Source organism: Nuphar pumila, chromosome 10 (genome assembly GCF_984573655.1).
Source record: "Nuphar pumila chromosome 10, dmNupPumi1.hap1.1, whole genome shotgun sequence".
NCBI classification, from domain to species: domain Eukaryota; kingdom Viridiplantae; phylum Streptophyta; class Magnoliopsida; order Nymphaeales; family Nymphaeaceae; genus Nuphar; species Nuphar pumila.
In genome coordinates, this window is record NC_143258.1 from 56,521,727 (window position 1) to 56,665,905 (window position 144,179).

The 144,179-nt window shown below is 41.0% G+C and overlaps 1 non-coding gene and 1 pseudogene across 1 annotated transcript; one reads left to right on the top strand and one right to left on the bottom strand.

The window, feature by feature from the left end:
• Nucleotides 1–6,054: 6,054 nt before the first annotated feature.
• On the bottom strand, nucleotides 6,055–6,160 carry LOC149826821 (small nucleolar RNA R71). The gene has a single exon (XR_016435848.1). It is a non-coding gene; the product is annotated as a small nucleolar RNA R71 (small nucleolar RNA).
• A 4,545-nt stretch (nucleotides 6,161–10,705) lies between these two features.
• LOC149826822 (CDK5RAP1-like protein pseudogene) lies at nucleotides 10,706–102,586 on the top strand (annotated as a pseudogene).
• The last annotated feature ends 41,593 nt before the right edge of the window (nucleotides 102,587–144,179 follow it).

A 144,179-nucleotide genomic window follows, 5' to 3' on the forward strand; every position in this document is an offset into this window, starting at 1 on the left:
TCCACACATTGGTATATTGTGTTTTGGTTTGTCTCACCAGCTCGAAAGAGTACTAACCCCGTTTTATGGGGATACAGGTGTTTGTTTAGGCGTGCGATGGAGCTCGATGTGCGGCAGCGGACATGAACCCACACTTCTGAACCATCAAGGATCTTGGCAGTTGTTGTTTTGTAAAAAGGGAAATTGTTGTACTAATTGTAAAATATGTTAATAGAAGTTGTTTCAAAATCAGTGTTGTTTCACCTTGTGACCCGCCCAGAGTTCACCGCTTGTTTTCCCCTTTTGGTTCTTCCGCATTTGCGCAATGTTTTAAAAGAAAAAAAAGTTTATCCAAAAATCCAAAGGATTTTTATTTCACAAGTCGAGAACTCTGAGGCGTCGCAATTGGTATCAGAGCAGTATTTTAAAAGTATTACAGAAGTGTGGTTCAAGTCTCTGCACGCATCAACCATCACACTGTAAGTATGCCTAATTTAGTAGAATTGTATTTCTGTTGTTTGACTGCTTATCCTGTGTGTTTAGATAAATTTGTGTGTTTTTCGGGTGTCTTCTGATGCGAGACACAATTTCATGATTAAGCCTTGTATTTTTGGCTTACGATATTGATTGTCGGAACCTAAGGGTTTGTTCACGCTTGTGGATATAGTTTCCCAAGCTGATTTGAGTTGACTCCTGCGAGAGTTGCAATTCTTGGTTGAAACCTAGGGGACTACTTGCATAGTTCGCCCTTCTCGTTCCACATCATGTGGTGGAGATGATTGATATATCGTAGCGACAATCGAACTTTTATTCTAATCATGTTATAAACAAGATGACTTCGATAAGAATCGTCGTGTGAGGCTTTAAACGAGTGTTTTCCCTCCTTTCCAACTTCGTTGGAATTGTTCGTAACCCTGTCTTTGACGAAGGGTATCTTGCTGGATATGACCTTTTGGACAGAAGGTTGAAGCCTTGTCTGTGCCAGTTGAGCCTCTGTGTATCCCGTTGGAGGATGCTTTTGATCCCCAGTCTTTCTTGGTGATGAGAACATATCTGTTGTTATGCGCTTAGCATGCTGCGTTTGTGTTGTCGGTGATGGCATTTGACTCCTGAGAGGGTCGTGTTCTGGGGATAGTTTAACACCGATCATCAGGGTGTTGTTGCTCGCGAGAGAGCATTGCAGGGATTTTTGTTTCCCCCACCACTGTTTGGAGGATTGTGGTGCGTTGGCTCAGGAGGTGATTTCTGGTAGTGCCAACTGTGTTGTTGAAGTGGTGACTCTTCAATAGTGCCGTTAGGGTGGTGATTCTCTAACGATGCCATCAGGGTGGTGATTCTTCGAGGATACCATTGGGGTGGTGATTCCCTAATGATGCTACTGGAGTGATGATTCTTCAGTAATACCGCTAGGGTGGTGATTTTCTAGCGATGCCATTAGAGTGGTGGTTCTCTAATGAAGGTCATTGGAGTGGTGATTCTCTAGTGATACAGCTGGGGTGGTGATTCTCCAGCAGTGCCGTTAGAGTGGTGATTCACTAACGATGCTATTAGGATGGTGATTTCCTAATGAGATTGTTGGGGCGGTGATTCTCCAGCAATGCTATCAGGGTGGTGATTCTCTGACGATGCCGATAGCGTGGTGATTCGCTAACAATGCCATTAGGATGTTGATTTCCTAATGAGGTTGTTGGGGTGGTGATTCTCCAGCAGTGTCATTAGAGTGGTGATTCTCTAACGATGCCATTAGGATGGTGATTTCCTAATGAGGTTGTTGGGGTGGTGATTCTTCAGCAGTGCCATTAGAGTGGTGATTCTCTAACGATGCCATTAGGATGGTGATTTCCTAATGATGTTGTTGGGGTGGTGATTCTCCAGTAATGCCATCAGGGTGGTGATTCTCTGATGATGCCATTAGGATGGTGATTTCCTAATGATGCTACTGGAGTGGTGATTCTTCAGTAATGCCATTAGGATGGTGATTCTCTGATGATGCCATTAGAGTGGTGGTTCTCTAACGATGCCGCTAGGGTGGTGACACCCTAATGATGATAAGATTAATGATGTTAGTTGAGTAGAGATGACTCTTTTTGTCTTGCTGTGTTAGAGTGGTGATTCTCTAATGATGCCGCTAGGGTGGTGATTCCCTAACGATGATGTGATGATTAACAATGTTATGATTGGCGACATCATGCGAGTGATGTTTCTCCTCGTTTGTTGTGTTAGAGTGGTGATTCTCTAACATTTGTCGTCTAGAATGGTGATTTTTTAGCGATAGCGGCCTGGTATGGTGTCGCTTGAGTCCGTTCGTGGAACATGCTTATTTGTCGTGTTGTTGCTGCACGATTGAGTTGTGATGTGGTTTTTGTCTGAATTATGTATGCTTATGATCTTTGTATGATTGCTGCGATTATTAATTAGCGAGCATGGTTGTCAGACCTATCGATTGATTGCCACGTCTTTGTATCATGATAGATGACTTGGAAGTCTATGAGAAACTTAGTTGTGGCCGATTAGGCGCTGTCAGATGAGATCTGACCATTTTGTTGTTGCTTGTTGTTTTATGATTTCGCGGACGAAATCCTTTTGAGGGTAGGATGTAAGACCCACGAATTGTTTTGAGGAATTTATTGTTTGCTTTGAGTTGATATGTATGCTTCCGTTTGTTTATGAGGCTATAGCACATAATTAAGTATAAATTGACTATGCTTTGTATTTTTAGCTTTGTGCGCGCGACCCAAAAATCACATAAGTACACTGTGTAAGTAAGTGATCATGCATAATATTTGCATTTTATTAATCATTATTTATGCATGATCCATGTTAAAATCGCTTTAAAAACCCATTTTTATCGTTAGTTTTGAGAAACCGCATTGAATTGAATTTTATCAGAAAATCGAGTTTTTTAAAGCTTTTCCTACAGTTTTAGTATTTTTATTAGATTTAGATTTTCTTAATTATAGTTCAATTAGTTTAGGCTTGTATTAGCTAAATTTTAGTTAGTTTAGTAAGTTTGGATTTTTAGAAAAACATGTTTTTCAAAAGAGACCTTGTTTTGGAAATTAGCAAAAATCTTTGGACTTTTTTTGAAAAAACCTGTTTTAACCTAATTAGGGATTATAAATAAGGTTAGGCTGGAGAAGATGCTTTTCCAGCAGCCCTCACACCCCCTCCATCTTGCCTCTCTCTCCTCTCTCTCCCTTGCTCTCTCCCTCTATTGTTGATTTCTCTTCTTCTCACCTTCTTCTTTTTCCCCCTCTGTTTCATCAAGCCTCGAACCCCATCTTCATCGGCAGCCTCTTCCTCTTCGTCGGGATCGTGTGCACGCAGCTGGAATCTCCATCTTCCTCTCCTCAAACCCTTCTTCGCAAACAAATCTCGGTTTGCTCCTCGTCTTGTCTCATTTAGCTTCACGTAGTTTACAACATTGCAGTCCATGATTTTATTTCAGTTTGTGCATCTCTGCATCATGCACATAGATCAATCATCATCTGAAAAAAAAAAGGGAGTCAGAAAAAAGAAAAAAAAACATATACTATTTCGTTTATAGCTTTAGCGTCTTGTGATATTTTCAGCAGTGTTTCTTTCTTTTTCTTTTGTTTCAACATCTGTGACATGTAGGTACCAACGTCTTTTAATATTTAAGTTAGCATCATTTTCTGTTTTGAATTAGCTAAGGTTAGTTTGGTTTGATATTAAGGCATAGGTTATTAAGTGTAGTAGAGTACGGGTTTTCTGGGTATTGTTAGGTGTTATTATTTTGTGTGTTAATCAATGTCAATAAGGAAGGTAGTTTAATCGTTAGTCAGTAAGTCAGTTAGGTTAATTAATTAAATAGGTTAGCTAAATTTGTATAGGTTAAACTGTTCAGCGTTTTTCTGTTCAGCATGTTCTATTAGTTTTTGTTACAGCGTTTTATATTTTCTGATCAGTTTTTTTTTTTTTACTATAGCTGCATTTTATAAAGTTTTATTCATTCATTTTGTTTTGTGTTTTTTAGTGATTTATTTATTTTTCCTGTCACTGCATGTTAATTTAAGTTCATTCATTTTGTATATAAGTGTAGCGTCTTTTTTTTTTATAGCGTCTGTTGCTTTGTTTCTTGTTAGCGTGCTCCCATCCCTTAGGTCAATGTTTTGTGTAACTTGAGTCATTGTTTATTCTTAGTTTTCATTTAGCCTTATATAGTTTATTTGACTAAGTATTATGCTTTGATATTTGTTATTAATAGTCAGCCCTACCTCACGTTTCTCAGCTATTATATTACATGTTGACATGGGCAAGTTCTATGTTGACATGGGCAAGTTCTAGTACTGTAGCTGACTTAAGTTGATGATGCTTGTTAGTAATTTATTTCTATTAGAATTCAGTTAATAGATAAATTGATTAGTATAGTTTGTGATTTAGTGGGTAGTTAGATAATTGAGTTTTAAGAGAATGTGTTAGATGGTGTACATCAGACTAAATGTCAGGGCTAACGTGTTTCATAGATTAGTTTAGTTAGTGTAAGATTTCTCATAGTTTAGTAAATTAGAGTTAAATTGCTCCATAGTTTTATGTTTGTTTAATTAAGTTAAAATTCCATTAGTGATTATATAGTTGATTCTTAATTTGTTAGTTAGTTAGAGTATTTCGTCTTCTAGTGTAGTTATGGTTACATTAGATTTCGTTTAGTTTTGTATTGTTGCGGCTGTGTTTGTATTTTGATTCTTGCAGGAAAGCATTTGGACGTGCGGTGGAGCCTTTTCGTGCCCTAAAAGTACCCTCTCAGGTCCCCTCAAGCCCTCAAAAGTGCCCTTAGAAAAGCAAAAGTTCAAGAAAACATACATTACCTCAAAAAGGGACAAGAAGACTCGAAGCACTAAAGCCTTTTCTTTTCTTTTTAGATTAGGATTTTATTTTATTTTATTAATCGGGTCTGTAATAAAAATATTTATTTATTTTGTTTAAGCCCTCTGCGTAGGGCCGTACTCCCGTAGTTAGTTAATTATTTAAAGAATTCTTTTCATTTTGGCAATAAAGCATAGTTTAGATTGTGTGTTTGAATACGAGTATTTTCCGTTCCCTGAGTTCGACCTGGACTCCACCACTCGTGCGATCCGGTTTTATATTTTTGGTGTCTGGCTTTCACTAGATTTTAATTAAAAATATTGTTTTAAAAACGGTTTTCATAAAACTCACACCAAATTTTGGCGCCGTTGCCGGAGAACGGCGAAATACTAGTATTCACTTTATTGCCTTGTGTTTGTTCTCATATTTATAGGTTGTTAGTTTCATTCAGTTTTTTTAATTAGGATTGTTTAGTTTGCTTTTCGCATTTAGGCTTAGAACCACGTGTGTGCATACCATAGAGACAAGCTTACTTTTCTGCACAGCTCACCCATTAGGATCCCCTTAGAAGTGATTGTGTACGATTGGTACCGTGCACATAGATTTCATTTTCGTAAATTCTCTACTGAGTGCAACTGCGTGGTGCTTGTTTATTTCTTGTTTTCAGTAATTGTTTTTGTTACTCGCTTTGTGGTTTGTGTGGTTTGGCCGCTAGCGCGTTAGTTAGGTAGAAAAACCCAATTTAGGATGGTTGTTGCACCGGTCTACCCTTTGGTGCATGCACGGGCGACGTTCGCTTGAACCTGAGCTTTCCGAATTTGTTGAGGATCCCGAATCTTTCTTTAAGAGAGCCCATCAATCCAGCCCCATGGCTGAAGATCAGTAGTTGATCCGTCCTCTTAGGGAGTACTTTATGCCCAACACATACACTCCTGCCTCCTGCATCACAAGACCTGATGTGGGAGCGAACCATTTTGAAATCAAGGCCAGTGTCATCAAGATGTTACCCTCCTTTTATGGCCTTAGCAACGAAGACCCATACCGTCATCTTGACGAATTTCTCGAGATCTGCTCTACGGTGCGGATCAACAATTTTGGAGATGACGCGTTAAGGTTGACGTTATTCCCCTTCTCCCTTAAGGATAAAGCCAAGTATTGGGTGAAGGCCCTCGATACAGTTCAAATTACCACTTGGGAACATATGCAAAGGGAGTTTTTAAAGAAATACTTCCCAATTGGTAAGACGAACCAGTATCGAAAAGCCATCACTAGCTTTTCACAGATCGATGGAGAAATGTTTCATGAAACGTGGGAGAGGATGAAAGATCTTCTCCACAAGTGTCTCCACCACCAGGTGCCCCGCTGGCAACTGGTGCAATATTTTTATGATGGTCTCACTGAGAAGAACCGTCAAATGGTTGACGCTGCCTATGGGGGCACTTTTATGCTCAAAAGTGAAGATGAAGCATGGGCCCTTTTTGAGACCTTGAGCGAGAACTCCATGCACCATGCTTCTGCTTCACGATCTGAGAGGGCCACACCTGTGCAAGATGGTGCAAAGAAGGCTGGTATATTCGAGATAGGGATGTACCTTGAGTTGCAAAACAAGGTCGACCAACTGTCCCAAAAATTGGATCAGTTGTTGTCGGGTCCCTCTCCAGTCCTACAGGTGTGTGCGTTGTGTGCTAGCCCTGCACACCATGTTGTTGATTGCCCCGTTGCGCCACAGTACCCTGAGTTTGTCCAAGAGCAAGCTCAGATGACGCAGAGTTTCGCTAGGCCCACACCCAATCCATATTCCAGTACATATAACCCGGACTGGCAGAACCATCCCAATTTTTCATGGAGAAATCCACAAGCCCAACCTCCCAACCCTTCCCAAAGTCAACCCAGGCAAGGCGGTTATGCGCCTGGATTTCAGAGAACTAGCTACCCTTCAGCTCAACCTACTTATAATCAACCCCAGTCTCAGAAGCCTTCGTCCAGCCAGTCCTTTGAGGACAAGATGCTGCAAGCCTTCTCGGATATCAAGGCAAATCTGAGCTCCCATACACATTCTATTGCGAAGCTTGAGACGCAAATGGGACAACTCGCCGAGGCGCTTAGCAGGCGGAGTGAGGGGGCTTTACCTAGCCAACCGGTGGTGAACCCTAGGGGTAAGGAGCCGATGCATGGCCTGCACATGACAGATGCCCATCAAGAGCAGGCTCAAGCAGTAATAACCCTTAGGAATGGGAAGTAATACCAGGCGAGAGAGGCTGCAGAAGAAAGAGAGAGAACGAGTGAGAAGCAGCCTGTCCCTACTGTCCCACCTCAGGAAAGCGAGAGGGCTCTACCAACTGAGCCTTCAAAGTCCTATACTCCCAAAGCCCCCTTTTTTGAGGCGCTTGAGAGACCGAAGTCATTAGGCAAGCATGGAGTGAACATGCAGGAGATGCTTGAGATATTCAAGCACGTCCAGATAAACCTCCCCTTGCTTGATGCCATTCAGCAAGTCCCTGCATACGCAAAGTTTTTAAAGGAGCTTTGTACGCAGAAAAGAAAGTTAAAGTCACAAGTGCCGAAGAAGATATACTTGACTGAGCAGGTGAGTGCGGTGTTGCAGCATCAAACCCCACCAAAGCTTAAGGACCCAGGGACTCGAATTATTTCATGTGTCATAGGAGACATCACTGTCGAGCGTGCATTGCTCGACCTTGGGGCAAGTGTCAATATCTTGCCGGGTTTTTTTTTGACAAATTTGGATTAAAGGAGATGAAGCCAACACCTATGACCCTGCAGCTTGCAGATAGATCAATCAAGGTCCCGCGAGGGATTCTGGAAGATGTTCTAGTCAAGGTAGAGGACTTCTACTTCCCTGTCGACTTCATCATTTTAGATATGGAGGGAGTTAATGATATGCGACAGACCCCCATCATTCTTGAATACCCTTTTCTGGCCACTGCCAATGCGTGCATTAATTGTCGCACAGGCGCGATGGATGTCTCATTTGGCAACAGGAAGATGAGGCTGAACATTTTTCATGCGGCGATGGGACCTACCGGCGATGAGGCTTCTTTCGAGGTCGACTTCATTCAAGACCTGGTAGAAGCAAAGCATACCTGGTTATTGAGTGATCCACCTCAAGAGGAGGTTGATGAATCACTCGAAGAAGATTGTCATGGGTCGATAGAGAGTCGGACAGGTGATCTGAGTTGGACCTGGCACTTCGAGCCGCTTCCTGAATTGGCAGAAAAGCCGGCCCGACCATCCATAGAGAGTCCGCCTGAGCTTGAGTTGAAGCCCTTACCGGCCTCACTCAAGTATGCCTTCCTAGGCAAGGATCAGACTCTCCCCGTCATTATTTCCGCAGACCTGACTGACACACAGGAGTGTCAGCTGTTACAGGTCTTGCACAAGCATAAAGAGACAATTGGATGGTCGGTGGCAGATCTGAAGGGGATAGACCCCTCCTTTTGCATGCATCGGATTATCATGGATGAGGGGGCTAAACCCTCAAGAGAGGCACAAAGGAGACTAAATCCCCATATGAAGGAGGTAGTCAAATGGTTGGATGCTGGGATCATTTATCCCATCTCCGACACTTAGTGGGTGAGCCCTACCCATGTTGTCCCCAAGAAGTCTGGGCTCACTGTAGAGATGAATGAAAAAGGAGAAAGTGTCCCTATGAGGACTACCACGGGATGGCGAGTATGCATAGATTATAGAAAGTTGAACAGTGCAACTAGGAAGGATCACTTCCCTCTGTCGTTCATCGACCAGATCTTAGAGAAACTCGCGGGCCAGCAGTATTTTTGTTTCCTGGATGGTTATTCAGGATACAACCAGGTGGCCGTTCATCCCGAGGACCAGAAGAAAACGACGTTCACCTGTCCATATGGCACTTTTGCTTATAGGAGAATGCCGTTTGGGCTCTGTAATGCCCCGGCAACATTTCAGCGGTGCATGATGGCGATCTTCTCGCATATGATGGATGATGTCCTGGAGATTTTCATTGATGATTTTTCAGTCTATGGCTCTTCATTTGACGATTGTCTCCAAAAGTTATCTCGTGTGCTTCAACGTTGTAGGGAGACAAATCTGGTTCTTAGTTGGGAAAAGAGTCATTTCATGGTGAGACAGGGATTGTTCTTAGACATATTGTGTCTGAGAAAGGAATCGAGGTTGATAAGGCCAAAGTGGAGACCATTGCTAGATTAGCTCCACCGACCTCTGTGCGGCAGGTGCAATCATTTCTAGGGCACGCAGGTTTTTATAGAAGGTTCATTAAGGACTTTAGCCAGATTTCTCGACCGTTATGCAACCTGCTAACGAAAGATCAGTCGTTTTTGTTTGATGATGCCTGTCTGAAGGCATTCTTGGCCTTGAAGGAGGCTCTGACTACTGCTCCTATTCTTCGATCTCCTGAGTGGTTAGTGTCATTTGAGATTATGTGTGACGCGTCAGATTATGCGGCTGGAGCGATTCTCGGTCAGAAGATTGAGCGACGATCTCATGTGATTTATTATGCTAGTAGGACCCTCTCTGATGCGCAAATGCATTATACCACCACAGAGAAGGAATTACTAGCCGTAGTTTTTGCTCTTGAGAAGTTTCGCTCATATTTGTTAGGCTCCAAGGTCATCATTTACTCAGATCATGCAGCATTGCGATATTTGATTATGTTTTACAAATACTTTTTATATAGTTGTAGTATTATCTAGTTATATTATATGCAAATGCATCAGCCCGATGCATTCTAAATGTTTGGCTGGTTGATAAAAATATGCATATACGTTACCTGCATAACCATGTTGTAGCTGAAACAAAATTTCTTTGTAATCTGGTCCTGTAACGTCATGCTCATTCTCTTCTTTTCAGTTTTATTTTTTTTGTTTTAAAACCTGGACATAGGTAAGTTGATTGATACTTGAAACATTAACCCACGATTCCAGGATCATGTCTGGAGAGCTTGCTGAGTACACAAATCATCTGTACCTACCTATACCATAGTAGTTCAAGGGAAAAAAAATAAAAATAAACATAATATAATAGTAAGGTAGGTATGAGTGGGGATGCACTAACTAGGGTCTGCTCCACCAGCAAGGACGCTGGGTATTCTTTTCACTAAACGTCCAACCCATGCTGGACATTATCAGATTGAAAAAAAATAAAATAAAATGGAAACCCATTATGAAACTGGGTATTGTGAAAGCAGTCATTTTACGTTGTTTGAGGTCTTGAAATTTTAACATACCTAGGTAGGCATGATGGAGTCTTCCTTTTAAGGGGATTCAGTCATTTCATGAGAAGTAATACCATTTTATTCACAAATTTGTATATGCATATCAAAACTAATAAGTAGTTATAGAAATATGTATTCTCACTATCGGTTGGACCTAGTTCAATTAACGATTCAATGGTATATACTGGATCAAACTCAGTAATAACCCCAACCGTTTTCACAAGGCCTCTACATAGACGGGTGTAATCAGCTGGTAGTTGTTAAACGTGATTCTAATCTAACTTGAGTCTTTGCCAATGCTAAACCACGTACAAATCAGATTCATATAATATTGGACGTGAGGCTTGTTCTGTTTAATATGAATTTTCTATATATAGCACAAGAATATTATGGGTTCAGTTTCATTGTTTATACAATTTAAATGTTGTATTAGTTCGTTTGGGCGTCATCTAAACCAAGTATGAGTCCGGAAAATGGACCGAACATACTCATGTAATTCTTGTTAGGCCAATATATATATTTATATATATATATGAAAGAGTTTTACTCAGTATGACACACACGGTCGGCTGAACCATGTCAATAGAAGTGGGTGCCTCACTGACCCCTAGCTGAACTACCCTGCCACTTCTGGCAGCAGTCCATCGACGGGCTGGAAATTTCACTAACGTTAGCATGCAGGTTGAGCATGCTGAACCTGCACCTAGTATGGCTCGATGTATGTTGGCCAGATCAGCATCTTTTTGATCCAGCAGGGCACCATGGGTCTGGCGTGGGCTACAGGCCTTGTTGGTGTCATGTGATTGCAGCTTCAAAGCCGTGGTCCCGGGCGGTAATACATGGATCTACTGGGAACCGGTTGAGGCCAGTAGGCTCCCTCTTGTCAGACAATAGCAGGGGCTGCCTTCGTGCAAACCTAGTTGGCTGGATCGAGGGGTTTCGTCTCTCTCTAGCCTTGGGGTTCAGAAATGTTGTGGCAATGGCACTGGCCATTGCTCATAATGGAAGGTCAGCCATAGGGGTCCGTCGTGACCTGCTGGATTAGACAGTTGTGCTGCACCATTGATGTAGAAACAACAGTGAGTGGGTAACCCCTTTCGGGTGCTCATTGGGCCTTGCACGCATAAGTGGAGGATGGGTTTCTCCTCGAGCACAAGCAACAATTAGTATCCCTTGTTGTTTGGCATTACCTTGAGGTGGCGGCTACACGACCACGACTCGAGCGTGCTTAAGGCAGCCCGATGTGGCATGAAGTCCATGTGACTTCAATCTGTGTGTACATAAATAAATAAATGTGCATATATAAGATAAATAAAGCTTGCCGCAAATGGGGCTTAGTTTATGGGTACAAACGTGTACGCCGTAGCTCGTAAAGAAATATGAAATTATGGGCTCCAAGTCAAGCCATGTTTTGAGAAATGCTATGTTAATGGTGTTTATGGCACCCGAATCTTAAAATGCATACATGTATGTGAACCCGAGTCAGGTTTAGGATTTTAGAAATCCCAGTGGTGTGATGGCTCCCACAGGAAAATAAACAAAAATAAAAAAATGTATGCAACATCATAAAGTTTTGAGGTTCTGGGTACACTTGAAAGAAGGTGTATGTTACTGGATTCTTCGGGCTCTGGGTACACCTGAGAGACGGTGTATGTTACCGGACCCATGGTCTACCTTGGAGAGGGTCGGATACGATGTCGAATGCCTGTGCGTACCCATAGGGAAATAGAAAGATAAACATAAAAAGTTTACATTGTTCTCATAGATGTTTGTGAGTATTTTATGTTGTAATCCTTGTAGTGGATCTTGTAAATGCTAAAATCATATAATGCGTGTAAGAATAAACACACACCTGGTATTTTTCTTGTTTCATAGCAAAGTAGAGAGCATGCATATTTCAGTGGAACTTTTCCTTCTTAGCAAGTTATATTGCCTAGAACTTTATAATTATGATATCTGCAAATGTTGCACATAATTGTACACAGGACACTGAGCACAACATATAAATATAATACTTCTTACACAGACAGGGGAGTCTGATCCTTCTGCATTAAAATTTTTCAGGTAACGCATAATTGGAGCATCGTGGCGTCGTATTTGGAAGTAGTCAAGAGATCTCAGTTTTTCAGTGTTTCCTGTTTAAACTCTGAATAGTTAGATTTGTATTTCCCTTTATGAGATGTACTTAATGCTTTAATAAATGAATGAAATGATTTCAGTACCTCTCCGGCTTACCTGTAACTCGCCCGACGCTTGGACTTGTCACTTCCGCTGTTTCAAAAAAAAAAAATTTTACTCTAAAATTTTTACTATAAAAAGTTGGGGCGTTACGGTTTTGGTATCAGAGCAGGACTGAAAAATCTGAGATCTTGGCTCTTCCAGCAACCGCGATGGCTCTGTAAGTATGTAGAAATGTTGTTTTCTTAATGTAGAGATAAAAACATAGAATTGCATATTATATTTTCATGGATTATAACTAAGGTTGTAACGACCTTTTTATTGCCCAAACAAATGACTTGGGTAAACCGCTGCAATGATTTTATGAAGATGCTACATAACTTGGCCGAAGTGGTAGGCCAGCATGCTGCTGCAATGCAGCTGATGGGCGCCAATTTACATCTTGTGACCCATTAGAGGATACATAGAAGATGAGTGATACTTAAAGTACGATATAGATTTTTCTGGATAAGAAACATGAATGTGCTTGAGGGCGTAGCTTCCCAAGCTAGTTCCGTGTCAACTCCTGCGAGAGTTGAAGTTCTGGACCGAAATTCAGAGACTGCTTGGGTATTTTACCTTCTCGAAAATGATTGGTGAATCGTAACGAGTCTCAATATTATTATCCCAATCGCATTGGAAACGATGATTGTTTTGATAAGAGTCATCAGATGAGGCTCTAAGTTAATGTTTTCCCTTTTCCAACTTCGTTGGAGATGTTAGTGACCCTATCATTGATGAAGGGTACCTTTCCGAATAATCTTTCGGACAAAAGGCAAAAGCCTTGTCTATGCCCGTTGAACCTATGAGTTCCTCGTTGGAGGATGTTGTAGATCCCCAACTGTTCTTGGTCATGAGAACATAAATGATGTTATATGCTTAGCAAATGGCTTCTGGGCTGCCGATGATGGCAATCGACTCCTGAGAGGGTCATAGTTGGGGACTACATAACACCAGACTTCTGGGTGTTATGGTTTTTGAGAGAGCGTTGTGGGAATTCTTGTTTCTCAACCACAATCGAAAGGGATTGTTGTGAGTTGAGTTGGCTCAGGTGGTGATTACTGGTAATGCCAACGTTGTCATTAGGGTGGTGATGCTCTAATGATGTCATTAGAGTAGTGATTCTCTAATTAAGGTTGTTGGAGTGGTGATTCTTCAGGAATGTCGTTAGAGTGGTGATGCTCTAACGATGCCGCTAGGGTGGTGATTCCCTAACGTTGCCATTAGAGTGGTGATTCTCTAATGAAGGTTATTGGAGTGGTGATTCTCCAGCAATGCCGTTAGAGTGGTGATTCTCTAACAATGCCATTAGGGTGGTGATTCCCTAACGATGCTGTTAGAGTGGTGATTCTCTAATGAAGGCTGTTAGAGTGGTGATTCTCTAACAATGTCATTAGAGTGATGATTCTCTCATGAAATAGTTGAATTTGTGACTGTTCAACGATACTGTTAGGGTGGTGATTCTCTAACGATGTCATTAGGGTGGTGATGCTCTAATGATGCTGTTGGAGTGATGTTTCTTCAGTAATGCCATTAGGGTGGTGATTCTCTAATGATGTTGTTGAAGTGGTGATTCTTCAACAATGCCGTTAGGGTGGTGATTCTCTAACGATGTCATTAGGGTGGTGATGCTCTAATGATGTTGCTGGAGTCATGATTCTTCAACAATACCATTAGGGTGGTGATTCCCTAATGATGTTGTTGAAGTGGTAATTCTTCAACATTGTCGTCAGAGTGGTGATTCTCTAACGATGTCATTAGAATGATGATTCTCTAATGAAGTGGTGATTCTTCAGCAATGCCGTTAGAATGATGATCTTCTAACAATGTCGTTAGAGTAATGGCTCTTTATTCCGATGTCGGAGTGGTGATTCTCTTTATAGTGTGTTAGAGTAGTGATTCTCTAACAATGGTTGTCTAGAATAGTGATTGTCTGACGATAGCGACCTTATGCGATGTCGCTTGGGTTTATTAAAAAAAACATGTATATAGATTGTGTTACTGCACCATTAGGTTATGATATGACCTTTGCCTGAATTGAGCGTAGTGCGCTTAATGACTTTTGAAAGATTGCTACGATTATTACTTAGCGAGTATGGTTGTGAAACTTATTGATTAATGATTATTATGTTTTTTCTGTCCTGATATATGGCATGGAAGGCCAGGTGCAACGATATCATGGACACTGTGAACAATTTTGTAAGACCCGCAATTTTTCAGAAAATATCTGAATAAAATTCATGAGGCATTTACCGGTAAAAATAGCATTTTTTCTCAGAATGCGAAACAAATCAATTCCTGCGAGTCAGTTATACTTATGACATTCGTCGAATCGCGAATATATGCTCAAACACTCTAAAAGCCATAACTTCCTATCTTAACCAAATCAAAGGATTCCTGTGAGCCAACTTTCTTAGTTACATCAATACGAAGATAATGGCCTACTTAGAATTTTTCGGAAAAAAAATTGCCGAAAACCTGAAATTTTTGCGGGACCCACGGAAATGTTGGTGGGACCCACAGAAATATTTCTCAGAAAATATTCTAGAATATTCTAGCACCTTTTAGCATCTTCCAGGACCTTCTAGCTCCTTCCAGCACCTTCCATGGAAGGGATTTCTGAAAAGCCAAGGGGTATAAGGGTAAAAGTGAAACTTGGGGCCCAAGTTTCACTTCCTATAAATAGAGGAGCCCCCCTCTCTCTAAAAATCGCCAACTCCTCTCTCTCTCCTCCTTTTCCCAAACCTCCCCTACCTAGCCTAGCCCACCTGACTTAGCCTGAGCCTGCCTGACCTGGTCTGAGCCTGCCTGACTTAGCCTGAGCCTGCCTGACCTAGTCCTAACCCACCTGACCTAGGTCTGAACCTACTTGACCTAAGTCCAAACCCAGTTGACTTGACTTGAACCTGGTTTGGTTCAAAGTCAAAGTCCAAGTCCTTTTTCGTCTGAAGTCCAAAGTTCGAAGTTGATCCTTTTTTGAAGTCGAGCCTCGTTCGAAGCGTTTGAAGCAATTGGAGTCGTTTCTTCCTCAAATTGAAGTAAGTTCGCTTCATTAATCCATCTCTCTCAAGTATTTGATTGTTTGTATATAGCATATACTTTCTGAAGTAGTATCTTGCTTTAGTTCTTGGTTGAGCCCTCTAGGACGCTTCGGTGTTCACGCGCTCGCCTCATAACTATTGTCAGATATATATGTTCGAATGCGCAGTATATGCATTCTTCAAAAATAGTATCTCACCCTAGTTCTTGGTTGAGCCCTCTAGGACACTTTGGTGTTCACTCGCTCGCCTCGTAACTATCGTTGGATACAGATCTAGGTGTATATCTGTTGATTCTGCCGACGCGTCTTATATCGTACAGGCTATGTAATTTACCTTTGCCGTTGCGTCGTATGATGCCAAGGCTCCCTGCTTTCTGTATTTTCCGATTTATGCACTTCCGATTATGCATTTACTTACGCCGTCGCGTCGAACGATGCCAAGGCTCCTGCTTTCTGCAATGTATTTACTTATGTCGTCGCGTCGAACGATGCCAAGGCTCCTGTTTTGTTATATATGTAGAATATTCCGTTCAGTTACATACCCTGAACAATAGTATATGCATTTCCTTTACGTCGCCGTTGTATAAAGCACAACCTTCTGCTTATACTACATATATGACGCGTAAATAAGCATTCAAATGGAGATCAACTCCAAATCGCCAATGCGATTTCCTTACCGCTCCTCATTCAAGATTCTGCTTGACGAATGAAGCCCCTATTGGAAAGGCTTCGGTTTTTGGCAAAATGCTCTTTACGTAAAGACTAAATCAATTACGTATGGCCTGGCTATGGCCCAGGGTTCCTGCAACCTTGATGAATGCAAAGTACGCACAACGGTGCGCATCCATCTCCCGAGTTAAGCGTAGCGATTTCCCGCCAAAGAGGGGAGATGCTGCTGAAATGGACAAAAAAAAAATGCACGCTTTCAACGTTAAAGAGAGGAAGTGCTGCTGAAATTCCGGAAGAAGCTAAGAATAGCTTAGAAAGAATGTAGCAGGAGTGCTACCCAGTTTATGGAACGCCTTCTATAATATAGAAAGGTTCATCACACCACTGCCGGTAGAGCAGAGGAGGTGCTGATAGAATGGTTGGCAAAAGAGCTGCCAGAACAAGTTAAGTGGCACAACGATGCCGTTTGTTGGAACGACGTCAGAATGACTCATCTCCCTGACACCTGCAAGGGCACCATACTTGTAAGAGTCGTTGCGCCAAGGTAGTGGTAGCGCCTTGACGAGGTCCTGAGCTCGTTGCGTAAAAATACGCCGAGTAGCCGATCTATAGAGATCGAGTCATGTGCATGCTCATTAAGAATTATCAGACAACCAGACTCGTAAGGGCCACTGAGCCGGAGTGTGTTGTTTCCACCGAAAGAGGTGAAGTGCTCGTCAAGGCCGAAGTGCCGAGAGCAGAGTTAAGCATGCATATGAATAAAACCTTTGTTCCACGGTAAAAACCGTGTGGTTGATTGGGGTCGGGTACATACTTCTCAAAGGTTGACCTATAGGCATGCAATGTTCGTCAAGTAATTGTAAGACCGGCAGGCCCCTTTCAGAATTTCTCACCGAGGAAGACGGTGATGGCGCAACCTTGAGTGACATATATTTCACCCGAACCTGATAGAGTTCATTGATGGCCTCCGCACTCAGAGGTATGGAGGTCGTGGTTATCCTTAAATATCTAAGGATTGAACCCAACTACTGCAGTAGCAGAATGCATTCAGATACCTAGTAAGGATCTCTTCTGATATGCTGTACCATCCTACTAGGGGGATGGGGTCAACAGGCCTCTGGGGTATCTAAAATACATAGAATAATCAACCCCCAGATCGTCGCGTTGTCGCCCAGATATGAGTCCCCTAAGCCTAGGGGGAGGTGCATTTATCGAAACAAATCATTAGCTTAGGTACAACGATACTTTGAATGTATGTGTGTATGTACGTTGTTGAGTCAGTTCTGCATAACCTTTGTGAAGGTGTCATGTTCGGTATACTACTGGATCGACTGAGCAAAGACCTATGTTGTATCCACATGACTAAGCTAAGCTTGAGGAGCTGTCCTTAGATGCATGGGATACGGATGTGCCAAGTATGAAGACTTGAGCTAGACATCCATTCGTGACCCTGAAGAGGTCAAAGCTAAGTCGTAAAGACTTAAGCGGTTATTCTAACTCACAGTCCTGAAGAGGCTTATGCGAAGTCATGAAGACTTGCGTGGATGTTCAACTCATAGCCTTGAGGAGGCTCTTGCGATATACGCTAAGTCATGGAGGCTTGAGCGTCGTATTACGAACTGCGACCCTGAGTGGTCCATGCATTTACTTGTGTTGAATAGATAGGTGTTTGCTTACTTACCAGACCATCAGTGGTTCTGACCCCGTTTAATGGGGATTTCAGGTGTTGTACCTACGTGGCGATATGCAGAGCAAGGCAGCATCGAGTTCCAGGGTTTCTCTAGACAGAGTTGTACTGCTTCCTTTTTTTGAACCCACACTGCTTTTTTCTAAGCAGTAGTGTTGTAATAAACATGTGTTTTCGATAAAATGGAACACTTTGGTGGTCAATGAGTTGCTTGGCCACATACCTGCAACGTGCTCAGAGTTTTCTAAAACCGATGACTCATTATCGTCTGATTCCGCTGCTAAAAGCTTTTCTAAGTTCCGCTGCAAAGAAAAAAAAAAGAATTCATGAAAATTTTAACTAAGCTTTGTTTTGAAAATCTGGGGCGTTATAGAATTGGTATCAAAGCAAGAGTCTGAGAAACCTAGTTCGAGATCCGTCTTGTCCACCATATCGCGCTGTAAGTATATTTTACACTTCTTGTTCTGATCTGGGTGCATCTTTGTATAGATGACAACTCACGACTCACGAGGCTACTGCTATCATTGCGGGATTATGCACGATGAGTGGGTGTGCCCATATGAGGTACAAGACTGCCAATATTGTGGTGAAGAAGGGCATTCCGCCAACGAATGCCAAATGAAACATACCGCCGATATGGGTCGGCGGGGATCGCTTGGTCTTAGGGATGAGACCTCGCGTGTTAGTGGGCCACATTACTCCAGTAGAGGGAGTAGCTCATCATGCATAGATTTTAGGTAAATTTTACATAAAAACATGCATGATTTCATATTAAAATCAATTAAAAAACCCATTTATATGCTAGGATACAGCATTTTAATAAAAAATAAAAAAATAGAGAAAATAGAGAAAAATAGCTTTCTTTTGCAATTTAGTATACATTTTGATATTGTTACTAAAATTGTTTTAGTCTTCCTTATAGAAAAGAAAAAAAATTTAATTAAATATAAATAGTTATAAAAATAGTAGGGTAGTTATATTTTTAAATCAAATGAGTTTTTTAGCAAATAATTTTTTTCTTGTAGCTTTTCTTTTAATTTTTGAAAAAATAATAACAAACCGGTTTAACAAACCGGTTTGCTCTTTAAAAACCCACGAAGGGGAATTTTCAAAAGGGTCTTCCTCTGTGCGCCTCTCCCTCTTTCCTAACCCTTCCCCTCCACCTCATTCTTCTCTTCTTCTTCTCTTTCTCCCTATTTCTCTCTCTCGTTTTAGGTGGAGGTGTCTTCAATCCGGAGATGGTGTACAGGAGGGGGTCAACTCTTTCCTAACCCCTCTAAGGTTCACGGTGAGTTTTCAGAACTTCTTCTTCTTCTTCTTCTTCTTCAGAACTTCTTCTTCTTCTTCTTCTTCTTCTTCATCTTCATCTTCTTCAGATCTTTTTATCTTGTTGCTGCTATAACTTTAAAACCAAAATAAAAAGAGAAAAATTGAAAAACGAAAAAAATATATCTGCAAAAGAGTTCTGGTGATCAATAGAGATCTGCCGGGCAATCGGCTGAATCTCTGCCAGAATCCGGCACATTGAATCTTCTAATTCCTACAGTCATCTGAACGGAAGAAATCAACCTGTGGAGTGAACTAATGCCGATTGGAATTATGGTCGGTATCTGCTGGAATCCGGCAGCTATTAGAGGCATCTGAAGCATAGTATTACGGTAGCCAGGTGAATAAAATTTAAATTTCAGCAAAGTCAAGTGAATAGAAATCAAATGTTTTGTTGTATCCTATGATTATAAATCAGAATCGTGTTTTTTTTACTGGATCCATCGACAATTGAAAGTACCTCTGGCCGTGGGTTTTGTTTGCTGTTTTCCGGCGATTGAATATGAAAATCTGATCGATTGATCGATTGATCAATTGAATGCCTGATTCTAATCAACCGAATGATTAGATAGAATCCAGTTTGTTGAGATTGTGTGATGCCTGATCTAACTGAAGATCATTGTAATTCCGATTGATTGAGTTTAAATAATCGAGTATATAAGTTTGTTCACAGATCTCCGGTAAGTATGGCTTTTTAATAATCTCTGGTGAATATTATTTGAACAATAATGGATTAATATGTGGCATCGATCGGATGTTTGTTCTTGATCAAGCCATTGATTTTTGAGAACTGGCTAATTTGTATATTGATTGAAGGCTTGAGAATTCTGAACCTGAGTTCTGAAGGATTAATGTCTGATGATGTTAGTTTGAGTATTGTTAAAGAGTACTTGATAGAATGAATAATTGCTCTGTCTAAGCTACTGGATTCTTGATTAATCAGATTATCAGTTGACATCCAATTTCTCAACAATATCTGAACTCAGATCTACTCAATTGTTCTTAGCTGATTATTGATTATTTTGTACAAGGAATAATTGGGTTGATGACTGGTTTCTTGATTATCATATTATCGGCATCTTCATATGTTACTAGTTAATTAGTAACTACTTTTACTTAGTTGTTTTGAATTTAGGTTTAATTAGTTGATTTGAAATAATTAGCAATAGTAATTGCTTTGTAGTTAGAATACTTAGCTAATCAGTAATTAGTTTACTTAGTAAAGAAATATGATGTCAGTTAGTTTTTTTTTATATACTATTTTTAGTCTTAGAATTAATTAGCTAGTTGTTATTAGTTTAATATAGTCTGAATTGTCATTAGCTTCCTTTCATGATATCTTTCAGAATTTTTTAGTGTACTTTGTTTAGTATAATTTTTACTTTTATCTCGTGTACTGCTCGTGTCTTTTGACTTGTGCAGGATAGCACAGGAGTGGAGCAGAAGCGATTACATGACACGAAGTACGAAGATAGAAGATTTTTACTTTTCAGTTTAGAATTAGGAATTTAATTGGGTTTGTAAATATTGCACTTTACGCCCTCTGCGAAGGGTATTCATTTGTTGTAATAGTTAGTTGTTTTTACTTTTCTTGAACATTTTACATTTCAAATAATTCGGCAATAAAGATTAGTTTAGATTTATGTACTTGAATACGAAATATTCCCGTTCCCTGAGTTCGACCCGGTCTCATCCACTAGTGAGAACCGGTTTTTATTATTTGATGTCTGGCTTTCACATGTTTTTCATATAAAAATCTTTTCAAAATTACAACGATTTAAAAGAAGACATCAAATTTTTGGCGCCGTTGCCGGGGAACGGCGTAATATTAGTATTCGCTTTATTGCCTAGTGTTTGCTTGCATTTAGGTTTAGAACCACGTATGTGCATATCTTAGAGACGAGCTTACTTTTCTGCACAGCCCACCTACTAGGATCCCCTTAGAGGTGACTATGTACGATTGGTACCGTACACATAGATTTGGTATTTCTTATGCATAATCTCTGCTATGTGTAACTGCGTGGTGTTTGTTTAGTTTTTGTTGTTTTTAGTTTACTCGCTTTGTGGTTTGTGTGGTTTGGCCGCTAGCGCGTTAGTTAGGTAGAAAACCCAAAATTAGGACGGGTGCTACATCGCTCTACTTCAAGGTATATGCACAAGCAACGATCACTCGACCCGAGCTAATTGAGTCCCGAGTTTCTTGTTAGGAGAACTCCTCATCCTATCACCATGGCCGAAAATCGGTCGTTGTTCCGTACTCTTAAGGAGTACTTCATGCCCACCATATACACTCCCACCTCCTGCATCACGAGACCTGATGTAGGAGCCAATCAATTTGAAATAAAGGCCAGTATCATTCAAATGCTACCATCCTTTCATGGCCTTAGCAACGAAGACCCATATAGTCATATTGATGATTTTTTGGAGATCTACTCGACAATGCGGATCAACAATTTTGGAGATGACGCATTGAGGTTGACGTTGTTTCTGTTCTCTCTCAAAGATAAAGCTAAACATTGGCTAAAGGCTCTCGATACGGTTCAAATTACCACTTGGGAAGAAATGCAGCGCGAGTTTATTAAAAAGTACTTCCCAATTAGTAATACAAAGCAGTTTCGTAAAGCCATAATCAGTTTCTCGCAGATTGAGGGAGAACAGTTTCACGAGTCTTGGGAGAGATTGAAAGATCTTCTCTGTAAGTGTCCCCATCACCAGGTGCCTCGTTGGCAGTTGGTGCAGTATTTCTATGACGGGCTTACTGAGAAGCATCGTCAAATGGTTGATTTGTCTTGTGGGGGCACTTTTATGCTCAAAAGTGAGGACGAGGCATGGTCTCTATTCGAGACTTTGAGTGAAAACACGATGCATCATGATTTGTCTTCACGGCTCGATAGGACTACATCTTTGTCTAGTGGTCCTACAAAAATAGGGATTTCCGAAGTTGGATCCGAGTTAGATTTGCATACCAAGGTTGACCAGTTGACTAGGAAGTTAGATCAATTCCTAGATAATTCTTCGAGAAGTCCAATAGGAAGAGTGTGCGAGCTATGTGCACACTGTGTTGCGGATTGTCCAGCAGCGCCGCTATATCCTGAATTCGTTCAGGAGCAGATGAATGCTGCCCAAGGTTTCTCTAGACCCATACCTGATTCATTTACACCATCATATAACCCAGGTTGGCGAAACCAGTCTATTTCCCCATCCCATCAGCCTTCCCAGACACAGTATAGACACAGTAACCCTTTACAAGGTTACTCGCATCTCATTTTTCCACAGGTTCATCCCCAATCTAGTCTACCTTATCTTCAGGAGCCCATTCCAAGTTCATCATTTTCAGGAGAAGATGTTAGAGGCTTTTTCTGACATCAAGGCCACTTATTGCTCCCATACGCAGTTGATAGCCAAGCTAGAGACTCAAATGGGACTGTTAGCTCAGACATTGAGTAGACAAAGCAAGGGGAACCTTCATAGTCATTCTGTTATCTCAAAGGGAGAGAATTCCATGTCATTTGACTTGCAACCCACTGATTCACATCATAAGCAAGTCGAATCTGTTACATCCCTTCAGTATGGGAAGGCATGTCACTCCACTCAGGAATCGACTCATGAACCTCATATCATTTCTGCTGATGAGTCAATCTCCATGATACCTCAACAGAAGGGGCCTTACTCATAGCATACATTTTTATCATATAAAGCCTCATTTTCTTAGCCTTTAGGATCACCAATTGTTTTTAGTAAGCAAGAGGTGCAGATGCAGAAGGTGCTTGACCAAGTCAAGCCTGATCATATTCACCACTTGTCTGAAGTTGCATTCATTGATACTCGGTCGGTCCTGGACTCTCATTTCTTGACCAGTCTCTCAGATGAGACTAATCTCTATTCTTCACGTCGAGAGAGTTTTGATACTACAGTTAGAGGTAGACGGGATGGAAACACAGTGCGTAGTGTCACAGATGACACTCTTTTCTACATAGAACCCGGTTGAGCCTGACTTCATGTCCATTGATCTCATGGACGATGAAGGATTTTTTTAGGGATCCGTCTGGCTGGGGACGTGAAACTTAGCGCTTTATGGGAGGCAACCCATATCTTGTATATTATTAGATTTGATTAGAATTTATAGATTTTATGTTGTTTTTACTTTTTCATGAGTTTTTCATATTCTTTTTGTTTCATTCATGAGTTTTATGTTTTGTCATGTATACATTGCATTCAATACATCCATAGAACGTATATTTTTAATTCATGTCAGGTTATTCTACTCTTTTCCCTCATTTATTTCTCTCATGTGCATTCACGTAGTTTCATATAAGCATGGGGGAGTGCCACTGGGACAGTGTCATTCAAGCATGGGGGAGGGTGTAGAGTGCACACCTTGATATTTCTGTTTACGTTCTTGCACATGTTTACACATCTCTCATGAAAAGTAGATTTTTAAAGAAAGAGTTTGAACTTATATGAATGTTATTTCAAATCTGATGTTTTTAGAGGATTTTTAAGCCCCACGAAAAAATTTTATGACATAGATCTAAAAATTATGGTTGTTTATGCGGATTTCGAATAAATGATGATAAATACATGTTAGAATTTATTTTGAATCATAAATATGAATATGCACAGTGCTATTTTTGAAAAACTAAGCAAATGAACAAAAGCGTAAAAAATGAGCTCAAAAGAAAAAAAAATATAGCATGCGTTAGGTTGTTTGGATAATTCCACAATCCTTAGTAGATGGAACTTAGATGTAAGTTGAAACTTTTAATTCCATTTTCGAAAAGGAGAGTGAAAAACTTCGTGATCCTAAGTAACTGAGAACAGATACAAGTTGAAATGTTTGACTCTCATGTTATAAAGGTGAATGAAGGAAGTCACTTTTATGTCTTAGTTGATATCTTTTGGTATGTATTGAAAAAGTATAGAAGATATTGACATTGCACAAGGCATAAAAGCAGACCACACACAAGCTATAAAAGAAGAATAAGTGCGCAAAAAGAAAAAGCGTGAAAAATGAAAAAAGAGAGAAAAGAGCTTAAAAAGAAAGAAAAGTTCAGTGCTTAGAAGTGATTGAGAAAACCTGTGCAGAAAACATATGAGTGAGGATAAGTAAATGATAACTTGTTTTTATTGGATTTTCTAAGAATAAAACATAAATAATTGTGATATTTAGAAAAGTGAAAGAAATTCTTTTTCTGTGGTGGTATATAAAAGACTCTAATTATGTCTTGATTTTTTTTGTAACATGAAATATTTGTGAAAACAAAGTCTTTAATTACCTACTGCTTATGAGGATGTGTAATATTATGCATACATGACAGAGATGTTTGTGGGTAACATCACTGCAAACCCTCACGAGACCTTACTTGTCCACTGGGGTAACCCAGGGGTTGAAAGGGCTTGTTGCATGAGCTAAATGCAACCGTGATTCCTACGAAAGTGAGTTAGTTGATAGTTTGATTTTGTGCATTTGTCTAGTTTGCTCGAGGACTAGCAAAACATAAGCATGGGGGTATTTGATCATGCATAGATTTTAGGTAAATTTTACATAAAAACATGCATGATTTCATATTAAAATCAATTAAAAAACCCATTTATATGCTAGGATAGAGCATTTTAATAAAAAAAAATTAGAGAAAATAGAAAAAAATAGCTTTCTTTTGCAATTTAGTATACATTTTGATATTGTTACTAAAATTGTTTTAGTCTTCCTTATAGAAAAGAAAAACATTTTAATTAAATATAAATAGTTATAAAAATAGTAGAGTAGTTATATTTTTAAATCAAATGAGTTTTTTAGAAAAAAAATTTTCTTGTAGCTTTTCTTTTAATTTTTGAAAAAATAATAACAAACCGGTTTAACAAACCGGTTTGCTCTTTAAAAACCCACTAAGGGGAATTTTCAAAAGGGTCTTCCCCTGTGCGCCTCTCCCTCTTTCCTAACCCTTCCCCTCCACCTCATTCTTCTCTTCATCTTCTGCTTCTCCCTATTTCTCTCTCTCGTTTCAGGTGGAGGTGTCTTCAATCCGGAGATGGTGTACAGGAGGGGGCCAACTCTTTCCTAACCCCTCTAAGGTTCACGATGAGTTTTCAGAACTTCTTCTTCTTCTTCTTCTTCTTCTTCTTCTTCTTCTTCTTCAGAACTTCTTCTTCTTCTTCTTCTTCATCTTTTTCATCTTCTTCAGATCTTTTTATCTTGCTGCTGCTATAACTTTAAAACCAAAATAAAAAGAGAAAAATTGAAAATCGAAAAAAATATATCTGCAAAAGAGTTCCGGTGATCAACAGAGATCTGCCGGGCAATCGGCTGAATCTCTGCCGGAATCCGGCATATTGAATCTTCTAATTCCTACAGTCATCTGAACGGAAGAAATCAATCTGTGGAGTGAACTAATGCCGATTGGAATTATGGTCGGTATCTGCCGGAATCCGGCAGCTATTAGAGGCATCTGAAGCATAGTATTATGGTAGCCAGGTGAATAAAATTGAAATTTTAGCAGAGTCAAGTGAATAGAAATCAAATGCTTTGTTGTATCCTGTGATTATAAATCAGAATCGTGTTTTTTTTACTGGATCCATCGACAATTGATAGTACCTCTGGCCGTGGGTTTTGTTTGCTGTTTTTCGGCGATTGAATGTGAAAATCCGATCGATTGATCGATTGATCAATTGAATGCCTGATTCTAATCAATCGAATGATTAGATAGAATCCAATTTGTTGAGATTGTGTGATGCCTGATCTAACTGAAGATCATTGTAATTCCGATTGATTGAGTTTAAATAATCGAGTATATAAGTTTGTTCACAGATCTCCGGTAAGTATGGCTTTTTAATAATCTCTGGTGAATATTATTTGAACAATAATGGATTAATATGTGGCATCGATCGGATGTTTGTTCTTGATCAAGCCATTGATTTTTGAGAACTGGCTTCAAAACAACTAAGTAAAAGTAGTTACTAATTAACTAGTAACATATGAAGATGCCGATAATATGATAATCAAGAAACCAGTCATCAACCCAATTATTCCTTGTACAAAATAATCAATAATCAGCTAAGAACAATTGAGTAGATCTGAGTTCAGATATTGTTGAGAAATTGGATGTCAACCGATAATCTGATTAATCAAGAATCCAGTAGCTTAGACAGAGCGATTATTCATTCTATCAAGTACTCTTTAACAATACTCAAACTAACATCATCAGACATTAATCCTTCAGAACTCAGGTTCAGAATTCTCAAGCCTTCAATCGATATTCAAATTGAATAGGAAGCGCTCAACAAACATGTTGACGACTTTGTCAAAATCCCTCAATTTGATGGGATTGATATGCTCAGCATACCATTTGGCAGCTATCCCCTCCAGACTGCAGGGAAAACAGAGAAATAGGGCACGGTTGTCTTCATTGAACCGGGCGCATTCCGCAAAGAACATGGCAAGGTGAGCCTTAGGATCCCCAGATCCATCAAACTTAATGAATTTTCTGGGGAGGTTCTCCAGATTGATGTCCCCTTCCAAGCCGAGGTAGAAATCTTGTCTGGTGTATGACCTTTTTCCTTTATCTCGGACTTGCAGGTCTTTGACCATTTTTGTCAGTGCCTGGATCGAGTCCTCTGCAAGGGCCCCATATTTGGGCTTGTTCACTGACACTGGCTCTTCTACCAGCCTCTTGAACTGCCACAGATGTTTCGGGATGTAGATCAGCTGCTCTTCTTCGGAGTTCTCTTTTGCTGATTCGGAGCTTTCAGAAGTACTATCACGCTGTACTTTTTGCTTGCTGATCTTGACTGGCTTTTTTATGGGCTTCTTCTTAGCCTTGGCCTTAGAAGCTGCTTTCTTTGGAGCCGCCTTAGCCTGCTCGGCCATCATTTTTGTCATCATTTTCTGGAAAACCCGGTACATGGCCGGATCAACATCACTCTCATCTCCGGAGTCATGTTTTTTGGAATGTCTAGGAGAATTCATCTCTTCTGGCTCGCTGTCACTGTGTTGTTGAGCAGCCCTCTTATCAGCCCTTGTCTGAACCATTTTCAGATGCCAAAGCTTTTCTGCAGAATATGGGAATGGTTAGAGTATGGAGAAGCTTTCGAAAATCATAATTTCTTTGAGAAAAAGCAAGAAATGAGGAGATTTGGTAGACAATTTCAAGAGATTATCCCATTACCCGGGATTGGATCATCACATGATTTGTGATAATTGTGTTACCATTTTGATGATAACAGAGAAATATGCCTTGTTACCTAGGCGAGGTCGTCAACCATGATAAAATATATTGAAGAAATGCGGAAGGAATATCCCTTTTACCCATGATTTAGGTCGTCACCCAAAATTTGTGACTTTTATTTGTGCTATAAACAAAAATACAGAAAATAACATTTTTTGGCCAAAAAGTAAAATTTTTATTGATATTTTTAACATTCAAAGATAGAGAGAAGGTGGGAAATAATTAGCAATAGTAATTGCTTTGTAGTTAGAATACTTAGCTAATCAGTAATTAGTTTACTTAGTAAAGAAATATGATGTTAGTTAGTTTTTTTTTTATATACTATTTTTAGTCTTAGAATTAATTAGCTAGTTGTTATTAGTTTAATATAGTCTGAATTGTCATTAGCTTCCTTTCATGATATCTTTCAGAATTTTTTAGTGTACTTTGTTTAGTATAATTTTTACTTTTATCTCGTGTACTGCTCGTGTCTTTTGACTTGTGCAGGATAGCACAGAAGTGGAGCAGAAGCGATTACATGACACGAAGTACGAAGATAGAAGATTTTTACTTTTTAGTTTAGAATTAGGAATTTAATTGGGTTTGTAAATATTGCACTTTACGCCCTCTACGAAGGGTATTCATTTGTTGTAATAGTTAGTTGTTTTTACTTTTCTTGAACATTTTACATTTTAAATAATTCGGCAATAAAGATTAGTTTAGATTTATGTACTTGAATACGAAATATTCCCGTTCCCTGAGTTCGACCCGGTCTCATCCACTAGTGAGAACCGGTTTTTATTATTTGATGTCTGGTTTTCACATGTTTTTCATATAAAAATCTTTTCAAATTACAACGATTTAAAAGAAGACATCAGTAGCCGTACTCCAGCAACTTCTGATGAACTACCGTCTCTGGTAGGATTTGACTTGAACTTCCTTAAGGGGTTCGGTCAATCGCAAGGCTATCAACAGGCATCATGTACGCCTAACTTGCACAGTCGGGATGAGGGATGCAACAACTCCTTCTATAATCCCATTATGATTTCAGATTCCTCGAATCATAGTGCTATTATATGGGGGAACGAAGCGGCTTCACAAACGCCGAGCTTAAATGGCCAAGGAGAGGGATACAACCTATATCATCCCATTATGGTCTCGGAGTCCCCGAGCCATGATGCCACTGAATGGGCAAGTGGACCGACATCACTGATCTACCCACAAGATTCGCTTGAAAGTGCGAAAGTGCCGCCCAAGCCAAAACTAGTAGTGCCTGCACCAAGGCAATGTGGAAGCAAACGATACTTCGGGTTGTTTGGGTCAAGAAAAAAATCCAGTTCCTAGAAGAGACTGGTAGTGTTTTGGAGTCAATAGACTCATGTATAGTTTCTCAACGCCTAAAGTCTGTCAGTACGGCATGACGTTTTGTTTAAGGCGATGCTTGTGAAAATGTGATGTATATTAAGTAAGTAAAACTTTGCTTTGATATATACATTGAAAAACTAAAACACGTTGTTTGTATGTGATATATAAATGGCTCCTACGACGAGGAGAACCATGCCGAGCGAGGAGTCCCATACTCAAGGATTCCTACTGGAAATGCTCAACAATTTGGTTACTGTCATCCGAGAAACAAGGCCAGAACCAGTCGCACCTCGAAACGAAAACCTTGGGGGAATAACTTATGAAAAATTCCTCAAGTCGATCCACCAGTCTTCGCCGGAAGAGCCGATCCTGAATTGGCAGAGAGTTGGGTGGAAGAGACAGAACGTGCCTTCCTGGTACTGGGAGTACCAAAAGAAAAGAAGACCAACTTTGGCACGTACAGGCTGAAAGACAACGCACAGAAGTTGTAACGCCCCGAATTTCCAAAACAAAGCTAAGTTAAAATTTTCATGAATTTCTTTTTTTTTCTTTGCAGCGGAACTTAGAAAAGCTTTTAGCAGCGGAATAAGACGATAATGAGTCGTCAGTTTTAGAAAGCTCCGAGCACGTTGCAGGTATGTGGCCAAGCAACTCATTGACCACCAAAGTGTTCCATTTTATCGAAAACCACATGTTTATTACAACACTACTGCTTAGAAAAGCAGTATAGGTTCAATAAAAGGAAGCAGTACAAAATCTGTCTAGAGAAACCCTGGAACTCGATGCCGCCTTGCTCCGCATATCGCCACGCAGGTTCAACACCTGAAATCCCCATAAAACGGGGTCAGAACCACTGATGGTCTGGTAAGCATGCAGTCATACATCCATTCAACTCAAATACAATAATGACCACTCAGGGTCGCAATGCGCAATAACGACGCTCAAGCCTCCAAGACTTAGCGTATATCGCAAGAGCCTCCTCAGGGCTATGAGTTGAACATCCGCTCGAGTCCTCATGACTTAGAGCAAGCCTTTTCAGGGCTGTGATTTGAATAGCCGCTTAAGTCTCCATGACTTAGCCATGACCTCTTCCGGGTCTCAAAGTGATGTCTAGCTCAAGTCTTCATACTTGGCACATCCGTATCCCACGCATCTAAGGACAACTCCTCGAGCTTCGGTTAGTCGTGCGGATACAACATGGGTCTTTGCCCAGTCGGTCCAGTAGTATACCGAACATGACACCTTCACAAAGGTTATGCAAGACTGACTCAACACGTCATCCACTCATACATTCAAAACATCGTTGTACCTAGAACTAATGCATTGTTTGATAATTAACCGCTCCCGCCTTTGGTACGCAGGTAGAGCTATTGTCCGGGCATTAACGCGACGTTCTGGGGGTTGATTATTCTATGTATTTTAGATACCCCAGAGGCCTGTTGACCCTATCCATAGTAGGGCAGTGTGTTTCAACTGGGAGAATCCTACTAGGCCCATATTCGGATGCATCCTCTACTTGCAGTAGTTGGGTTCAATCCTTAGATCTTAAGGATAACCACGACCCCAAAACCCATGAGTGACTGAGGCCATCGTGGACTCTATCAGGTCCAAAGTAAAATACATGTCACTCAAGGCTGTACCATCACTGTCATTCCACAGTGAGCATAATTCCTGAAGGGGTCTGCCAGTCTTACAATTACTTGGACAAAATCTGCATGCCATTTAGGCAGCCCGTGCTTTTAGCACTACGGGAGTATGTACCCGACCCCATTCAGTCTGCCCCAACACAGTCATTACTGAGGGGGTACCCCTAACACGATTTTCAACCGCGGGGTATGTGCGACCTTAAGTCTTATTCATATGCATGCAGAACACCGCTCTTTGGCACCTCGGCCACCACGAGCATCACACCTCTTTGGGTGGAAACAACATACTCTGGCTCTTCGGCCCTTACGAGTCTGGTTGCGTAACCGTTCTCAATGAGCATGCATATGACTCGATCTAAATAGATCGGCTAGTCGGCGTATTTTTACGCAACGAGTCCAAACCTAGACAAGGCGCAACCTCTACTCCGGCTCAGCGGCCCTTACGAGCAAGGTGCCCTTGCAGGCACAAGGATACGAGTCGATCTGGCATCGTTCCATCAACGGACATCATTATGCCATTTCATTGGTTCCGGCAGCTCTTCTGCCGACCATTTCGTCAGCACCTCCCCTGCTCTACCGGCAGTGATGCGACGAACCCTTCTACGTTGTAGAGGGCAAACCATGAACTGGGTAGCACTCTGCTATATGTCAGAGTATCCTGCTACGTTCTTTCTGAGCTATTCTTAGCTTCTTCAGAAATTTCAGCAGCACTTCCTCTCTTTTACGGAGAAAGCGTGCGTTTCTTTTATCCATTTCAGCGGCATCTCCCCTCTTTGGTAGGAAATCGCCACGCTTAATTCGGGAAATGGATGCGCACCGTTGTGCGTACTTTGCACCCATCAAGGTTGCAGGAACCCTGGGCCATAGCCAGGCCATACGTAATTGACTCAGTTTTTACGTAAAGAGCATTTTGCCAAAAATCGAAGCCTTTCCAATAGAAGCTTCATTCGTCAAGCAGAATCTTGAACGAGGAGCGGTCAGGGAATCACATTGGCGATTTGGAGTTTGATCTCCATTTGAACGCTCATTTATGCGCTATATATGTAGTATAAGCAGAAGCCTGTGCTTTATACAGCGGCGACGTAAAGAAATGCATATACTATTGTTCAGGGTGTGTAACTGAACGAAATATTCTACATATATAACAAAGCAGAAGCCTTGGCATCGTTCGACGCGACGGCGTAAGTAAATACATTGCAGAAAGCAGGAGCCTTGGCATCGTTCGACGCAACGGCGTAAGTAAATGCATAATCGGAAGTGCAGTAATCGGAAGTGCAGAAAACAGGGAGCCTTGGCATCATACGACGCGACGGCAAAGGTAAATTACATAGCCTATGCGATATAAGACGCGTCGGCAGAATCAACAAATATACACCTAGATCCGCATCCAACGATAGTTACGAGGCGAGCGGGTGAACACCGAAGTGTCCTAAAGGGCTCAACCAAGAACTAAAGCGAGATACCATTTTGAAGAACGCATATACTGCGTGTTTGAACATAAATATATCCGACGATAGTTACGAGACGAGCGGGTGAACACCGAAGTGTCCAAAAGGGGCTCAATCAAGAACTAAAGCAAGATACTACTTCAGAAAGTATATTCTATATACAAACAGCCAAATACTTGAGAGAGATGGATCAACGAAGCGAACTTACTTCAAATCGTGGAAGAAATGGCTCCGGGTTGCTTCTTTGGCTTCGAGCCTTCCTTCGAGAGGTCATACTAAGTCAGATGAAGCTGACTTAGTTGAGAAAGAGGTAGAGTAGGTCAAGCTACTCAACCTAAGTGGTTTGAATCAAACAGGGTTCGATCCAAGTCAACTGGGTTCAGCAGGTTCGAACTCAGCTCAAGTAGGCTAAGTCTGGGTTCAGAAATCCAAACCGGAATCTGGACCAAAAAGGACTTTGACTTTGACTTTAAACCCAACTAGGTTCAAGTCAAGTCAACTGAGTTTGGACCAGGTCAAGTGGGTTCAGACCCAGGTCAGGTGGGTTAGGACCAGGTCAGGCAGGCTCAGGCTAAGTCAGGCAGGCTCAAACCAGGTCAGGTGGGCTAGGCTAGGTAGGGGAGGTTTAGGAGAGAGAGAGAAGGCAAGAGAGAGAGGGGGGGTCGATTTTTATGAGAAGAGAGAGAGTGGGGAGGGCTATTTATAGCCCAAGCCCACCTCCTCTTGGGAATTTTCATCCCCCTTCTACCCCCTTGGCTTCTTTTTAATTCCAAGAGGTTCCTTGGTGTGGGGCCCACTTGGATATTTCATGGGATATTTTTGTGGGTCCCACCAGATATTTTCTGAGGAATATTTCTGTGGGGCCCACCAATATTTCCGTGGGTCCCGCAAGAATTTCGGGTTTCCGGCGATTTTTTCCGAAAAATTCTGAGTATGCCATTCCCTTCGTATTGACGTAACTAAGAAAGTTGGCTCGCAGGAATCCTTTGATTTCATTCAGGTAGGAAGTTATGGCTTCTAGAGTGTTTGAGCATATATTCGCGATTCGACGAATATCCTAAGTATAACTGGCTCGCAGGAATTGATTCATTTTGCATTCTGAGAAGAAATGCTATTTTACTGGTAAATGCATCATGAATTTTATTCAGATATTTTCTGAAAAATTGCGGGTCTTACATCATTACCCCCTTAAAGGAATTTTGTCCACGAAATTCAGCTAAGAGTACAAGGTGAAGAGTTCAGGATATTTATCCCGCATATCCGATTCAGGCTCCCAAGTGCAATCATCGATTCCATGATGCTGCCACCTCACTTTAACAAGTGGGATGACCTTCGTTCTTAGCACTTGCTCCCGTCGGTCCATGATCTCCACTGGCCTTTCTTCTACCGTCATATCTTCTCGGATGTCAATGTCTTCATGTTGAATGACGTGAGAAGGATCATGAACGTACTTTCTAAGCATTGATACGTGAAATACATCTTGTATTTGCACGTATTGTGGTGGCAATGCTACTCGGTAGGCAGTCTCTCCGATTCGGCTCAAAACTTCGAAGGGACCAACGAATCTGGGGCTGAGCTTCCCCTTCTTTCCAAAACGAAACGCACTCTTGGTTGGAGAGACCTTGATAAAAACCTTATCTCCAACCGCAAAAGTGAGTTCCCTACGCCGCTGATCGGCGTAGCTCTTCTGTCGACTCTGAGCAGTCAGTAGCTTCTTTCTGATCATGTGGACTTGCTCAATATAATGCTGCAACACAATGGGCGAGTCCAAGGTTCCCTCACCCACTTCACCCCAATGGATTGGTGATCTACAGGGTCGTCCATACAAGGCTTCATACGGCGCCATCCCAATGCTAGCGTGGTGGCTATTATTATAAGCAAATTCAGCCAACGCTAGGTGGGAATCCCAATCACCTTTCCATTCCAGCATACAGACTCTTAGCATATCTTCAAGAGTCTGTATGGTTCGTTCTGATTGCCCATCTGTTTGGGGATGAAATGCTGTACTGAACTTGAGTTTCGTCCCCAGGGCTTTCTGAAGCTGCTCCCAAAAGTGAGAGGTGAACTTCGGGTCACGATCAGATATGATCAAAATCGGCACTCCATGGAGTCTAACGATTTCCCTAATGTAGATCTCTGCCAATCGTTCAGTTGAGTATCGAGTGTTGATTGGCAGGAAGTGAGCAGACTTGGTGAGTCTGTCCACGATCACCCATATCGAATCGTGTTGTCTCTTGGATCAAGGCAATCCAACGATGAAATCCATCGTAATGCCTTCCCATTTCCATTCTGGAATCTCGATCCGTTGCATCTTTCCACCAGGGCGCTGATGTTCGATCTTAACTTGCTGGCAGATTAAACACTTCGAGACAAACGTAGCCACATCACGTTTCATACCCCTCCACCAGTACTTTCTCCGTAAATCTCGGAACATCTTCGTACCTCCAGGGTGAATGATGTACTTGCTATTATGAGCCTCCTGGAGTACTTCCTGTCTTAGCTCAGGGTTATTTAGAACCCAAATCCTTTCTTCCATCCATATTCCTCCATCTTTTTTCAAATGAAAGAAAGTATCATCTTTTTCAGCACGAGCTTTCAATTCCAAGTACTGGGGATCCTTGAACTGTTCGGCTACGATGCGATCGAGGAACTCAATGTGGATCGTCAAACATGACATTTGGATTTTGCCAGAATCAGCCAAAAATGGCTTCCAGTTGACGAAATCCTCCATCAACTTCCATTGTCCGGTTAGGCTGGCCAGAGTGCCAACAGTCTTGCGACTAAGGGCATCTGCTACAACATTCGCCTTTCCAGGGTGATAGGAAAGCGTGAATTCATAGTCTTTAAGGAATTCCAGCCATCGTCGTTGCCGCATATTGAGTTCTTTTTGAGAAAAGAGGTATTTTAGACTTTTATGGTCCGACATGACCTCAAATTTCTCTCCATAAAGGTAGTGTCGCCAAATTTTAAGTGCGAACACTACCGCGGCAAGCTCAAGATCGTGGGTTGGATAATTTTTCTCATGGACTCTCAACTGTCGTGACGCATAGGAGATTACTTTGCCATGCTGCATCAACACACAACCCAGACCTGTTCCTGAGGCATCGGTATATGCCACGAAGCCTCCCTGACCAGAAGGTAAGGTAAGGACAGGGGCAGTGGTAAGCCTCTGTTTGAGAACCTCAAAGCACTCCTTACACTGGTCAGTCCATTCAAACTTGACTCCCTTTTTAAGTAATTTCGTCATCGGTACGGCGATTCGGGAGAAGTGTTGTATGAACTTCCGATAATATCCGGCAAGTCCAAGGAAGCTGCGGACCTCAGTGATAGTTTTTGGCTGCTTCCAGTCCATCACAGCTTCCACCTTCGCAGGATCTACTGCGATTCCATCTTTCGAGATTACATGACCAAGGAACATCACTTTGTCTAGCCAGAATTCACATTTTGAAAACTTAGCATAGAGTTGGTTATCTTGAAGGGTTTTCAAGACGATTTTCAAGTGCTCCACGTGTTGTTCCTTGTTCTCAGAATATACGAGAATGTCATCAATAAAGACGATGACAAAGCTATCCAAATATGGTCTGAATATCCGGTTCATTAGATCCATAAAGGCAGCAGGCGCATTAGTGAGTCCGAAGGGCATCACTACGAACTCATAATGGCCGTATCTCGTTCTGAAGGCAGTCTTGGGTATATCCTCTTCCTTTACTCTGAGCTGTTGGTACCCAGACCTGAGGTCGATCTTGGAGAACACCCTCGCTGTTCTGAGCTGATCGAATAAGTCCTCAATCCGAGGCAACGGGTACTTATTTTTAACAGTTGCCTGGTTAAGCATCCGATAATCGATGCATAACCGAAGGGATCCATCCTTCTTCTTTACAAACAGTACCGGGGCTCCCCACGGTGATACACTCGGTCGGATGAACCCTTGTTCCATCAGTTCTTCCAACTGACACTTCAACTCACTGAGTTCAGCTGGCGCCATACGATACGGGGCTTTGGATATCGGCGTTGTTCCAGGTAAGGATTGAATTCCAAATTCAACCTCACGAAGTGGCGGAAGTCCTGGCAATTCCTCAGGAAATACATCGGGAAACTCTCGCACCACTTCCAAACTCTCAAGGGGTTGGTCGTTGGATTTTTCCACCGAGAGACTCAACAGGAAGGCCACACAACCCTTCCTAAGGTATTTTTGTACCTTAAGTGCTGATATGAGCCTTTTCTGTGGAACAGGTTTGGATAACCGGTATTCCATCTTAGGCAATCCGGGTCGAGATAGAATTACTCTGCCCTCGCGGCACAGAATCTTGGCATTATTCTGAGCCAACCAATTCATTCCCAGAATGACATCGTACTGTATCATATCGATTAGGATGGCGTCAGTAGGCAAGTGTTGCCCTGCTATCTCAATATCCAAATTTTTCACACACCGGATACATTTGGTGCGTGAACCCAATGGGTTATATACTTCGATCATTTTATCAATTGGTTGCACCGAAGCGTGGAGTTGTTCGGTGAAATCGTCAGAGATAAACGTATGAGTAGCACCACAATCAAACAAGACGTAAGCTGCATGTCCATTAACAGGTACGGTGCCTTCAATCAGGTCACCATTTTCGACTTGTTCAGTCGTTACAGCGTATACACGACCTGCAGCAGGCCTTTGTTCTACTCTAGGTGGAGGTCGTTGAAACTGAGAACGTTGTGGTGCTGGTCGAGAGGGTCCGGCAGATCCGGCATTACTCCTCTGTTCATCTGCAGCCTTCTTGGCACAATCCCTTATAAAGTGGCCCATCTTGCCACAATATAAGCACCCACCAATGTCACGAGGACATGGCTTTCCAGGGTGGTTCATAGGACACCTTGGGCAGCTGAAGTTGGACTGCTGACCATTCGGAGTTGGGTTCTGTCTTGGCCTCACGACTTGCTGAGTGTTGTTCCCTCCTTGGAACTTCTTCTTTTGAAAGGGTTGTCGTGAACCCTGGCCACTTGGGAACGTCTTTTTACGATTCCCACCATTCACTATGGGCTTCTTTGCTACGATCACTTTAGATCGTGCCCAGTCCTCTTGGATTTTTGAAGCTGCTGCTACCGCAGCCTGAAAAGTCGAAGGCATGCTTGTTATCACTCGAGATCGCAGCCCTCCGCGCAGACCATTCACATATTTGTCGGCCCTTTCTTGGTCTGTTTCGAACAATCGAGAGCAGTAGCGCTCTAGATTCTAAAATTTGGTGGTATAGTCCATTAGACTTATACCGCCCTGTTCCAACTCCAGAAACTCCATCTTTTTCTTGTTTCTGGAATGCAACGGGAAGTAGTTATCCATAAAAATCCTCCGAAAGTCAGTCCAAGGAATGACTTCGACTTGTGAGAACTGGATAAGTTTAGTGGTATCCCACCACTTCCGTGCATTATCTTTTAATCGATACGTGCCAAAGTTGGTCTTCTTCTCTTCTGGTACTCCCAGTACTGAGAAGGCACGTTCCGTCTCTTCGATCCAACTCTCCGCGAGCTCAGGATCGGCTCTGCCAATGAAAACTGGTGGTTCAAGCTTGAGGAACTTCTCATAAGTCACTCCTCCCAGGTGCTCATTTCGTGGTGCGACTGGTTCTGGCCTCGTTTCACGGATGGCGGTAACCAGGTTGTTGAGTGTCTCCAACAGGAATCTTTGCATATGGGACTCCTCGCTTGGTATGGTTCTCCTCGTCGTAGGAGCCATTTATCTATGCACACACAAGCACTTGTTTTTAGTTTCTCAATGTGTATATGGAAGTAAAAAGCTTTATTTACTTAATATACATCATATTTACACAAGCATCACCTTAAACAAAATGTCATGCCGTATTGGCAGACTTTAGGCGTTGATAAACTATATACATGAGTCTACTGACTCCAAAGCATCACCAGTCTCTTTAAGACTTGGATTTCTTTGATGATGACGAACTCCAAAAGGTCCATCTATTGCCACATGACCTTGGAGCAGGCACTACTAGCTTTGGCTTGGGCGGCACTTCCGCACTAGCAAGCGAATAGTGGGGATATATGAGGGACTCCAGTCCACTTTCCCAGTCAGCAAGATCAAGACTCTGGGAGTCTGGAATAATGATTGGCGAACAGAAAGAATCCCCTCTTTTGTTCCTGCCATTTAAGCTCGGCATATGTGATGCCGGATGGTAGCTTGGCGAGTGATAGACCTCCGCCGGGAAGTTCAAATCAAAATCCCTCAGCCTTGGTAATTCATCAAAAGATGTTGGGGTATGGTTGCTCCCAACACTAGAGTGATGCGGTCCACTGACACGCGAAGTCTCATCCCTGAGACCCTTTGAAGCCCGCCGACCCATATCGGCGGTATATTTCCTTTGGCATTCGTTGGCGGAATGCCCATCTTCGCCACAATATTGGCAGTCTTGGACTTCATACGGGCATATCCACTCATCGTGCATGACCTTGCAACGATAGCAGTATCCACGCGAGTCATGAGTTGCCATCTATACAAAGATGCACCCAAATCAGAACAAAAGTATAAAAACATATACTTACAGTGCGATATCGGGACCATGACGGATCTTGAACCAGGTTTCTCAGACTCATGCTCTGATACCAATTCTGTAACGCCCCGGATTTCCAAAACAAAGCTAAGTTAAAATTTTCATGAATTTCTTTTTTTTTCTTTGCAGCGGAACTTAGAAAAGCTTTTAGCAGCGGAATAAGACGATAATGAGTCGTCGGTTTTAGAAAGCTCCGAGCACGTTGCAGGTATGTGGCCAAGCAACTCATTGACCACCAAAGTGTTCCATTTTATCGAAAACCACATGTTTATTACAACACTACTGCTTAGAAAAGCAGTATAGGTTCAATAAAAGGAAGCAGTACAAAATCTGTCTAGAGAAACCCTGGAACTCGATGCCGCCTTGCTCCGCATATCGCCACGCAGGTTCAACACCTGAAATCCCCATAAAACGGGGTCAGAACCACTGATGGTCTGGTAAGCATGCAGTCATACATCCATTCAACTCAAATACAATAATGACCACTCAGGGTCGCAATGCGCAATAACGACGCTCAAGCCTCCAAGACTTAGCGTATATCGCAAGAGCCTCCTCAGGGCTATGAGTTGAACATCCGCTCGAGTCCTTATGACTTAGAGCAAGCCTTTTCAGGGCTGTGATTTGAATAGCCGCTTAAGTCTCCATGACTTAGCCATGACCTCTTCCGGGTCTCAAAGTGATGTCTAGCTCAAGTCTTCATACTTGGCACATCCGTATCCCACGCATCTAAGGACAACTCCTCGAGCTTCGCTTAGTCGTGCGGATACAACACGGGTCTTTGCCCAGTCGGTCCAGTAGTCTACCGAACATGACACCTTCACAAAGGTTATGCAGGACTGACTCAACACGTCATCCACTCATACATTCAAAACATCGCTGTACCTAGAACTAATGCATTGTTTGATAATTAACCGCTCCCGCCTTTGGTACGCAGGTAGAGCTATTGTCCGGGCATCAACGCGACGTTCTGGGGGTTGATTATTCTATGTATTTTAGATACCCCAGAGGCCTGTTGACCCTATCCATAGTAGGGCAGTGTGTTTCAACTGGGAGAATCCTACTAGGCCCATATTTGGATGCATCCTCTACTTGCAGTAGTTGGGTTCAATCCCTAGATCTTAAGGATAACCACGACCCCAAAACCCATGAGTGACTGAGGCCATCGTGGACTCTATCAGGTCCAAAGTAAAATACATGTCACTCAAGGCTGTACCATCACTGTCATTCCACAGTGAGCATAATTCCTGAAGGGGTCTGCCAGTCTTACAATTACTTGGACAGAATCTGCATGCCATTTAGGCAGCCCATGCTTCTAGCACTACGGGAGTATGTACCCGACCCCATTCAGTCTGCCCCAACACAGTCATTACTGAGGGGGTACCCCTAACACGATTTTCAACCGCGGGGTATGTGCGACCTTAAGTCTTATTCATATGCATGCAGAACACCTCTCTTTGGCACCTCGGCCACCATGAGCATCATCACACCTCTTTGGGTGGAAACAACACACTCTGGCTCTTCGGCCCTTACGAGTCTGGTTGCGTAACCGTTCTCAATGAGCATGCATATGACTCGATCTAAATAGATCGGCTAGTCGGCGTATTTTTACGCAACGAGTCCAAACCTAGACAAGGCGCAACCTCTATTCCGGCTCAGCGGCCCTTACGAGCAAGGTGCCTTTGCAGGCACAAGGATACGCGCCGATCTGGCATCGTTCCATCAACGGACATCATTATGCCATTTCATTGGTTCCGGCAGCTCTTCTGCCGACCATTTCGTCAGCACCTCCCCTGCTCTACCGGTAGTGATGCGACGAACCCTTCTACGTTGTAGAGGGCAAACCATGAACTGGGTAGCACTCTACTATATGTCAGAGTATCCTGCTACGTTCTTTCTGAGCTATTCTTAGCTTCTTCAGAAATTTCAGCAGCACTTCCTCTCTTTTACGGAGAAAGCGTGCGTTTCTTTTATCCATTTCAGCGGCATCTCCCCTCTTTGGTAGGAAATCGCCACGCTTAATTCGGGAAATGGATGCGCACCGTTGTGCGTACTTTGCACCCATCAAGGTTGCAGGAACCCTGGGCCATAGCCAGGCCATACGTAATTGACTCAGTTTTTACGTAAAGAGCATTTTGCCAAAAATCGAAGTCTTTCCAATATGAACTTCATTCGTCAAGCAGAATCTTGAACGAGGAGCGGTCAGGGAATCACATTGGCGATTTGGAGTTTGATCTCCATTTGAACGCTCATTTATGCGCTATATATGTAGTATAAGCAGAAGCCTGTGCTTTATACAGCGGCGACGTAAAGAAATGCATATACTATTGTTCAGGGTGTGTAACTGAATGAAATATTCTACATATATAACAAAGCAGAAGCCTTGGCATCGTTCGACGCGACGGCGTAAGTAAATACATTGCAGAAAGCAGGAGCCTTGGCATCGTTCGACGCGACGGCGTAAGTAAATGCATAATCGAAAGTGCAGAAAACAGGGAGCCTTGGCATCATATGACGCGACGGCAAAGGTAAATTACATAGCCTGTGCGATATAAGACGCGTCGGCAGAATCAGCAGATATATACCTAGATCCGCATCCAACGATAGTTACGAGGCAAGCTGGTGAACACCGAAGTGTCCTAAAGGGCTCAACCAAGAACTAAAGCGAGATACCATTTTGAAGAACGCATATACTGCGTGTTTGAACATAAATATATCCGACGATAGTTACGAGACGAGCGGGTGAACACCGAAGTGTCCAAAAGGGGCTCAATCAAGAACTAAAGCAAGATACTACTTCAGAAAGTATATTCTATATACAAACAGCCAAATACTTGAGAGAGATGGATCAACGAAGCGAACTTACTTCAAATCGTGGAAGAAACGGCTCCGGGTTGCTTCTTTGGCTTCGAGCCTTCCTTCGAGAGGTCATACTAAGTCAGATGAAGCTGACTTAGTTGAGAAAGAGGTAGAGTAGGTCAAGCTACTCAACCTAAGTGGTTTGAATCAAACAGGGTTCGATCCAAGTCAACTGGGTTCAGCAGGTTCGAACTCAGCTCAAGTAGGCCAAGTCTGGGTTCAGAAATCCAAACCGGAATCTGGACCAAAAAGGACTTTGACTTTGACTTTAAACCCAACTAGGTTCAAGTCAAGTCAACTGAGTTTGGACCAGGTCAAGTGGGTTCAGACCCAGGTCAGGTGGGTTAGGACCAGGTCAGGCAGGCTCAGGCTAAGTCAGGCAGGCTCAGACCAGGTCAGGTGGGCTCAGGTGGGCTAGGCTAGGTAGGGGAGGTTTAGGAGAGAGAGAGAAGGCAAGAGAGAGAGGGGGGGTCGATTTTTATGAGAAGAGAGAGAGTGGGGAGGGCTATTTATAGCCCAAGCCCACCTCCACTTGGGAATTTTCATTCACCTTCTACCCCCTTGGCTTCTTTTTAATTCCAAGAGGTTCCTTGGTGTGGGGCCCACTTGGATATTCCATGGGATATTTTTGTGGGTCCCACCAGATATTTTCTGAGGAATATTTCTGTGGGGCCCACCAATATTTCCGTGGGTCCCGCAAGAATTTCGGGTTTCCAGCGATTTTTTCCGAAAAATTCTGAGTATGCCATTCCCTTCGTATTGACGTAACTAAGAAAGTTGGCTCGCAGGAATCCTTTGATTTCATTCAGGTAGGAAGTTATGGCTTCCAGAGTGTTTGAGCATATATTCGTGATTCGACGAATATCCTAAGTATAACTGGCTCGCAGGAATTGATTCGTTTTGCATTTTGAGAAGAAATGCTATTTTATCGGTAAATGCCTCATGAATTTTATTCAGATATTTTCTAAAAAATTGTGGGTCTTACAGAAGTGGTGGGATACCACTAAGATTATCCAATTCTCAGAAGTTGAAGTCATTCCTTGGACTAACTTCCGGAGAGCTTTCATGGATAATTACTTCCCGTTACACTCCAGAAACAAGAAGAAAATGGAGTTTCTGCAATTGGAGCAGGGTGACATGAGTCTGATTGACTATACGACCAAATTTCAAAATCTTGAACGGTACTGCTCCCAGTTATTTGAGACCAACCAAGAAAGGGCCGACAAGTACATCAATGGACTGCGAGAAGGGCTAAGGTCACGGTTTATCACCAGCATGCCCCAAACTTTTCAAACGGCTGTGGCAGCAGCTTCGAAAATACAAGTGGATTGGGAGCGATCAAAAGTGATCATAGCAAAAAGGCCCGTAGTTGATGGTGGGAACAAGAAGAGAACGTTCCCAAGTGGCCAGGGTTCACGACAACCCTTTCAAAAGAAAAGGTTCCAAGGTGGGAATGATAATCAACAGGTCGTAAGGCCAAGGCAGAACATGGCTCCAAACAATCTGCAGTCCAACCCAAACTGCCCAAAATGCCATGTAAATCACGCAAGAGGACCATGTCCACGTGACACAGGTGGATGCTTCTACTGTGGCAAAGTGGGCCACATTGCAAGACAGTGCAAGAAGAAGCTTGCTGATGAGCAAAGGAGGAATGTCGGACCCTCTCAACAAATACCACAGTGAACACAAGTCCAACGACCCCCACCTAGAGTAGAACAAAGGCCTACTGCAGGTCGTGTATACGCTGTAACGACTGAACAAGTCAAAACCGGTGACCTCATTGAAGGCACCGTTCCTGTTAATGGACATGTAGCTTACGTCTTGTTTGATTGTGGTGCTACTCATACCTTTATCTCTGATGATTTTACCGAACAACTCTACGCATCGGTACAACCGGTAGATAAAATGATCGAAGTATACAACCCGTTGGGTTCACGCACCAAATGTATCCATTGCATCAAGAATTTGGATATAGAGATAGCTGGGCAACACTTGCCTACCGATGCCATCCTAATCAATATGGTACAGTACGATGTCATTCTGGGAATGAATTGGTTAGCCCAGAACCATGCCAAGATCTTATGTCGAGAGGGCAGGGTGATTCTATCACGACCGGGAATGCCTAATATAGAATACCGGATATCCAAGACAGTTCCACAAAAGCAGCTTATATCAGCTCTTAAGGTTCAGAAATACCTTAGGAAGGGTTGTGTAGCCTTCCTACTTAGCCTTTCAGCTGAAGGCTCAAATATACAATCCCTTGAGAGTTTGGAAGTGGTTCGAGAATTTCTCGAAGTGTTTCTTGAGGAATTGCCAGGACTCCCACCACTTCGTGAGGTTGAATTTGGAATTCAATCCTTACCTGGAACTGCGCCGATATCCAAAGCCCCATATCGAATGGCGCCTGCTGAACTCAGCGAGTTGAAGTGTCAGTTGGAAGAACTGATGGAACAAGGGTTCATCCGTCCGAGTGTATCACCGTGGGGAGCCCCGGTGCTATTTTGTAAAGAAGAAGGATGGATCCCTTCGGTTATGCATCGATTATCGGATGCTTAACCAGGAAACCGTTAAAAATAAGTATCTGTTGCCTCGGATTGAGGACTTATTCGATCAGCTCAGAACAGCGAGAGTGTTCTCCAAGATCGACCTTAGGTCTGGGTACCATCAACTCAGAGTTAAGGAAGAGGATATTCCTAAGACTGCTTTTAGAACGAGATATGGCCATTATGAGTTCGTAGTAATGCCCTTCGGACTCACTAATGCACCTGCTGTCTTTATGGACTTGATGAACTGAGTGTTCAAGCCATACTTAGACACTTTTGTCATCGTCTTCATCGATGACATTCTCGTGTATTCAAAGAATGAGGAACAACACAAGGAGCACTTGAGAATCGTCTTGAAAACCCTTCAAGATAATCAACTTTATACCAAGTTTTCAAAATGTGAATTCTGGCTAGACAAAGTGATGTTCCTTGGCCATGTGATCTCAAAAGATGGAATCGCAGTAGATCCTGCGAAGGTCGAAGCTGTGATAGACTGGAAGCAGCCAGAAAATATCACTAAGGTCCACAGCTTCCTTGGACTTGTCGGATATTATCGGAAGTTCATACAAGACTTCTCCCGAATCGTCGTACCGATGACGAAATTGTTGAAGAAGGGAGTGAAGTTCGAATGGACTGACCAGTGTAAGGAGTGCTTTGAGGTTCTCAAACAGAGACTTACCACTGCCCCTGTCCTTACCTTACCTTCTGGTCAAGGAGGCTTCGTAGCTTATACCGATGCCTCGGGAACAGGTCTGGGTTGTGTGTTGATGCATCATGGCAAAGTAATCGCCTATGCGTCACGACAGTTGAGAGTCCATGAGAAAAACTATTCAACCCACGATTTGGAGCTTGCCGCGGTGGTGTTCGCACTTAAAATCTGGCGACACTACCTGTATGGAGAGAAATTTGAGGTCATGTCGAACCATAAAAGCCTAAAATACCTCTTTTCTCAAAAAGAACTTAATATGCGGCAACGGCGATGGTTGGAATTCCTTAAAGACTATGAATTCACGCTTTCCTATCACCTTGGAAAGGCGAATATCGTAGCAGATGCCCTTAGTCGCAAGACTGTTGGCACTCTGGCCAGCCTCACTGGACAATGGAAGTTGATGGAGGATTTCGTCAACTGGAAGCCATTTTTGGCTGATTCTGGCAGAATCCAAATATCATGTTTGACGATCCACATTGAGCTCCTCGATCGAATTGTAGCCGAACAGTTCAAGGACCCCCAGTACTCGGAGCTAAAGGCTCGAGCTGAAAAAGATGATACTTTCTTCCATTTGAAAGAAGATGGAGGAATATGGATGGAAGAAAGGATTTGGGTTCCAAGTAACCCTGAGCTAAGACAGGAAGTACTCCAGGAAGCTCATAGTAGCAAGTACACTATCCACCCTGGAGGTACCAAGATGTTTAGAGATTTGCAAAGAAAGTACTGGTGGAGGGGTATGAAACGTGATGTGGCTACGTTTGTCTCAAAGTGTTTGATCTGCCAGCAAGTCAAAATCGAGCATCAGTGCCCTGGCGGAAAAATGCAACGGATCGAGATTCCAGAATGGAAATGGGAAGGTATTACGATGGATTTCATAGTTGGATTGCCTCGATCTAGGAGACAACACTATTCAATATGGGTGATCGTGGACAGACTCACCAAGTCTGCTCACTTTCTGCCAATCAACACTCGATATTCAACAGAGCGATTGGCAAAGGTCTACATTCGAAAAATCGTTAGACTCCATGGAGTGTCGATTTCGATCATATCTGATCGTGACTCGAAGTTTACCTCTCACTTTTGGGAGCAGCTTCAGAGAGCCCTAGGAACGAAACTCAAGTTCAGTACAACATTCCATCCCCAAACAGATGGGCAATCAGAACGAACCATACAGACTCTTGAAGATATGCTAAGAGCCTGTATGCTGGAATGGAAGGGTGATTGGGATTCCCACCTAGCGTTGGCTGAATTTGCTTATAATAATAGCCACCACGCTAGCATTGGGATGGCACCGTATGAAGCCTTGTACGGGCGACCCTGTCGATCACAAATCCATTGGGGTGAAGTGGGTGAGCGAACCTTGGACTCGCCCATTGTGTTGCAGCACTACACTGAGCAGGTCCACATGATCAGAAAGAAGCTATTGACTGCACAGAGTCGACAGAAAAGCTACGCCGATCAGCGGCGTAAGGAACTCACTTTTGCGGTTGGAGATAAGGTTTTTATCAAGGTCTCTCCAACCAAGAGTGTGTTTTGTTTTGGAAAGAAGGGGAAGCTCAGCCCCAGATTGGTTGGTCCCTTCGAAGTTTTGAGCCGGATAGGAGAGACCGCCTATAGAGTAGCATTGCCACCGTAGTATAAACAGATACACAACGTATTTCACGTGTCAATGCTTAGAAAATACGTTCACAACCCTTCCCACGTCATCCAACATGAAAATACTGACATCCAGGAAAATATGACTATGGAAGAAAGACCTGTTGAGATCGTGGACCGTCGGGAACAAGTGCTTAGGTCGAAGGACATTCCACTTGTTAAAGTGAGATGGCAACATCACAGAGTCTATGATTGCACTTGGGAGCCCGAATCGGATATGCGGGATAAATATCCTGAACTCTTCACTTTGTACTCTTAAACTGAATTTCGCGGATGAAATTCCTTTAAGGGGGTAATGATGTAAGACCCGCAATTTTTCAAAAAATATCTGAATAAAATTCATGAGGCATTTACCGGTAAAAATAGCATTTTTTCTCAGAATGCGAAATGAATCAATTCCTGCGAGCCAGTTATACTTAGGACATTCGTCGAATCGCGAATATATGCTCAAATACTCTGGAAGCCATAACTTCCTATCTAAATGAAATCAAAGGATTCCTGCGAGCCAACTTTCTTAGTTACATCAATGCGAAGATAATGGCCTACTTAGAATTTTTCGGAAAAAAATCGCCGAAAACCCAAAATTTTTACGGGACCCCCGGAAATGTTGGTGGGACCCACAAAAATATTTCTCAGAAAATATTCTAGAATATTCTAGCACCTTCTAGCATCTTCCAGAACCTTCCAGCTCCTTCCAGCACCTTCCATGGAAGGGATTTCTGAAAAGCCAAGGGGTATAAGGGTAAAAGTGAAACTTGGGGCCCAAGTTTCACTTCCTATAAATAGAGAAGCCCCCCTCTCTCTAAAAATCGCCAACTCTTCTCTCTCTCCTCCTTTTCCCAAACCTCCCCTACCTAGCCTAGCCCACCTGACTTAGCCTGAGCCTGCCTGACTTAGCCTGAGCCTGTCTGACCTTGTCTGAGCATGCCTGACTTAGCCTGAGCCTGCCTGACCTGGTCCTAACCCACCTGACCTAGGTCTGAACCTACTTGACCAAAGTCCAAACCCAGTTGACTGGACTTGAACCTGGTTTGGTTTAAAGTCAAAGTCCAAGTCCTTTTTCGTCCAAAGTTTAAAGTTGATCCTTTTTCGAAGTCGCGCCTCGTTCGAAGCGTTTGAAGCAATTGGAGTCGTTTCTTCCTCAAATTGAAGTAAGTTCGCTTCATTAATCCATCTTTCTCAAGTATTTGATTGTTTGTATATAGCATATACTTTCTGAAGTAGTATCTTGCTTTAGTTCTTGGTTGAGCCCTCTAGGACGCTTCGGTGTTCACGTGCTCGCCTCGTAACTATTGTCAGATATATATGTTCGAATGCGCAATATATGCGTTCTTCAAAAATAGTATCTCGCCCTAGTTCTTGGTTGAGCCCTCTAGGACACTTCGGTGTTCACTCGCTCACCTCGTAACTATCGTTGGATACAGATCTAGGTGTATATCTATTGATTCTGCCGACGCGTCTTATATCGCACAGGCTATGTAATTTACCTTTGTCATCGCGTCGTATGATGACAAGGCTCCCTGCTTTCTGTATTTTTCAATTTATGCACCTCCGATTATGCATTTACTTACGTCGTCGCGTCGAACGATGCCAAGGCTCCTGCTTTCTGCAATGTATTTACTTATGTCGTCGGGTCGAACGATGCCAAGGCTCCTATTTTGTTATATATGTAGAATATTTCGTTCAGTTACATACCCTGAACAATAGTATATGCATTTCCTTTATGCCGCCGCTGTATAAAACACAACCTTCTGCTTATACTACATATATGGCGCGTAAATAAGCGTTCAAATGGAGATCAACTTCAAATCGCCAATGCAATTCCCTTACCGCTCCTCGTTCAAGATTCTGCTTGACGAATGAAGCTCCTATTGGAAAGGCTTCAGTTTTTGGCAAAATGCTCTTTACGTAAAGACTAAATCAATTATGTATGGCCTTACTATGGCCCAGGGTTCCTGCAACCTTGATGAATGCAAAGTACGCACAACGGTGCACATCCATCTCCCGAGTTAAGCGTAGCGATTTCCTGCCAAAGAGGGGAGATGCCGCTGAAATGGACAAAAGAAACGCACGCTTTCTCCGTTAAAGAGAGGAAGTGCTGCTGAAATTCCTGAAGAAGCTAAGAATAGCTCAAAAAGAACGTAGCAGGAGTGCAACCCAGTTTATGGAACGCCTTCTACAATGTAGAAAGGTTCGTCACACCACTGTCGGTAGAGCAGAGGAGGTGCTGGCAGAATGGTTGGCAAAAGAGCTGCTAGAACCAGTTAAGTGGCACAACAATGCCGTTTGTTGGAACGACGTCAGAATGACTCGTCTCCCTGACACCTGCAAGGGCACCATACTTGTAAGAGTCGTTGCACCAAGGTAGTGGTAGCGCCTTGACGAGGTCCTGAGCTCGTTGCGTAAAAATATGCCGAGTAGCCGATCCATAGAGATCGAGTCATGTGCATGCTCATTAAGAATTATCAGACAACCAGACTCGTAAGGGCCACTGAGCCGGACTGTGTTGTTTCCACCGAAAGAGGTGAAGTGCTCGTTAAGGCCGAAGTGCCGAGAGCAAAGTTAAGCATGTATATGAATAAAACCTTTGTTACACAGTGAAAACCGTGTGGTTGATTGGGGTCGGGTACATAGTTATCAAAGGCTGCCCTATAGGCATGCAATGTTCGTCAAGTAATTGTAAGACCGGCAGGCCCCTTTCAGAATTTCTCATCGAGGAAGACGGTGATGGCGCAGCCTTGAGTGACATATATTTCACCCGAACCTGATAGAGTTCATTGATGGCCTCCGCACTCAGAGGTATGGAGGTCGTGGTTATCCTTAAATATCTAAGGATTGAACCCAACTACTGCAGTAGCAGAATGCATTCGGATACCTAGTAAGGATCTCTTCTGGTATGCTGTACCGTCCAACTAGGGGGATGGGGTCAACAGGCCTCTGGGGTATCTAAAATACATAGAATAATAAACCCCCAGATCGTCGCGTTGTCGCCCAGATATGAGTCCCCTAAGCCCAGGGGAAGATGCAATTATCGAAACAAAGCATTAGCTTAGGTACAACGATACTTTGAATGTATGTGTATATGTACGTTGTTGAGTCAGTCCTGCATAACCTTTGTGATGGTGTCTTGTTCGGTATACTACTGAACCGACTAGGCAAAGACGTGTGTTGTATCCACACGACCAAGCGAAGCTCGAGGAGTTGTCCTTAGATGCGTGGGATACAGATGTGCCAAGTATGAAGACTTAAGCTAGACATCCATTAGTGACCCTGAAGAGGTCAAAGCTAAGTCGTAAAGACTTAAGCGGTTATTCTAACTCACAGCCCTGAAGAGGCTTATGCGAAGTCATGAAGGCTTGCGTGGATGTTCAACTCATAGCCCTGAGGAGGCTCTTGCGATATACGCTAAGTCATGGAGGCTTGAACGTCGTATTATGAACTGCGACCCTGAGTGGTCCATGTATTTACTTGAGTTGAATAGATAGGTGTTTGCTTACTACCAGACCATCAGTGGTTCTGACCCCGTTTAATGGGGATTTCAGGTGTTGTACCTGCGTGGCGATTTGCGGAGCAAGGCGGCATCGAGTTCCAGGGTTTCTCTAGATAGAGTTGTACTGCTTCCTTTTATTGAACCCACATTGCTTTTTTCTAAGCAGTAGTGTTGTAATAAACATGTGTTTTCGATAAAATGGAATATTTGGTGGTCAATGAGTTGCTTGGCCATATACCTGCAACGTGCTCAGAGTTTTCTAAAACCGACAACTCATTATCGTCTGATTCCGCTGCTAAAAGCTTTTCTAAGTTCCGCTGCAAAGAAAAAAAAAATTCATGAAAATTTTAACTTAGCTTTGTTTTGAAAATCTGGGGCGTTACAAATCTTGTTGAGGTTGTGCAACAGCAGGTAGTTGCAATGCAACAAGTGGGTGCGAACCTCCAACAGGTGGCCCAAGATAGGTAGAACATAGGTACAGTCACTTACAAGCGCTTTATGGAAACGGATCCCCCTGCTTTTAAGGGCGAGACGGACCCTGAAGCAGCAGAGACGTGGATACGCGAGATAAAACATATTTTTCGTGTTCTGAATGTTCCAGAGGAACACAAGGTGAACTTCGGTACTTATCGTTTGAAGGACCACGCTGAGAAGTGGTAAGACACGATCTCCGCGGTCAAGTTCCAGAATGAAAAGGTTACTTGGGATGAGTTTGTTGAGGTTTTCAACTCTGCATATTTTCCTAAGCATGAACGTAGTAAGAAGATGCAAGAATTTTTAGACCTATAACAAGGGGCAACAACACTGGTGGATTATATCACTAAGTTTCGCTGTCTAGAATGATATTGCCCAAATGTATACACCGTGGAAGAGGATCGAGCAATGAAGTTTGCTTGTGGATTGAAGCCAGCTTTAAGGACCAAGATGTTCACCCAAGGGCCAAAATCACTCAATGAGGCCATTGAAGTAGCGACCCTATTGGAAGAAGATTGGGTCAAAGAGCAAAAGAATCAATGGAATAAACCCGAGCAACAGATCAAGGTGAGTACTAATGAGAAAAATCCTAGTGAAAGGGAGTTCACACCACCTACAAAAAAGAAAATGCGGCAGGAAGGCTACCCGAACCGCCAACAACAAAGGAAATCGCAACAGCCAAAGGCTCAACAAATTTGTCGACGGTACAATGAGGATCGTCCCTTCGGAGTTTGCCCTCTCTATAATGGCAAGTGTTTCAAATGTGAGCAACCAAGACATATTGCTAAGTTTTGCCCAAAGAAGTTTACTGAAAATTTAGTTTGAGCTGATTCAACACCATTAAAAGAAAAGACATGCCATTAACTAAGAAATACCATAACCTTTTTGTCAATTGATGTTTGTGATTTCATGGACGAAATCCTTTTTAAGGAGGGTACAATGTAAAACCCGTGAATTTTAAGAAATTTTCAATGAAATAAAAATGTGTTTATGTGAAATAATATGGTTTATGAAATATTCAATATGATTTTGAGGCTTGCGGGCCAGTAGAGCGAACCTGATAACGAATACTAGAAAGGGTACATAGATCCGAACTTTAGTAAGATCCGATGATTCGACCCGGTTCATGGGGCCCAATGGGAAACCCGATGGTTTTGGGATAATAGCGTGAGATCCGAAGCACATTTAAGGTGAGAGGGTGCAAAGTTGAAATAAATGGGAGAAAAATCCATGTAGTAACAAGAGAGAGCTACCAGCGGGGGTAAACATCTCAATAAGACATAAAGGAAATTTCTTTGCAAAAGTAAACAACAAGCAGTGGTGTGGTGTAGTGGTAGGGCACACAGTTGTGTGGAGCCATAACCCAAGTTCAAAACTCATGGTGCGCCCACGTAGAATTGAAAAACATTATATTTTTTTCATGAAATTGGGAACAAGACGAATAGGGTTAAATACAATTTAATCCACACACTTTGCAACGAAAAGCAATGTAGCACAACTGGTGGGGTTCATTACCCCTTAGGTTGAAAACCCTAGTTCAAAACCCCATGTGCACAGATTTTTCTTTTTACACACAAAGGTTACAATTTTTACTTTAGTAAAAAAAATAATAATAATAATAAAATAAAGAAGAAGATGGTAAAAACGTGGGATCTTGGCCAAGCCCACTTCTTAGGCCTTTTCAGCTCACTTTACCAACATTGGTGGGGATTCCCATCAAAAAGGGAAAAGGGTACCAATAAAGCAATCAAATGGGAGGTTAGAGAAAATCTTGCCAAAGGAGAAGGGGGGGCAATTCTGGAAAATCGGTGCACCCACCAAAAACGTGGGATGGGGATGGAGCTTTGAAGTTTTAAAGTTTAAAACTCCCCTAATTAAGAGGAGTTAAATGAGGGGCTCAAGGGAAACCGTGTAACTCTCTCTCTCTCTCTCTCTCTCTCTCTCTCTCTCTCTCTCTCTCTCTTGTGCACAACCACCATTGTTGGAAGGTGAAAGTTTTCTTCTTCGTGACCAAGTGTGCTGCAATGTGAGAAGAAAAAACACAAGAGATACCATTAACGCCGCTAAAAGCTTAAAAAAAAAAACAAAGGTAAGGGGCATTATTTTCATATGTACGTGATCAATGCCTAGTGGTACTAGTATGTGCGTCATATTTTTTTTAGCACAAACAAGGAAAAATATAGGAAGATGAACCATTTCCAAAGACAACTACATGGCATGCATGGTTGACGTTGATGGTGGTTTACTTGTGAATAGTCAATGATGGTTTATTCTTTCTTATTACTCAATTAATGTATTAGACGAATTTATGGAGGTTACCAGATTAAACATGCATTGAATGCTAAAAAAAAATCTGGAAGAAGGACCATGTACAACTCATGTTAGTCAGTTTATTTATCATACATGAATTTGAGACCATCGGCTGGGTATATCAGACCTACATAACTTGCTTAAAAATGAGAACTTGACAACATAGTTTATGTTTTACAAATACTTTTTATATAGTTGTAGTATTATCTAGTTATATTATATGCAAATGCATCAGCCCGATGCATTCTAAATGTTTGGCTGGTTGATAAAAATATGCATATACGTTACCTGCATAGCCATGTTGTAGCTGAAACAAAATTTCTTTGTAATCTGGTCCTGTAACGTCATGCTCATTCTCTTCTTTTCAATTTTATTAATTTTCTTTTAAAACCTGGACATAGGTAAGTTGATTGATACTTGAAACATTAACCCACGTTTCCAGGATCATGTGTGGAGAGCTTGCTGAGTACACAAACCATCTGTACCTACCTATACCATAGTAGTTCAAGGGAAAAAAAATAAACATAATATAATAGTAAGGTAGGTATGAGTGGGGATGCACTAACTAGGGTCTGCTCCACCAGCAAGGACGCTCGGTATTCTTTTCACTAAATGTCCAACCCATGCTGGACATTATCAGATTGAAAAAAAATAAAATAAAATGGAAACCCATTATTAAACTGGGTATTGTGAAAGCAATCATTTTACGTTGGTTGAGGTCTTGAAATTTTAACATACCTAGGTAGGCATGATGCAGTCTTCCTTTTAAGGGGATTCAGTCATTTCATGAGAAGTAATACCATTTTATTCACAGATTTGTATATGCATATCAAAACTAATAAGTAGTTATAGAAATATGTATTCTCACTATCGGCTGGACCTAGTTCAAGAAGGTGATTGTTTCATTGTAGCGTCAAGATCAATGAATTTATTAATGATTCAATGGTATATACTGGATCAAACTCAGTAATGAACCCAACCGTTTTCACAAGGCTCTACATGGACGGGTGTAATCAGCTGGTAATTGTTAAACGTGATTCTAATCTAACTTGAGTCTTTGCCAATGCTAAACCACATACAAATCAGATTCATATAATATTGGACGTGAGGCTTGTTCCGTTTAATATGAATTTCCTACATATAGCACAAGAATATTATGGGTTCAGTTTCATTGTTTATACAATTTAAATGTTGTATTAGTTTGTTTGGACGTCATCTAAACCAAGTATGAGTCTGGAAAATGGACCAAACATACTCATGTAATTCTTGTTAGGCCAATATATATATATATATATATGAAAGAGTTTTACTCTGTATGACACACTCGGTGGGCAGAACCATGTCAATGGAAGTGGGTGCCTCACTGAACCCTAGCTGGACTACCCTGCCACTTCTGGCAGCAGTCCATCGACGGGCTGGAAATTTCACTAACGTCAGCATGCGGGTTGAGCACACTGAACCTGCACCTAGTATGGCTCGATGTATGTTGGCCAGACCAGCATCTTGTTGATCCAGCAGGGCACCACGGGTCTGGTGTGGGCTACAGGCCTTGTTGGTGTCGTGTGACTGCAGCTTCAAAGCCGTGGTCCCGGGCGGTACTCCATGAATCTACTAGAAACCGGTTGAGGCCAGTAGGCTCCCTCTTGTCAGACAATAGCAGGGGCTGCCTTCGTGCAAACCTAGTTGGCTGGATCGAGGGGTTTCGTCTCTCTCTAGGCTTGGGGTTCAGAAATGTTGTCGCAATGGCACTGGCCATTGCTCATAATGGAAGGTCAGCCATAGGGGTTCGTCGTGACCTGCTGGATTAGACAGTTGTGCTGCACCATTGATGTAGAAACAACAGTGAGTGGGTAACCCCATTCGGTTGCTCGTTGGGCCTTGCACGCATAAGTGGAGGATGGGTTTCTCCTCGAGCACAAGCAACAATTAGTATCCCTTGTTATTTGGCATTACCTTGAGGTGGCGGCTGCACAACCACGAGTCGAGCGTGCTTAGGGCAGCCTGATGTGGCATGAAGTCCATGTGACTTCAATCTGTGTGTACATAAATAAAGAAATGTGCATATATAAGATAAATAAAGCTTGCCGCAAATGGGGCTTCTTAGTTTATGGGTACAAATGTGTACGCCATAGCTCGTAAACAAATATGAAATTGTGGGCTCCAAGTCAAGCCATGTTTCGAGAAATGCTATGTTAATGGTGTTTATGCCACCCGAATCTTAAAATGCAAACAAGTATGTGAACCCGAGACGGGTTTAGGATTTTGGAAATCCCAGTGGTGTGATGGCTCGCACAGGAAAATAAACAAAAATAAAAAAATATATGCAACTTCATAAAGTTTCGAGGTTCTGGGTACACCTGAAAGAAGGTGTATGTTACTGGATTCTTCAGGCTCTGGGTACACCTGAGAGACGGTGTATGTTACCGGACCTATGGTCTACCTTGGAGAGGGTCGGATACGACGTTGAATGCCTGTGCATACCCATAGGGAAATAGAAAGATAAACATCAAAAGTTTACATTGTTCTCGTAGATGTTTGTGAGTATTTTATGTTGTAATCCTTGTAGTGGATCTTGTAAATGCTAAAATCATATAATGCATGTAAGAATAAACACACACTTGATATTTTTCTTGTTTCATAGCAAAGTAGAAAGCATGCATATTTCAGTAGAATTTTTCCTTCTTAGCAAGTTATATTGCCTAGAACTTTACAATTATGATATCTGCAAATGTTGCACATAATTGTACACAGGACACTGAGCACAACATATAAATATAATACTTCTTACACAGACAGAGGAGTCTGACCCTTCTGCATTAAAATTTTTCAAGTAACGCATAATTCGAGCATCGTGGCGTCGTATTTGGAACTAGTCAAGAGATCTCAGTTTTTCAGTGTTTGCTGTTTAAACTCTGAATAGTTAGATTTGTATTTCCATTTATGAGATGTACTTAATGCTTTAATAAATGAATGAAATGATTTCAGTACCTCTCTGGCTTACCTGTAACTCGCCCGACGATTGGACTTGTCACTTCCGCTATTTCAAAAAAAAAAAAAATTACTCCAAAATTTTTACTATAAAAAGTTGGGGCGTTACATGTTGACCCTATCCATAGTAGGGCAGTGTGTTTCAACTGAGAGAACCCTACTAGGCCTATATTCGGATGCATCATCTACTTGCAGTAGTTGGGTTCAATCCTTAGATCTTAAGAATAACCACGACCCCAAAACCCATGAGTGACTAAGGCCATCGTAGACTCTATCAGGTCCAAAGTAAAATACGTGTCACTCAAGGCTGTACCATCACTGTCATTCCACAGTGAGCATAATTCCTGAAGGGGTCTGTCAGTCTTACAATTACTTGGACATATATCTACATGCCATTTAGGCAGCCTGTACCTCAACAGTACGGGAGTATGTACCCGACCCCATTCAGTCTGCCCCAACACAGTCATCATCTGAGGGGGTACCCCTAACACGATTTTCAACCGCGGGGTATGTGCGACCTTAAGTCTTATTCATATGCATGCAGAACACCGCTCTTGGCACTACGGCCACCACGAGCATCACGCCTCTTTGGGTGGAAACAACACACTCTGACTCTTTAGCCCTTACAAGTCTGGTTGCGTAACCGTTCTCAATGAGCATGCATATGACTCGATCTAAATAGATCTGCTGCTTGGTGTATTTTTACGCAACGAGTCCAAACCTAGTCATGGCGCAACCTCTACTCCGGCTCAGCGGCCCTTACGAGTAAGGTGCCCTCGCAGGCACAGGGATACGAGCCATTCTGGCATCGTTCCATCAAGGAACATCATTATGTCATTCAACTGGTTGTGGCAGCTCTTCTGCCAACCATTTCGTCAGCACCTCCCCTGCTCTATCGACAATGGTGCGACGAACCCTTCTACATTGTAGAAGGCATTCCATGAACTGGGTAGCACTCTGTTGTATGATAGAGTATCCTGCTATGTTCTTTTTGAGTCATTCTTGGCTTCTTCAGAAATTTCAGTAGCACTTCATCTCTTTAACGGAGAAAGCATGCATTTCTTTTATCCATTTCAGGGGCATCTCCCCTCTTTGGGGGGAAATCGCTACGCTTAACTCGGGAAATGGATGTGCACCGTTGTGCGTACCTTGAATCCATCAAGGTTGTAGGAACCCTAGGTCATAGCCAGGCCATACGTAATTGACTTATTCTTTACGTAAAGAGCATTTTGCCAAAAAGCGAAGCCTTTCCAATAGGGGCTTCATTCGTCAAGCAGAATCTTGAACGAGAAGCGGTAAGGAAATCGCATTGGCAATTTGGAGTTGATCTCCATTTGAATGCTCATTTACGCGCAATATATGTAGTATAAGCAGAAGCTTGTGCTTTATACAGCGGCGGCATAAAGAAATGCATATACTATTGTTCGGGGTGTTTAACCAAACAAAATATTCTACATATATATTTGCAGGAAGCAGGAGCCTTGGTGTCATTCAACACGATGGCGTAAGTAAATGCATAATCAGAAATTGCAGAAAGGAGTAGCCTTGGCATCATATGACGCGATGGCAAAGGTAAATTACATAGCCTGTGTGATATAAGACGTGTTGGCAGAATCAGCAGATATACACCTAGATCTGCATCCAACGATAGTTACGAGGCAAGCGGGTGAACATCGAAGTGTTCTGAAAAGCTCAATCAAGAACTATGGCGAGATACCATTTTAAAGAACGCATATACTGTATATTTGATCATATATATCTGACGATAGTTACGAGGCGAGCAGGTGAACACCGAAGTGTCCAAAAGGGGCTCAACCAAGAACTAAAGCAAGATACTACTTCAGAAAGTATATGCTATATACAAATAATCAAATACTTGAGAGAGATGGATTAATGAAGCGAACTTACTTCAATTTGAGGAAGAAACGACTCTGATTGCTTCAAACGCTTCGATCCGTCCTCCAAGAGGTTCGACTTCAAAAAGGATCAAATCTGAACTTCAGACGAAAAAGGACTTAGACCTTAACTTCAAACCTAACTAGGTTTAAGTCAAGTCAGTTGGGTTTGGACTAGGTCAGGTAGGTTCAGACCTAGGTCAGGTGGGTTAGGACCAGGTCAGGCAGGCTAAGACTAGATCAAGCAGGCTTAGACCAGGTCAGGTAGGCTCAGACCTACTGGGCTATGTAGGGGAGGTTCTACAGAGAGAGAGCTTAGAGAGAGAAGGGGGGTTGGCGATTTTTCCTAAATGGGGGCTCCTCTATTTATAGGGAAGGTTGCTTAGGGGCTAAGCAACACCATTTACCTAAATGCCCTTGGGTTTTTTCAGAAATCCCTTCCATGGAAGGTGCTGCAAGATGCTGGAAGGTCCTGGAAGGCTCTGGAATATTCTAGAATATTTTCTGAGAAATATTTTTGTGGGTCCCACAAATATTTTTGTGGGTCCCGCAAAAAAGTCGAGTTTCCGACATTTTTTTCCGAAAAATTCTAAGTAAGCCATTATCTTTGTATTGACGTAACTAAGAAAGTTGGCTCATACGAATCTCTTGATTTCGTTCAGGTAGGAAGTTATGGCTTCCAGAGTGTTTGAGCATATATTCATGAAGATACGAATATCCTAAGTATATTTGGGTCGCAGGAATCAGTTCGATTTGCTTTACGGTAAAAATGCTATTTTCACTAAAAAATGCCTCAAGAATTTATTCAGAGTTTGAACTGAAAAATTGCGGGTCTTACACCAGTCCTCCATCTTCCCTCTTTAGATCCCAACCGTCCATTCTAAAAACCCTACATATTTAAGGCATTAAGAGAGAGAAAGAGAGGATTCTCTTGTGCGATTTTGGTGGAGCCTCTCTCCCCTTCCCTTCTCTTCCAAACCGTGAGAGTGTTAGTGAGTGTCTGTGGGTGCTAAGCACCACGTTGGGTGGAGCTTCTCAATCGTAACATCATCATCTTCACCCTTCTTTGAAAGCCTCGAAGGTGAGACGCTCCTTCACAAGACCAGGAATGTGGTTTTCGGTTGAGCATTTCAGATTTTATTACTCATTAGCCGATTTCATTGAGTAGGATTGCATGCAGCATGTTTGTGAGTTTCAATTAAGCAAATTTCTATGCATTCTTGCATTTTTGTGAGTTTCCATTTCACCTACTTTGTTGTGGATTTTCGGTTGAGCAAATGCATCTGTGTTCTTGCATTTTTCGTGGGCTACCCATGCATGTTTTTATTTCAGATCTGTGGACTTCGTTGAAGCACACCCTCATGCATCTATTTTTGACAAACGTGATAGGTTGTAAGGGTACGGGATCATTCCATACTCGCTCGCATTGTCTCCATTTGTGTTTGTCGCATTTCTTTACACTTTTTGTTGGTTGTCTCGTGGTATACCCCGTTCCTGCCCAGCCATGGCAGCGAATCAAGGCTACCAAGGGGTCATTTTGGTTTGCAATGAGGCCTGTGAATCGGCTCTAGCCCAGCAACCCTACCCAGTTCGGGTTAGCCCCTTTGGGGATTCGGATGCTGCTGGCTAGGTTGGTCAGGCCAAGCACGACTCCCCTCTTTCTTTTGCAGTTCGGTTGGACCCATCCAGCTAGCTGGACGTGTCCAGCAAGAGGCGTCAGCCAGAGCCTTCCCCTCTTTTGCGCCTTTCAGCACTTCGTAACCCATGAGCGGAGCTCCATTTAGGGGCTATGGGTTTTGGTCTTTCACCGTTGGCCTGACATGGTCTGGACCGAATATGGTCCACACCTGTCAAAGGCCTGAGCATAGTTCGGTTGGGACGTCCTTCTCTTCCTATCTCCATTTCTGTTTTTGCGCAACTTGTGCCAGCACCCAGTTCGGGTGGCTAGAGTTTTCGGATGGCCTAACATGGTCTGGACTGGATATGGTCCAGACCTGTTAGATGCCCCTAACCGAACCGAGTTTTGGTTAAGGGCTCCTCGCTTTTGTGCCCAGCTTAAAGCGGGTGATGTTTGGGCTGCTACAGCCTAGCAGCAGCATTTGGACCGCAGTTGGGTGCAGGCCGTAGGCCTGCGCCCCTTTGTTTGGTGGCAGCTGGGCCACGTTTGGGGTCTCGACATTCGGTCCTATCCCTGCTCAAGTTAGAGCAGCCCATTAGTTGGTCCAGACCTGGACCATTTCCTTTGTAGTTGCAACCGAGTACGCGTGTGTGTGAAGGCTCTTTTCCCGAACCCGGCACACCTAGTCTGGATGTTTTGTCCCTTGCAGCAGGGTCACTTTGGCGCCGTGTGACAGCATAGCCTGCTGTCCACTTTTTCGTTCTGCAGCACTGCCCAAGTCGGGCCTCCTACGTGCGCGTGGTGCCCCATGGCACTGTATGGCGGGTTTTGGTGTGGGACCATTTTGGAAACTCCAGTCCAGCAAGATGGAATTTCTTCCTTTGCACTGCGCTTTAAGCGTTGTTAGCAGACCTTCGAGTTGCAGCCTATGGGGCTGCAAGTATGCTTATGATGCGGGATCCAATATCCCAATGAATACATTAAGTGTTTTGACTAGTTACGAACCGTGCTGCGAGTGCGCATTGTCCAATGCGAAATTACGTAAAAATGGTTACGTATGCGCAATGATATGGTAAAAAACCGCCAATTGGAGTAGTATAGATTCACCCTCGTTGTGGGTATGGCCACCTTAGCATAGAACGCAAAATGTTCGCAAATGATTGCAAATGATACCTCGTTAAGTGTCTTTTTATAAAAATAAGGTTTCTTACGAAGTTAAGAGGTTGATGGCACTTCTCTTGTCGTACACGACACGTCACAAATTACGTGTTTATTTAAGCAAATCATCACGAGTTATGTGTTGCAAGATATGGTTGCAAAGTGCGTAAATAGATGTTAAACCCATCAATATGGGTAATGTGGATGCATACTTTTATGCATATGTCCGCTTTTGCATAGAACGCGAATGTTTTGCAAATGGTACCTTGTTTAATGTCTTTAAGTAAAATAAGGTTTTACATAACTATGAAACCTATGGCGTATGCCATCAAATGAATGCAGCCACATGTTCACTTTTGGACATATTTGAATGTACGAACCACTTAGCAATTAAATGTAATTTCCCTAAGTATGAAGGGAGTTTGAGGCACACGTATGGAGATTATTAGTCTTATGAGACTTATGCGATATTTGGAACTCCTTGGCGAGTTTTAGTGTGGGTGATGGCCCCACCTCGCGAGATGAGCTCGCTTATGATAAAGATACAAGTTTGTATGCCTTTGCATGTTTCACGATTCATTGCTAGAAATGCTTACTGTGGCAAAATGTTTCTAACTGTCTCATCGTAATGATCCATGATTTGGATCATTACATTGCTAGTTCACATGTTCGAGGCACGATGCACATATATGCACACTTGTACCTACGTGCAAATCAAGGCAAACTATCTGTTCTGTATGACATATTTTTTCTATGTTAATACATTGGTTAATTATGTTCCTTGATGCATACTATGCTATAAATGTTATGAAGTGTGAAATGAATAGTCTTAGTTATTTTCTCATGATTGGCCTAATTACATTCCAAAAGCATGTTAATGATAGTAGTTATCACTTATTGCTCCATGTGTAGTTTTATCACTGCTTTATACTTACTCATGTTGTAACTGCTCAATTATTGTAAATAAGCATGCTATGTGTTTCATGATAGACTGTGCTATCGAATTTCACACATTGATATATTGTGTTTTGGTTTGTCTCACCAGCTCGAAAGAGTACTGACCCCATTTTTTGGGGATAAAGGTGTTTGTTTAGGCGTGCGATGGAGCTCGATGTGTGGCAGCAGACATGAACCCACACTTTTGAACCATCAAGGATCTTGGCAGTTGTTGTTTTATAAAAAGGGAAATTGTTGTACTAATTGTAAAATATGTTAATGGAAGTTGTTTCAAAATCAATGTTGTTTCACCCTGTGACCCGCCCAGAGTTCACCGCTTGTTTTCCCCTTTTGGTTCTTTCGCATTTGCACAATGTTTTCAAAAAAAAAAGTTTGTCCAAAAATCCAAAGGATTTTTTTTCAAGTCGGGAATTCTGGGGGCATCGCAGAAAGGGCCCATGGCCCTTCAGTGTTATCGTTTTCTTTTTTTTCTTCTGGTTCTTTGAGCTTGGCATGTCGGGTCATCTGGGGCTTTGGGCACCCGGTTTGTCAAAGTTTCGGGGGACTAGGGTCACGGACCCATGTGCATGGTCTGAACCAAAGGTTCAGACCAGAACTAGGTCAGGCCGTGTGGGTCCGATACCAGGGACCAAACGCACAACCCTCTCGCTTTGGCCCAGTTTTGACCCAAGGCAGCTGCCTAGTGGCAAGCTGCGGCTGTGGTTCGTAGCTACTTGCTGCACTGCATGGAGGTCGGTCTGAATCGAGGGTTCAGACCCCTCTTTTTGCAGAAGCATGGTCTGGTCCAGAGGACCAGACCTAGGTCAGGTTCATCCCTCCTTCCACTGTCTTGGTGCCATAGATTTTTTTTCGTTACCGAAAGATTGCGATTTTTGGGTAGCCGATTCGGGCTCACCCAGTTTCGATGAAGGGTCTGGCCTGAACCGTGGGTTCAGACCAGGACCCTTATCAGACCATGCGGTCTGGTCTGGAGGACCAGACCAGCATGCTTGTAAAATTTGTTCAGCATTTTCTGCAGGGATTACCGGGTGCCACTTACACCCGGGTCCCTTGCTACCTTGGCGCACTGTGATGCAGCTGTCACCATCGGTGACTTTGTAGCCGAATGTGGCCATTGAGAGAAGCCATGCCACAGTCTTGGTCTGGCCCACATGACCAGACCCACACCCCTACCTGTTGTTGTATAGCTGCCATAGGCTACTGGGTGCCATTGCACCCGGATCCCTTGCAGTTTTGGTACCTGTTGGCTTGCTGTCACCATCGGTGACCAGCTGACCTTAGTCAAGACCCTTGAGTGTAGCCAAAAGACAGTCTCAGTCTAGCTCGAATGTCCATACTCGATCCCCTCTTATCTCGCATCATTGCAATCGTTGAAGGCCCCAAGTATGGGTTTTGGTTGCAAGCAATCAGCTAGCAGTGTGCACTGGTGCATGTGTACATATACATGTGTAACATATATATGTGTATATGTACGTTTAGATATATGTATATATACATACATAGTAGAGTCGGATGATACGGTGCGACTACCTACGGGAAACCAAATGGACCCATGGCACCCTCGTGCTTTGTCCAAATATGTCCCTGGTTACTTTCATACTCCAATGTGAGTACGAGTCACGGATAGTGTCCGATGTTTTGTTTTGGGTCCGCAGGCACGACACCTGTTATCATCGCAAAATTTTTACTTTTTGCGAGTCAAACTAACCTTTGAAAAAGATTTTGAAAATAACTCGCCTCCGTTTTAAAATGCGGGATAATTTCGAAGAATGGGACTCGTCTGTCGGTACGAGGTTCAACCGTTCCTGGCGCCTTTACCAGGGGTAATTAAACCAAGGATCAATTGTATGCTTAACTTTATTCAACTTGTCTAAATCATGTTCTATTTCCTAAATGCACGAAGAATCAGGCATGTGCTATGATTTTATGAAAATGCATATTTGAAAAACATGATGCTTGCTTTGAGATTTGGAAAATATTTGGAAAATGAACTCTTTGAAAATCGTGAATCATGTTGAGATACTGTATTTGAGAAAGTGAAAATCGATTTCTAAAGAAATATAAGGATTTTGTGAAAATCGATTTTGAGAAATGTGAAATAACTTTGAAAAACTTGATTTCTTTGAATTCGAACTTTGAAATTTAAAATATAACTTAGAAAATCGAATTTAGAACTTGGGAAATACTTGAAATATCATTGCCAAATCAATATTTTGAGAAAATCGATTTTTGAGTAAGACTTAGGAAAATTTTTGGGAAAATTGATTTTTCTGAATTGAAATTGAAATTAGTAAATGCATGAATTGAATGAATATGGATTTGAAATACTTGGTTTTGAGGAATTGAGGAAATCCTTTTTGTATTTTTGAGAAATGCAGTGCATTTTTGAAGTTAGCCTAAGAGTGTAGGCTGAATGTGGCTAATACGAACATTACAAATCTAGGTATCATTTGTATTCTGACTATGGCCATAAATACAAATTCCACCAAGTTTGTCAACTCCATAAGAGCTAGTGCACGTGCCATTCGTGTAGACCATAGTGAATTTATAAAGAATGTGCATGTAACGCCCCGGATTTCCAAAACAAAGCTAAGTTAAAATTTTCATGAATTTCTTTTTTTTTTTTTTTCATTGCAGTGGAACTTAGAAAAGCTTTTACCAGCGGAATAAGACGATAATGAGTCGTCGGTTTTAGAAAACTCCGAGCACGTTGCAGGTATGTGGCCAAGCCATTCATTGACTGTAAGACCCGCAATTTTTCAGAAAATATCTGAATAAAATTCATGAGGCATTTACCGGTAAAAATGGCATTTTTCTCAGAATGCGAAACGAATCAATTCCTGCGAGCCAGTTACACTTAGGATATTCGTCGAATCGCGAATATATGCTCAAACACTCTGGAAGCCATAACTTCCTATCTGAACAAAATCAAAGGATTCCTGCGAGCCAACTTTCTTAGTGGCATCAATACGAAGATAATGGCGTACTCAGAATTTTTCGGAAAAAAATCGCCGAAAACCCGAAATTCTTGCGGGACCCACAGAAATATGGGTGGGACCCACAGAAATATTTCTCAGAAAATATTCTAGAAGATTCTAGAATATTCCAGCACCTTCCAGCACCTTCCAGAGCCTTCCAGCTCCTTCCAGCACCTTCCATGGAAGGGATTCTTAGAAAAGCCCAAGGGTAAAGAGGGGATTCTGAAACTTGGGGCCCAAGTTTCAGAACCTATAAATAGAGGACCCCCCCTCCTTTAGAAAATCGCCAACCCCTCTCTCTCTCCTCCTTTTCCAAACCTCCCCTACCTAGCCAAGCCCACCTGAGCCCACCTGACCTGGTCTGAGCCTGCCTGACTTAGCCTGAGCCTGCTTAACCTGGTCTGAGCCTGCCTGACTTAGCCTGAGCCTGCTTGACCTGGTCTGAGCCGGCCTGACCTAGTCCTAACCCACCTGACCTAGGTCTGAACCTACTTGACCTAAGTCTGAACCCAGTTGACTTGACTTGAACCTGGTTTGGTTCAAAGTCAAAGTCCAAGTCCTTTTTCGTCCGAAGTTCGAAGTTGATCCTTTTTCGAAGTCGAGCCTCGTTCGAAGCGTTTGAAGCAATCGGAGTCGTTTCTTCCTCAAATTGAAGTAAGTTCGCTTCATTAAACCATCTCTCTCAAGTATTTGATTGTTTGTATATAGCATATACTTTCTGAAGTAGTATCTTCCTTTAGTTCTTGGTTGAGCCCTCTAGGACACTTCGGTGTTCACGCGCTCGCCTCGTAACTATCGTCGGATATATATGTTCGAATACGCAGTATATGCGTTCTTCAAAATAGTATCTCACCCTAGTTCTTGGTTGAGTCCTCTAGGACACTTCGGTGTTCACTCGCTCGCCTCGTAACTATCGTTGGATACAGATCTAGGTGTATATCTGCCGATACTGCCGACGCGTCTTATATCGCACAGGCCATGTAATTTACCTTTGCCGTCGCGTCGTATGATGCCAAGGCTCCCTGCTTTCTGTACTTCCGATTACTGCACTTCTGATTATGCATTTACTTACGCCGTCGCGTCGAACGATGCCAAGGCTCCTGCTTTCTGCAATGTATTTACTTACGCCGTCGCGTCGAACGATGCCAAGGCTCCTGTTTTGTTATATATATAGAATATTTCGTTCAGTTACACACCCTGAACAATAGTATATGCATTTCCTTTACGCCGCCGCTGTATAAAGCACAGGCTTCTGCTTATATTACATATATGGCGCGTAAGTGAGCGTTCAAACGGAGATCAACTCCAAAATCGCCCATGCGATTCCCTTACCGCTCCTCGTACAAGATTCTGCTTGACAAATGAAGCCTCTATTGGAAAGGCTTCGCCTTTTGGCAAAATGCTCTTTACGTAAAGACTAAATCAATTACGTATGGCCTGGCTATGGCCCAAGGTTCCTGCAACCTTGATGGATGCAAAGTACGCACAACGGTGCGCATCCATTTCCCGAGTTAAGCGTAGCGATTTCCCACCAAAGAGGGGAGATGCCGCTGAAACGGATAAAAGAAACGCACGCTTTCTCCGTAAAAGAGAGGAAGTGCTGCTAAAATTCCTGAAGGAGCTAAGAATGGCTCAGAAAGAACGTAGCAGAAGTGCTACCCAGTTATGGAACGCCTTCTACAATGTAGAAAGGTTCGTCGCACCACTGCCGGTAGAGCAGAGAAGGTGTTGACAGAATGGTTGGCAGAAGAGCTGCCAAAACCAGTTAAGTGGCACAATGATGTCCTTTGTTGGAACGATGTCAGAATGACTCGTCTCTCTGACACCTGCAAGGGCATCATACTTGTAAGAGCCGTTGCGCCAAAGTAGTGGTAGCGCCTTGACGAGGTCCTGAGCTCGTTGCGTAAAAATACGCCGAGTAGCCGATCCGTAGAGATCGAGTCATGTGCATGCTCATTGAGAATTATCAGACAACCAGACTCGTAAGGGCCGCTGAGCCGGAGTGTGTTGTTTCCACCGAAAGAGGTGAAGTGCTCGTCAAGGCCGAAGTGCCGACAGCAGAGTTAAGCATGCATATGAATAAAACCTTTGTTCCACGGTGAAAACCGTGTGGTTGATTGGGGTCGGGTACATACTTCTCAAAGGCTGCCCTATAGGCATGCAATGTTCGTCAAGTAATTGTAAGACCGGCAGGCCCCTTTCAGAATTTCTCACCGAGGAAGACGGTGATGGCGCAGCCTTGAGTGACATATATTTCACCCGAACCTGATAGAGTTCATTGATGGCCTTCGTCACTCAGAGGTATGGAGGTCGTGGTTATCCTTAAATATCTAAGGATTGAACCCAACTACTGCAGTAGCAGAATGCATTCGGATACCTAGTAAGGATCTCTTCCGGTATGTTGTACCGTCCTACTAGGGGGATGGGGTCAACAGGCCTCTGGGGTATCTAAAATACATAGAATAATCAACCCCCAGATCGTCGCGTTATCGCCCAGATATGAGTCCCCTAAGCCCAGGGGGAGGTGCAATTATCGAAACAAAGCATTAGCTTAGGTACAGCGCTACTTTGAATGTATGAGTGGATGACGTTGTTGAGTCAGTCCTGTATAACCTTTGTGAAGGTGTCATGGTCGGTATACTACTGGACCGATTGGGAAAGAACCCCATTGATATCCGTACGACTAAGTGAAGCTCGGAGAGCTGTCCTTAGATTCGTAGGATACGGATGTGCCAAGCATAAAGGCTTGAGCTAGACATCCATTCGTGACTCTGAGGAAGTCAAGGCTAAGTCGTAGAGACTTGAGAGGTTATTCTAACTCACAGCCCTGAAGAGGCTTATGCGAAGTCATGACGACTTGCGTGGATGTTCAACTCATAGCCCTGATGAGGCTTGTGCGATATACGCTAAGTCATGGAGGCTTGAGCGTCGTATTACGAACTGCGACCCTGAGTGGTCTATGCATTTACTTGAGTTGAATAGATAGGTGTTTGCCTACTTACCAGACCATCAGTGGTTCTGACCCCGTTAAATGGGGATTTCAGGTGTTGAACCTGCGTGGCGATATGCGGAGCAAGGCGGCATCAAGTTCCAGGGTTTCTCTAGACAGAGTTGTACTGCTTCCTTTTTATTGAACCTTCACTGCTTTTCTAAGCAGTAATGTTGTAATAAACATGTGCTTTCGATAAAATGGAACACTTTGGTGGTCAATGAGTTGCTTGGCCACATACCTGCAACGTGCTCGGAGTTTTCTAAAACCGACGACTCATTATCGTCTTATTCCGCTGCTAAAAGCTTTTCTAAGTTCCGCTGCAAAGAAAAAAAAAAGAAATCCATGAAAATTTTAACTTAGCTTTGTTTTGAAAATCTGGGGCGTTACAGAATTGGTATCAGAGCAAGAGTCTGAGAAACCTGGTTCGAGATCCGACTTGTCCACTATATCGCACTGTAAGTATATTTTATACTTCTTGTTCTGATCTGGGTGCATCTTTGTATAGATGGCAACTCACGACTCCCGAGGATACTGCTATCGTTGCGGGATCATGCACGATGAGTGGGTATGCCCATATGAAGTCCAAGACTGTCAATATTGTGGCGAAGAAGGGCATTCCGTCAACGAATGCCAAATGAAGCATACCGCCGATATGGGTCGGCGGGGATCGCTTGGTCTTAGGGATGAGACCTCGCGTGTTAGTGGGCCACATTACTCCAGTAGAGAGAGTAGCCGTACTCCAGCAACTTCTGATGAACTACCATCTCTGGTAGGATTTGACTTGAACTTCCTTGAGGGATTTGGTCAATCGCAAGGCTATCAACAGGCATCATGTACGCCTAGCTTGCACAGTTGGGAGGAGGGATGCAACAACTCCTTCTATAATCCCATTATGATTTCAGATTCCTCGAATCAAAGTACTATTATATGGGGGAACAGAGCGGGTACACCAACGCCGAGTCTGAATGGCCAGGAAGAGGGATACAACCTATATCATCCCGTTATGGTCTCGGATTCTCCGAGCCATGATGCCACTGAATGCGCAAGTGGACCAGCATCACTGATCTATCCACAAGAGTCGCTTGAGAGTGCGGAAGTGCCGCCCAAGCCAAAGCTAGTTGTGCCTGCACCAAGGCAATGTGGAAGTAAACGATACTTTGAGTTCTTTGGGTCAAGAAAGAAATCCAGTTCCTAGAAGAGACTGGTAGTGTTTTGGAGTCAATAGACTCATGTACCTAGTTTCTCAACGCCTAAAAGTCTGCCAGTGCGGCATGACGTTTTGTTTAAGGCGATGCTTGTGTAAATGTGATGTATATTAAGTAAATAAAACTTTGCTTCGATATATACATTGTGAAACTAAAACACGTTGTTTGTATGTGGTAGATAAATGGCTCCTACGACGAGGAGAACCATACCAAGCGAGGAGTCCCATACTCAAGGATTTCTGCTGGAAACACTCAACAATTTGGTTACTGCCATTCGAGAAACAAGGCCAGAACCAGTCGCACCTCGAAGCGAAAACCTTGGTGGAATAACCTATGAAAAATTTCTCAAGCTCGATCCACTAGTCTTCGCTGGTAGAGCCGATCCTGAACTGGCAGAAAGTTGGGTCGAAGAGACCGAACGTGCCTTCCTGGTGCTGGGAGTACCAGAAGAAAAGAAGACCAACTTTGGCACGTACAGGCTGAAAGACAACGCACGGAAGTGGTGGGATACCACTAAGATTATCCAGTTCTCGGAAGTTGAAGTCATTCCTTGGACTGACTTCCGGAGAGCTTTCATGGATAATTACTTTCCATTACACTCCAGAAACAAGAAGAAGATGGAGTTTCTGGAATTGGAGCAGGGTGGCATGAATCTGATTGACTATACCACCAAATTTCAAAATCTTGAACGGTACTGCTCCCGGTTATTTGAGACCGACCAAGAAAGGGCCGACAAGTACATCAATGGACTGCTTGAAGGGCTAAGGTCACGGGTTATCACCAGCATGCCCCAAACGTTTCAAATGGCTGTGGCAGCAGCTTCAAAAATACAAGTGGATTGGGAGCGATCAAAATTGATCATAGCAAAAAGGCCCATAGTTGATGGTGGGAACAAGAAGAGAATGTTTCCAAGTGGCCAGGGTTCACGACAACCCTTTCAGAAGAAAAGGTTCCAAGGTGGGAACAACACTCAACAAGTTGTAAGGCCAAGGCAGAACATGGCTCCAAACAACCTGCAGTCCAACCCAAACTGCCCAAAATGCCATGTTAATCACGCAAGAGGACCATGTCCACGTGACACAGGTGGATGCTTCTACTGTGGCAAAGTGGGCCACATTGCAAGACAATGCAGGAAGAAGCTTATTGATGAGCAGAGGAGGAATGCCGGATCTGCCGGACCCTCTCAACAAGTACCACAACGAACACAAGTCCAACGACCCCCACCTAGAGTAGAACAAAGGCCTGCTGCAGGTCGTGTATACGCTGTAACGACTGAACAAGTCGAAACCGGTGACCTCATTGAAGGCACCGTACCTGTTAATGGACATGCAGCTTACGTCTTGTTTGATTGTGGTGCTACTCATACGTTTATCTCCGACGATTTCACCGAACAACTCCACGCCTCGGTGCAACCGATTGATAAAATGATCGAAGTATATAACCCGTTGGGTTCACGCACCAAATGTATCCGGTGTGTGAAAAATTTGGATATTGAGATAGCAGGGCAACACTTGCCTACTGACGCCATTCTGATCGATATGATACAGTACGATGTCATTCTGGGAATGAATTGGTTGGCTCAGAATAATGCCAAGATTCTGTGCCGCGAGGGCAGAGTGATTTTATCTCGACCCGGATTACCTAAGATGGAATACCGGTTATCCAAACCAGTTCCACAAAAAAGGCTCATATCAGCACTTAAGGTACAAAAATACCTTAGGAAGGGTTGTGTGGCCTTCCTGTTGAGTCTCTCGGTGGAAAAATCCAACGACCAACCCCTTGAGAGTTTGGAAGTAGTGCGGGAGTTTCCCGATCTGTTTCCTGAGGAATTGCCAGGACTTCCGCCACTTCGTGAGGTTGAATTTGGAATTCAATCCTTACCTGGAACAACGCCGATATCCAAAGCCCCTTATCGTATGGCACCAGCTGAACTCAGTGAGTTGAAGTGTCAGTTGGAAGAACTGATGGAACAAGGGTTCATCCGACCAAGTATGTCACCATGGGGAGCCCCGGTACTATTTGTAAAGAAGAAGGATGGATCCCTTCGGTTATGCATCGATTATCGGATGCTTAACCAGGCAACCATTAAAAATAAGTACCCGTTGCCTCGGATTGAGGACTTATTCGATCAGCTCAGAACAGCGAGAGTGTTCTCCAAGATCGACCTCAGGTCTGGATACCATCAGCTCAGAGTTAAGGAGGAGGATATACCTAAGACTGCCTTCAAAACGAGATATGGCCATTATGAGTTCGTAGTAATGCCCTTCGGACTTACAAATGCGCCTGCTGTCTTTATGGACCTGATGAACCGAGTGTTCAAACCATACTTAGACACTTTTGTCATCGTCTTCATTGATGACATTCTCGTGTATTCAGAGAATGAGGAACAACACAAGGAGCACTTGAGAATCGTCTTGAAAACCCTTCAAGATAATCAGTTATATGCCAAGTTTTCAAAATGTGAATTCTGGCTAGACAAAGTAATGTTCCTTGGCCATGTGATCTCAAAAGATGGAATCGCAGTAGATCCTGCGAAGGTCGAAGCTGTGATAGACTGGAAGCAGCCAGAAAATATCACTGAGGTCCGCAGCTTCCTTGGACTTGCCGGATATTATCGGAAGTTCATACAGGACTTCTCCCGAATCGCCGTACCAATGACGAAATTACTGAAAAAGGGAGTCAAGTTTGAATGGACTGACCAGTGTAAGGAATGCTTTGAGGTTCTCAAACAGAGGCTTACCACTGCCCCTGTCCTTACCTTACCTTCTGGTCAGGGAGGCTTCATTGCTTATACCGATGCCTCGGGAACGGGTTTGGGTTGTGTATTGATGCAGCATGGCAAAGTAATCGCCTATGCATCTTGTCAGTTAAGAATTCATGAGAAAAACTATCCAACCCACGATCTGGAGCTTCCCGCGGTAGTGTTCGCGCTTAAAATCTGGCGACACTACCTGTATGGAGAGAAATTTGAGGTCATGTCGGACCATAAAAGCCTAAAATACCTCTTTTCTCAAAAAGAACTCAATATGCGGCAACGGCGATGGCTGGAATTCCTCAAAGACTATGAATTCACGCTTTCCTATCACCCTGGAAAGGCGAATGTTGTAGCAGATGCCCTTAGTCGCAAGACTGTTGGCACTCTGGCCAGCCTCACCGGACAATGGAAGCTGATGGAGGATTTTGTCAATTGGAAGCCATTCCTGGCTGACCCAGGAAAGATTCGATTGTCATGCCTGACAATCCATATTGAGATCCTCGATCGCATTATAGCCGAACAGTTCAAGGACCCCCAGTACTTGGAATTAAAAGCTCGTGCCGAAAGAGATGACACTTTCTTCCATTTAAAAGAAGATGGAGGAATATGGATGGAAGAAAGGATTTGGGTCCCAAATAACCCTGAGCTAAGACAGGAAGTACTCCAGGAGGCTCATAACAGCAAATACACCATTCACCCTGGAGGTACGAAAATGTTTCGGGACTTACAGAGAAAGTACTGGTGGAGGGGTATGAAACGGGATGTGGCTACATTTGTCTCAAGGTGTTTAATCTGCCAGCAAGTAAAAATTGAGCATCAACGACCTGGTGGAAAAATGCAACGGATCGAGATTCCAGAATGGAAATGGGAGGGCATTACGATGGATTTCATCGTTGGATTGCCTCGGTCCAAGAGACAACATGACTCAATATGGGTGATCGTAGACAGACTCACCAAGTCTGCTCACTTCCTGCCAATCAACACTCGATACTCAACTGAACGATTGGCGGAGATCTACATTCGGGAAATCGTTAGACTCCATGGAGTGCCGATTTCGATCATATCCGATCGTGACCCGAAATTTACCTCTCATTTTTGGGAGCAGCTTCAAAGAGCCCTGGGGACGAAACTCAAGTTCAGTACAGCATTCCATCCCCAAACAGATGGGCAATCAGAACGAACCATACAGACTCTCGAAGATATGCTAAGAGCCTGTATGCTAGAATGGAAAGGTGATTGGGATTCCCACCTAGCGTTGGCTGAATTTGCTTATAATAATAGCCACCACGCTAGCATTGGGATGGCACCGTATGAAGCCTTGTACGGGCGACCCTGTAGATCACCAATCCATTGGGGTGAAGTGGGTGAGCGAACCTTGGACTCGCCCATAGTGTTGCATCATTATACTGAGCAGGTCCACATGATCAGGAAGAAGCTACTGACTGCTCAGAGTCGACAGAAGAGCTACGCTGATCAGCGGCGTAGGGAACTCACTTTTGCGGTTGGAGATAAGGTTTTTATCAAGGTCTCCCCAACCAAGAGTGTGTTTTGTTTCGGAAAGAAGGGGAAGCTCAGCCCCAGATTCGTTGGTCCCTTCGAGGTTTTGAGCCGGATAGGAGAGACCGCCTACAGAGTAGCATTGCCACCGCAGTATACACAGATACACAATGTATTTCATGTGTCAATGCTTAGAAAATACGTTCACGACCCTTCCCACGTCATCCAACATGAAGATATTGACATCCAGGAGGATATGACGGTGGAAGAAAGGCCAGTAGAGATCATGGACCGACGGGAGCAAGTGCTAAGGACAAAGGTCATTCCACTTGTCAAAGTAAGATGGCAACATCACGGAGTCGATGATTGCACTTGGGAGCCCGAATCGGATATGCGGGATAAATATCCTGAACTCTTCACCTTGTACTCTTAGCTGAATTTCGCGGACGAAATTCCTTTAAGGGGGTAATGATGTAAGACCCGCAATTTTTCAGAAAATATCTGAATAAAATTCATGAGGCATTTACCGGTAAAAATGACATTTTTCTCAGAATGCGAAACGAATCAATTCCTGCGAGCCAGTTACACTTAGGATATTCGTCGAATCGCGAATATATGCTCAAACACTCTGGAAGCCATAACTTCCTATCTGAACAAAATCAAAGGATTCCTGCGAGGCAACTTTCTTAGTGGCATCAATACGAAGATAATGGCGTACTCAGAATTTTTCGGAAAAAAATCGCCGAAAACCCGAAATTCTTGCGGCACCCACAGAAATATGGGTGGGACCCACAGAAATATTTCTCAGAAAATATTCTAGAAGATTCTAGAATATTCCAGCACCTTCCAGCACCTTCCAGAGCCTTCCAGCTCCTTCCAGCACCTTCCATGGAAGGGATTCTCAGAAAAGCCCAAGGGTAAAGAGGGGATTCTGAAACTTGGGGCCCAAATTTCAGAACCTATAAATAGAGGACCCCCCCTCCTTTAGAAAATCGCCAACCCCTCTCTCTCTCCTCCTTTTCCAAACCTCCCCTACCTAGCCTAGCCCACCTGACCTGGTCTGAGCCTGCCTGACTTAGCCTGAGCCTGCTTAACCTGGTCTGAGCCTGCCTGACTTAGCCTGAGCCTGCTTGACCTGGTCTGAGCCTGCCTGACCAGGTCCTAACCCACCTGACCTAGGTCTAAACCTACTTGACCTAAGTCTGAACCCAGTTGACTTGACTTGAACCTGGTTTGGTTCAAAGTCAAAGTCCAAGTCCTTTTTCGTCCGAAGTTCGAAGTTGATCCTTTTTCGAAGTCGAGCCTCGTTCGAAGCGTTTGAAGCAATCGGAGTCGTTTCTTCCTCAAATTGAAGTAAGTTCGCTTCATTAAACCATCTCTCTCAAGTATTTGATTGTTTGTATATAGCATATACTTTCTGAAGTAGTATCTTCCTTTAGTTCTTGGTTGAGCCCTCTAGGACACTTCGGTGTTCACGCGCTCGCCTCGTAACTATCGTCGGATATATATGTTCGAATACGCAGTATATGCGTTCTTCAAAATAGTATCTCACCCTAGTTCTTGGTTGAGCCCTCTAGGACACTTCGGTGTTCACTCGCTCGCCTCGTAACTATCGTTGGATACAGATCTAGGTGTATATCTGCTGATACTGCCGACGCGTCTTATATCGCACAGGCCATGTAATTTACTTTTGCCGTCGCGTCGTATGATGCCAAGGCTCCCTGCTTTCTGTACTTCCGATTATTGCACTTCCGATTATGCATTTACTTACGCCGTCGCGTCGAACGATGCCAAGGCTCCTGCTTTCTGCAATGTATTTACTTACGCCGTCGCGTCGAACGATGCCAAGGCTCTTGTTTTGTTATATATGTAGAATATTTCGTTCAGTTACACACCCTGAACAATAGTATATGCATTTCCTTTACGCCGCCGCTGTATAAAGCACAGGCTTCTGCTTATATTACATATATGGCGCGTAAGTGAGCGTTCAAACGGAGATCAACTCCAAAATCGCCCATGCGATTCCCTTACCGCTCCTCGTACAAGATTCTGCTTGACGAATGAAGCCTCTATTGGAAAGGCTTCGCCTTTTGGCAAAATGCTCTTTACGTAAAGACTAAATCAATTACGTATGGCCTGGCTATGGCCCAAGGTTCCTGCAACCTTGATGGATGCAAAGTACGCACAACGGTGCACATCCATTTCCCGAGTTAAGCGTAGCGATTTCCCACCAAAGAGGGGAGATGCCGCTGAAACGGATAAAAGAAACGCACGCTTTCTCCGTAAAAGAGAGGAAGTGCTGCTAAAATTCCTGAAGGAGCTAAGAATGGCTCAGAAAGAACGTAGCAGAAGTGCTACCCAGTTATGGAACGCCTTCTACAATGTAGAAAGGTTCGTCGCACCACTGCCGGTAGAGCAGAGAAGGTGTTGACAGAATGGTTGGCAGAAGAGCTGCCAAAACCAGTTAAGTGGCACAATGATGTCCTTTGTTGGAACGATGTCAGAATGACTCGTCTCCCTGACACCTGCAAGGGCATCATACTTATAAGAGCTGTTGCGCCAAAGTAGTGGTAGCGCCTTGACGAGGTCCTGAGCTCGTTGCGTAAAAATACGCCGAGTAGCCGATCCGTAGAGATCGAGTCATGTGCATGCTCATTGAGAATTATCAGACAACCAGACTCGTAAGGGCCGCTGAGCCGGAGTGTGTTGTTTCCACCGAAAGAGGTGAAGTGCTCGTCAAGGCCGAAGTGCCGAGAGCAGAGTTAAGCATGCATATGAATAAAACCTTTGTTCCACGGTGAAAACCGTGTGGTTGATTGGGGTCGGGTACATACTTCTCAAAGGCTGCCCTATAGGCATGCAATGTTCGTCAAGTAATTGTAAGACCGGCAGGCCCCTTTCAGAATTTCTCACCGAGGAAGACGGTGATGGCGCAGCCTTGAGTGACATATATTTCACCCGAACCTGATAGAGTTCATTGATGGCCTTCGTCACTCAGAGGTATGGAGGTCGTGGTTATCCTTAAATATCTAAGGATTGAACCCAACTACTGTAGTAGCAGAATGCATTCGGATACCTAGTAAGGATCTCTTCCGGTATGTTGTACCGTCCTACTAGGGGGATGGGGTCAATAGGCCTCTGGGGTATCTAAAATACATAGAATAATCAACCCCCAGATCGTCGCGTTGTCGCCCAGATATGAGTCCCCTAAGCCCAGGGGGAGGTGCAATTATCGAAACAAAGCATTAGCTTAGGTACAGCGCTACTTTGAATGTATGAGTGGATGACGTTGTTGAGTCAGTCCTGCATAACCTTTGTGAAGGTGTCATGGTCGGTATACTACTGGACCGATTGGGAAAGAACCCCATTGATATCCGTACGACTAAGTGAAGCTCGGAGAGCTGTCCTTAGATTCGTAGGATACGGATGTGCCAAGCATAAAGGCTTGAGATAGACATTCATTCGTGACTCTGAGGAAGTCAAGGCTAAGTCGTAGAGACTTGAGAGGTTATTCTAACTCACAGCCCTGAAGAGGCTTATGCGAAGTCATGACGACTTGCGTGGATGTTCAACTCATAGCCCTGATGAGGCTTGTGCGATATACGCTAAGTCATGGAGGATTGAGCGTCGTATTACGAACTGCGACCCTGAGTGGTCTATGCATTTACTTGAGTTGAATAGATAGGTGTTTGCCTACTTACCAGACCATCAGTGGTTCTGACCCCGTTTAATGGGGATTTCAGGTGTTGAACCTGCGTGGCGATATGCGGAGCAAGGCGGCATCAAGTTCCAGGGTTTCTCTAGACAGAGTTGTACTGCTTCCTTTTTATTGAACCTTCACTGCTTTTCTAAGCAGTAATGTTGTAATAAACATGTGCTTTCGATAAAATGGAACACTTTGGTGGTCAATGAGTTGCTTGGCCACATACCTGCAACGTGCTCGGAGTTTTCTAAAACCGACGACTCATTATCGTCTTATTCCGCTGCTAAAAGCTTTTCTAAGTTCCGCTGCAAAGAAAAAAAAAAGAAATCCATGAAAATTTTAACTTAACTTTGTTTTGAAAATCCGGGGCGTTACATTGACCACCAAGGTGTTCCATTTTATCGAAAACTCATGTTTATTACAACACTACTGCTTAGAAAAGCAGTGTAGGTTCAATAAAAGGAAGCAGTACAACTCTGTCTAGAGAAACCCTGGAACTCGATGCCGCCTTGCTCCGCATATCGCCACGCAGGTCCAACACCTGAAATCCCCATTAAACGGGGTCAGAACCACTGATGGTCTGGTAAGCATGCAGTCATACATCCATTCAACTTAAATACGATAATGACCACTCAGGGTCGCAATGCGCAATAACGACGCTCAAGCCTCCAAGACTTAGCGTATATCGCAAGAGCCTCCGTAGGGCTATGAGTTGAACATCCGCTCGAGTCCTCATGACTTAGAGCAAGCCTTTTCAGGGCTGTGATTTGAATAGCCGCTCAAGTCTCCACGACTTAGCCATGACCTCTTCCGGGTCTCAAAGTGATGTCAAGCTCAAGTCTTCATACTTGGCACATCCGTATCCCACGCATCTAAGGACAACTCCTCGAGCTTCGCTTAGTCGTGCGGATACAACACGGGTCTTTGCCCAGTCGGTCCAGTAGTATACCGAACATGACACCTTCACAAAGGTTATGCAGGACTGACTCAACACGTCATCCACTCATACATTCAAAGCATCGCTGTACCTAGAGCTAATGCATTGTTTGATAATTAACCGCTCCCGCCTTTGGTACGCAGGTAGAGCTATTGTCCGGCCATCAACGCGACGTTCTGGGGGTTGATTATTCTATGTATTTTAGATACCCAGAGGCCTGTTGACCCTATCCATAGTAGGGCAGTGTGTTTCAACTGGGAGAATCCTACTAGGCCCATATTCGGATGCATCCTCTACTTGCAGTAGTTGGGTTCAATCCTTAGATCTTAAGGATAACCACGACCCCAAAACCCATGAGTGACTGAGGCCATCGTGGACTCTATCAGGTCCAAAGTAAAATACATGTCACTCAAGGCTGTACCATCACTGTCATTCCACAGTGAGCATAATGTCTGAAGGGGTCTGCCAGTCTTACAATTACTTGGACAGAATCTGCATGCCGTTTAGGCAGCCCGTGCTTTCAGCACTACGGGAGTATGTACCCGACCCCATTCAGTCTTCCCCAACACAGTCATTACTGAGGGGGTACCCCTAACACGATCTTCAACCGCGGGGTATGTGCGACCTTAAGTCTTATTCATATGCATGCAGAACACCGCTCTTTGGCACTTCGGCCACCACGAGCATCACACCTCTTTGGGTGGAAACAACACACTCTGGCTCTTCGGCCCTTACGAGTCTGGTTGTGTAATCGTTCTCAATGAGCATGCGTATAACTCGATCTAAATAGATCGGCTATTCGGCGTATTTTTACGCAACGAGTCCAAACCTAGCCAAGGCGCAACCTCTACTCCGGCTCAGCGGCCCTTACGAGCAAGGTGCCCTTGCAGGCACAAGGATACGAGCCGATCTGGCATCGTTCCATCAACGAACATCATTATGCCGTTCCATTGGTTCCGGCAGCTCTTCTGCCGACCATTTTGTCAGCACCTCCCCTGCTCTACCGGCAGTGGTGCGACGAACCCTTCTACGTTGTAGAGGGCAAACCATGAACTGGGTAGCACTCTGCTATATGTTAGAGTATCCTGCTACGTTCTTTCTGAGCTATTCTTAGCTTCTTCAGAAATTTCAGCAGCACTTCCTCTCTTTTACGGAGAAAGCGTGCGTTTCTTTTATCCATTTCAGCGGCATCTCCCCTCTTTGGTAGGAAATCACCACGCTTAATTCGGGGAAATGGATGCGCACCGTTGTGCGTACTTTGCATCCATCAAGGTTGCAGGAACCCTTGGCCATAGTCAGGCCATACGTAATTAACTTAGTCTTTACGTAAAATGCATTTTGCCAAAAAGCGAAGCCTTTCCAATAGGGGCTTCATTCGTCAAGCAGAATCTTGAACGAGGAGCGGTCAAGGAATCGCATGGGCGATTTGGAGTTGATCTCCATTTGAACGCTCATTTATGCGCTATATATGTAGTATAAGCAGAAGCCTGTGCTTTATACAGCGGCGGCGTAAAGAAATGCATATACTATTGTTCAGGGTGTGTAACTGAACGAAATATTCTACATATATAACAAAGCAGAAGCCTTGGCATCGTTCGACGCGACGGCGTAAGTAAATACATTGCAGAAAGCAGAAGCCTTGGCATCGTTCGACGCGACGGCGTAAGTAAATGCATAATCGGAAGTGCAGTAATCGGAAGTGCAGAAAACAGGGAGCCTTGGCATCATACGACGCGACGGCAAAGGTAAATTACATAGCCTGTGCGATATAAGACGCGTCGGCAGAATCAACAGATATACACCTAGATCTGTATCCAACGATAGTTACGAGGCGAGCGAGTGAACACCGAAGTGTCCTAGAGGGCTCAACCAAGAACTAGGGTGAGATACTATTTTTGAAGAACGCATATACTGCGCATTCGAACATATATATCTGACGATAGTTACGAGGCGAGCGCGTGAACACCGAAGCGTCCTAGAGGGCTCAACCAAGAACTAAAGCAAGATACTACTTCAGAAAGTATATTCTATATACAAACAGTCAAATACTTGAGAGAGATGGATCAACGAAGCGAACTTACTTCAAATCGTGGAAGAAACGGCTCCGGGTTGCTTCTTTGGCTTCGAGCCTTCCTTCGAGAGGTCAGACTAAGTCAGATGAAGCTGACTTAGTTGAGAAAGAGGTAGAGCAGGTCAAGCTACTCAACCTAAGTGGTTTGAACCAAACAGGGTTCGATCCAAGTCAACTGGGTTCAGCAGGTTCGAACTCAGCTCAAGTAGGCTAAGTCTGGGTTCAGAAACCCAAACCGGAATCTGGACCAAAAAGGACTTTGACTTTAAACCCAACTAGGTTCAAGTCAAGTCAACTGGGTTTGGACCAGGTCAAGTGGGTTCAGACCCAGGTCAGGTGGGTTAGGACCAGGTCAGGCAGGCTCAAGCTAAGTCAGGCAGGCTCAGACCAGGTCAGGTGGGCTAGGCTAGGTAGGGGAGGTTTAGGAGAGAGAGAGAGAAGGCAAGAGAGAGAGGGGGGGTCGAAATTTTGAGAAGAGAGAGAGTGGGGAGGGCTATTTATAGCCCAAGCCTACCTCCTCTTGGGTTTTTCCATGCCCCTTTTACCCCTTGGCTTCTTTTAAATTCCTGGAGGTTCCTTTTTAGGTGGGGCCCACAAGATATTTCCATAGGATATTTTGTGGGTCCCACAAGATATTTTCTGAGGAATATTTCTGCGGGTCCCACCAATATTTCTGTGGGTCCCGCAAGAATTTCGGGTTTCCGGCGATTTTTTCCGAAAAATTTTGAGTACGCCATTTTCTTCGTATTGACGTAACTAAGAAAGTTGGCTCGTACGAATCTATTGATTTCGTTTAGTTAGGAAGTTATGGCTTCCAGAGTGTTTGAGCATATATTCGCAATTCGACGAATATCCTAAGTATAACTGGCTCGCAGGAATTGATTCGTTTCGCATTCTGAGAAGAAATGCTATTTTTACCGGTAAATGCCTCATAAATTTTATTCAGATATTTTCTGAAAAATTGCGGGTCTTACATCATTACACCCTTAAAGGAATTTCGTCCGCGAAATTCAGCTAAGAGTACAAGGTGAAGAGTTCAGGATATTTATCCCGCATATCCGATTCGGGCTCCCAAGTGCAATCATCGATTCCATGATGTTGCCACCTCACTTTAACAAGTGGAATGACCTTCGTTCTTAGCACTTGCTCCCGTCGGTCCATGATCTCCACTGGCCTTTCTTCTACCGTCATATCTTCTCGGATGTCAATGTCTTCATGTTGAATGACGTGAGAAGGATCATGAACGTACTTTCTAAGCATTGATACGTGAAATACATCATGTATTTGCGCGTATTGTGGTGGCAATGCTACTCGGTAGGCAGTCTCTCCGATTCGGCTCAAAACTTCGAAGGGACTAGCGAATCTGGGGCTGAGCTTCCCCTTCTTTCCAAAACGAAACACACTCTTGGTTGGAGAGACCTTGATAAAAACCTTATCTCCAACCGCAAAAGTGAGTTCCCTACGCCGCTGATCAGCGTAGCTCTTCTGTCGACTCTGAGCAGTCAGTAGCTTCTTTCTGATCATGTGGACCTGCTCAGTGTAATGTTGCAACACAATGGGCGAGTCCTAGGTTCGCTCACCCACTTCTCCCCAATGGATTGGTGATCTACAGGGTCGTCCATACAAGGCTTCATAGGGCGCCATCCCAATGCTAGCGTGGTGGCTATTATTATAAGCAAATTCAGCCAACGCTAGGTGGGAATCCCAATCACCTTTCCATTCCAGCATACAGGCTCTTAGCATATCTTCAAGAGTCTGTATGGTTCGTTTTGATTGCCCATCTGTTTGGGGATGGAATGTTGTACTGAACTTGAGTTTCGTCCCCAGGGCTTTCTGAAGCTGCTCCCAAAAGTGAGAGGTGAACTTCGGGTCACGATTGGATATGATCGAAATCGGCACTCCATGGAGTCTAACGATTTCCCGAATGTAGATCTCCGCCAATCGTTCAGTTGAGTATCGAGTGTTAATTGGCAGGAAGTGAGCAGACTTGGTGAGTCTGTCCACGATCACCCATATCGAATCGTGTTGTCTCTTGGATCGAGGCAATCCAACGATGAAATCCATCGTAATGCCTTCCCATTTCCATTCTGGAATCTCGATCCGTTGCATCTTTCCACCAGGGCACTGATGTTCGATCTTAACTTGCTGGCAGATCAAACACTTCGAGACAAACGTAGCCACATCACGTTTCATACCCCTCCACCAGTACTTTCTCTGTAAATCTCGGAACATCTTCGTACCTCCAGGGTGAATGGTGTACTTGCTATTATGAGCCTCCTGTAGTACTTCCTGTCTTAGCTCAGGATTATTTGGAACCCAAATTCTTTCTTCCATCCATATTCCTCCATCTTCTTTCAAATGGAAGAAAGTGTTATCTTTTTCAACACGAGCTTTCAATTCCAAGTACTGGGGATCCTTGAACTGTTCGGCTACGATGCGATCGAGGAACTCAATGTGGATCGTCAAACATGACATTTGGATTCGGCCAGAATCAGCCAAAAATGGCCTCCAGTTGACGAAATCCTCCATCAACTTTCATTGTCCGGTTAGGCTGGCCATAGTGCCAACAGTCTTGCGACTAAGGGCATCTGCTACAACATTCGCCTTTCCAGGGTGATAGGAAAGCGTGAATTCATAGTCTTTGAGGAATTTCAGCCATCGCCGTTGCCGCATATTGAGTTCTTTTTGAGAAAAGAGGTATTTTAGGCTTTTATGGTCCGACATGACCTCAAATTTCTCTCCATAAAGGTAGTGTCGCCAAATTTTAAGTGCGAACACTACCGCGGCAAGCTCAAGATCGTGGGTTGGATAATTTTTCTCATGGACTTTCAACTGTCGTGACGCATAGGCGATTACTTTGCCATGCTGCATCAACACACAACCCAGACCTGTTCCCGAGGCATCGGTATAAGCCACGAAGCCTCCCTGACCAGAAGGTAAGGTAAGGACAGGGGCAGTGGTAAGCCTCTGTTTGAGAACCTCAAAGCACTCCTTACACTGGTCAGTCCATTCAAACTTGACTCCCTTTTTTAGTAATTTCGTCATCGGTACTGCGATTCGGGAGAAGTCCTGTATGAACTTCCGATAATATCCGGCAAGTCCAAGGAAGCTGCGGACCTCAGTGATATTTTCTGGCTGCTTCCAGTCCATCACAGCTTCCACCTTCGCAGGATCCACTGCGATTCCATCTTTTGAGATCACATGACCAAGGAACATCACTTTATCTAGCCAGAATTCACATTTTGAAAACTTAGCATAGAGTTGGTTATCTTGAAGGGTTTTCAAGACGATTTTCAAGTGCTCCATGTGTTGTTCCTTGTTCTCAGAATATACGAGAATGTCATCAATAAAGACGATGACAAAGCTATCCAAATATGGTCTGAATATCCGGTTCATTAGATCCATAAAGGCAGCAGGCGCATTAGTGAGTCCGAAGGGCATTACTACGAACTCATAATGGCCATATCTCGTTCTTAAGGCAGTCTTAGGTATATCCTCTTCCTTTACTCTGAGTTGATGGTATCCTGACCTGAGGTCGATCTTGGAGAACACCCTCGCTGTTCTGAGCTGATCGAATAAGTCCTCAATCCGAGGCAACGGGTACTTATTTTTAACAGTTGCCTGGTTAAGCATCCGATAATCGATGCATAACCGAAGGGATCCATCCTTCTTCTTTACAAACAGCACTGGGGCTCCCCACGGTGACACACTCGGTCGGATGAACCCTTGTTCCATCAGTTCTTCCAACTGACACTTCAACTCACTGAGTTCAGCTGGCGCCATTCGATACGGGGCTTTGGATATCGGCGCTGTTCCAGGTAAGGATTGAATTCCAAATTCAACCTCACGAAGTGGCGGAAGTCCTGGCAATTCCTCAGGAAATACATTGGGAAACTCCCGTACCACTTCCAAACTCTCAAGGGGTTGGTCGTTGGATTTTTCCACCAAGAGACTCAACAGGAAGGCCACACAACCCTTCCTAAGGTATTTTTGTACCTTAAGTGCTGATATGAGCCTTTTCTGTGGAACAGGTTTGGATAACCGGTATTCCATCTTAGGCAATCCGGGTCGAGATAGAAATACTCTGCCCTCGCGGCACAGAATCTTGGCATTATTCTGAGCCAACCAATTCATTCCCAGAATGACATCGTACTGTATCATATCGATCAGGATGGCATCAGTAGGCAAGTGTTGCCCTGCTATCTCAATATCCAAATTTTTCACACACCGGATACATTTGGTGCGTGAACCCAACGGGTTATACACTTCGATCATTTTATCAATTGGTTGCACCGAAGCATGGAGTTGTTCGGTGAAATCGTCAGAGATAAACGTATGAGTAGCACCACAATCAAACAAGACGTAAGCTGCATGTCCATTAACAGGTACGGTGCCTTCAATCAGGTCACCATTTTCGACTTGTTTAGTCGTTACAGCATATACACGACCTGCAGCAGGCCTTTGTTCTACTCTAGGTGGAGGTCGTTGAAACTGAGAACGCTGTGGTGCTGGTCGAGAGGGTCCGGCAGATCCGGCACTACTCCTCTGTTCATCTGCAGCCTTCTTGGCGCAATCCCTTATAAAGTGGCCCATCTTGCCACAATATAAGCACCCACCAATGTCACGAGGACATGGCTTTCCAGGGTGGTTCATACGACACCTTGGGCAGCTGAAGTTGGACTGCTGACCATTCGGAGTTATGTTCTGTCTTGGCCTCACGACTTGTTGAGTGTTGTTCCCTCCTTGGAACTTCTTCTTTTGAAAGGGTTGTCGTGAACCCTGGCCACTTGGGAACGTCCTTTTACGATTCCCACCATTCACTATGGGCTTCTTTGCTATGATCACTTTAGATCGCGCCCAATCCTCTTGGATTTTTGAAGCTGCTGCTACCGCAGCCTGAAAAGTCGAAGGCATGCTTGTTATCACTCGAGATCGCAGCCCTTCGCGCAGACCATTCACATATTTGTCGGCCCTTTCTTGGTCTGTTTCGAACAATCGAGAGCAGTAGCGCTCTAGATTCTGAAATTTGGTGGTATAGTCCATTAGACTCATACCGCCCTGTTCCAACTCCAGAAACTCCATCTTTTTCTTGTTTCTGGAATGCAACGGGAAGTAGTTATCCATAAAAGTCCTCCGAAAGTCAGTCCAAGGAATGACTTCGACTTATGAGAACTGGATAAGTTTAGTGGTACCCCACCACTTCCGTGCATTGTCTTTCAACCGATACGTGTCAAAATTGGTCTTCTTTTCCTCTGGTACTCCCAGTACTAAGAAGGCACGTTCCGTCTCTTCGATCCAACTCTCCGCGAGCTCAGGATCGGCTCTGCCAATGAAAACTGGTGGGTCAAGCTTGAGGAACTTCTCATAAGTTACTCCTCACAGGTGCTCGTTTCGTGGTGCGACTGGTTCTGGCCTCGTTTCACGGATAGCTGTAACCAGGTTGTTGAGTGTCTCCAACAGGAATCCTTGCGTATGGGACTCCTCGCTTGGTATGGTTCTCCTCGTCGTAGGAGCCATTTATCTATGCACACACAAGCACTTGTTTTTAGTTTCTCAATGTATATATGGAAGTAAAAGCTTTATTTACTTAATATACATCACATTTACACAAGCATCGCCTTAAACAAAATGTCATGCCGCACTGGCAGACTTTAGGCGTTGAGAAACTATATACATGAGTCTACTGACTCCAAAGCATCACCAGTCTCTTTAAGACTTGGATTTCTTTGATGATGACGAACTCCAAAAGGTCCATCTATTGCCACATGACCTTGGAGCAGGCACTACTAGCTTTGGCTTGGGCGGCACTTCCGCACTAGCAAGCGAATATTGGGGATATATGAGGGACTCCAGTCCACTTTCCCAGTCAGCAAGATCAAGACTCTGGGAGTCTGGAATAATGATCGGCGAACAGAAAGAATCCCCTCTTTTGTTCCTACCATTTAAGCTTGGCATATGTGATGCCGGATGGTAGCTTGGCGAGTGATAGACCTCCGCAGGGAAGTTCAAATCAAAATCCCTCAGCCTTGGTAATTCATCAAAAGATGTTGGGGTATGGTTGCTCCCAACACTAGAGTGATGCGGTCCACTGACACGCGAAGTCTCATCCCTGAGACCCTTTGAAGCCCGCCGACCCATATCGGCGGTACATTTCCTTTGGCATTCGTTGGCGGAATGCCCATCTTTGCCACAGTATTGGCAGTCTTGGACTTCATACGAGCATATCCACTCATCGTGCATGACCTTGCAGCGATAGCAGTATCCACGCGAGTCATGAGTTGCCATCTATACAAAGATGCACCCAGATCAGAACAAAAGTATAAAAACATATACTTACAGTGCGATATCGGGACTATGACGGATCTTGAACCAGGTTTCTCAGACACATGCTCTGATACCAATTCTGTAACGCCCCGGATTTCCAAAACAAAGCTAAGTTAAAATTTTCATGAATTTCTTTTTTTTTTTTTTTTTTCATTGCAGCGGAACTTAGAAAAGCTTTTAGCAGCGGAATAAAACGATAATGAGTCGTCGGTTTTAGAAAACTCCGAGCACGTTGCAGGTATGTGGCCAAGCAATTCATTGACCACCAAGGTGTTCCATTTTATCGAAAACTCATGTTTATTACAACACTACTGCTTAGAAAAGCAGTGTAGGTTCAATAAAAGGAAGCAGTACAACTCTGTCTAGAGAAACCCTGGAACTCGATGCCGCCTTGCTCCGCATATCGCCACGCAGGTCCAACACCTGAAATCCCCATTAAACGGGGTCAGAACCACTGATGGTCTGGTAAGCATGCAGTCATACATCCATTCAACTCAAATACGATAATGACCACTCAGGGTCGCAATGCGCAATAACGACGCTCAAGCCTCCAAGACTTAGCGTATATCGCAAGAGCCTCCGTAGGGCTATGAGTTGAACATCCGCTCGAGTCCTCATGACTTAGAGCAAGCCTTTTCAGGGCTGTGATTTGAATAGCCGCTCAAGTCTCCACGACTTAGCCATGACCTCTTCCGGGTCTCAAAGTGATGTCTAGCTCAAGTCTTCATACTTGGCACATCCGTATCCCACGCATCTAAGGACAACTCCTCGAGCTTCGCTTAGTCGTGCGGATACAACACGGGTCTTTGCCCAGTCGGTCCAGTAGTATACCGAACATGACACCTTCACAAAGGTTATGCAGGACTGACTCAACACGTCATCCACTCATACATTCAAAGCATCGCTGTACCTAGAGCTAATGCATTGTTTGATAATTAACCGCTCCCGCCTTTGATACGCAGGTAGAGCTATTGTCCGGGCATCAACGCGACGTTCTGGGGGTTGATTATTCTATGTATTTTAGATACCCCAGAGGCCTGTTGACCCTATCCATAGTAGGGCAGTGTGTTTCAACTGGGAGAATCCTACTAGGCCCATATTCGGATGCATCCTCTACTTGCAGTAGTTGGGTTCAATCCTTAGATCTTAAGGATAACCACGACCCCAAAACCCATGAGTGACTGAGGCCATCGTGGACTCTATCAGGTCCAAAGTAAAATACATGTCACTCAAGGCTGTACCATCACTGTCATTCCACAGTGAGCATAATTCCTGAAGGGGTCTGCCAGTCTTACAATTACTTGGACAGAATCTGCATGCCATTTAGGCAGCCCGTGCTTTCAGCACTACGGGAGTATGTACCCGACCCCATTCAGTCTTCCCCAACACAGTCATTACTGAGGGGGTACCCCTAACACGATCTTCAACCGCGGGGTATGTGCGACCTTAAGTCTTATTCATATGCATGCAGAACACCGCTCTTTGGCACTTCGGCCACCACGAGCATCACACCTCTTTGGGTGGAAACAACACACTCTGGCTCTTCGGCCCTTACGAGTCTGGTTGTGTAACCGTTCTCAATGAGCATGCGTATAACTCGATCTAAATAGATCGGCTATTCGGCGTATTTTTACGCAACGAGTCCAAACCTAGCCAAGGCGCAACCTCTACTCCGGCTCAGCGGCCCTTACGAGCAAGGTGCCCTTGCAGGCACAAGGATACGAGCCGATCTGGCATCGTTCCATCAACGAACATCATTATGCCGTTCCATTGGTTCCGGCAGCTCTTCTGCCGACCATTTTGTCAGCACCTCCCCTGCTCTACCGGCAGTGGTGCGACGAACCCTTCTACGTTGTAGAGGGCAAACCATGAACTGGGTAGCACTCTGCTATATGTTAGAGTATCCTGCTACGTTCTTTCTGAGCTATTCTTAGCTTCTTCAGAAATTTCAGCAGCACTTCCTCTCTTTTACGGAGAAAGCGTGCGTTTCTTTTATCCATTTCAGCGGCATCTCCCCTCTTTGGTAGGAAATCACCACGCTTAATTCGGGGAAATGGATGCGCACCGTTGTGCGTACTTTGCATCCATCAAGGTTGCAGGAACCCTTGGCCATAGTCAGGCCATACGTAATTAACTTAGTCTTTACGTAAAATGCATTTTGCCAAAAAGCGAAGCCTTTCCAATAGGGGCTTCATTCGTCAAGCAGAATCTTGAACGAGGAGCGGTCAAGGAATCGCATGGGCGATTTGGAGTTGATCTCCATTTGAACGCTCATTTATGCGCTATATATGTAGTATAAGCAGAAGCCTGTGCTTTATACAGCGGCGGCGTAAAGAAATGCATATACTATTGTTCAGGGTGTGTAACTGAACGAAATATTCTACATATATAACAAAGCAGAAGCCTTGGCATCGTTCGACGCGACGGCGTAAGTAAATACATTGCAGAAAGCAGAAGCCTTGGCATCGTTCGACGCGACGGCGTAAGTAAATGCATAATCGGAAGTGCAGTAATCGGAAGTGCAGAAAACAGGGAGCCTTGGCATCATACGACGCGACGGCAAAGGTAAATTACATAGCCTGTGCGATATAAGACGCGTCGGCAGAATCAACAGATATACACCTAGATCTGTATCCAACGATAGTTACGAGGCGAGCGAGTGAACACCGAAGTGTCCTAGAGGGCTCAACCAAGAACTAGGGTGAGATACTATTTTTGAAGAACGCATATACTGCGCATTCGAACATATATATCTGACGATAGTTACGAGGCGAGCGCGTGAACACCGAAGCGTCCTAGAGGGCTCAACCAAGAACTAAAGCAAGATACTACTTCAGAAAGTATATTCTATATACAAACAGTCAAATACTTGAGAGAGATGGATCAACGAAGCGAACTTACTTCAAATCGTGGAAGAAACGGCTTCGGGTTGCTTCTTTGGCTTCGAGCCTTCCTTCGAGAGGTCAGACTAAGTCAGATGAAGCTGACTTAGTTGAGAAAGAGGTAGAGCAGGTCAAGCTACTCAACCTAAGTGGTTTGAACCAAACAGGGTTCGATCCAAGTCAACTGGGTTCAGCAGGTTCGAACTCAGCTCAAGTAGGCTAAGTCTGGGTTCAGAAACCCAAACCGGAATCTGGACCAAAAAGGACTTTGACTTTAAACCCAACTAGGTTCAAGTCAAGTCAACTGGGTTTGGACCAGGTCAAGTGGGTTCAGACCCAGGTCAGGTGGGTTAGGACCAGGTCAGGCAGGCTCAAGCTAAGTCAGGCAGGCTCAGACCAGGTCAGGTGGGCTAGGCTAGGTAGGGGAGGTTTAGGAGAGAGAGAGAGAAGGCAAGAGAGAGAGGGGGGGTCGAAATTATGAGAAGAGAGAGAGTGGGGAGGGCTATTTATAGCCCAAGCCCACCTCCTCTTGGGTTTTTCCATGCCCCTTTTACCCCTTGGCTTCTTTTAAATTCCTGGAGGTTCCTTTTTAGGTGGGGCCCACAAGATATTTCCATAGGATATTTTGTGGGTCCCACAAGATATTTTCTGAGGAATATTTCTGTGGGTCCCACCAATATTTCTGTGGGTCCCGCAAGAATTTCGGGTTTCCGGCGATTTTTTCCGAAAAATTCTGAGTACGCCATTTTCTTCGTATTGACGTAACTAAGAAAGTTGGCTCGTACGAATCTATTGATTTCGTTTAGTTAGGAAGTTATGGCTTCCAGAGTGTTTGAGCATATATTCGCAATTCGACGAATATCCTAAGTATAACTGGCTCGCAGGAATTGATTCGTTTCGCATTCTAAGAAGAAATGCTATTTTTACCGGTAAATGCCTCATAAATTTTATTCAGATATTTTCTGAAAAATTACGGGTCTTACAGTGCATGAATGATACATTCATCAGACATTTAATATTTGCAGAATTAAACTATATGCAATGCAATCCTAGTCTAAGCTGAAATTTAAATTCTTATTCCAAATTTAATTTAATTTACATCACTATTGAATTTAAATACAAGAAATAAAGGAAAATAAAGTCTTCAATGTTCCTGCATAACTACAAAACTTTGTTAATGAAGATATGTTGGCTTTTCTAGGTTTATCCAGTAATATCTAGAAATTACTGGATTTTGCTAGATATAAGCCTTTTTGCCATGATTCCCTTAAATAAATATGATAAAATATGAAGTAAAATTGAATAAATAAGGAAGATAAGATATGAAATTTCGAATTTGGGGTCAAAATGACAAAAATACCCCTAATAACAAGACTATGGCCTTGAAATTAGGGTTTTCAGAAAGATATTTGGTAAAATGCAAGTTTTGAAATTCAAATGAGAATAAATCAAATTAAATATGATGTGACATGATTAAAAATATGAAAACTAGGGTTAGGAATTTCGAAATTGAGGTCAAATGACCAAATTGCCCCTGATAGCAAGACTATGGCCTTGAAATCAGGGTTTTCTGAAATAGATTTTGATAAAACTTGAGATTTATGATGGAAATAAACACAAAATCAAACATGAAACATCCTAACATGATTCTAAACATGAACAAACCCTAAAACCACACACTTATGCACGAAAATCAAGAAATATCACAAAAATTGTGATTTTGACAGTGTTTTTGGATCTTTCAGGTATCCTGTTTTGCAATTTGATCAATTCAGACATCAAATGAAATCTAAATTTCATAAAAATTAGCAAAGACACTTATTATAACCCTAAAATCAGATTGGAATTGCAAAATAAATTTTTTGATATTATTTTAATCTGAAAATTGCATTAACAACCTAAAATAAGCTATTTTTAACCTAGGTCACATACCAGTTTCAAAGTTAGACCCGAATCAGGGGTCAATCTTTCATGAAAACTTCTGACCTTTTACAGAGATAAACTAGGAATAAAAACAGAGATTTCCCAATTTTCAGATTGGAAAAATCATCTTTGGTTAGGGAGAAACCCGCCCGGCAATCTGAACTAAAATCTAACAAACCTAACAGGGGTTAAAACAGACACTTCAGATTTAAAATACATGAATAAATAACAATGTTCATCAAAAATATCTAAGATTTTATCCATGAATAGTCAACATAAAAATAACAATACTCACGTTTTACAGATCACGAATCGGATCTGTGGTTTGGGATATATAAACAACACAAGTCTGATTAGGGTTTTGGTAAACCCTAACGAGTTTTAAATTAAAAATCAGATTCTCTGACAGAGGAAAAATACTGAACAGATATCAAAAAATCTTAAAATTTCACAGTAGATATATCTAATCAATATGAATCCATGGCACTTTAGAGATCTCAAATCGGATATAAGATGAGAAAAATATCATCACAGCAAGTTACCTTCCTGATTTTAACAATGATTTTAAAGCTTTAAAAACCCAATTTGATATCTGATTTTTTTGACAGGGTTTTCGAATCCCAAAAACTCTGATTTTTTTACAGTAGTTCAATCACATATGCATGTATCACATATAAAAAAAATAAAAAATTAAAAGTGAATATTGAAAGCCAAAATAACAATCTCTTTTCTGATCTAAGCTTAAAACACACAGAAATTTGATAAAACCTAATAAAGCATGCATTAATCAATAAAAACAATAAAGAAAATACCAAAACAGTAAAATAAAATTGATTTCTATGCTGGAGAATGTGTAATAAACATGAATAAGCAAATAAATAAATAAAATACAGGGAATCCATGGCTGGAATTTGCTTTCACCTTTGAAATCATGGATTTAACCCATTTAATGAGTAAATCTCACGTTTCGTCGGTTAAGAACATGAAAAATGTACCTCTCATCGATTCTAATGGATTAAAATCCTTGAAATCACCCTCAAACTGAGTTAGATCATCTTCTTGGGTCGATTTTGGGGTTCTTGGATGAAATCCATGGTTAAATCCATGAACACAAGAGTTTCCATGGTGAAATCTATTAAAAAATCATAAAAAACTAATAAAATATTAATAAAATAATATTCAATAAACTCACCTTGGGGCTGCAGCTGCAATGGAGGAAGGTGGAAGTGCTGGAGAGGAGAGAGAATCCACGAAAATTTGAGAGAAAAAGAGCTCTCTTTGACCCCCTTTAGGTCCCCTATTTATAGATTTTTTTTTTTGATTTGTTTAGGAAGGGTTTTGATTTTTTTGCACTCTTTTTAATTGTTTTTTATTTTTTTGGACTCTTTTTAATTTGTTTAGGAAGGGAGGATGATTTTTTAAGAGAATTCTAACCTAAATAGGCTCTAATTAATCCCTAATTAACACTTATTTAAACCCTAGAAAGTCCAAATGTGGCACCACCTAGTATGGACCCACATTTGGTTTTTAAAACCTGAATTTAAAACCTTTAAAAACCAATGGTTTAAAACTTAAATAAAATGGATTTTCAAAATTATTTTTGACTCCTCTAAATCCCTAACTTAACTAGGACATTGACTAACCCTAGTCTAACCTTGACTTCTTCAAATGTGGTGCCACCCCGAGTGGGCCCCACTTGAATTTTCAAAAACGATTTTAAAACTTGAAAATGAGAGGTTTTTCAAAAGAGATTCAAAAGTAGACTTTGAGATTGAAAGTTTTGAAATTGTACAGAGTCTCAAGCGAACTGGAACTCCGGGTTAGAGTCCTGGATTTTTAGGACTCTGTGATTTTGATTTTTTAAAAGCCAAATAAAGGAGTTTTTAAAAAGATTTCATCGAAAATGGTAAAACAAGTCAGAAAATACAGTCAGGGTTAGACTCCTAACTCAATCAAAACTCTGAAATAGAGTCCTGAATTAACTGGACTCTACAAAATGACCTAATTTTTGAAAAACAAATGAAAATAAATAAAAATAGAAGTAAAAACAGACTTCAAAATAGACTCCTGACTGGACTAGGACTCCGGGACAGAGTCCTGATCGGACCAAAACTCTAGATTTTTTTTTGGTATTTTTTAAAAAACAGACGAAAGAACTTGTGAAAGCAGTGAAAACAATAACAAGTATTGAAATAGAACAGAGTTCTGATTCAACTGAGACTCTTAAGACAGAGTCCTGATTGAACTAGGACTCTGAAATTTTTGGATTTTCTGATAAAACAAATGAGAGGATTTTGAAAAACAGTTAGAAACACGATGAAATTGAAGTTTTGGTTCAGAGTCCTGATCTGATTAGGACTCTAAGAAAGAGTCCTGATTCGATCAAAACTCTAAGAATTTTGGTTTTCTGATAAGCAAATGATGAAATTTGGGCAAAGCTTTTGAAAACCAGTGAAAATGAAGTATAAAAAACAATTTTGGATAGAGTCCTACTTCGATCAGGACTCTGGGGTAGAGTCCTGATTTGATCAGGACTCTGAGATAAAATCTCAGAATTTTGAAATTCTTTGATAAAAGTGTAATAGTTTTTGTAGATTGAAAGATTTCTGAAAGATTCTCTCAAAATTGAAATCAAGATCAGAGTCCTGATCCAACTAGGATTCTCTGAACAGAGTGCTGCTTTGACTGAAACTCTGAGTTTCTGACTCATTTTGAAAGATTTGATTGAAAATAGATAAAATAGCTGTAAAAGATTAGGGTCCTAATCTGATTAAAACTCTGAAGAAGAGTCCTGATCCGATTGGACTCTTGAAGAAGAGTTCTGATCCAACTAGGACTCTAAAATTTTGGCCAAAACAGAAGATTTTAAAAGATTTTCTTCGAAAACAGGTAAAAGGTAGTGAAAAGTAGAGTTCTGATCCGACTAGACTCTGGAAAAAGAGTCCTGATCCAACTAGGACTTTAAATTTTTTGAGATTTTTGATAAGTAAAGGAATTCAGAAGCGACACCACCTAAATGGGTCTCATATGAGAATTGAAATCAATTGAAATTGAGTTTGAAATGAATCCAGATTGTTTTCTGAGAAAATATTTCAAAATATAAAGTCCTGGGGTTGGAAAATGACTGAATGTTGAGTAAAAACCCAGGTTTTGAAATTGATTTTTGAAAGAAAAAGTTTTAAAACTCAAATCTGGATTAAATATTTTGAAAACACGAGTGCTGGATCTCGAAAATGGGATGCAATGACATGTAATGCTATGCAATGCAATGAAATGATATGCTGAATTCATGCAATGATAAACAATGACACATGAAATGGACAAACACTGGATGAGGGTGAAAATTTGGGGTGTTTACAGCACCCCAAACCGTGGAATAGCCAATGTAATCCCCATTAGATGGGTTATCTCCAGAATTCGCTCTTGACACGTGAGTGTGTCGCACTCCTTGAGAAAATACTTACACCTTGGTGTCCGTTTCAGTTCACTAGTTGTGTAAACGGGTGAGCACTATTGCAAACTCTACGTACATAGAGCCTACATTGGTTACAAGTCACATACATTGTCCAGTATTTTTGTATCGGGTCGGCAGGCGCGGCACCCAAACTGTGGAAATGCTAATGTTATTCCCATAAGTTGGGAATATCGTAGATTTCAATCTCAACACATAAGTACACCAAATTGCGAGTCTTCCCTATAAGGGTGATCTCATGTTACGTAAAGTGCAAATCTTAATGGTCTAGATCTAACTACTTGAGTGATGAAATTTATGAAATTGCATGTGCATGCCTCTTAGAATTGAAAAATTGTTCACTCACTTGCACATTATCTTATTTTTTCAGATATGCAGTTATATCATGCCTCTGTTCTTTATGTTTTTGCAATTGACAAAAAGCATGTGGTATCTAGTACACTTTGCATGTGGCACATCCTGACACTCGTATTGAGTAGTGCGTACTTTGACTGGTACATTGTTTAGGGCATTGGTGAGTGCACGAAGTGCACTTACTTCATGAAATGAAAAGGCCGATATACAAGTTAAACACCATAGGGTATGAATAAACATGATTGTATTGGACTTGGTTGGAGTCACTGGGCAAAGACCTTTCTGTCGTGAGTGAACTCACTTGTGACTATACCCTAAATTAGAAAAGAAATAATATGGTGTTAAGATCGCTTTCATGAGTGATGTGCTCTTGTTAGCCGTGTGAGGCTGAGCACGTGGATGGGCAGGCTAAGTCCTCGTTTGCGTACCCCGCGGGGACTACGAGGCATAAAATCCTCGTCAAGAGGTATGACCGAATAATGAGCCTAAGAAAGATAAACCCGCTTCGCCCCATTCACAAAACGGTTCACCTTGGAGAGGGTGGATGGTACAACCCTGAGTGACTTGTCGTTACTACGACACGTGTTTTGACAGGAGCTGTAGCATCCTTTGACCTCCAGTCACTCAGAGTCAGGGAGGTCGAGGTTGCCTTTTCAGGACCTCACTACTACAGTAGTATGGATTGCAATCCTTACCTATGCGAGAGTTTCTCTCAGTTGCGTGCTGCTCGCATGAGGTTTACTCGGTCTGTAGCATCCCCGATTACCACATTGGAAATATAATAATAGACGCCGGGTGCATGTCTCACAGAATGCGAGGTTCCTTCGCGTACCCGAAGGAGTAATCAGAAGAACTTAAAGACTAACCAGTTGTGAACACCTCAAAATTTTCAAAAGTTTGTAAATACTCCCTTTTTGCCCCTGACCCCATTTTCTGAGTAATTAAAGCATTTTTAAATCTAAATTCCATTTTATTTCTCAGGTTTTATTGAAATTAAATCCATTTTATATATCTGACTCGATCTTGGATCCAGATCCAATGTTAAAATCCAAATCTGAGCTTCACTATCCAATTTTCATATTAAATTTTACAAAAATACCAAAAATAAATTCTAAAATGCTCAGATAGTCGATCCAGTGTCCATTTGGATTTGAGACTCTATATTCCTCGATTCGAGGTTTAAACCTCGAATATTTCTTCAAAATCCAGATGTAAACCCATTTTCTGAAGAAAATTTGAAAAGATAACATCGAACTTTCAAAAAAGCCTTCTTTTGTAAATATTTGTAAACTTTTTAGAAATCCCATAGCTTTAGAATTTTTGTTTTCAAAAATACAAAAAAAAATATAGAAAATTTCAAGAAAAGAACAAAAAAAAAAAGAAAATCGAAAAAAAAGAAAACACAAATGGCCTTTTAAAAGCTCCCTTTTGAAAAAGCGAGTTCGTAACAAACACTTTTTAGAAAAAACTTTTGTTAAAGCCTTCCTTTTAGAAAATTTTATAAAATGGGGGACCCAATCTGAGAGGGACCTAACCGCCACCTCTTATAAAATCGACCCTCAGGGGGTCGATAAAGGCATCCATTTTACAATCCATTCTCCCCTTCGTCCATCGCTCCTCTCGATTCTTCTTCTCCTTCTCATTTCCCTTTACATTGCCTTCCTCCCTTTGGGGCTCTCCTTAGAATCCCTTCCGAAGCCAGTAAAGGAACCTCCGCCTACTTTTTCAGAATACAATCAGGCCAGAGTTTCTGCAAAACTCCGTAAAAGGAGAGCTCTCTCCTTGGAATCCCTGCAGCAGAAGGTAAGTGACGCATTCCCTTCATTTCCTATTTGATTATCGTATTCATCTAAGTCTTCTTGAGTTTCCTCCCTCTTTTCCTTCATTTTGATTTTCCATAGAAATTTCTTATTGTCAGATTCTTTTTGCTTAAAATTCGTTTTCCTTTCATAGCATTATGGAAGGTATCGACCTGCATATAGCAGGATCGACCCTCCATTGCTACAGCAAGTGGAGATCCACCTTCCAACATATTTCCTTCATCTTTCCTTTATTTTATCTTTCTTTATTTTTTTTATTTTTTTTTATTTTTTTAATTTTATTTCCTTTTGTTGTTTTTGTTCTTCCTGATTTATAGTCGATTTGTTCCTGATTTTCGTCTATTATTTCTTTGTTCACATCAAAATCTTAATCCTGTCTTGATGAATCGACATGGGTTTTGATTTTGCTTCTATGCTCTGCTTTTTTTTTAGTCTCAATTAGTTATGTTCATCTGGATTCTTATGTTGATAACACTGAATTTGTTATCCTAATGTCTACTGCATTATGGCTCAAAGTGCCATCACTACTGCAATTTGATTTCCTATTGTTTTTGTTATTTTCTGTTGATCGTAATTATTTGAGATGTTTTGATTTTCTGATTGATGTATATTGGTTGTACTTTTGGAGTGGTAATTTTTAAAAGATATGTTTCAATAAAAACAAGGAAAAATCGTCAACCAAAGATAATAAAAACCGACTTTCCATAGAAGTGGCGAGTACGGGTAGAATCCACAGGGAACATGATATATTCTGAATTAAATCTAAAATAACAATTTATTAATATCACAGAGTTTTACAATTATGTCAATATTACAATTCTAATTTAAATAACAATCTAAAAACAGGAGAATAAACTAAACAGGTATCTAAGTCTTCTCCAGATCGTTAGGGGTAAATCTGTCTTTTCACCACATGTGTAGTTGCACTTCATATCTGAAATACATCTGTAAATCTTGGTTTCTAACTTATCAACCTACACAATAAAAACAAAAAGTCAGTAAACAAGTAAAAATTACATCTAAACTACAAGCTCCAATTAATTCTATGCTAATTAATTCAATAACTACAATTAAACAAATACAGAAGACTAAAAATTCAATTTCTAATTAAGCTAACTATACAAATCAATCCTAAGCAGTCTAACCATAGTTAATTCACTAACTAAAATATCAGAAAATACTAAAAACTACGTTAGATCAAACAATTAACGAAATGACTGTTCTATCCCTAAGCAGTGCAAAAGTGGATTCTAACAGCTTTTCACAAACAGATGATTTGAATGGTCAAACGAATACCAAATTTTATGAAATCACTTTTGTTCTGTTCTTGACAGATTCAAAAAGATGACACTTTTTATAGATTTGGAGATTTCATTCTGGAACTTCAGATATAAGCGTTTCAAAATCAGGATAATTTTGGAAATCGCAAGACCCGAAATTGAAAATTCAGAAAAAGCTGTTTTCACAAAACGCTTAAAAACCAAACCAAATCAACTCGAAATGAGCTGAATTTTGGTATGCAGATAGTGAACACACGGATGTGGATAATAAAAAAAGAATTTCTGGAAAAATCTAAAAATATCCACATAAAATAACGAGTGCACGACAGGGTAGGGTTTAGATTTAGTGCACTATTCATTTATGTAAATCCACTTAGGACAGTGTAACATTAAATCATATGGAAAAACAGTCCTAAATTAATCTAGACTACTGCTAAACTACAGAAAAAGAACAATAATTAAACTAATTCTAAAACTTGTAACAGAATTAAATAAACTAACACTAAACCTGATCTAAACAAGTCACTACTATTAATCTAATCTAAACTAAGTTATAATTCTAATTAGACTAACTACATAAGTGAAATTAATTCTTTCTAATATACACTATATAATGTAAACTAATTAAACTAAATATTTAACAACTCTAAAATCTAATTAAAACAAACATTAACCTAATAATTAACTCAACTAGGGTTAGTAGGAGGTCGGTTAACTACCTAGGGTTGACTAGGATTATTTACTAACTAGGGCTGGTTAGGGTTCGGTTAGGGTTAACTAGAGTGGCGGTTTAAGATAGGGTTTTGAATTACACGCCACCCTAAGGATTAACTATAGACATTAATTACATACTACTTACTAAACTAAGAATGCAAGGAATCAAATTAACACTAAACTATCTAATTAAATTCCTAAATGACATGCAAATTAACATTAATACAATTCTAACACACTTACTAAGTTAAGCTACACGGTTTTTACAATCTAAGTTAATACATACTAACTACTACTAATATAACTAATTTAAACAAATAAATGACACACAACTAACATTGAGGAAGACCAACTACACTTAACTATTTTAGAAAACACGATTTTTCAAAATCTAATCTAAGTCAATAAATGCTAAAATTAACACTATCCTATCTATGTTATGTTAGAAAAGAAAGTTAATCAAAGGACTATAAATGCTAGAAACCGAATTTGGTAATGAACATCCTCCTCCATTTTTACCTTAATATTCAATAGGAAAGCTTATAACTTCAAAACCGTCCAGCCTACTGGGACCCACACATTTTCAATCTTTCTTTAAAAGCAAGGGATTCTTTTGAAAATCCTTTCCTAAAGCTTCATACACATTTTTGGTTGGCTTTAAAAGAGAATATAGCATTTCAACTCTTGCCAAAACTCGTGTAACCAAGTTTTGGAAAGTTATTTGAATTTCAGAGGGGGTTTCTACATTTGCAAAGATAATCATCTATAACTTGGCTGGAAAAGATAGTAAAGCTTTCCTTAAATGTAATCCATGGATTTGGAGGGCTTTCAAAGACCAAAATCATCTTTCACATAATGACTCTATTGCCCCTTATCCAAAATATAAAACTATTTAGTAAATTAATCTACTCTAATATGAACTTAGCTAAATTAAAATATACACACTAATACCAAGTCTAGGAACAGAAAATGAAACACTAATTTATAAGCACTGACTAATTGAGATTCTACATCAAAAATCGACCCTCTAAGTTAAATCTAAATTAACTAAAATGAAAATCCAAGAAGGTAACCACTCTAATTAACTTATGACTACAACTAGTATCCAACACATCAGAAATTAATCTATAAACTGCTAACTACAGAAATTTGAACCAAACACGAGTTGCACAAGACATTACATTAATTTATCAAACACAAATCAATTAGAAATACATTTGAACTACACTAGGACGATACTATGAATCTAAGCTAAACTATACTAACACACGTTCATAATTGGAATTTTAAACTATAACACACATACATTAATCTAACCAACATGCTGTAATTAAATAAATAAAACAGAAAAACGCTAATCAGAAATCTACTCCAATCGGCTAATCTAAAAACAATATAGAAATTCTATTTAACTAAATCTACTCTACAATTAAGACTCCTTCAATCTACACAGGAAATTCACTAATTCAAACTAACTGAAATTAATTTTGTCAGACTAATATGCACAGAAAAATATTACATCTTAATTAAGCAATAGTACAGAGTTAGACCTTCAATAACGTTCAATGAAAAAACAAAGAAACTAAAAATTGAAAACACAATTGACGCATCTAATTACTCACCAAATTGATGTTCACATAGAATTGGTAAACTATAACTGGACGACAACCTAAAAACAAAAGGAAAAAAAACTCGATCTTTTAATTTTTCACAAACCTGAAAACACACAAAACAAAGAAATAATACCTAGATCCTACGGTGCTGGTCTCAAGCACCACACGTCTACACTAAGGCTGGAAATACAAACACAGCAATCACGTCAAATAAAAAATGAAACACTACACACCCACACACATGATTTGGGTTCTAACTAGAAGAAAGAGATGAGAAGATCTTACCTCAAGGGAAATCCGATGACTGAGGGGAAGGAAAGAGTGGACTTTGCTAGGATTCACGGCACAAAGGACCTCGGTGATGCTGTCTAACATCTCTTTATTGTACTTTCATAGGGATCTACAAGAGATGGTGCTCCAGGGTTCAGGGTCGGTCGGCCATGGAAGAGCGGATCCTCTGCCATGGCGGATACACTCCACCTGCAGCTGCAAACACACAACCTCGATGATTAGTTTCAGCAGGGTGAGAAGAGAAGACATATCTGAAAAGAAGAGAATGAAAGAATAAGAGTTGGCATCTCCATTGGAGTTGGCATGGCTTCCATGGCCAACCATGGATGTTGAAGAAGAATGGATGAAGGACGGCTGGTAGGAGGGTGGCTGGAGTAAGAGTCGTGCCCCTAGGGCACGAAAACCAAAGCAAAGACGAGTTTCAGCTGGGCGTTTTCTTCCTTTTAAACGCTGGCCCTTATTTTCTGAGTTTTTCAGAAAAAAGATTAAAAACTAAAATTTCACTGGACACCTCTTTCTACAGGGGGTTTTTAGAAAATGATTTTATAAAACGTGAATGGCTGGAGCTGGGATGGATCTCTATGCTTTTGGTCCAGATCCAAGGCTCAGATGGGCAGTTTGGATCATGAATCTTCAGATTTGCTCCGAGGTTTGACCCGCTACACTGTAAATGCCATAATTTCTTCATTTTAAGTCCGGTTTTGATGAAATTTGAACCCAAGCTCTATAACATCATTATGCATCTAAGTGTGGACCTTAAACCTATAGATAATGCATTTATGCAGTAAAAATATATTAAGAAAATGTATAATTTATGCATCATCATATATCCCTCTTTGTTCCATCAATTTCACGAATGACAACACTCAGTACCGTGCTCTGGTTCTGTAAGTCTGTTTTCTTGTCTTGTGTTTGTTACCTGCCATGCCATATGATCGAATGTTAGATCAATGGAAGTTTTGTTGCTGTTTTCTGTTCATGTTTTCTTCTGTTGTCTTTGTTTTGTCATTGCGATTTCTATCTTCCATCTTTTGTTAATTTGACTTTATTGTACAAGTATCATGTTTTGTTAGCATACCATACCATATTGGATTGCATCGGCATCGTCATTCACAATGAGGTTTACTGCAAGAGGCTTACTGTTATAGAAAAATTTCTGGATCTCTGTACGCCAAAGCTTTCTCACGTTACCTTACTCCTTTTTTTTGAGTCGAATACTCATCATATTCACCATCTAGGATGCTTTCGTTTGCATATATTCTGACCATATTGGGTATTTTAGCATTCTGCATTTTCTGCATTTCCTTGATTCCCCACTTTCTGCTCTGGATACATCATCGTGCAAGGGTATTTAACCCCTGTCCAGTTTTCTTTTAGATTTGGAACAACTGACTTTTAAGTTGTACTCCGCCATCGAAGTGGCTTTCTTCATCTGCTGCAAAGTGTTATCTAAATTCGACTTGCCTACTATGTGCTTGTTGGTCGATTATTACCAGTAGGTAAGCTGATAGTAGGAATCGTGTCCTTTTTTTTCATGTCTCCTCTGGATCTTTTGCTAAAAGTGCATTTGTCCCTGCGGCAAATCATTGCTGGCAAGGGACATCTGTGATGCTCAATCATTCTCTTGGATTGCCCTCTATGTTTAGCCTTGAATCATGTGTTCTTTTCATTATGCTTGGTCATTAAGCATTTCCTTTGCCATACACCTAAAATTTCTCGGCGATTGCAAACCAACAAATGGCTATCAAATTCATCTTTGAGGGGTCTTGTTGGTGTTCAAAGCAATGCAATTTCTTCTTTAGTTGATCTTCCATGAAGGATGCTTGAGCATTCTGCGCCTGAGCATCAACGTGTTACACTTAAGCCCTTGCAAAGGCTTGTTGGACCAACGAAATTTGGCAGGGGTGAAGGTGTCGTCATATGCAAGAACTAAGTTGTCTGATACAACATGGAGCTAGCTACAATCTTTTCTTGGGGCTATCGATGTTGTTTTTCATATTCTCGGCAGGAGGCGTATTTACCACGAGACATATGGATGTCAGGTGAATCTCAATGACATGGAAATTGTTCTCTCTATAATGAAGCATGCTGGATATGCAGACGTGGTGAAAACTCCAGAGAGTGCAGAAATTATTTTCATAAACACTTGTGCCATCCGTGACAATGCTATGCAACGTGTATGGCAGAGGCTTAACTACTTCTGGTTTCTAAAAAGGCACTGGAAGAGCAACGTTGCTATCGGACAATCACAATCTTTGCATCCCCCCAAAGTGGTTGTCTTGGGTTTCATGGCTGAAAGGTTGAAAGAAAAGATACTCGATGCTGATAAGATGGTCAATGTAGTTTGTGGACCTGATTAATACAGAGATTTGCCTCGTTTGTTGGATGCAGTTGACTATGACAAAAGGGAATTAACACACTCCTATCACTTGAAGAGACTTATACAGACATTAATCCTATGAGAATCTCCACTAATTCAGTAACTGCATTTGTTTCTATAATGAGGGGATGCAACAATATTTGTTCATTTTGTATTGTACCATTCACCAGAGGCAGAGAGAGATCTCGTCCTGTGGAATCAATTGTTAGAGAGGTAGGTGAACTTTGGAAGGAGGGTGTGAAAGAAGTAATGCTTCTCGGTCAAAATGTGAACAACTACAATGATTCATCTGGGACTGATGAAAATATTAAATCTGGCGCTGATTGGAAATTTAGTGAAGGATTTTCTAGCATGTGCAAAATTAAGAAGATGGGAAAGCGATTGTTTGACCTCTTGGACATTTTGTCTTCTGAATTCTCAGAGATGCGATTTAGATTCACATCACCACATCCTAAGGATTTTTCTGATGATTTATTATATCTAATACAAGATAGGCATAATATCTATAAGAATATTCATTTGCCAACACCGACAAGAAGGCATCGGGTTCTGGTTCAGGTTTAGGATGTCATGTTGTGGAAGTGGTGGACGTGAGATGCAGTATCTCAGATAAGATTTGGTCAAGCGCAGTTATGAGTCTTAAAAGGCTTGGATTCTCTAAGCTCTCTGATATTTCCTAGGTGAGGGAAGAAAAAAAGAAGAAGAAAAAGGTGGAGAGACAGGTAAACAGAAGGAATATGGATTTAGAGTTCCCTGGTCTCCAACTTCAGCTTTCTGTAATCAAACATGGGTGTGCTTTCTGGCTGAGTATTGTTGCAAACAACTTCAACCAAAGAGCAAGTGTTTTTTTAGAGCTTTTGGCACAGATCCAGAAGTGGATCCAAGAGTTTTTGGCTGATGCAGGTTTTAAAGACCGTGGATGACTTGTTGGTAGATTCTAACTACAGTTAAGTTGCAGGCTTCTGAAAAACTCAATTTCCTGCTAGGTCAGGGAGGCACTGTTCCATTGGTCCCTTTTTCTAATGAATTTGCTGCTGCCATTCTTAAGAATTACTCTGTTACTTCACTTTTCACTTCTCATTCACACACCAGCACCCATTTCCTACCTGCAGTAGAGTGCCCTCTTCATACCTATTCTTCACTTCACCAAATCACACTCCATCTGCAATTCCCACCTGCGTGCTTACCACATTACTGCAGCAATATAGTCCTTATTTCCATTGTACTTATTATACCTATGCACATTACACTTCACATATCTAATTCCCTGCACTAACACCATAGGTTTTTTTTTTCACAAACCCCTCATTCACAACCACCATTGTTGTAGTTATTCAATTCCTGCATTCACCCTACGCACATATATTGTAACACTGTATTCATGATTACATTGTTGCATCTCAGTATATGTTTATATCATCTTTTTCTATATTTTCTTGCATATTGCTTGTACAAACGTATATGAATCATGCAATTTGCTCAATCATTATGTATTTAGGCATATTAAACCATTCATATGCCACCTTTTTTTTCAATTTATCGATATAATTTCAGTAATATTTCTTATAGTTGATAAATGTGTTAAATTCATTGTGCCTCTATACATGTCATCTTCATTTCATTCTCCATTTCATCTTTGTTAATGTTTTTAGTGTCTTAGTTACATGTTATATGTGTCATAGCTGTTGATCATCGCGAAATTTTTCCCCCGTCTTCCCTTCCTTGCGGAAGAGAGAAAGAGGAAACGCTTTCGCGCTTCAAACTTTGACCGGATTTTGGAAATTGTTTTGAAATACTCGCCTCCGTTTTTTTGAAAATTGCGGGAAAATCCATGGGATGGGGCTCGACCTGTCGGTACGAGGTTCGACCGTTCCTGCCGCCTTTAACAGGGGTAATCGAACCAAGGACCAAAACTATGCTTGACTTAGCGAAATTATCAAAGTTATGTTCTATCCTAAATGCACAGAGAATTCAGGCATGTGCTATGAGATTTTGGAAAATGCAGCTTGGGAAAACATGATGCATGCTTGGAAAATATTTGGAGTTGGAAAAACATTTCTCAGGAAAAGGATGAAAGTTAATTTCTCAGGAAAATCAGATGAAAGGTGTTTTGAAATCATGAGAAAGTTCATAAAGATGTGGACAAATCAGAAATAGTTGAAAATCTTGGGAAAATGGAAGTGATTCTTGAGAAAAGATGGACTTTTTGAAAAGGGAAGCACTTCTTAGGAAAACTTGGACTTTGAGAGTTTTCTTAGGAAAATGATGGAAGATTTATAGGAAAGCTCATTGGAGAAGGAAATTCAAAACTTAGGAAATTGAAATCCTGGGAATTTTACCCTTGAAATACTTGGAAATCGATTTTGATCTTGGAAAAAGATTGAAAAACTCTTTTGAAAATCTTAAGATAACATTTTCCAAGGCAAACTGTGGAAAACTTGTCTTTGGAAAACCGATTTTGAAAAATCCTTAGAATTTCTTGGGAAATCGATTTCTTGAGAATGAAGTTTTCTTGAGAACATCTTGAGAAAATCAATGATTCTATGATGCAAATGATATAAGTGAATGAATGCACTTTGAAAAGATTTTCTAAGAGATTTGTTGGAAAAACGTGCATTAAGTCAAGATAAATCCTTCACATATCCTGACTGTGGTCATGAATATGTTCAGAATTTAGTTGATTTGATGCACATGATTTTGAAAACTTTGGAAATATGATGTGCATTTTAAGATAGCCTAAGAGTGTAGGCTCAATGTGACTAGTAGAAAGATGACGGATCTGGGTCTCGTCCATATTCCGACTAGGGCCGTAAATATGGATCCCACCGAGTCCATCAACTCCCTAAGAGTTGGTGCACGTGCCATTCGTGAACATCCATAGTGCTTTTGAAATAAAATGCATGAATCATATAATCAGGATATTGCATAAAATCAAACTATATGATATGCATCCTAGTCTAAGCAGGAAATTAAATCTCTTATTCCAAAATTTACATTATTACATCATTAAATAAAGGAAGTAAAAGAAATTTGCAGACTTCAGCTCCTTCTTTTGAATGTCCCTGCCAAACTTGAAATAAGGTTAGCTCAAATATGTGGGTTTTTCCAAGATTTTCCAATAATATTATGAAATTATTGGATTTAATTGGATATAAACCTTATTCTCATGCTTCCTTGATATTTTGAAATGATGAAAATGCTAGAAATTCAGTGAAAAACAATTTGAAATTCGGAATTGAGGTTAAAATGACCAAAATACCCCTAAAATTAAAGCTACATCTTTAAAATCAGGGTTTTTTGAAGGAAAACTTGGTAAAATTGAGATTTTGAAATTCAAATTGAATCAAATGATGATGAAATTCAGTAAGAGACATGATGACATGCTGCTAAACACATTATGACTGTAAAATCAGAATTTGGTGTATTGCAATTTATCCAAAATAACGAATTTCGCTTGTTTTCCGCTTGGATCTGGGTCCTGCGGAACCCTGTTTTGGTATTATGGATGATCCGAACCTCAAATGGATTCCAAATTACACCAAATTCGGTATGAAGCATCTAAACACTTTGATAAACAACCTAGAATGCTAAAACTCATGAAATGATATGATTTAAATGCCAAAATTCAAAGAAAGTCCTAAAATGATGGATTTTGCCTATGGATCCGAACCAAATGCAATGCCTAATATGATAATGCAAGATTTACACCATGGAAACTTCTGATATTTTGCAGACTGCTAAAAGACCCGAAATGGAACATTTTTGGTTTTTACAGCCTCGGGATTTGAGCCATGGTGAGTTCAATAACAGGGATTTAGTTCTGACAGAGGTAAAAATCACCCTAATCTGATGTAAAATGCCAAACAAATATAAAACAGCCATGGAAATTTATGAAATTAATCAGAGTTATGCACGACACCTACATGAACAACTTTCATGTTTATGACTTCAGCATTTGATCAACATAAACACATAGAAAAATATAACTATTTCTGCCTAAACTAACAGACCAGACAAATGTAGCAAAACAGGGGACTGACAAGAAAAATCCGAAGCAGGGATCAACACTGTTCTAAAAATTACAGGCTTTTAGATGCAAACAAAGGACATCTCGGACACCACTTTCACTTTTTACAGTTTCGGATTTAGAGCAACACACAAAGAGAAACCATAGCCCTAAGTCGATCCAAGATCTCAGAGGCTCAAATTAGGCTCTGACACGTGTCCCGAACTCTCGGATTTTTGTCAGAAATAAAAAAAATCAGAAAAATCGGAAAAAATCATATTAAAAACTAGACATTCTCCCGAGTTCAGGGCATTTTTCGGATCGAAAATCGGATCTCCCAGGAGGGAGAACTCGATTTTACAAGTCGGCAAATGGTTTTCAAAACGCATCCCGGGTTACAAAACCCGACTTACCATTTTGGATGTTTACCGCAGTAAACAAATTCAAATGGCTCCGAATTTTTGGCAAAATTTCAGAGACACCTAAGGGCGCATTCCGTGAGTTTTTTGGGATTTTTAATAAAAAATAAATGCATGAAATGACGTGTGGACTGACTGACAAAAACAGAGACTTACTGAAAATAAGCAGAATTGAAAAAAAAACTAAATTAATCCTAATTAATTCATGAAATATGCTAAATGAATGAAATAAAATGCAAATTAAATCTAGATAAATGCATGAATGATAAAAATCATCAAGAAAGCATAATTGAATATTTTTATGTATGTCGTTTTATGAGAATAGCTCAATCCATCCCTCGGATGAGCTCTTTCTTCAAACGACTCCCGATTCGGATTATAGCATCACATCACGGGGAAAAAAAGTGCACCTTGTTTCGTTACGCAGCGTAGGTGCTCTTGAAAGGGGCAGCTACCACGAGCTTCCTTCGTTCTTCACTCCGGGCTTCGGATGGTCCACCAAAATCGAGCTCCGTTGGAATTGGACTGGCCACAGCACGAGCTCTACTCCACCTTCTTCAATGCGCCAAAGGGGGCACGATTTCCAAGGTTCAAAATCAGATGTTAGGAAGGCTAGGTCGAATTTTCCAAGTTCAAAAAGATGGTCCCCTAGGCTGGGAATGGAGCCTTGTTTTTATAGATTTTTCTAAAAAATTTGAATTTCAAACAGGCTCAATCTGAGCCCTCCATGTGGCGCCATCTCAGGGGGTGCTATCTGGGGGTTTTGAAATTCGAATTTGGCTTTTGCAGGGAGCCCTCAGGTGGCGCCACCTCATGGGGCTATTTTTATAAAAAAATAAAATAAAAAATAAAAATGAAGCCAAGTGGGACTCTGGATTGGTGCCACCTCAAAAGGTGTTCTGAGGTGTAAAGTTGAAAGCAGTAGGAGCATGCCATGTGGCGCCATCTCTGGAGGTGTTTGACATGTGTCAGAGGGATAGGAGTGGAGGAAGCAGATTGTGCCACCTCAGAAGAATTCAAATTCTACTTTTCTGCAGGAAAGGAGAGGCTGACATGTGGCATTTCCTCAGAGTGGCTCCTACGATGCCATGTGGCAAGAGGGAGGGAAAGGAGGGAAAGGGACACGTGGCACCATCTCAGACAAAATAGAAAAGGTGAAGTTCAGGATTTGCGCCACCTCAGTCTGGAGTTTGAATATTTGAATTCTAGCTTTCTCTAAAGGAGGCAGAAAGTGACATGTGTCACTTGCTTTTTCTGAAGAAAGCAGAGAATGACACGTGTCCCTTGCTTTTTCTGAGAAGAGCAAAGGGTGACATGTGTCACTTGCTTTTTCTGAGAAAAGCAGGGAGTGACATGTGTCTTCTACTTTTTCTAAAGGAAGCTGGAGATGACATGTGTCATCTACTTTTCTGAAAGAAGTAGGGAGAAGACATGTGTCCTCTACTTTTTCTGAAGGAGGTAGAAGGGGACATGTGTCACCTGCTTTTTCTGAAAGAAGCAGAGAATGACACGTGGCAGAGGGGAGAGAAGGAGGGCCAAGCCATGTGGCACCATCTCAGACAACATGGAAAAGGTAGAAGTTCAGGATCTGCGCCACCTATGAGGAGATTTGAACTTTTGAATTCTAGTTTTTCTGAAGAAAACAGGAAATGACACATGGCACTTGCTTTTTCTGAGGAAATGAGAGCTTGACACGTGTCCTCTGCAGGAAACACTCCAGATGGCGCCACCTCAGAGGAGACAAGCCTACCTTTTTTGTAGGAATTCAGAAGTGACACATGTCTCCTACTTTTCTGAGAAAAGTAGGAAGAGACATGTGTCAGGCTACTTTTCCAGAAGGAAGGAGGGGTTGACACCTGTCCCCTGCAGGAGACACTCTAGATGGAGCCACCTCAGAGGAGACAAACTCCACTTTTTCTAGACAGGACAACCTATGACACTTGGCATCTCCTGGTAGTCTTTGAAATGACACATGGCGCGGGATGGATAGGGTGACACATGGCAGATAAAATGGGATGACATGTGGCGGCTTCTGAAGGTAGCCCCACACTGACACTTGGCATGGAAATGGGAGGAGAGAGAAATGACAAGTGGCGCCAATCCAGGGGACAAGGCTCCTATATTTTTGGGTTTTTCAAAATTCAAATTTTCAAAAGGAAAGCTTGTGCGACACCACCTCAGTGTGGGTCCCACATTGCTTCTTTATTGAAATAAGGATAAAACCACAACTTCTTTTTGGAATTTTCATAAAAATTTGGACTAATGGGCAAAACAGGAATTTTGGAAAGAGTTGGCCCTTGTAGGGCGATTTTGTAAAAGAAATATATTTGAAATTGTCAAAAAGGGCAAAATCTGAGGTGAAGTGACTGAAATCCATATTGAAAACTATCCAGATCGTTTTCCTGAGGAAATATTTTGAAATTCAGAGTCCTGGGGGTAAAATGGGAAAAATTGATAATTTTGAAGACCCAGGGTTTTGAAATCAATTTTGAAAAGAGTTGAAATTCTAATCTGGATTGAAGATTTTGAAATCAAGAGTTCTGGACCTCGAAATGACATGCTGTGCAGTGCAGTGATTTGAAATGCTCATGCAATGATATGCAATGACATGTCTTATGAAATGCAATCTTGAATCAAGACTTGGAGATGTCTGTCTCCTGTCAGGAATAAAATTTTGAACATCTGAGTTAAAATTAGAGAAATTTTGAGAGTTGCAGATGAAATTTGGACTTTTGCAAGGTCCGGCTCAGAAAATGACCATTTTGCCCTCCAGCGATTTCAGAGGCTGGATGTTGACGCTTGGTGGAAATGTTGGGGGAGTGAGTGAAAATTTGGGGTGTTTACAGATGCCCCTCTTTGCTACTAAGCCGGCTCATGGCCGAGCTTAGTGGCAAAGAAAAACACACCAAATTTGGGCCATATGAAAAAAATGCTCCAGTTAGAAGGATCTGACTGGGTATGGAGAAATTAGCCCGAGGAAGATGGTAGATATGAAGCGGAGGATGAAGAGAAAAGACTCACTCTATGAGAGTGAAATTCAGGTTTATGCCCTTAACCTGGATGGGACAGAAATACCTCGTATGGAACGAAGCTCAGGTTTTGAACCCTTGACCTGATTGGGGAATGGAATATCTCATCGAAATGAGACTCAGGTTTGTACCCTTAACCTGATCGGGCGGAAAATGAAATACCTCTTTGATCGAGGCTCAGGTTTATACCCTTATCCTGATCGGGCGGAAAATGGAATACCTCTTTGAATGAGGCTCAGGTTTGTACCCTTATCCTGATCGGGCGGAAAATGGAATACCTCTTTGAATGAGGCTCAGGTTTGTACCCTTATCCTGATCGGGCGGAAAATGAAATACCTCTTTGAATGAGGCTCAGGTTTGTACCCTTATCCTGATCGGGTGGAAAATGAACTGGAATCTTCGAAGGAAGAGACCATGATGGAACCTTCGGATTTTGCACAGTAAATCCGACAGGGGTTTTGCAAAAGGAAGGAAAATGGGGTCCCTAAAGCTTGAAAAGGGATTGATTTTGGGCGTCTCATTGCTGAGACTAAAATCAGCTTTTGAAATTTCCTTTTGCGGGAAATGATTGGTGGTTCGACCTCGAACCGAAATGGGACTGTCTATGGTGGGACAGTGGGGACACAGGGAAGTGTGCAAATTTGAGAGTTCATGCTCTCAAAGAAGGAAAGGAATCAAGTCCTTAGGAGGGATTTAAAATTGGTGTCAGGATGCATCGAAGACGGATATCGAGCTCTCACTTCATGTCAGGATAGCTAGAAAATATTGTCAAAATGTTAGAAATTTTGCTGTTGATTCAAAATATTTGAAAATGTTGCACATTGTTACAGAGATATTCTTTCTTTTCTACCCAAAGCATTACCTCCAAACAAGGTTCACTTCGTAGAATCGAAATTGGAAACCCAAATTGTTTGCAATTGACCTTCTTCAAGGAAGCTATCAATTTCCTTGATATGAGCAGGAAAGAAAATTTGATATTATGAAAGCAATTGATGAAAGAATATTGATAATAGAATGTCACAAGATTAAAGAAGATTCTTAATAGACTTGGTAGTTTGATATCCTGAGAGCTTCTCTCTTGATAATCTTTCTGCACTCTTTTGGCTCTCTGGTGTTTTGGCTGCATTCTCCTTCATTTTGGAGATATTCTGACTTTTTCTCTCTTTCTTTTTCCTCTCTTTCTCTCTTTTGGGAAGGGTACGTCACAAACTCCTTCAACTTGGAGATGTTTCGATCCTTCTTGGACGATGGGTTTGGAGATCTTTGGCTGATGGCTGAAATTAAATATCTTTTAGGGATTGTCGAGAGGTTCATCGCATCTGCCTTCATCTTGACAGTGCTTTGGACCTTCCCTGGAAGGACCCATCACAAACTCCGTCATCTTGGAGATGTTTCGAATCTTCTTTGGCCCCGGGGGTCTACTCGCCTAATTCGCCTTCATCTTGACGACAGGTGAGAGATCTCTTTTGCGGATACTTAATTGCAGCTTAGGTGATTCTGAGGAGACAAGGCTTGGGTAAATGCTCTCTTTTCTAGCACTCAGGATATTTCAACTGCCTCGTCTTTACAAGAATAGCCTTTAAAAATGTGCCATTGACTGCGATCACTATCAATCATCTATGGCTTTGCAAAACATTGAATTTTCTTTTCTGGCCATATCGAGGATTTATCCTTCATCCTTTTGGTTGGTCAAATAGAACGAATTTGAAGATTGAATCTCTTTTCGCAAAAGCTTCACTCTTTTGAAAGTAATGCTGAAGGTAAATTGAGGTAAAGATTTATGCAATAAAATTTTGAAATCAACAATTGATTGACAAATTGACAAAATTTTCTTGAAATCCTTGATGAAAGAGAGCACATGAGGTCCAGCTTAACGCATCCGTGACGAAAATTCTCCTCTCTTTTCCTCAAAGGAGGTGACTATCAGTTCACTGGGAACAATATCAGTTCAATTAAGAACAACCATCAGTGGGAATAATATCAGTTCAATTAAGAACGACTATCAGTTCACTTGGAACACTATCAATTCGATGAGGAACGACTATCAGTTCACTTGGAACACTATCAGTTCGATAAAGAATGACTATCAGTTCACTTGGAACACTATCAGTTCAATGAAGAACGACTATCAGTTCACTTGGAACACTATCAGTTCGATGAAGAACGACTATCAGTTCACTTGGAACACTATCAGTTCGATGAAGAACGACTATCAGTTTACTGGGAACAATATCAGTTCAATGAAGAACGACTATCAGTTCACTTGGAACACTATCAGTTCGATGAAGAACGACTATCAGTTCACTTGGAACACTATCAGTTCGATGAAGAACGACTATCAGTTCACTTGGAACACTATCAGTTCGATGAAGAACGACTATCAGTTCGCTTGGAATACTATCAGTTCAATGAAGAACGACTATCAGTTCGTTTGGAACGACTATCAGTTCGCTTGGAACACTATCAGTTCAGTGAAGAACGACTATCAGTTCGTTAGGAACACTATCAGTTCAATGAAGAACGACTATCAGTTCGTTTGGAACACTATCAGTTCAATGAAGAACAAGGACCATTATAGAGAGTTGAATCGCTTCTATGAATGGTTTCAGGATTATCCCCTTATCCTGAACGGGGAATGAAAATTGGATGACCTGGCGATCAAAATTGAGAATTTTGGTGATTTTAAAATTGGGAATTGGGTGACCCGGAGATCGAAATTGAAGAATTGGATGACCCGAGGGTCGAAATTGAAGAATTATGGAAAATAATTCAGGTTTATCCCTTAACCTGAAGGAGAATGGAATTGGGTGCATAGTCAATGCAAATGCAATGCACATGCACATGAAATGCAAATGAAGTGCAAATGAATGCAAATGAGTGCATATATATGCAAAATGAGAGAATGGTTTATCCTGCCTGCATACAGGATGTTTTGAGGTAAAGATAATTTTTTCAAAAAAATGCCCCAGTGTAACTAGGGAGAAAGTTTTGAATAGAAGAAGGACAATTGATGAATAAGGCGACAAGTTTCTTGACTGATAGATGTCCTCAAGATCATTCCTCACAAGAGAGACATTATGAAAAGGAAGAGGAAGTAAATAAGACGACACCAAGCTATTGAAAAAAATTTGATGACTTTATTGATGCTTTAAAATCAAGGAAAGAGAATGGGATTACATTATTCTTTTGAAAAAGCAAGATGGGAAATGGGAAATTGTTGGCATTGTCATCTTCTTGAATGATTATAGAAAAAATCTTTGTCAGGATGACTAGTCTTCCTTTTCATCTTCAACGAGGAGCTTCTTGTCAATGCAGTCTTGAACAATGTTCTTAAGGACGAAGCAGTTTTCTGTATCATGCCCTACTGCTCGATGAAACTTGCAAAATTGTTCTTTGAATCTGCCCATAATTGCTGGAGGATCAGCAGCTTTAGGCAACCGGACAAGGTCTTTCTCAAGCATATACTCGAGGATACTCTCGAGTGTCTGATCCAGAGGGGTGAATTCTCGATCAGTTCTCCAGTCCTTGCGCTTTGATTTTTCCTGATCTTTCTTTTGATGTTGAGGGCTGGATTGGAGAGGTTTATCACTGTTGATGTCCTTCCCCTTTTGCTTTTTGATTCTCTCCAAACTATGATCATTCTTGTTGCCTTTGCTATTATTGAAAGATTTGGCCGCAAAAGTGAAGTGAGCCTTCTTCTTTTGTTCACCTTGAGAGTTATTCTTGGAAAATGTGAAGCCTTCATAGACTCCATTCTCCACACTCAACTCGAGCCATTCTGCTCGTTCAATGAGTTCAACGAAAGATTTGGATGGTGAGGTAGAAATTAATCCTCTCAGAGGTTGCAAAAAATTATTGAGGATCAATGATAAAGCATGTCTTTCTGATATAGGATCCCTCATTTTGTTGCAGGTCTCTCTCCATCTGCGAATGAAGTCCCTTGCCTTTTCATTTTCATTCTGCCTTAGGTTGCAGAGATGGCTCAATGTTGGGAGCGCTTCAGTATTGAACAAGAATCGTTCAACGAACAAATTCACGACTTTGTCGAACTCTTTCAGTTCTATAGGGTTGACATGTTCCGCGTACCATTTGGCTGCGACTCCTTCCAGGCTGCGGGGAAAGCATAAGAACAATGCTCTGTTGTCTCTCTTGAACCTAGAGCATTCAGCGAAGAACATGGCGAGATGGGCTTTTGGGTCGCCAGAACCATCGAATTTGATGAATTTTCGGGGGAGATTCTCCAGATCATCATCCCCTTCTAAACCGTCGTAGAAGTCCTCGCTGGTGAAGACTTTTTTGCCCTTGTCGCGGGCTTGCAGATCCTTGACCACTCTAGCCATTTTCCTGAATTGTGCTCGCAGGGGCTCTTCTGCGACCTGACTTTTTGATTTGTGACTCCTCCTTTGGCCACATTTCTGAAATGCCGGAGGCACCTCATATTCTTCATCGGTATCATCTTCATCTGAAGTATCTTGAACATTCTCCTCAGAGGACTTGGTTGACCTCTTGGCCACACGATCTCTAATTCTCTGACTGAATGGATTTTTGTCTGAGCTGGTGCCAGCCTGCTCACTCATCATCCTCTTCATCATCTTCTGAAACATTGCGTACATCTGAGGGTCGATACCATCATCTTCTGGCTGCTCTTGGTCTTTGTCTGACCTTGGCGAATTCATCTCTCCTTCTGATGTTGATGAGTAACTGATACGCTGAATTGGTGCGGTCTTCTTCCCTGACCTTGTCTGAACCATCAAATGTTGCGAAGGCTCTCTGCAGGATAAGGTCTTGATTAGACTCTGAGGAAATTTTTGGATTGGGAAGAAAATTATATGGTGGACAATTGGAAGAATATCCCATTACTAGGGATGGAGTCGTCGTTGGAGTCACGACAATTATGTTGTCATTCTTTGTAAGAGAAATGAACAACGGAAAATGTGCCTTGTTACCTAGGCGAGGTCGTCAACCACGAGGAAAATACCATTTTGAAGGAAAGAGATACCTCTTGGAAAAACTATCCGGAAACAGATTTAAAGTAAGAAGAAGGCAAGTGGGTAAACAATTTCCACCACAATAATCAAGGTATGCACGAGGAAAATGCGGTGAAGAATTTTGCAAGTAAACAACAGGATCGAAAATCCAATGAGAGAAAACATATGATTTTGAAAAATTGCAGGCAGGATAAAAATGCAGCTGGAAATTCGAGATCCAGTAGAAAGGGAGAATGAAAAATCACCTGGAGTTTTGGAAGAAAAGGGATATTTGAAAAAAATCATCCAGGGTTTGAGAAAAGATCTCGTGGAAAATAAGGATATTTGGAAAAAGACCTAATGAGTTGAAAAACATTGGGAAATATAAAGAATTGAGAAAATCATACATACAATCACATCCTGCACAAACATTTATGCACATTCAGCACTCCCTAAAAGGCTGACTCTAAATGCATCAATTTGAAAACAGATGTAGGACCTTAATCCTAACTCTAGGTTCAGATCATCTTTGTCCAATCCAGTTATGCCGATATACCCGAATTGAAATCCGAGGTACGTGGCATAGAATTTCAACTCCGGTTCTAAGGTAAGGTTTTCCAACATCCTTGAGCGCCTACCGATATACTTCGGACTGTGGCCCGCGGTACGTGGTAGGGGGGTGTTAACCCAAATAGTTGGCCCAGTTGTGAGGCTCTGTCCCGAACTATGGTTCTGGAAGAGAGCCCAGCAACGTGAAGACCGGGACAATATAGGTAAGGGAGGTTTTGAAAAAATGATCACATGCAAGAAATAGAGGGCTCTAAGTCCTAGAGAGATAGATTTTGAAAACTTTGAAGAAGCATACATTATTTGCATTCAGATCCTAAATTGAGGAGAGTTGTATTTAGACCTAAGTCTATGTGACCATGAAAATTTCTCCTCAATCTGGTCCTACCAAACCATGCCTAGTCTATATGCAGTCAATGTCAGCTAGGTCAGAATCTAGGCTCCTAGGCTCACATGATATTGAAAGTAAAAGAGCTGACATTTTGTGAACATAATTTCGATAATTGAACTAAGTCAAGCATAATTTAAGTCAGACAAGGACAGGTCCCATCACGGTCGCCAAACCTGTTGATCATCGCGAAATTTTTCCCCCGTCTTCCCTTCCTTGCGGAAGAGAGAAAGAGGAAACGCTTTCGCGCTTCAAACTTTGACCGGATTTTGGAAATTGTTTTGAAATACTCGCCTCCGTTTTTTTGAAAATTGCGGGAAAATCCATGGATGGGGCTCGACCTGTCGGTACGAGGTTCGACCGTTCCTGCCGCCTTTAACAGGGGTAATCGAACCAAGGACCAAAACTATGCTTGACTTAGCGAAATTATCAAAGTTATGTTCTATCCTAAATGCACAGAGAATTCAGGCATGTGCTATGAGATTTTGGAAAATGCAGCTTGGGAAAACATGATGCATGCTTGGAAAATATTTGGAGTTGGAAAAACATTTCTCAGGAAAAGGATGAAAGTTAATTTCTCAGGAAAATCAGATGAAAGGTGTTTTGAAATCATGAGAAAGTTCATAAAGATGTGGACAAATCAGAAATAGTTGAAAATCTTGGGAAAATGGAAGTGATTCTTGAGAAAAGATGGACTTTTTGAAAAGGGAAGCACTTCTTAGGAAAACTTGGACTTTGAGAGTTTTCTTAGGAAAATGATGGAAGATTTATAGGAAAGCTCATTGGAGAAGGAAATTCAAAACTTAGGAAATTGAAATCCTGGGAATTTTACCCTTGAAATACTTGGAAATCGATTTTGATCTTGGAAAAAGATTGAAAAACTCTTTTGAAAATCTTAAGATAACATTTTCCAAGGCAAACTGTGGAAAACTTGTCTTTGGAAAACCGATTTTGAAAAATCCTTAGAATTTCTTGGGAAATCGATTTCTTGAGAATGAAGTTTTCTTGAGAACATCTTGAGAAAATCAATGATTCTATGATGCAAATGATATAAGTGAATGAATGCACTTTGAAAAGATTTTCTAAGAGATTTGTTGGAAAAACGTGCATTAAGTCAAGATAAATCCTTCACATATCCTGACTGTGGTCATGAATATGTTCAGAATTTAGTTGATTTGATGCACATGATTTTGAAAACTTTGGAAATATGATGTGCATTTTAAGATAGCCTAAGAGTGTAGGCTCAATGTGACTAGTAGAAAGATGACGGATCTGGGTCTCGTCCATATTCCGACTAGGGCCGTAAATATGGATCCCACCGAGTCCATCAACTCCCTAAGAGTTGGTGCACGTGCCATTCGTGAACATCCATAGTGCTTTTGAAATAAAATGCATGAATCATATAATCAGGATATTGCATAAAATCAAACTATATGATATGCATCCTAGTCTAAGCAGGAAATTAAATCTCTTATTCCAAAATTTACATTATTACATCATTAAATAAAGGAAGTAAAAGAAATTTGCAGACTTCAGCTCCTTCTTTTGAATGTCCCTGCCAAACTTGAAATAAGGTTAGCTCAAATATGTGGGTTTTTCCAAGATTTTCCAATAATATTATGAAATTATTGGATTTAATTGGATATAAACCTTATTCTCATGCTTCCTTGATATTTTGAAATGATGAAAATGCTAGAAATTCAGTGAAAAACAATTTGAAATTCGGAATTGAGGTTAAAATGACCAAAATACCCCTAAAATTAAAGCTACATCTTTAAAATCAGGGTTTTTTGAAGGAAAACTTGGTAAAATTGAGATTTTGAAATTCAAATTGAATCAAATGATGATGAAATTCAGTAAGAGACATGATGACATGCTGCTAAACACATTATGACTGTAAAATCAGAATTTGGTGTATTGCAATTTATCCAAAATAACGAATTTCGCTTGTTTTTCGCTTAGATCTGGGTCCTGCGGAACCCTGTTTTGGTATTATGGATGATCCGAACCTCAAATGGATTCCAAATTACACCAAATTCGGTATGAAGCATCTAAACACTTTGATAAACAACCTAGAATGCTAAAACTCATGAAATGATATGATTTAAATGCCAAAATTCAAAGAAAGTCCTAAAATGATGGATTTTGCCTATGGATCCGAACCAAATGCAATGCCTAATATGATAATGCAAGATTTACACCATGGAAACTTCTGATATTTTGCAGTCTGCTAAAAGACCCGAAATGGAACATTTTTGGTTTTTACAGCCTCGGGATTTGAGCCATGGTGAGTTCAATAACAGGGATTTAGTTCTGACAGAGGTAAAAATCACCCTAATCTGATGTAAAATGCCAAACAAATATAAAACAGCCATGGAAATTTATGAAATTAATCAGAGTTATGCACGACACCTACATAAACAACTTTCATGTTTATGACTTCAGCATTTGATCAACAGAAACACATAGAAAAATATAACTATTTCTGACTAAACTAACAGACCAGACAAATGTAGCAAAACAGGGGACTGACAAGAAAAATCCGAAGCAGGGATCAACACTGTTCTAAAAATTACAGGCTTTTAGATGCAAACAGAGGACATCTCGGACACCACTTTCACTTTTTACAGTTTTGGATTTAGAGCAACACACAAAGAGAAACCATAGCCCTAAGTCGATCCAAGATCTCAGAGGCTCAAATTAGGCTCTGACACGTGTCCCGAACTCTCGGATTTTTTTCAGAAATAAAAAAAATCAGAAAAATCAGAAAAATCGGAAAAAATCATATTAAAAACTAGACATTCGCCCGAGTTCAGGGCATTTTTCGGATCGAAAATCGGATCTCCCAGGAGGGAGAACTCGATTTTACAAGTCGGCAAATGGTTTTCAAAACGCATCCCGGGTTACAAAACCCGACTTACCATTTTGGATGTTTACCGCAGTAAACAAATTCAAATGGCTCCGAATTTTTGGCAAAATTTCAGGGACACCTAAGGGCGCATTCCGTGATTTTTTTGGGATTTTTAATAAAAAATAAATGCATGAAATGACGTGTGGACTGACTGACAAAAACAGAGACTTACTGAAAATAAGCAGAATTGAAAAAAAAACTAAATTAATCCTAATTAATTCATGAAATATGCTAAATGAATGAAATAAAATGCAAATTAAATCTAGATAAATGCATGAATGATAAAAATCATCAAGGAAGCATAATTGAATATTTTTATGTATGTCGTTTTATGAGAATAGCTCAATCCATCCCTCGGATGAGCTCTTTCTTCAAACGACTCCCGATTCGGATTATAGCATCACATCACGGGGAAAAAAAGTGCACCTTGTTTCGTTACGCAGCGTAGGTGCTCTTGAAAGGGGCAGCTACCACGAGCTTCCTTCGTTCTTCACTCCGGGCTTCGGATGGTCCACCAAAATCGAGCTCTGTTGGAATTGGACTGGCCACAGCACGAGCTCTACTCCACCTTCTTCAATGCGCCAAAGGGGGCACGATTTCCAAGGTTCAAAATCAGATGTTAGGAAGGCTAGGTCGAATTTTCCAAGTTCAAAAAGATGGTCCCCTAGGCTGGGAATGGAGCCTTGTTTTTATAGATTTTTCTAAAAAATTTGAATTTCAAACAGGCTCAATCTGAGCCCTCCATGTGGCGCCATCTCAGGGGGTGCTATCTGGGGGTTTTGAAATTCGAATTTGGCTTTTGCAGGGAGCCCTCAGGTGGCGCCACCTCATGGGGCTATTTTTATAAAAAAATAAAATAAAAAATAAAAATGAAGCCAAGTGGGACTCTGGATTGGTGCCACCTCAAAAGGTGTTCTGAGGTGTAAAGTTGAAAGCAGTAGGAGCATGCCATGTGGCGCCATCTCTGGAGGTGTTTGACATGTGTCAGAGGGATAGGAGTGGAGGAAGCAGATTGTGCCACCTCAGAAGAATTCAAATTCTACTTTTCTGCAGGAAAGGAGAGGCTGACATGTGGCATTTCCTCAGAGTGGCTCCTACGATGCCATGTGGCAAGAGGGAGGGAAAGGAGGGAAAGGGACACGTGGCACCATCTCAGACAAAATAGAAAAGGTGAAGTTCAGGATTTGCGCCACCTCAGTCTGGAGTTTGAATATTTGAATTCTAGCTTTCTCTAAAGGAGGCAGAAAGTGACATGTGTCACTTGCTTTTTCTGAAGAAAGCAGAGAATGACACGTGTCCCTTGCTTTTTCTGAGAAGAGCAAAGGGTGACATGTGTCACTTGTTTTTCTGAGAAAAGCAGGGAGTGACATGTGTCTTCTACTTTTTCTAAAGGAAGCTGGAGATGACATGTGTCATCTACTTTTCTGAAAGAAGTAGGGAGAAGACATGTGTCCTCTACTTTTTCTGAAGGAGGTAGAAGGGGACATGTGTCACCTGCTTTTTCTGAAAGAAGCAGAGAATGACACATGGCAGAGGGGAGAGAAGGAGGGCCAAGCCATGTGGCGCCATCTCAGACAACATAGAAAAGGTAGAAGTTCAGGATCTGCGCCACCTATGAGGAGATTTGAACTTTTGAATTCTAGTTTTTCTGAAGAAAGCAGGAAATGACACATGGCACTTGCTTTTTCTGAGGAAATGAGAGCTTGACACGTGTCCTCTGCAGGAAACACTCCAGATGGCGCCACCTCAGAGGAGACAAGCCTACCTTTTTTGTAGGAATTCAGAAGTGACACATGTCTCCTACTTTTCTGAGAAAAGTAGGAAGAGACATGTGTCAGGCTACTTTTCCAGAAGGAAGGAGGGGTTGACACCTGTCCCCTGCAGGAGACACTCTAGATGGAGCCACCTCAGAGGAGACAAACTCCACTTTTTCTAGACAAGAGAACCTATGACACTTGGCATCTCCTGGTAGTCTTTGAAATGACACATGGCGCGGGATGGATAGGGTGACACATGGCAGATAAAATGGGATGACATGTGGCGGCTTCTGAAGGTAGCCCCACACTGACACTTGGCATGGAAATGGGAGGAGAGAGAAATGACAAGTGGCGCCAATCCAGGGGACAAGGCTCCTATATTTTTGGGTTTTTCAAAATTCAAATTTTCAAAAGGAAAGCTTGTGCGACACCACCTCAGTGTGGGTCCCACATTGCTTCTTTATTGAAATAAGGATAAAACCACAACTTCTTTTTGGAATTTTCATAAAAATTTGGACTAATGGGCAAAACAGGAATTTTGGAAAGAGTTGGCCCTTGTAGGGCGATTTTGTAAAAGAAATATATTTGAAATTGTCAAAAAGGGCAAAATCTGAGGTGAAGTGACTGAAATCCATATTGAAAACTATCCAGATCGTTTTCCTGAGGAAATATTTTGAAATTCAGAGTCCTGGGGGTAAAATGGGAAAAATTGATAATTTTGAAGACCCAGGGTTTTGAAATCAATTTTGAAAAGAGTTGAAATTCTAATCTGGATTGAAGATTTTGAAATCAAGAGTTCTGGACCTCGAAATGACATGCTGTGCAGTGCAGTGATTTGAAATGCTCATGCAATGATATGCAATGACATGTCTTATGAAATGCAATCTTGAATCAAGACTTGGAGATGTCTGTCTCCTGTCAGGAATAAAATTTTGAACATCTGAGTTAAAATTAGAGAAATTTTGAGAGTTGCAGATGAAATTTGGACTTTTGCAAGGTCCGGCTCAGAAAATGACCATTTTGCCCTCCAGCGATTTCAGAGGCTGGATGTTGACGCTTGGTGGAAATGTTGGGGGAGTGAGTGAAAATTTGGGGTGTTTACAATAGCCTCATTTATTTAGTATAAGCATCATATTTAGATAGGATATTTGCATTTTATTATTAGCCTGGATATGACCATATGCTTGTTGGTCTTTCAAAATGATACCTCTTTTCCATATTGCTTGTGTTAAACTGGAATTTTGTGAAAAATATGCAGAAATTGTTGAATTCCTTTTAGATTTAGAATTTCATCATTTTAATTTCAATTCCAAGTATGTAGTAATTAGATATAATGAAAATCTACATTCCTTGCACTAGATTAGAATGTATGAGCATATATATACTAGAAATGCTTGTTTTCATATCATTTTTCCTCTTTTATTGCAAAAAAAATCACAAATGGGAACACGAATGGCACGAGCACCGTTCTAATAAGAGGTGATTAAATCCTAAGTTGATGATTTGCATCAATGGACATAGTCAGGATACAAACAAAACTTAAGATTTTCATCTTTTATGGGATAGCATTGGATCTACACTAGATCCCTCTTCAAAAAATCATCATATTTTTAAATATCTTCTTCTTTTATGAGAGTTTAACTTAAAATCAGCTCAACACATATATCAATGGCTATAGTCAGGATATATTGAGAGTTAATTTCATTTTAAACTCTATAAAAGCACCAAAATATATCTTATTCTTCATCTGAATTTAAATATGATTATTATATGATACATTCGATGACCATAGTCAGGAGTGTATTATATCCTCAATCTTATTTATATTCATTTGAAGAATGAAATATGTTTTTTCAAATCCAATTTCAAAATTCTTTTAATTCATTCATCATTTAGGATAAAACTGCATCATATTTTCAAAATTCTTTTTCAAAATTCTTTTTCAAAATCCAAGTGATCTTGAATATCTTTCTTTCAAATTCTATTTCAAATTCATCAAAATTCTATCTCATTTCCAAAGATTCAAATTCAAATTCAAATTTAATCCAATATCTCAAATTCAATTTCAAAGTTCAATTTAACTTTGAAACTTCTGATTCATCTTCTGATTTCAAATTCGAACTTTAAAATCAAGTTTATTCTTTATCTTCAAAAGTTCTATCTAAAGATTGAGTCTAGATTCTCAAAAAATCAAAGTTAGAGATTGATTCTGAATCTCAAAGATTTTAAATTCAATCCGGGATTTCAAAACCTAGACCCATCTTCAAAAGTCCCATTTTGGACTTTCAAAATCCAAATCCAAAGTTAGAACCCAATCCCAACTTGGATCTAGATTTCCAAGTGCAATCTTCACTTTTGGATCTCAGACTTCAGATCCAAATTTTATCTTGGATTCCAGATCTTGGGTCTAATTCCATTTAAGATTCCAAAATTCAATCTCATCTTGGATCCCAGACTTCAGATCCAATTCCCATTTAGGATTCTAGATCCAGAATTCAACTTCTTCTTGGATCTCAGACTTCGGATCCAATTCCATTTAGAATTCCAGAATTCAACTTCACTTTGGATCTCAGACTTCAGATCCAGATCCCATTTAGGATTCCAGATTTTGGATCCAACTCCATCTTAGATCTCAGACTCCATATCCAAATTCCATTTAGGATTTCAGATTTTGCATCTAAACTTTATCTTGGATCCTAGACTTCGGATCCAATTCACTTTAGGATTCAGACTTTGTATTCAAATTCCATCTTGGATCTCAGATTTCAAATCAAATTTTCCCAATTTCATATTTCAAATCTATCTTAAATTCCAGATTTCAAATCCTATTTCCATCTTGATATCAAACTTCGAATCTAGAATTCAAATTCCATTTCAAATCTCATCCAGGTTCAAAATTCAAATTCAAAGTCCATTTCTGACTCTAAAAACTTTGTTTCTCTTTCTCTTTTTCAGCTTCAAAATCATTCTTTTTCAAATCAAGATTTATTTTCCCAACCCTGATTATTTCAAAGACTTGGAACTTTAAACATCTTTCATGATCTATCTCCAGTTCGAAGTTAGAAACCATTTCTTCACTCTATTATCAAATTCATCTCTAAAACACTTGGATATTTCCAAATCATCTTTCAAAAAGAGCATACATCCTTGCATTGCACAATCATGATTCTTTGTGCATTTTATAAATTCTTAGATGATATTTAGGCAAAGCAAAAAGGCATAAATTCGATCCTTGGTTCGATTACTAGTAAAGGCGCCAGGAACGGTCGAACCTCGTACCGATGAGCGAATCCCGTCTCCCAATTTTTCCTGCAATATTTTCAAAACGAAGGTGAGTAATTTTCTAAATATTTTCAAATCAAGGTCAAGTGAGACTCCGCGAAAGAGTTCCTCTCTCTCTCTTCTCTTCTTTTTCTCTTCTCTCTTCTTTTCTTTCTTTTTATTTTCTCCCTTCAAAGAGGAGAAAGTAGAAGTTGGAAAGGAAAAGAGAAAGGAAGAGAGAGAAAACCACAAGAGAGGAAACATTTTGCGATGATCACACCAGTCACAGCTGACATATTGTAGTTGTTTCAGTTACTTTACTTGTACAACAGTTGTTTCAGTTACTTTACTTATACAATAGTTGTTTCAGTTACTTTACTTGTACAACAATTGTTTTAGTTACTTGTACAACAATTGTTTCAGTTACTTTACTTATACAACAGCTGTTTCAGTTACTTTACTTATACAACAGTTGTTTCAGTTACTTTACTTGTTCAGTAGTTGTTTCAGTTCTGTTACGTTTTTTTTACTGCTTTTAGTTACTTATTATGCAGTTACTTCAGTTATGTTACCTGTTTTTCTTAGTTAGCACTTGTCACATGTGCACTTACCTGACACAGACACCCATACTTGTTATTTCACATTACTGTTTCATGCTTTTCCTCTTAAGAAATGATATATATATCATGGTTGTTTCTTCACCGCCTCGCAAGAGGACTGCCCCGTTTTATGGGGATGCAGGTGACGAATAGGTATGGTGTTGATGCGACAGCACACGGTGGAGGCTTGGGGACCCACACTTAGCTGCAGATCTTGTTCCTATTGGTTGTGGGTTTTTGGTTGGGATGCATTCCCTATTTTTGAGACTTTTTGTATTATCACATTTTGTAACTTTTAAATTGTTGGGTTGTATACCCTTGATACTTATGATTGTACCTTATTTACGTTGTTAGTCACTTATGTTGGACTTACCTGTGGTCGTCCAGACTTGCGGCCTTGCCACCTCCTTTACACTTGGTTTCCGTTGTTTTCAGTAAAACCTTTCAAAAAAAAATTCATAGAAAATCTAAGGTTTTTCCAAGGTCAGGGTTTGGGGCGCCACATCGACTCAAGTTGAAACCAGATTCCAGACCAATCAAGCAGAAATTAAGGAAGTTAGATCCTCGGGTTGAACAACAAGTTAAGGAAGGACTTGAAGATTTGTTAAAAGCAGGCTTCATCCGAGCCATTGATTATCTAGATTGGTTGGCAAATATCATGGCAGTGCCTAAAAAGAATGGCAAAGTTCAGATTTGCGTTGATTTCAGAAATCTCAATAAGGCTACCCCGAAGGATGATTATCCACTCCCCAATATTGATTTTTTGATCGATAGCACATCAGGCCACGCCATGTTTTCTTTTATGGATGGATATTCAGGCTACAATCAAATCAAGTTGGCCGCTCGTGACCAGTCAAAAACTTTCTTTACTACACCATGGGGAACCTTCTGCTATACAGTCATGCCGTTTGGGCTCAAGAATGTAGGGGCAACCTATCAAAGGGCAATGACCGTTATTTTTCATGATCAGATGCACAAGAATATGAATGCATATGTGGATGACATCCTAGTCAAGTCAAAAGAAGAGGAAGATCACCTCGATGCTCTTGGTCAAGTCTTTGAGAGACTCATCCTCTACAAGTTGAGACTTAATCCTCAGAAATGTGTTTTCGGAGTAGAGTCTAGCAAATTGCTCGGTTTCATAATCAGCAAAAGAGAAATAGAGGTGGACCCGACTAAAGCAAAAGCAATTATTGATATGCCACCCCCAACCAATCTCAAGGAACTGCGGAGCCTTCAGAGGCGCATTCAGTCTATTCGCAGGTTCATCTCCAATTTGGCCATGAGATGTGAACCTTTCAATCATTTTCTAAGAAAAAAAGTAAAATTTGAATGGGGATCAGAGTGTCAACTCTCGTTTGAGTGCATCAAGTAGTATCTCCTTAACCCACCAGTTTTGAAGCCACCAAAATTGGAGAAGCCTCTCTTATTATATATCTCCATCAATCAGAATGCCTGTGGTGGATTCCTTGCACATTATGAAGAGGGCAGTTTGATAGAGCATGCCATCTACTATGTGAGCAAAACTTTCATCGACTATGAAAAGAAGTATTCTCAAATAGAGAAGACTTGTCTAGCTCTAGTTTGGATGTGCCAGAAATTAAGACATTACTTGTTGGCATCTGAGGTCAAATTTTTGTCAAAGCTTAATCCTCTCAAATACATTCTTGAGCAACCATTTTTCACCGGACGGGTTGCCAAATGGCAGGTCCTTCTAATGCAATATGACTTAGAGTATGTTTTTTAAAAGTCAATTAAAGGCCAAGCTATCGCAGATCAGTTGGCAGACTTTCCCCTGACAGAAGAAATTAAAGCAGAGGATGATTTTCCTAATGAGCGCATCTACAATATCCAACAATCTCCAGTTTGGAACCTATTCGTCGATGGCTCTCAAAATATGTCTGGTATAGGGATTGGAATCTTGTTGATCACCCTAGAAAAGAAATGATCCCTTATTCTCTCAAGCTTGGTTTCCAATGTACTCATAACATGGCCGAGTATGAAGCTCTAATACAAGGCCTCAAAGTTCTGCAAAGTTTCAATGTCAAGAGAGTGCATGCCTTTGGCAATTCATTACTTGTCGTCAGTCAAGTTAACAATGAGTGGCAGGTAAAAGATTCAAAATTAATCCCCTATCAGAAGATCGTCCTAGCTCTAGTGGGCGGCTTTCAAGAATTTCAGCTCAATCATATCAGGAGGGAACAATGTCAAATAGTCGATGGCTTAGCCAGCCTGAGCTCCATTTTATCTTTTAAAGGCGGTGAATCATGTCGCTCTTTCGAAATTGGTAGGCTTGAACAACCTGCCTTCATTTCAACCATACAAGTAAACCAGGTCAATCAGAAAGAGAAGCCTTGGTACCAAGATATCAAAGATTTCATTAAGACCGGTGAATTTCCACCAGAAATGCCAAAGAGAGAGCAGGGTGTAATCCAGCGCATGTCTGCCCGCTATTTCATCCTTGCCAATGTTCTTTACCACCGTGGGTTTGTTATCGTCGCAAAAATTTTCTTCCCTTCCTTGCGAGAGAGAGGGGAAAATGTTTTCGTGAGTCAAACTTGACCAGAGTTTTGAAAATTATTTTGAAATACTCGCCTTCATTTTGAAAATAGCGGGAAAATCCATGGGATGGGGCTCGACCTGTCGGTACGAGGTTCGACCATTCCTGCCGCCTTTAACAGGGGTAATCGAACCAAGGACCAAAAATGTGATTGACTTAGTTAAATTATCAAAATCGTGTTCTGTCCTAAATGCATAGAGAATTCAGGCATGTGCTATGTAATTTTGTAAAATGCAATTTAAAAAATATGATGCATGCTTGGACAACATTTTGGAGTTGGAAAATATTTCTCAGGAAAAAGATGGGAATCAGTCTCTCAGGAAACTCTAATGAAAAGATTTGAAAACTCAAGAAAGTTTATAAAGATTTGGGAAAATCATGAATGGATGAAAATCCTGGGAAAATGGAAAGAATTCTTGAGAAAAGATGAACATTTGAAAAGGAAAATATTTGTCAGGAAAACTCTGACTTTGAAAATTTTCTTTGAAAAATGATTAAAATTTATTGGAAAACTCTTTGGAGAAGGAACATCAAAACTCAGGAAACTGAAATCCTGAGAATCTCAGCCTTGAAGTTTTTGAAAATCAATTTTGATTCTTGAGAATGATGAGAAACTTCTTTTGAAAAAGAATCTTAAGAAAAGAACATTTTCCAGGGAAAATCACGGAAAAACTTGACTTGGAAAATTCAACTTTGTAAATTTTCAGAGTTTCTTGAGGAATCGATCTCCTTAGAATGAAACTTTCTTGAGAAAAGTATAAGAAATGCAAGTGATTTCATGATGCCCATGATTTGAATGGATGAATGTCCTTTTGTGAAAACCTCTTTTCAGAAAAATATGCAATTTCAAAATTAAACTAAGTAGAATTACCACATATTCCGACTATGGCCGTAAATATGTTAGTAATTTACTTGAGTGATTCTAAAATGTTTTGTAAAATTGAAGATATCTAGTGAAATTTTGAAAGATAGCCTAAGAGTGTAGGCTCTGTGTGACTAGTAGAAAGACGCTGAATCTAGGTCTCGTCCATATTCCGACTAGGACCGTAAATATGGACTCTACCGAGTTCATCAACTCCCTAAGAGTTGGTGCACGTGCCATTCGTGTACCTCCACATTGATTTTGAAATACAATGCATGAATCACATAATCAGGATATTGCAGAAATTTCAGCTATATGATATGCATCCTAATCTAAGCAGTAAAATAAATATTATTCCAAATTTTACATTTGATTGTTACATTGCTGGCATAAAGCAAAAAAAAGAAATGAAGCCAAGGAATCAACATTTTCCAGATTTTTCCTTCAAGTGAGAACTGGCACAAGAAATACAATGTATAGAGAAGGGAAGGTCTCACATTAAAGGTAATGTGCCGGTAATTTTACATGAATTATAGTAAAGTATACTAGTTAATACAATATCTAAAGTATGAAAGCATGTGAAAATATCCAGATATCATGTGTAAGCTAGATGAAAAGTACATATATATATGTATATATCTACATATGGGTTAAAAGGCTTAGACTGATGTAACCTAAAATAGGCCTCTAGAGAGATATATACTTGAATGCACAAGAAAATACTTACCATGGCTAGGCTTTACTGTAGGATGGCAACCTAAATTTTACAAGGAGAGGGAAGCTGATAATACTAGATATATACAAGCAATAACCTAAAAAAAAATTTAAGATCAATGAAATACAATAGCTATAAAGTCACAGAGGTATATTGGTATGACTAAATATAGAATCCGGAACAGTATGTGAGTAATACACAAATGATACATGAGCTCTGCTAAAAAAATATATTTTAGACCTACTGTTATGAGCCAAATGCCAACTTCATATTTAGCCGATAGATATATTTGACACTCGTTGCAGTTTCCCAACAATGGAAGGCATATGGAAGGGCTTTTAGATAAGAAGCAACTATATGGAATATCTGTGTGTGAACAACGCCAAATGTCAATTTCCTGCAATAACTTGTAAACAGTAGTAGTGAGATAAGATAAAAAAAAATGGCATACGATTATGTGACTGAATTTAAAAAAAAAGGGGTAAGTACCATTGACCTTTAGTACAGTGACTAGTAGTGATGTATATACCCTCCACAAGGCAGATACACAGTAAAAAAAAATTCTGGGCTTACAATAAATATAGGAGATGACGAGTAAGATACAAACATGGGGCATATACAAAAGGGGTGATGCTATTAGAGAATAACAAAGATAGGGAAAAAAAAATCGCGAAATGTGCAAGGGAGTTAGTGAACTGAATGCAAAATAAACAAAGCTTATGAGCTATATTACAGGTAACAGGCCTTAATAGTAATTCAAGAACATCATGTTCTTGAATTACAATTAACAGAGAGATTAAAAAGATAATCTGGTAGATGCCCTCCTTGAACGGGATGGGGAGGCCTTGTCCATGAGAAATGGGAAAGCATTAGAATTAAGTCATTATGATTTATCAGCAACAAATGTTGCTCTGGAAGAAGCTAAATCCAGTCTAGAAGATGCAAAAAATGAGAGAGATCGGTTGATTGAAGAGCTGGCTTTTTCTGGGGCTAAGCAACAGGAGTATGTTGTTTCTCTACGTCATAATCAAGAAGTAGCAGTTTCTGAACTTGAAGCTGCAAAATCTATATTCAATCAGAAGCTCCAAGAATCACTCGATGAGAAGTTTGCAATGGAGTCCAAATTGATTCTTGCAAAATAGGAGGCTTTTGAACTTGCACTGCAAGTTGAGAAGTTCGCTGAGATTGCATTCCAGCAAGCTACCTCTCACATATTAGAGGATGCTTAGATGAGAGTCTCAGCTGCTGAAACATCTTGGCTCAATGGAGGTTGATGATGGCGTCTTCTTCGGGGGTGAGTCAGGCTTCAAAAAGGGAAAGGAGGACTACACACTCCTCGGTTATCCTTTGGATCTTCCTTTTGCTGGCTGATGGAAGAAGCCGATTATTCCAAATCAGGAAAATGGAGGGCTCCTGTAATTCCTGCTGAAGAAGAGAGTTAAAAGGAGAAAATACAGGAGGATTCAGAGAGACTTGATAGGAAGAGAAGAAGTCGGCATTCAAGAGCTGTCTCTTTGGTGATCGAAGGGGCCTCTTTTTAAAGATATGGCAGGCTTTCACCCGAAAGATCAGCAGTTTTGAAACTTTTCAACCTAATCTTTTGAAAGCATTTGAAAAATTTCAAACAATTTTTTGAAAATTTTTGAAACTTTTTGAAACTCGTCAATCCTTGAAGAAAAAGGGGATGGCTGGCTTATTTTGAAGAAGGCTTCTGAGTTCACTTTACCTAAAACTTAGGTAAAGTGAAAAGGTTGGGTAGGGTTTTACAGTGGCTCCTTTTGGGGTTAAAAAAAAAAGGAAGAAAGTGAGTAAAGCGATTTTTTTTAAGGTGGTGCCACCTCAACCGGCTTAAGAAAGCCCTTTTTTTAAAAAAAATATTTTGTTTGATTTTCTTTGCAGGGAATTTTAGTGAGGTGCCACCTATGTGTGGGCCCACTAATTATTTTATTAAAATAAATAGAATTGAAAATTAAAGAAAGGGTTTCATAAGTGGTGCCACCTCAGGGTGGACCCTTCTTAAAAATAAGAGAAATATCTGAAAATTTGAGTGTGATGCCACTTCAAGGCGGGTCCCACGTCATTTATTTAAAATAAAAGCAAAAATAAATTCTTTTGGGGATTTTATAATAGTAGGCTAGTTAGAAAATACGAAGTAAAAATGGGCTTGGTTTCAAAAACTAAAAAAAAAAAATGGTCCTTCAGGGCAAAATAAAAGATACAGAGGTTTTTATAAAGAAATTCAGAGCCCTTTTGTAAAAGTTTTGAAATAAAATCTTCTAAATTTAAAATTGTGTCCCCTTTTTTCCAACTGACAAAATTTTAAAATCAATATCAAAACTATCCAGATTGTTTTCCTGAGAAAACTTTTGTAATTCGAAGTCCTGGGGTTTAAGATGAGGGAAACTGACAATTTTGAAAAACCCAGGGATTTGAAATCAATTTTGAAATATTTAAAACTCGAATCTGGATTGATAATTTTGAAAATCAGGAGTTCTGGATCTCAAAATGACATGCTGTGCAGTGAAATGATGTGAAATGTTCATGCAATGCTATGCAAAGACATGTCCCATGAACCGCCACTCTGAATCAGGAATTGGAAATTCTAGCTTCTTGTCAAGAATATGATTTTAAAAAATTGCAGTTTGAAGATATTTCTGAGTCTAAATAGAGAAATTTTGAGACTTGGGAATGAAATTTAGGACTTTCTGCAAGGTTTAATCTCAGAAAATGACCATTTTGCCCTCCAGATGATTCGAGAGGATAGATGATGACGACTAGTGGAAGTGTCAGGGAGGTGAGTAAAAATTTAGGGTGTTTACAGATGCCCCTTATTGCTACTAAGCCGGCTTGTGGCCGAGCTTAGTGGCAAAGAAAAACACACCAAATTAAAAAAAAAAATGCCCCAGTTAGAAGGATATGACTGGGTATAGAGATATTAGCCCGGTAAAGATGGTAGATATGAAATGGAGAATGAAGAGGGAAGATTTGCTCTGTGGCGGTGAAGTTTAGGTTTTTGCCCTTAACCTGGATGAGACAGAAAATGCTTCGCATGGGGAAAAGCTCAGGTTTGACCCTTAACCTGTTTGGGGAATGAAATATCTCATTGAAATGAGACTCAGGTTTGTACCCTTATCCTGATTGGGCAGAAAATGAAATACCTCATTAAATGAGACTCAGGTTTGTACCATTAACCTGATTGGGCGGAAAATGAAATACCTCATTGAATGAGGCTTAGGTTTGTACCCTTAACCTGATCGGGCGGAAAATGAAATACCTCATCAAAGGAGGCTCAAGTTTATAACCTTATCCTAATCGGGCGGAAAATGAAATACCTTATTGAATGAGGCTCAGGTTTGTACCCTTAACCTGATCGGGCGGAAAATGAAATACCTCATCAAAGAAGGCTCAGGTTTATACCCTTATCCTGATCGGGCGGAAAATGAAATACCTCATCAAAGGAGGCTCAGGTTTATACCCTTATCCTGATCGGGCGGAAAATGAAATACCTCATTAAATGAGGCTCAGGTTTGTACCCTTAACCTGATTGGGCGGAAAATGAAATACCTTATTTAATAAGGCTCAGGTTTGTACCCTTAACCTGATTGGGCGAAAATGAAATACCTTATTAAATAAGGCTCGGGTTTGTACCCTTAATCTGATCGGGCGGAAAATGAAATACCTCATCAAAGGAGGCTCAGGTTTATACCCTTATCCTGATCGGGCAGAAAATGAAATACCTTATCAAAGGAGGCTCAGGTTTATACCCTTATCTTGATCGGGCGGAAAATAAAATACCTTATTGAATGAGGCTTAGGTTTGTACCCTTAACCTAATCGGGCGGAAAATGAGATACCTCATCAAAGGAGGCTCAGGTTTATACCCTTATCCTGATCGGGCGGAAAATAAAATGGAATCCTCGAAAGAAGAGACCTTGATGGAACCTTCGGATTTTGCACAATAAATCCGACAGGGGTTTTGCAAAAGGAAGGAAAATGGGGTCCCTTAAGCTTGAAAAAGGGTTGATCTTGGGCGTCTCATTGTTGAGACTAAATAGCTTTTGAAATTGCCTTTTGCGAGGAAATGATTGGTGGTTCGACCTCGAACCGAAATGGGACTGTCTATGGTGGGACAGTGGGGACACAGGGAAGTGTGCGAATCTGAGAGCCTAGGTGCTCAAATTATAAAAAGAAGAGAAGGAATCTTGAAAACTACCGTAATCAAGTCCTTAAAGAGGGATTGAAAATGGTGTCAGGATGTATCAAAACGGACATCAAGCTCTCACTTCACGTCAAGATAGCTAGAAAATATTGTCAAAATATTAAGAATTTTGTTGTTGATTCAAAGTATTTGAAAATGGTGCATATTGTTGCAAATACATTCCTTTTTCCTACCTGAAATATTACTTCCAAACGGGCTTGACTTCATAGAATCAAGATTCAGAATTCAAATTACTTGTGATTGACCTTCTTCAAGGAAGCTATCAATTTCCTTGATATGAACATGAAAGAGAGAATTTAATATTTGTGAAAGCAGTTGATGAAAGAATATTGATAATAGAATTTCACAAAATTAAAGAAGATTCTTGATAGATTTGGCAATTTGATATCCTGGAAACTTCTCTCATGATAATCTTTATGCACTCTTTTGGCTCTCTTGGGTTTCGGTTACATTCTCCTTCATTTTGGAGATGTCTTGACTTTTCTTTCTTTCTTTTTCCTCTCTCTCTCTCTTTTTGAAAGGGTACGTCACAAACTCCTTCAACTTGGAGATGTTTTGATCCTTCTTTGCTCCAGGGGTCATGTTGATGATATTGGCTCATTGGCTTTAGAGGTCTCTGGATGATAGCGGAAATTAAATATCTTTTAGGGATTGTCGGGAGGTTCATCGCATTTGCCTTCATCTCGATAGTGCTTTGGACTTTCCCTGAAAGGATCCATCACAAACTCCGTCATCATGGAGATGTTTCAAATCTTCTTTGGCCCCGGGGGTCTACTCGCTTAATTCGCCTTTATCTTGATGACAATTGAGAGATCCTTTTTGCGGATATTTAATTGCAGCTTAGGTGATTTTGAGGAGATAGGGCTTGGGTGAATTCTCTCTTTTTCTAGCGCTTAGGATATTTCCATTGCCTCATCTTTACAAGAATATTCTTTAGAAATGTGCCATTGACTGCGATCAATATCAATCATCTATGACTTTGCAATAACATTGAATCTTCTTTGTTGTCCATATCGAGGATTTATTCTTCATCCTTTTGGTTGGCCCATGAAAAGAATTTGAATTTTGAATCTTTCTTCTCAAAAGCTTCACTCTTTTGGAAGTAATGCTGAAGGTAAACTAAGGTAAAGATTTATGTAATAAAGATTCTGAAATCAACAAGTACTTGATTGACAAATTGACAACATATTCTTGAAATCCTTGGTGAAAGAGAGCATTTGAGGTCCGACTCAACACATCCGTGACGAAAATTCTCCTCTCTTTTTTCCCCAAAAGAGAGACTCAGACTTAGCCCTTACCTGAATGGGAAATGGAAATTACTCCTCTTCCCTGAAGAGGAGGTGTTTGCAAAACAAACTTTTAAAGAGAAATTAAGCTTTCGTCAAAGCTCCCTAATATTAGGATTCTCTTATGGAAAAGGGGCCGATAATAGTGAGGTCGGAAAATTGGTTCATGAAGGAACGAGTCCATCACACTCTCCCTGAAAAGAGGGTCCTCCATGACGAAAATGTCCTAGTAGGAAAATTGGGGGGTGTGAACACCCCAAAATTTTTAAAATCTTTTAAATATTCCCTTTTTGCCCCTGAACCCATTTTCTGAGCGATTGAGTCAGTTTTAAATCTAAATTCCAGTTTATTTTTTAGACTTTATTGAAATTAAATTCATTTTATATATCTGACTCTATTTCGGATCCGGATCCAATATTAAAATCCAAATTTGAGCTTCGCTATCCAATTTTTAAACCAAATTCTCAAAATTACCAAAATAAAATTTTGAAAAGCTCGGGCAGTCCATCCAGCATCTGTTTGGATCCACTGCTTTGTATTTCTCGATTCGAGGTTTAAAACTCGAATATTTTCTCAAAATATTGGATCTAAACCCATTTTCTGAAGAAAATTTCAAAAATAAACCCGAAATATCAGAAAACCCTTCTTTTGTAAATATTTGAAAATTTAGTTTTAAAATCCCTTAGTTTTAGAATTTTTATTTCAAAAACACCAAAAAAATAGAAAATACAAAGAAAAAGAGCAAAAAAAATCAAATACAAAAAAAAAATAGTTTAGAAACCCCTTTTGGAAATTTTTGTTAGTTAAAACCCTCTTTTGAGAAAACACTTTTAAAAAAACAACCGCCCTTTTGAAAATCTTTAAAAAACGGGAGGGTTTTAACGAAAGAAAAAAAATGTTTTTTTAGGGTTACAGAGGCTTTCTCCCTCTCGCTCTCTCTCACACACTCCTGAACCCCCTGGAAGCTTCCATCCTTCCTCTCTCACAATACTTCGCCATCGCACACCTCCATCACCCGTCCATCCACCTTCATCCTTCATCTCAACCTTTGATTTCCAACGGCTTGTCCTCTTCGCAGATCACCCTTCATCACCAACGCTTCCCCTCTTGCACAATCCACCCTTGGATCGGGGATTGCCTCTTCCCCAACCCTAAATCCTCAACCCAACCCCTCTCTCTCGAACCTTCCTTCTTCCCCTTTAAGAGAAGCACACAGGGGACTCCCCATAATTTAATCCATTTTCACCCTACCATCGCACCTCTTCTGAACAATCGCCTCTCACCCCCGCACCTTCTTCCTTCTTCTCAATCCACCTGAATCCATCTCTTACCTCTCTTGGCTTAGGCATCCCTCCACGCTTCAACCTTCCATAACTACATCTCTTCTCCTTCTTAAAGTTTGGAAGTCCTACGACAGTGAACAAGCAGTGGAAGCAGAAGGAAATCTTTCCTTACCTCCCTCCTTCAGAGTTTCTGCAAAACTCAGGTAAGTAACCATTGTTTTCTTCTTTTCTGCGAACATTCCTTTCCCTTTGCCTTTTACATTCTATAATTTTTTTTTTCTTTTCAGCATCTTCCCCTCTTCTTTATTGTCTCTTTGTGGTTTTGTGATTTTTTTTTTTACGAAGCATGATCGATGAGGTCGACCTGCATATAGCAGGATCGACTCATCCTGTGTGACATCAACGGAGTGCTTGCATTCCAACAAGTTTTCTCTCTCTTTTCTACTACTTTGTTTTTTATATAGTTTAGATTCAAAAGAAAGAAATTGCAGAGGCTTTGAAGAAAATGAAATCAAGAAGGGCAGTTGGCCCAGATGGTATACCTATCGAGGCTTGGAAATGCTTGGGAGAGAAAGGTTTAGAATGGTTGACAAATCTTTTTAACAAGATTTGGTGGACAAATAAGATGCCTAATGAGTGGAGGAAGAGTACTTTGGTGCCTCTATATAAGAATAAGGGTGATATACAAGATTGCACAAACTATCGTGGTATAAAACTCATGAGTCATACTATGAAACTTTGGGAGAGGGTGATTGAGTCTAGGTTGAGGAAGATTGTCATGATATCGGAGAATCAATTTGGTTTTATGCCTGGAAGATCAACTATGGAAGCTATACATCTTCTTAGACAACTTATTGAGAGAAATAGAGAGAGGAACAAAGATTTGCATATGGTTTTTATTGATTTGGAGAAGGCTTACGATAGAGTACCTAGGGACGTTCTCTGGTGGACAATGATGAAGAAAGGTGTTTCTCTCAAGTACATTAGTATAATTAAAGATATGTATAAAGGAGTATTAACCAATGTTCGCACTTGTGGAGGGGTGACAACCAATTTTCCTATAACGGTTGGGTTACATCAAGGATCTGCTTTAAGCCCTTTCCTATTTGCTATAGTGATGGATGAGCTTACGAGATCAATTCAAGAAAATGTGTCATGGTGTATGTTGTTTGCTGATGATATTGTTTTGATTGATGAGTCTAGAGCTGGGGTTAATGCTAAGTTAGAATTATGGAGACAGACATTAGAAGCAAGAGGTTTTAAGTTGAGTAAGAGTAAGACAGAATACATGGAATGTCGATTTAGTAAGCAACAAAGTAGTGATGGGAGTGTAGTGAAGCTTGGTGAGCACGAAATACCGGTGGATGATTCTTTCAAATATTTGGGATATATCATTCAAAAGTATGGAGAAATTGATGGAGATGTAAATCATAGGATAAAGGTTGGGTGGATGAAATGGAAGAGTGCAATTGGAGTGTTGTGCGATCGTAGAATGCCATTGCGGTTGAAGGGAAAGTTTTATAGGACGACTATTAGGCCTGCTTTACTATATAGTACGGAATGTTGGGCTGCCAAGAGACATCATATTCAAAAAATGAGTGTAGCTGAGATGCATATGCTGAGATGGATGTGTGGAAATACAATAAAAGATGAGATTCAGAACGAGGAGATACGTAAGAAGGTAGGTGTTGCACCCATTGAAAATAAGATGAGAGAGAATCGTTTACGGTGGTTTGGACATATTCGACGAAGGCCTAATGATGCTCCAGTTAGAAGGATGGAGAAATGGGAAAATATATTAGTTAAAAGAGGTCGGGGTAGGCCTAGGATGACATGGATGGAGGTGATAAGAAAGGATATGAATGCTTTGAACCTCACCGAGGACATGGCATTGGATAGAAATGAATGAAGGAGAAGGATTCATGTGGAAGACCCATAATGATTTTCTTTGTTGGTTCATATCGCCGACCCCAATTGTTTTGGGATGAAGGCGTAGTTGTTGTTGTTGTTGTTGTATAGTTTAGATCCATACCTTTCTTCTTCCTGTCTCAATGATAGTCTCTGCTTGGATTCCTTTTTTTTTACTTTTTTTCGTTTTCCTTTTTATCTTGTTGATTTTCAGTTTCTCATATGTCTGTAAAAGCATTCCATTTTTGTCATCTCGATATAAGTATCGATGCTCACTGAAATCGTGTTCCTGCATCTATATTTACTTTACCGTGTATCTTTTTCCTTTTTTTTTGTTTCAATACTTGAATTTAAATCTGGTATATGATCCATGAGCAACACTTCTGGTCCGATTCACCCTTGTTATCTCCTGGCTTTGATTGCCTTTTAATCAATCGGCTGCTAATAGTAGACAATGTTTTAATTATTTTACAGCATTTGGTTCTGTTAGATATTCATGAAGTCTGATCATTTTTTTTTACCCGTGGCTTTCTTACATTCCTACGATTGAAAATCTGGGATCGTTGATCCATTATAACAATCTGTATTTTTTGAGTTGCATTTCTACAGATGGCGGCTTGAATTTGTTAATTCACTTCTTGACAAATGGTATTTTCTTGAAGATCACGCTTTCACAAGTTGTGACGGAGAAGACATCTTTCGTTCTGTTAATTTTTTTTCTTATTCTACTGTTTTAAAGATATTATCTCAAATAGGATTATGTTTATAGCATTGACATTCACCGCGATACAGGTTCATATCAACAATTGTGTGATTAGCTGAATATCTTGGACAACATCATTGGGTTTCTGAGTCTTTCATTGGCTCATTCTTAGCTTGAAAGAGGAAAATCCAATATAGTTTAAGCATCCTGTGGCAAAGCAACATATACATCATAATGATAAAAATGATTCATGAATTCCTGTGGAATTGAGCTCTGCATAATTACATCAACCATATCTTCAGTTTTCCAGATTCTGTCATGAAGATTCGTTGTGTATCTAGGTGATTCGGTCGGCAGTTGCTGCCTTGGAAGTGTTATATCTGATAAAACGTGTACACATGGATATGCGTTTTCTGATGAAAATTATTGTTTTAATGTGGGCCCATGTCCTGATCATCAAGATAATGATATTATCACTGGAGTAGTTGTCGTTTGTGGTGGCGCAACAGCATCAGCTGTCCCACAAAAGTGAAAATTCTCTCGTTGGGTGTGTGGATAATGCTCCTATATATGTCACATTATAACTGGTTGTTCTAATGGAGGCCTGAGGTGGTATAAAGTGCTTGATAATTCAGATGCTTTCATTTCACTTACCGAGTTGCCGTGTCTATCCATGATTCTGTGAATTATTCATCTGCTATTGTCGATACAGTGAATGATGGGAATGGTCTACTATGCTACTCTGAGCATTGTATGCTCTGAAGTCCATATTGCTTCAGCATACGCCTTCCCTCCTTCATGTATCAAAGCCATTTCAAATCCTACAGAGATGACATGAAAAGGGATGGGTATGCAATTGCATCTGGGTGTGATTCCTGATTTCCTGTAGCCGTAAGATGAGCAAATACTTCTTCATGGGGTGTAGTTATTATCGTGATGCAGGCAAAGTTGTAGCTCCTCGTAAACATCACAACAATTCTATATGTTCAGAAGTTCTAATTCATCTAATTGCAGGTACAAAGCGAAGATTTTCATCTTAGAAGCTGGAACAGAGTCCGTTGGTCCTGGTGATAAGCTTGATTGCTGAGAAAACAGCATAAACCCGAAAAGGTAAGTCTACTGTGGATAAAATTCCAAATAATAGCATGCTCTTGTCACTCTCTTCAGCACCATGCACTATCACACACCCATATATATATATATATATATATATATATATATATATATATATATATATATATATATATATATATATATGTCTAGGTGACAAGTAGGCAGCTTGTTGATTTCTATTGGCTGTGCTTTTACTTTCACTGAGATGAGGAATTTAGATTGATTCATGATTGTCATAGATGTTTTCCTGCATAAATTCTCAGATCCCCCCCCCCTTTTTTTAGTGTGTTTTCTGTAGCTTTTACATAGGTTTTTGTTCAATATATTTTCTGCAGTTTTGTACATGAGATTACTCAATTTATATAGAATTGTTTAATATGTTTTCTGTAAGTTTTGTACCAGGTTTTGTGGGATGTTACTGTATAGGATTTCGCAGCAGAGGGCATTCTAATCTGTACTCGATCCCCACAAGCACTATCCACCTGTCACCCTTCACCTCACAATCCATACCTTTCATAGCACAAACCTTCATTTATGCTTTCCCAGTACCCCTCCGCCACCTAAGAACTCACAGCGAATACCCTGCATTGCTGTGAACACTTACAGCAAACTGCTTGTTATTGTTGTAAGTACTTACAACAAATGTCTTGTTGTTGTAAGCTCTTATAGCAAGTGTTTTGTCTTGCTGTAAGTACTTACAACAAATATCCGATATTGCTGCAAACACTTACAACCGCTGCTTGGTATTGTTGGGAGTGTTTAGAGCAAATGTTTTGAACTTAATATTTACAGCAAATACTATAGTGTTCACAACATCTACCATTATGTCTTATATCACTGTAACATTTACAACAATATTCGGCATCATCACAACCCTTATCCATTTTGATTCCTTCTGTTAGCATAACATTTTCATGTCTTGTATATTAATACACCATGACCATCACCCTTTCCTACTTCCCATACTTATAAGGTTTACCCTCTTGTTTTTTTAGTTCATTTATGACATTACACCATATTACATGATATCATGGCATCCCACTCACTTGTATATTTTGTGCAACCTCTTCATGACATGCATTTTAGTTTAGGCATTATATCACATACTCATGAGCTTTTAATCTGAACATAACATTTTCACTTCCTCTTTGTATTCACCATTTTATGCTAACCATTTCTTTGCAGATAATGTAGAGGAAATATTATTTCCTTCCTTCAGAAGTTGTGATTTACATTTCAATTTCCGAATTGTAATAGTTAGATTACAATGATGGAATAATAAGAATCTTTACTTTCCCGTATTAGACTAGAATGTATGAGCATGTACATATCTTCTAGAATTGCTTGATTCATGACATTTTTCTCTTTTATTTTCAAAACTACACAAATGGTGAAACACGAATGGCACGTGCACCGTTTCATAAGAGGTGGTTAAATCCTAAGTTGATGATTTACATCAATGACCATAGTCAGGATGTGAACAAGACTTAGGATTTTCATCTTTTATGAAATAACATTAGATCCACACTGGGTCTTCTTCAAAAATCATCATATTTTCAAATATTCTTCTTCTTTTATTAGAGTTTAATTTAAAATTAACTCAAAATATATATCAATGGCCATAGTCAGGATATATTGAGAGTTAATTTCATTTTAAACTTTATAAAAGCACAAAAAATGTGTTTTGTTCTTCATCTGAATTTAAATATGATTATTATATAATACATTCAATGACCATAGTCAGGGACATATCATATCTTCAATCTTATTTTAATTCACTTAAAGAATGAAATAAGTTTTTCAAAATCCAATTTCAAAATTCTTTAAATTCATTCATCATTTAGGATAGAATTGCATCATATTTTTCAAAAATTTCTTTTCAAAATCCAAGTGATCTTGAATATATCTTCGATCTCTATTCATCAATTCTATCTCATTTCAAAAGTTTAAAAAGACCAATTTCAAAGTCCAATTTGACTTTGAAATTTCAAATTCATCTCAAAATTCAAAATTCAAGTTCCAATTCCAATTCAAATCAAATTTCAAAGTTCATAGTGACTCTGAAATTCCAAATTCATCTTCAGAATTCAATTTCCAATCAACATTTCAATTTCAAAGGTTTAATTTAAACTTTGAAATTTCTAAATTCATCTTCTATTCAAATTCCAAATTGACTTTGAAATTCATTTGTATATTCAAAATTCAAGTTTCAATCAAAGTTTAATTCAACTTTGAAATGCCAAATTCATTTTCAGGATTCAACTTCAAGTTCAATTAAAATATCTCAAATTCAATTTCAAAATTCAATTTAACTTTGAAACCTCTGATTCATCTTCTGATTTCAAATTCAAGATTATTCTCTATCTTCAAAATGCTTCTCAACTCAAAATTAAGGTTTTGAGATTGATTCTGAATCTCAAAATTTGACTCTTCCTAAATTTTTTCAATCTGGGTCTTCAAAACCCAGATCCATCTTCAAAAGTCCCATATGGACTTTCAAAATCCAAACCCAAAGTTGAAACCCAATCCCAACTTGGATCCAGATTTCCAAATGCAATCTCCACTTTTGGATCTCAGACTTCAGATCCAATTCCATTTAGGATCCTAGAAATCAACATCATTTTGGATCTCAGATTTCATATCCAAATTTCATTTAGGACCCTAGAATTCAACTTCATTTTGGATCTCAGACCTCAGATCCAAATTTCATTTAGGATCCAGAATTCAACTTCATCTTCGATCTCAGACTTCAGATCCAGATGCCATTTAGAATTCCATTTCTCTTAAACCCAAATCTATTTGGATTCCTTAAATCTCATTCTGATTTTAAACTTCAAAGCTGGAATTCAATTCCACTTCAAATCTCAGGTTCAAAATTCAAAATTAAAGTCCATTTCTGAAACCTCATCCTCAAATCTTTCTTTTTAAATCCAAGATTTACCTTCCCAACTATGATTATTTCAAAGACTTAGAACTTCAAATATCTTTCCTGAACTATCTCAAGTTCTAAGTTAGATTCAACCATTTCTTCACTCCATTATCAAGTTCATCTCAGAAACACTTGAAAATTTTTCAAATCATTTTAAAAAAAGCATACATTTCCACATTTGCATTGCACAAAGGATAAATTCTTAGATAATATTTAGGCAAAGCAAAAAGGCATAAATTTGATCCTTGGTTCGATTACCCTGGTAAAGGCACCAGGAACGGTCGAACCTCGTACCGACGAGCGAGCCGCGTCTCCCAATTTTCCTGCAAAATATTTCAAAAATGAAGGCGAGTAATCTTTTTAAATCTTTTCAAAATTAAGGTCAAGTGAGACCTTCGCAGAAGATTTTGTCTCTCTCTTCTTTCTTTTCCTTTCTCTTCTCTCTTCTTTTCTGTCTTTTATTTTCTCCCTTCAAAAAGGAGGAAATAGAGGTTGGAAAGGAAAAGAGGAGGAAAGAGAGAGAATACCAAGAGAGGAAAAATTTTGTGATGATCACAGGGGGCCATAAGGAAAGCGAGTCTCCGTCGAGCCTCTCCCTTTAAAAGCTTTCCTTGTGTGAAATTGGAAATTGTTTTGCAAACGGTTCACAAAGACGCGAGTCCCTTTAAACTCTCCCTGAAAAGGGGCTAAGTGAACAAATTGGATAGCATGTGAAAAGAACGAGCTCCCTCGAACTCTCCCTAAAAAGGGTCTCTCGCAAGAGAAAATGATTGAAATTTGGATATTGGGCCAATATGTGGAATGAATACGACCTAGATTGGCAAATGTGACCCGCAGGTCGAAAATGATTGAGATAGAATTGGTAACCCGAATGTTTGAAATTGGATGACCTAACGGTCGAAATTGAGAATTGGTTGACCCAATGGTCGAAGTTGTATGACCCGGAGGTCAAAATTGAGAATTGAATGACCCGAAGGTCAAAATTGGAAATTGAATGACCTGGAGGTCAAAATTGAAAATTGAGTGACCCGAAGGTCGAAATTGGAAATTGAGTGACTTTGAATGATCCGAAGATTTAAATTGGAAATTGGTGGGCAAAAGGTTAAATTTGAGAAATTGAATGACCCTGGGGATCGAAGTGACTTGGATCAACAAAGGGGAATAAGGAGCTCGATTCAGAGCTCGAATAAAGTAAAGAGATCTCAAGTCGGAACCCGGATCAACAAAAAAAAGATAACTTGAGAAAAGACCCGAGTCAGAACTAGGATCTTTCAAAGGAAAAATGATTTAAAGGAAAACCCGAGTCGGAACTTGAATCTTCAAAGAAAAAATAATAATTTAAAGGAAAACCCGAGTCGGAACTCGAATCTTCAAAGGAAAAAAATAAATTAAAGGAAAACCCGAGTCAGAACTCGGATCTTCAAAAGAAAAATAATTTAAAGGAAAACCTGAGTCAAAACTCGGATCTTCAAAGGAAAACCTGAGTCAAAACTCGGATCTTCAAAGGAAAAATAATTTAAAGGAAAACTCGAGCCGAAACTCGGATTTTTAAAGGAAAAATAATTTAAAGGAAAACCCGAGTCGGAACACGGATCTATAAAGGAAAAATAATTTAAAGGAAAACTCGAGTTGGAACTCGGATTTTCAAAGGGAAAATTATTTAAAGGAAAACCCGAGTCGGAACTCGGATCTTCAAAGGAAAAATGATTTAAAGGAAAACCCGAGTCAGAACTCAGATTTTCAAAGAAAAAATATAGACCAACTTGAAAATTGGATTTTGAAATGTATCAGTTCGAGCACTGGTTTTTGGTTCAGTACTAATGATTGTTTTTCAATTTTGAATAACAATTAGGACTTGTGATGGGACTGTTTGTTGAAATCCCAATACTGACCAAATTAATATTAATGCAGTTGAATGCAAATTGATGCACATGAATGCACAAGTGTATAAAATGAGAGATTTGTTTATCCTGCCTGCATACAACACAAAATTTTTTAAAATGCCCCAGTGTAACTGGAAAAAGAAAGTTTGATCCTTATCGAAGAGAATAGGAAGATTACAAAGGAAGAATAGATGCTTTAAGTATAGAACTTTTTCAAGTGTCGAGCATTAATGGGATCTGGTAATTCTACCCCATCGGCATTGATGAGCCAACATGAGTTGCGAGGTAATGCTTCTTTGACGACATAAGGACCTTCTCAATTTGGCGACCATTTGCCACCGGGATGATGCTTGAGATAAGCTATGGATCGAAGTACTAAATCATTGACTTTGAATCTCCTTTCGATGACAGACTTTGCATATTGTTTGACTATTCTCTGGCGATAGGATTCAGCATACTCTGCTGCTTTTAGTCTTCTCTCATCGAGCAAGTCTAGCTGAATTAATCGCTGCTGCTGGTATTGGTCAAGAGGTAGTTCTAGAAGTGATGCAAACTTCAAAGAGGGCTTCTGAACATGTAGTGGCAATACTACTTCTGTTCCGTAGACCAGTTCTGATGGAGTAGCATTTGTTGGAGTGCGAATGGTGGTCCGGTAGGCGCATAGTGTATCGTGGATCTTATCATGCCAATCACGGCCTATTTCTACAGTTCGCTCCAGGATACAAATTAAAATCTTGTTGGTAGCTTCTGCCTAACCATTCCCTTGAGGGTAATATGAAGCAGAAAAATGATG